Source organism: Meles meles, chromosome 8 (assembly GCF_922984935.1).
Source record: "Meles meles chromosome 8, mMelMel3.1 paternal haplotype, whole genome shotgun sequence".
NCBI classification, from domain to species: Eukaryota; Metazoa; Chordata; class Mammalia; order Carnivora; family Mustelidae; genus Meles; species Meles meles.
Genome location: NC_060073.1, coordinates 39,495,713 through 39,639,891, shown reverse-complemented (window position 1 = coordinate 39,639,891; position 144,179 = coordinate 39,495,713). Strand labels below are relative to the sequence as shown.

General features: G+C 35.7%; 1 protein-coding gene and 1 pseudogene across 1 annotated transcript; one reads left to right on the top strand and one right to left on the bottom strand.

Annotated features, from left to right (window-relative positions):
- The first annotated feature begins 53,727 nt into the window (after window positions 1-53,727).
- LOC123948982 (zinc finger protein 133-like) lies at window positions 53,728-103,625 on the top strand. The gene is made up of 2 exons (XM_046016242.1): window positions 53,728-53,858; window positions 99,949-103,625. Exon 2 carries the CDS (start codon window positions 100,948-100,950, stop codon window positions 102,865-102,867), a length of 1,920 nt encoding a protein of 639 aa, XP_045872198.1. The 5' UTR covers window positions 53,728-53,858; window positions 99,949-100,947; the 3' UTR covers window positions 102,868-103,625.
- Window positions 71,436-72,007, bottom strand: LOC123948683 (annotated as a pseudogene).
- Window positions 103,626-144,179: the final 40,554 nt, after the last annotated feature.

Below are 144,179 nucleotides of genomic sequence, written 5' to 3'. Positions count from 1 at the left end.
TGGCTTAAAATCTAATTGATCTGATATAAGGATTGCCACCCCAGCTTTCTTCTGATGCCCATTAGCATGGTAAATTGTTTTCCACCCCCTCACTTTCAATCTGGAGGTGTCCTCGCGTCTAAAATGAGTTTCTTGTAGGCAACATACTGATGGGTTTTGTTTTTTTATCCATTCTGATACCCTGTGTCTTTTGATTGGGGCATTTAGCCCATTAACATTCAGGGTAACTATTGAGAGATATGAATTTAGTGCCATTATTAGCCTGTAAGGTGACTGTTACTGTATATTGTCTCTGTACCTTTCTGATCTACTACTTTTAGGCTCTCTCTTTGCTTAGAGGACCCCTTTCAATATTTCCTGGAGACCTGGTTTGGTGTTTGCAAATTCTTTCAGTTTTTGTTTGTCCTGGAAGCTTTTTATCTCTCCTTCTATTTTCAATGATAGCCTAGCTGGATAGAGTATTCTTGGCTGCATGTTTTTCTCGTTGAGTGCTCTGAATATATCATGCCAGCTCTTTCTGGCCTGCCAGGTCTCTGTGGATAAGTCTGCCGCCAATCTAATATTTTTACCATTGTATGTTACAGACTTCTTTTCTCGGGCTGCTTTCAGGATTTTCTCTTTGTCACTAAGACTTGTAAATTTTACTATTAGGTGACGGGGTGTGGACCTATTCTTGTTGACTTTGAGGGGGGTTCTCTGCATCTCCTGGATTTTGATGCTTGTTCCCTTTGCCATATTAGGGAAATTCTCTCCAATGATTCTCTCCAATAGACCTTCTGCTCCCCTCTCTGTTTCTTCTTCTTCTGGAATCCCAATTATTCTAATGTTGTTTCGTCTTATGGTGTCACTTATCTCTCGAATTCTCCCCTCATGGTCCAGTAGCTGTTTGTCCCTCTTTTGCTCAGCTTCCTTATTCTCTGTCATTTGGTCTTCTATATCACTAATTCTTTCTTCTGCCTCATTTATCCTAGCAGTGAGAACCTCCATTTTTGATTGCACCTCATTAATAGCTTTTTTGATTTCAACTTGGTTAGATTTTAGTTCTTTAATTTCTCCAGAAAGGGCTTTAATATCTCCAGAGAGGGTTTCTCTAATATCTTCCATGCCTTTTTCGAGCCCGGCTAGAATGTTCAGAATCGTCATTCTGAACTCTTGATCTGACATATTACCCATGTCTGTGTTGATTAGGTCCCTAGCCTTCGGTACTGTCTCTTGTTCTTTTGTTTGTGGTGACTTTTTCCGCCTTGTCATTTTGTCCAGATAAGAGAATATGAAGGAGCAAATAAACTACTAAAAGGGTGGCAAAGACCCCGGAAAAATGCACTGTAACCAAATCAGAAGAGACCCCAAATCGTGGGGGGGAGAAAGGGGATAAAACAGCTTCTGAAAAAAAAAGAAAAAAAAAAAGAAAGAAAGAAAAAAATTTAAAAAATAAAACAAATAAAAAATATAAAAAAGAAAGAAAAAATATATATATTTGATGAACTAGTCAAAAAATGTTAAAAAAGAAAAGGGTAAAAGTTTAAAAAAAATTTAGCAGAAGAAGAAAAAAGAAAAAAGAAAAAAAAATTGAAAAAAGAAAAAAAAATTGAAGTAGCCGCAAGACTAAAGAATCATGGGGAGAAAGCCATGAGTTCCGTGCTTTGCTTTCTCCTCCTCTGGAATTGCTCTGCTGTCTTAGGAATTGAATCTGCTTTCTCCTTGATAGATGAACTTCGTCCTGGCTGGATATTTTGTTGATCTTCTGGGGGAGGGGCCTGTTGTAGTGACTCTCAAGTGTCTTTGCCCGAGGCGGGATTGCACCGCCCTTACCGGCAGCCGGACTAAGTAATCGGCTCGGGTTCGCTTTTGGGAGCTTCTGTTCCCTGAACGCTTTCCATAGAGTTCCGGAGGACGGGAATGAAAATGGCGGCCTCCCAGTCTCCAGCCCGGAGGAGCCGAGAGCCTGGGGCCCCACTCCTCAGTGCGCCCCCAGAGGACAGCACCCAATCACTCCCGTATCCCCAGCCTCTAGCCGCGCTCGGAGCTCACCCAGCCCGCGACCAGTTCAAGGTAACCCTGAGCTGAGAGTTTAGTCCTCGGCTCTGTCTCTCCAGCCGGCTTCTCCGTTCTAATACCTGCGAGCTCTCCGACACTCCGACACCCCCGATCCTTCTGTGACCCTGCGGGGCCTGGGGCCACGCTGGCCCCGCGTGGGCTTCACCCCGGTTTAGCCCCTGGAGCAATGTCCCTCAGTGGAACAGACTTTTAAAAGTCCTGATTTTGTGCTCCGTTCCTCCGCCGCTTGCCGGGAGCCGGCCCCTCCCCCCGCGGTCTATCTTCCCGTCGTTTTAGATTCACTTCTCCGCCAGTCCTACCTTTCAGAAAGTGGTTGATTTTCTGTTTCTAGAGTTGCTGTTCTTCTTCTCTTCGCTCTCCCGTTGGATTTGTAGGTGTTTGCAATGTTTAGATAAGCTATCGAGCTGATCTCCTGCTACCTGATGTAGTCTCAGGCTACTACTTCTCCCTAAATTTTACTTTTTGGACATCTGTGCAAACATATGCACCTTATGTGTTTCCAAATGTCTCTTTCTCGGGTACCTGGGGTTAGGACTTCAGCATATCTTTTTGAGGAACACATTTCAACCCACAACAGATGATAATATACTCTTGTATTTGCTTCTCTCCTTCCATGCACTTCCTTTTTTTTTTTTTTTTTTATTTTCTTCACTCTTTGTTGCCCTGGAATTGCACCTCTCAATAAAACTTTGTCATATGCAAAAGAAAAAATATATATAGAGAGAGAGATAGAGAGAGAGATGAATTTTACACGTAAACATAAAGTGTTTTTTTAATGGCAAAAATCACCATATTTAAATTCAAGACAAATCGTAAATTAGGAGATTTTATGACAAATATTACAACAAAAAAGCTACAATTTGCAATATATAAGTAGGTAGTTAAACATAGAGGAGGAAAGACCAAAACATGAGAAAAGTGGGAAAAGTGAAAAGACAATGAAATAATAAAGATGCAAAGAGGCAGATTCTCTACTTTACTCATAACAAGAAATATGCAAATCTGCGCTTCTTAAGAAACTTTTCTTAACTGGAAAAAAATAAGTTTGGTAATATTTTCCTAGAGAAGCTGCAAGAAACTACCTCTCATGCATTGCAGGGGTTAGTGCAAGGTGTTTAATCCTCCTTTTCCTGCTGGCAGAACCAGCCCTGCCCCTGGGCACAAGATCAGCCAGTGCAGTACAGGAGAGATTTCAGGCACTAATTGCCCCTTAGCCAGGAGATTTTGTTCTGTGTACAACATCTACAACTATGCAAAGTAAATCTGCTCTCATGACTTACTAGGAGTTGTGCAATCTTTTTTTTTTTTTTTTTTTAATTTTACTTTCTAATATCAACCACTGACCTGCTTGTGCTTCTGAGATAGTGTGATTTCCATAAAAGGGTGCTGGTAATCCCTTTCAGTTGCATTGATTATCTTCTCCTTCTCTCAATTCCCACAGTGTTTATTGACTGTGGCTCTAGAACTTCATGTGCTAGCCTTTTGATATTCCAGAGACTCATTTTATACTACTTCCCTTTAATGAAACTAACAATTATCAAGAAAGTTTCTCTAACCCAACCTATGCTATTCTTTGTTCTTAATCATAAATTCAATTAACTGTCAAATCATCACATTATGACTTTTATTTTCAATACTTTTCTTTAAGGTTTCCAATTATGCTTAACAAAAATATTAGGCTGTTATAAAAAAGATACCAAGGTAGGAAATTATGTTATTTTAATAAAGGCCTGTTATCTTTCAAATTACTCTATAGCTTTCTGTAAGTATGAGGCATAGTTCCTGTAAAACTAAACTCATTTCCTTTTCTTCCCAAGTGCAGAGCTATATATATGATGCAATGCCCCTTTTGCAAAGATGTGGCCCTGTGACTGAGTATTGGCCCATAGGGTGCGAGGGAAGTAATGTGAACTACTTTCAGGCCTGGCCCACAAGAATCTCAGAATATATGATCTTTCTGCCTTTTCCTCTTTTGTGGCTTAATGCCACACACACACACACACACACACACACACACACACACACACTAGCAGAGCCATGAGTTACAAGAATCCTAATGCTCAATTAAACTCTCAAAGGAGAAGAGCTACCTATCAGGAAAACTCGTTTTGAAGTTAAGAAACATGAATTCATATTGAGCTGTTACAGATTTGGGGGCTACCATTAGAGGAACAATCATTAGCTGAACTTGCACATGGCCATCATGAAATGAAAGCAAGAAGACAAGCATCTTGCCAGAAGATGGGCTGCAAATCTTAAACACTGATAGGCACTAGATGACGCACATCTAATGGAAGACTTATTTGGATAAGGCTTTGTATATATTTCTTTGATCTGGATTTTAATAAAAATGTTTTGTCTTTAAAAAATGACAAAAAAGAGGAAGGAAGGGAAGTTATAGAAAGGGGAGAGGGAGTTGGGGCACATAAGCTATCCAATGTAAGAAAAAAAATAGGTTAGGTAGTAAAATTTGTGTAACTAAATGAATGAGAACTAATATTAAGTACATTCAGTTAAAATCCTTAGAATCACTGTGTTTCATTTTCACAAAATCTCCTTTGAAGTGCTTGTTATTACAGTTATAAACAGTGAAGTTCTTTTGTTTTTCTGACGGTTTGATGTTACCTTTTTTTAATTCCATTTTTCTCATAAGTATCATAAGTATGGAAAGTTGTTCAAACTTTCCATGAACCTCCAAAATGTTAACTTTCCATGGAGCATTTGATGTTAAATCACCTTTTAGTTATTAGAAGTAGATATTCTGTCTCCAGTGATTCTTTGCCACATTTACAAACTTTTCCTCTACAAGTACCATGAAAGAACTCTGATGATTCTCAATAAAGTTGAAATTTGGTGTGAAGCCTAGAGCTGTGTTCTAATTTGGGGACTAATTATTGTTCTGTAGCCCATTCCAACATGGGGAGGGGCAGTTACCCCCAGGCCACCAAGTGATTCTCCAGATACCAGTTGCAAATCAGTTGAGATAGCATCCGATTCCACAGGTTAAGGGCTCAGTCCTATAAGACTCCCCATCCTCCATCAGACACCAGTCACAAGCTCAAGTTCACACCTGTGCTTCTGACCAACCAGCTATAGACTGGAGTTCCAAAGACACCTTGTTTGGACTTCAGAGATCTGTTGCAAGTCCAGATTGTTACCTGTATTTTGTACTGACTGGATATAAATCAGAAGTTACCATGATCTCCTCCCCCTTTGGATTCAATCAATTAGCTAGAGCAACAGACAGACCTCTGGGATGCATTTATTTGTATTTACCAGTTTATTATAAAAGGATACAATAAAGGACACAGACAGACACCCAGCTGGGAGGTGCGTAGGGTAAGGAACATGGAGATTCCCTGCCCAGTCTGGGTAGTCCACTCTCCTAGCACTTCCATGTTTTCATCAACTTGGAAGCTCTCTGACCCCAGTCCTTTGGGGTATTTATGGTGGCTTTGTTACTTAGGCATAACTGATTAAGTCATTGGTCATTGGCAATCAATTCAACCTCCAGCTCCCATCGCTCCCTAGAGGTGGGGGTAAGGAATGAAAGGAGGTGGGAATGAAAACTCTAACCCTCTAATCACAAGGTTGGTTCTCCTGGCAACCTGCCTGCATCCTTAGGTGTGGCCTGGAAAAATAACCTTATTAACATAGATGGCTCACCTCATTAACCACCTCTTTAACAAGAGGCATCTTTTTAGCTCTCATCACTTAGGAAATAGCAAGGGTTTCTCAGGAGCTCTGTGCCAGATATTGGGATGAAAGCCAAACATATATACATATATATTATAAATCATAATATCACAAGGACAAAGAGATGAGGATTTTAGATAAATAGTTGGCAAATATATTATTAAACTGTTACTACACTTTAATGGATAACTTAAAATAATCTTTCTAGTAATTTTCAGTGCTAAATCATTTAAACACATTAGCAATTAATACAGATTTGTGTGATCTATTTCAGTATTTCAGCCTTCTTCCAAGATTAGCCTTTAAATGTTTAAACAACATTTCTATTCCCATCCAACACTTTATGAAGACATTTTAACATTAACTTATCAATAAAATAAGCACAATATTTTCATGAGAGCATATGACTCTATGATTTGCATATACCCACTTATTTTAGAGAAATGGATAATGCTAGAAACTTTAAAGGAAATAGATTTTTTTGAGGTTTTAAATTTATTTATTTATTTTTTCAGCGTAACAGTATTCATTGTTTTTGCACAACACCCAGTGCTCCATGAAATACATGCCCTCCCTATTACCCACCACCTGGTTCCCCCAACCTCCCACACCCGTCCCTTCAAAACCCTCAGGTTGTTTTTAAAGGAAATAGATTTTTTTAAAAAAAGATTTTATTTATTTGAGAGAGAGAGTATAGGAGCAAGGGGTGTGGGAGGGAGAGGGAGAGTCCATGCAGAGCTCAATCTTAGAACCTGAGATCATGACCTGAGCCAAAACCAAGAGTCAGACAGTTAACTGACTGAGCCACTCAGCTTCCCCAAAAGGAAAATGAATTTTATTTTTTTACTGTGCAAAATCAAGCCACAGCTATCTTTTTTGGGCAGCAGTTAATGCTGGAGACAGTTATTTTTTCTTTTTTTATGAGAAAAAGTTTGGAGACAAAGTATCTGTTCTCAGATTCATTTCCAAGCAACTTCTAGAAGGTACAATGGATTTGTAGCTTAACAGACCATTAACCAGTCTGAATCCTTTCCTGTATAGATAAAATTAATACACTGCATATTTTTCATGCTGGATTGAAGACTCTTTTGGAGAGAAATAGGCTAGTCTCGTTCATTTGACTGCTAATATCTTACTATCCTTTGCAATATTTATAAAGTGAATATTTATAAAGTGAAAATCAGCACCTTATACCATGCTGTACATTTACCAAAGGGGCTAGGCGAATGGCTGCCTTCTTCGTGGTTAAAGGGCAATAGGTTTTTCCAATCACTGAGATTTATGTTTATGAAAGACCAATTAAACTTATTCAAAAGGAAAAATATCTGTGTATTTAAAAAAAAATTTTTTTTAAAGCTAAGAAAACTTGCCAGCAGTAAATACTGGCAATATTTGTAGTAAAGGTAAAAAATATATAGTACATGACATTAGAAATCTGAAAAAGCTATGGTTTTCAAAATTATTTTATATAACTTGAGACATGTTCTAATTTTTACTTTAATGTTGGTTAACAACTTTCTATGCTGACTGAGTACCAAATACTATGTTACACATTGTATAAGACATTATCCTATTCAAACTTTGCAACTATTAGCTCAACTGTTACCAAGGAGGAATCTTTTTTCTTAGAAAGTGCTTTCTTTGTGCATATTATATCTCATACACTATAGTGAGCATTGTATAAATATTAATCATTTAAACCTCATCACAACCCTTTAGAAATAGGTATATTATTATACCCATTTTAAAGATGAGGAAACTAGGGGCCAGAGAGGCTAAATCATTTCCCCAAGGTCATACAATGTCTCCTAGTGCAGTAAGAATATGAACTCAGACAGTCTGACCCAGACTACCACTTAGAGCAGTGTTTCTCCAGCTTTAGTTTTCATTATTGCCCCTGTAAGGAGCATTTTTGGCTCGTGTTTTTCCTAATTTCCCCTATTCTTCCCACGATATGTTAATAATATGTTTTGGGTACTGTGAGTATCTTTTACACTCAGAAGAGTAAAATTTGGTTTAACACTTAGACACAAATCTTGACCTTCAGGGAAGACTAAATGGGTTATCTCCATTGTGAATGTCTGACATAGAGAGATGGAAGACAGTTACACCAATGACTTTCTGCAGTGTCACTTAGTCTCAAGCAAGACAGACTTCCTTCCCTGCATCTGAATGTTACAGGTTCTGCTTTAGTTCTCTGGCCAAGCCTTTTTCTAGGAAACAAGGAATTCAAGAGACTCAGGAATGTGCCATCCCATGCTCCACTTTTGAATTGCACAACAGAGTCCCAGACCGCATGGGCTTGCTCTTGCTTCTAGAACCGACTCGCGCCTCTTTCCTGGGGCTAAATTTGAACAGATGGCAGTATGTGCACCTTTGGGCTTATGTGCAGTTGTCCCAAAATCTTTAGGTAGAGTTTGGATGTATAAGCTAGGATATTTAATATATGCTTAAAACAGGTCTTCTTTGATGCAGGGCAGAGCAGGCAGAAGAAAAATTAGCGGTCCACAGGGGAGGGGATGGCAGTCAGATTTACTTTTATGGCCATTTTCAATGCATAATTCTAAGGAGTTTAAGGCTTCTAAATTTGAATGTGATTTTCAAGACTGTTGTGAAAGAATATGTACTAACGTAGGAGGATAGACTATATTTTATTTAGCAGTTTGTTATCTTGATTGATGTCTCAAATATTGTGAAAAATATTAGGGTATATAGACCTCCAATTATACTCTTACTTTGGAAAAGCAGGGGACTAATTTAACTCCAGCAAACACACATTGCTTATCCTTAAACAGTGTTGTTTCTAAATCGAAATAGAAAAATATGTTGATTGAAATAGATGAGCACTGGATCTAACATTCTTGTATTGAAGGAAATAATTGTCCTCCCCTCAACTGCATTTTTTCGATCATTAATTGGAGAAGTCTTTGTAAATTGTATGTGTGCACAATAAATGATGGAAGGAAGGGGATTGTAGAGTCCAAGGATAAAGTTCAAAGAATAGCATGTAATGAAGCATGAGGGACTCTCTCTCTCTTTTATTATTACTTTTTTTTTTTTTTGATGAGGGACTCCTTTGCAAACTCATCAATGATGCCTTTGGAAATAGTGTCCTAAAATGCAGTTCATCTCACATATTTCTAAAACTATTGACTGTGTTCTGTTACCAGTATTTTTTTCCAAGTATTTGTTGGTGGTAAATAAGTTCAGTGATTTCCATTTACTAACTTGTCTTTGAAGTATTATTTGTGAGACTTGGCAACCACACTTATGAATTTCTGCTATTATATTTTAATGGAAGGTATCAGAAGTTCTTTAGATAGTCCATCATGTTGGAAATACATCTTTTCCTATGCTTTGCTGTTAAAAATTAGTACATGGCTGATCTGAAAAATGTTTCCAGTTTCCAACAAAACACAACTTTAAAAATCAATATCTTATTAATTCTGTGATTAGCAAGAACTTATGAAGAATTGAAAACAAACAGCAAAAACAGCCAGAGAGAATAAGAAAGAAAAGGTATATATACACAGGCAAACTTTTCTTGGTAAATAAAGATCTTCCAACCAAGAAAGAATAATATTTCCATTAGATGTTAATACACATTCATTTTGAAAAATGATCTTAAAGCCCTCATCACACATGAATAGAAACCCACTCGTCAAATACTGTAGAAGACAACTACATGCCTTGGGAAAAGAAAGTGGTAATTTAGAAATGTTCAGAAGTTTTCCATATTCCATTTAAAAAGCCTTCTATCTGATCATTTTAGGTAAGAGTTTTTTATTATAAAATTGTGATTTTATGAAGCTAATATGGAAATCCTGGTTACATCTCACTCTCTTAAAATTATTCTCAATTCTATAGGGGGAGGTCAAACTGAAAGATTTAATCAGATTCCACCTTTTCCTGCACTTAAAATCTCCTCTTCCACATGTTGCTAATGGAAGATTCCATCTCTTCCACCAATGTGTTAAAACCTACTGTAATGATATAGCTTTGTATATATACTACGATACACCTTATGAAGGAAATACACCTTTTTTTTTCTCCCTAAATCTCGGTCTTTGCAATAAGGAGACATGATGCACATTTTTCTATTGTGTGAGAATTCATAGTTCATCCTCTCAAAACAACTCTTTGTATTTTTAGCAGTAAATGACCACGAATATTTCTTGATATTTAATATTGAAAACAGTTTTAAAAAGAACATAATCAACAAATATCTGTCTGATCAACTGCAAATATCTGTGGGAGAATGGGTAAATGTAATCCATTATTTACATAGTATGCTCATGTTGTCATCAGAATCTCGTAGCTTAAACAAATGTAAGATGATATAAGATTTTCTTGTTGTGTATTATGAAAATATTGGACAAGAAAAAGAAAACTACACATGTGAAATAGCGAGTAAAGTGAATTTTGTGACTCAGCTGACATTTAGGAAAACAGATGGTCGTAGAAATGCAGCATACTATTTTAAAAGTTCCCGGTCTCTGAAAGCATTCTGATGTGGATTATATTATGATGAACCATTTGAAAAGTGAAAAATTCGTAAGTTTCTACCTGTCTTAACTAACCTGGAATCTCCCCAGAAATCTGTCAATTTGGGAGCTACCAACATTTACAGAAATGCTACACTGCTGATAAATAAATGATACTCAAAGGATAATTGAAGACTTTTTTGTTATTATATGATAATAAATAAATAAAGATACTCAAAGGGTACTCAAAGGATACATGGATACTCAAAGGATAACTGAAGATATTTTCGTTATTAACCAAAATATTTGTTTCTTCTAGTGTATAATTTCACACCTGTGAGTGGCCTGTACGCTCATGGGTGCCCACAGTTAGAAGGTCTGCTGGGACCCACAGGGAGGAAAGATCAGTTAATGAACACTACTGCTGCTATTTTTATTCCCTTGTTCTTTGTCAATGACTCATTTCAACAAATCTTTGAACACATGGTGGGATTTGTGAAGTCTCATTTTTAAATAGCAAATTAAATAAAAAAGAATAAGTTGAGATATGCTTCAGAATAGTTTACTAAAAATCAAAATATGACCAGTTATCTTTCAGAAATAGTGCCGTGCTGACATTAACATCATCAAACATTACTTATGTTCGTTAACTACTGGATTCCAAATGTAACGATAAATTGGACACCGTCCTTGCCCTGAGTTCATGATTGATATTTTTCTAATGCAGTCATTTAGTTACTTTAACAAAATACTTGACATAGCATATCAGCCCCAAATCATGAAACTACTGTTTCATAGAAAAATTTTATGGCTTTGGGTTAGTGAGTGATATCTGACTGAACTGAACCTATTGAGACACACACACGCACATGCACACACATGCACGGGACACAGTTAACATCCATATTACTATTTTCTTCAGTTTAAACTCAGATATCCTCAAGTCCAGGATTTGGGTTCTTGTACCCAAATTTAGGAGCTGGAATGATCCTTAACACCTCTTATTTTAAACTTCCTGCTATTAACAAGAGCAAACACAAAGTTTACTTTGTGTTAGACTCTGCTCTAAGCACTTTACATATGTATTACACATTTAATATTTTAACAACCCAATGAGATAGATAGTACCATTATTCATTTTTTACAGATAAGGTCTGTTCTGTTTTAGGGCAATCAGTTCCTTCATTCTTAATTTAATTAATTTATTCCTTTGACAAGTATTTATTGAGAACCGATTTTTTGCAGGCATTGTACTGGGCACTGAGTGCACAATGACAAATATATGCATTCTCTTCCTTCACAGAGTATAGAACCTAGTGGGAGAGAGGAAAGAAATCTAAGGACCCCAGGATAGTAAGTTCTGCTTAGATGTAAACAGAGAAGTTACTAGAATTGTTAAAAGGGGGCTCTCTAAAGCAGATGCACGAAGTTTCAGAAAACTTAAATCTGAAAGACCAAGCAGGAATTAACTAGTGGGAGAGGTTGGTATATGAAAGGCAAAGGGTGTGTGAACAGGGTGGGTGGAGTGGCCATTCTAGGCAGAGAGAAAAATATGTACAAAGGACACAATTAATTATATTGAAACAAATTTTGGCTTGTTGCAAATTGTAATTTTTATGAGATTTTAATTGGAAGGCTGTTTAAGGGTAAGATGGTCAGCCAGGTTTCTAGAAAGCTTAGATGACTGACCCCCAGCTCCACCTCAAAAAAACATTTTTGTCCATTACTTGTCTGGCTCACTATTAATTGCATGATGAGATGAAAATTATTTCTAAGTGAAGAAATGGTTAACATAAACAAGATGGTTAGTTTGGTAAGTGAACTTATACCCAGGAAATAGGATTCTTAGAGTAAGAGAGAAGATAAGAACATCATTCTGGTAAAAGTTGGGAATTTTTTCTAAGATTTTTCAACTGAGGGATTATAAAGGTCATGAAAATTAATGTTCTTGAAGATTCTTTTTGATGATAAATTACATTCTCCAACTTGCTAATGGTTTAGGGTCTAACTTGCTTTACTACTACCAATATAGTATCTCTTTTCCTGTCTTTTGCTACTAAAAGAGCTGGTGATATACCGCCATGGCTTAATAGAGCATATTTTTTAAATATCAATTTACATAAAGTTTTTATACTTCTATTACTCCATGACTAGACACGTCTTCATACTAAATACATACAAAAACACACACAGCCCAGAAGTTTAGAAGCACTGGCTTTCTAATTGTAGACTTTACTTTGTCCAATTCCAGAGACTAATATCAACTCTGGGAACCTATAAGGAAACCGCCCCCAAAGCTCTTCATAATGTCTTCTCTGTCTCCCTAGATTTCCCATGGCTGGTGGTAGTTACTGACAGAGTACATTTTAGCTTACTCAGGCATGTATAAGGCATGGTTCCCTGTGTTCCCTACTTCAAAAAACACATTTTAAATCTATCCAAGTGGATTTCTTGATGTCCTGTCACTAATTGTGGAGGGCAGCCCACATGGAGATTTACAGCACACATACAGCTCTCTGAGGAAGCTTCTTCATTAATATTTCTCTCCACCTTCGTGACGCTCTTGTATTCTGGAAGTGAGTAAAGGGGTTCCAATGTCATGGAACAGGTTTCTCTTCACTCCTTCTGTAAATAATGTAGGGAATTCTCTCTGTAATCAGTGAGACCTCGACTGATTAATTCTGGCAGGGCATGCTGATCCCAACACACTAGTCCTCTGTAGAAACCACTAACAAATTTCTTTGTCATACCTACTCTATATCATACTCATTTTTGTGTACTGACATTTATTTCCTTGGTGGCAGAGTCAAGACTAAGGCTAGACAATTGCCATTCTGAATTATCTTTCTATATAACAGTTTAAAATTACATAGGAATCATATTTAAATGTTCTTTTCAGAATTCTCCTTTAGTGTATATTTCTCAAGAACTATTAGATCATTTTTTTAACTGGGCAAATTATTTAGAAACTATTCTCCATAAATCAGCACTGAGTTCTAGACCCTTTTTCTTTGTACCTCTGAGACTCAAAGAAATGCTAAGTGAAATTGTTTCCAGTTAACTGAATAGGAAATTCATGAAGGGGAAATATATTTACTAGAGGATTATAGACTAATAAAAAGGCTTAGAAATCATCTATGTTTTCCTGTCATAACTTTGCTAAGATAACCCTATAAAATTACTATTGAAGAATTACCTGTGTCACTCAGTGTAACTAAATTACATAGCACTGATATTGAAATTGTTAAAAAACAGGAAAACCATAGCCAACAGAATATTTAATATTGTTACAAAAGAAATATAATCATGGTAATATTTCAGCAGAAAACTTTTTCTTAGCATGAAGCCAATCTGAAAAATAGAGTTCTTTCTTACACAAATTCACAATCTTTATTGAAACCTTTGGAAGGAGATAGTTTTGGAATTCAGAATGTTGTGATTTATAAGGTAAAAAGGACAAATACCATATATTATATAACTCCCCAAAGAAGTTTGATATGTTATTCTGTAATCAATCACGAATAATATTAGTGTAATAAAATGTACGCATAATCACAATAAGTGGAGTAAAATTAAAAAATAATCTCATGAAACTTTGTTTGAAGCCTGGCCATGAAATGAGTTTCAAAATCTTTGGTTAGAAGAGACATTTGTTACCTAGTATTAATGTAAAAGTAGTTAACTGTTACACATAGGTATTGTTTGCCATAGAAGGAAAACACAAATCATAAAGAAAACATGTAAATGAAAAGCTAGAATACAAAATAGAAAAGCAAAATAAATATTGTATTTCACACATGAGGGCTTAGATAAACACCTCCAAAATTATGGGTGAGGCAAAATATGTGCTCACTATAATTGTCCTACCGTCTATGTTTTAGATTTTTGTGAACTCTTTCCAGTGATTTTGAAAATTAGCATGAGGCTGTTAAAAAATAATAACTTTTGAGGTTTTGTTTTGTTTGTTTGTTTGTTTTTTTAACAATAATGAAACATGATAGTATACATTCCTTACTTCAATAAGTTTTCACTAGTTGGGAAAGGCAATGTTAGGATTTCTTCCTGACAACAAAATAATCTGTAACAGGGTTTGTCAATTTCCTTTAGGTAGTTTATCAGTGAGAAAGTTTTCGAGTTAGTGGAGGTGCGTCTTTGGAGTTCATGAAAATCCTCTTAAAGATTTATTTTGGTTTAAATCACCAACTTGTTAACTTTTTAAAAGGTTTTTCTAATTAACATAAATGTTCATTGATTGAGTGAATAAACGAATAAATAAGCTAAACTAATGAGCATCACGCAGGAGAGCTGATCCTTGAAGTACCTTTTAACATAAGAGAATGGAGACAAGGGGGGGGTCCAACTCTACAAACCAGTACATAGTAATAAAATGTTTATGAAAATGGGAATTTCTTTGTTTCCCCACTGAAACTATGACTAAGGCTGTTGTAGCTTTAACATAATTTTGACAAGAACCAGCTAACACTATGTTTAGTCACCAACACATGGAAACTACAAACTGTGTGTAGGAGATACAGTATCTAACTAAAATATGGTTACAAAAATAGATTTGTTGGAAGCCAAAATTCTAGGTCCCCAGGAACTTTGTTGTAAAATTTCTACATTTAAACCTTACATCATGCAATTCATTCATTATTTCACAAGGTTTTATGAAAACATCTCTTGTTTTTCAATGTTGCTAAAAGAAAGGGTGCTGTTACATTTTTGGGACATCCAAATAATCCTAAAGAACAACTTCTATACACACTGATGATATGAAAAAGACGTGTGTATAACTTGGAGAACATTTTTAGAATAGTAGAAGTCATCAGTGAAAACAATATTTTTGTCTTCTCTATTTTGAATAATTTACAATATTTTTCATTTGGTATCATACCTAAAAATTGTCTTTGGTCAAGTTTACATTTTTCAAAATAAGTTCTGATGAAGAAATCAAAAAAAAGCAAGTATTACTCAATCTTATAAATTTTTTATTATGCCTAAACCAATAAAGTTCTATAATATCTCACAAAAAGAATACTTTCTTATTTAGTGATAATACATCTGTCTTTTTCTCTCCTTTAGTCTTAGTAGAAAAACTGGCATTTATTCTTTTTATACTGTTAATGGATATTTAGTCTATAAACAGCTTTAGCATATTTTTTACTTGATTTAAGTATCATAAAGTGAAATTGCATTTGCAATTTTTCATTCTACTTCTATTAGTTTTGAGGATCTTACTGAGTTTGTTAATGTGTTAAAATATTACAAATGCAGCTTTCATAGTAGTTAATAAAATAGGAATTTTATTGACATTACCATTCTTTTTTAATGTCAAGAAATTGTTTTTTATGAAGCTATTATACTATATTATAGCTTTTTCTTGTTGTAATAGAAATATACTTTCATGAAAGAATGCAACCAAGAAAATAAAATCACTCATAATTCTACTCACATACAGTTCCTCTTAATATTTTGAAGTATTATGAATGTGCATATAACATCATGTTTGTAATTTCTTATACAAAATTGGGGAGATTGGTATTCTTTAACATCCCTGATATGTCTGGTTTGGAAGTTCGCTCTACCTCTTCAAATTGTGTTTTTTGCCTTTGGTATGCCTTGTAATTTTTTCTTGCTTGTTAGACATGATGTATTGGGTAAAAGGAACTGTTGTAAATAGGCCTTTAGTAATGCAGTAGTGAGGTGTGGGGGCAGGGGAATTATTTTAGGCCTCAGTCTTTTAGTGAGCCTGTGCCTCTAAAATTATGAGCTTCACAAGTGTTTCTCAGTTTTTTTCTCCTTAAGTGGGGAGAGGTGGCTAGACTAGGTTGGGATTGGGTATTTCTATTCGCCTTGGTCAGTTAGGCTTTAATAATAACCCAATAGATTAGTCCCTAGTTAACTGGTTTCCCCTGGTCAGGACTTGTTAAAAGTGTGCCCAGGTATATTCTAAAATGGCTCCTTTTCCTCTATGTCCAAAAGCATAAGGGGATTTTTTTTTCTTGTATATTTACTGTGTGAACCTGGTTAAGTTCATAGACATAAATCTCATAAACTGAGGACGTTATAATGGCTCGGTCTCTCTAGAGTTTGTCACTCTGAGTTGTCCACACTGAGCCTCCGGTAAATCCATCAGTAACAGTGCAGGTTTTCCTACCTGGGCACTGGTTTCCATGAGTTTCTGTTCTACTTAGCCATCATTCTGTCTGTCTCTCCAACCTTTGGAAGAGCGGTTTGTCATGTGTACTCCCCTCTCTTACAGATCCAAGAGGAGTTGTTTATTTTTCAGTCAGTTCAACTTTTTACTTATTGGTAGGGTTGTGGCCCCTTCCAAGCTCCTCACATGTGGACCAGGTAGGATTCTTTTTAAATCTTGATTTTATGAAGGGTTGTAGTAATCACATTTTTCTGGAATTTCTTAAAGTATTTGAAGCCACTAAAATTGGTTGTTTTAAAGTTACCTTTCTATTAATCCATACTAATTTTGTCTCCAACTTATGCAATTAAGACAACTAAAAAAAAAAAAAAACACCTAAGAACATACATAGGGTCTTGTATATATGGGAGTCCACAAATACAGGCAAAGAAGAGAGATAGAGCATTAAACCTTAATTATTTTTTTTTAAGATTTTATTTATTTATTTGACAGAGAGAAATCAAAAGAGAGGAAGGCAGAGAGAGAGGAAGGGAAGCAGGCTCTCCACTGAGCAGAGAGCCCGATGTGGGACTTGATCCCAGGACCCTGAGATCATGACCTGAGCCGAAGGCAGCGGCTTAACCCACTGAGCCACCCAGGCGCCCAAACATTAATTATTATTTAAAGAAACATTAGTAGATGTTCTTGAAACATTAACTCAAAAATCATTGAATTTAGAACTAGATAAAATTAGAAATAATCTACACCAACCAACAATTTAATTTACAAAAGTAGAAATTGGAGAGCACATAAGTTAAGTGATTTATCCACAGTTAATATGAAATTAAGTGGCAGATTTGAAAAGAAACCCAACTCTTGCTGGCCACTCATTTTCTTTGACCTATTGTCTTTTTCTGTCTGTCAGGCAATGATTTTAGGACCTCTAGAGTTAGACGTGGTCCCTACAAAGGCCATTATATACAGCCATGTAAGTGCTTAAAATCATAATAAAAGTGCTCTACAGCTAATAACTTCTTTGATGTCAGAAAATACCATGTTGCAATCAAGCAGAGAATTCTGCATCTGTAACTGATAAAAAGTAGTATGTATGTGCATGGGTGTGTGTGTGTGTGTGTGTGTGTGTGTGTGTTTGAGCATACATGTTCCCACACACCTACACCAAATATCTTTTATTTTGTCATCTACATCTATTCTTTATTCTTTTCCATGTTGGTCTTTATCCTAGAAGGCTGACCTGTATTAAGTAGATCAATGAGCTTCCATGCCTCTGGCTTCCACTTGTTTCACCGAATGGGTATTCCCAGTAGGAGCTCAAAAGGAAAGGAGAGTAAGGTAGTATGTATTCCTCTGGTTGCATAGTTCAAGTGGACTCTATCTTTAGAGGAAAGATTTTTGTTCCGATCAAGGTAACCATTATACAACTCAGAGTTAATCAATTCATATATGATTGTGTGTGTAGTTGCCCAGCTCAAAGGGAAATGATTATAGGACAAGACAAAAATAATGATAAAATAAAGGTTTTCAAGTGTTAGGTGTCAGGGAAGAGGGAGATGGCTATTAAGAATAGAATATTATAGTTGGTATAATGTCTGGACATTTCTTAATTGACACATAAAAGCTGCAGTGGGAGGGAGGAGTAGGAAATAAAATGAGACTCACACTGCATGATAATTTTCCAGTTGTTAGGAGGAAAGATATTAATGGAGTTCCTCAAGCCAATGGATTTACTAAAGAGAAGAAATAATTAACAAGGGAGCTACAGGGAAGTCTACTAGGAGCTACAGGGTTCTGGGTTTTAGGAAAGTAGCCATCCCTCCACTTAGTTTCCATTAGGTTCTTGGATTTTTACAATGCTATTCGTAGGCCCAAAGACCATAGCAATTTGTAAAACCCGTGTTTTCAAAGTAATGAGAGTTTTTCATCCCATGCTTGATAATTAAATCTTTTATAATCCTGTATTGTCCTCTTCATTTTAGTTACTAATGATTCTGCTCCCTATTCCAGTGTATGCAGATTTTTTCTACACCATCAAGCAATTCCCAAACACCACTTGAGTGTCCTACAATACAATTCAATTTTGATACTACCCACGTAGCAAGAGCTTTAGCTCTCACAAGTTAAAAGTTCAAGACTGTCCCCACTTCAGATGCCAGTCAAAATTCCAGGTTGCTATCTCTATGTCTAACTAACCAGCTATCGACAGAAAGTTCCAACCATCTCTCCCTTGGTTTTGATTAATTTGCTAGAGCTCCTTACAGAACTCAGAGAAATGCATTACCTATTAGAGCACTGGTTTACTATAAAAAGTTGTAATTCAGGAACAGTCAGAAAGAGCAACGTAGGGCAGAGTATGTGGAAGGGAATGGAGCTTCCATGCTGTCTTCTAGTGCACCATTCCCTCTCAATCTTCAGATGGCTACCAACCCACAAGCTCTCCTGAACCCTGTTCTTTTAAGTTCCTTGCAAAGTTGAAGGAAGAAGTGAGAGAATGTGGCCAGACAATGGGACTATTAGGGCCAATAAATGGTACTCAATACCAACAGAGCTCTTTTATCTACACCTTTAATTCTCTTCCATTTTCTCCAGACTTCATTCCCTCATATGGCACTGAATGGACTACTCTCAGCTCTAAGCTGTACCTTTAACCTCATTTCCTTAATCTTCCCATGAGCTCCAGCAGAAAATCCAGAAAAATATATAACTGAACCAGCTTGGCCCTAATTCCCTTTCCAACCCAATCACCCAATCACTGTGAACATGAAGCTTCTTTTTATTTATTTATTTATTTTTAAGATTTTATTATTCATTTGACAGAGAGAGAGAGAGAGAGAGATCACAAGTAGACAGAGAGGCAGGCAGAGAGAGAGGGGGAAGCAGGCTCCCCACTGAGTGGAGAACCCGATGTGGGGCTCGATCCCAGGACCCTGAGATCATGACCTGAGCTGAAGGCAGTGGCTTAACCTACTGAGCCCCCCAGGTGCCCCATGAAGCTTCTTTTTATAAAGAGAACAGGTCTGTCACAGAAACAATTTGTGAGGATTATGCCAAGTAAAATCAATAGCTAACACAGAATCTTATTTTATTTTTATCTGAAAAATTAGATACTTTTATCCAATACATAGGTTTAGAATAAAGATAAATTAAATCATGTATGGGAAGAACCTGGGGTACTCTTGGGGTTGAATAACTATTACCCTTACACCTCTTTCTCCTTCTCACTGTCCTGACAGTTGCTGCCTAAGGCAATCACTAGAAGAAAAAGAGAAGGAGAGGAAAATTTGCTATTGCACCTCTCTACTTTACTTTTCTGTCCTATGTTCTAAACATTTTACAAATCACCTATGGAAATGGAAATAGACCAAGATGATACTCCTCTCAGGAGTTTTATTTCATGCTTTCTTGTCTGTGTTTTTATTGCATTTTACATTTTGCCCAATTATAAGATTATAGTTTCATCACAATGCATTATAGTTATTTGTTTGCCTATCTTTATCCCCTGGTACACAGATAGGTGGTAGGAAGCATGTTTTATTCATGCACTAATCCCCATTAGAGATACACATGATAAATAATCAACAATGAATAAATGAATGAGCTTTAGATGCATGAAGTTTATGCTGTGATTATGTATCTATTACATTGTTTGTAGCAGATACATAATAATCACCTCCCTTTTAAAGGTGATGTGTCACTTATGAAGAGATTACTATATGACACATGGTACTAATTTCTTTTCATCTACTGTTTCACTTAATTCTTATAACTCTATAAAACATATAGTATTATTTCTATCCACCCTTTCAAACTCTTATCCTATCCTTTAATTTTTCAAATACAAAAACTAAGAATTAAAAAGGTCAAGTGATTTTCCCTCAGTACCAAATTAGAAAGAATCAGAGTCAAGATTCTGGAATATTTTTTAGTAAAACATTTGTCTGAATGTCATATACTTCTCGTAGGGAAATGTATAAATAGAAAGTACTGAATGCTACTGCAGGCTTTGTCAGGGAACATCATCTGTAGTTCACGATCTGAGAGCATTCTTCCCCTTGGGGCGGGGGGCTTGCTAGATACTTAAAGGATATAAAGTGATTGTTCTGTTATTGCCATGCTTCTCCCTTGTTTTCCTGCTTTGTTTTATTTTCATTCTTTACTGAAATATACACCTTTATGAAAGTACTTTTCACCTAATTCTTTGGCTTTGTCCCAAGAAGCACTTTAAAACTCATGTCATGTAGCCCATCTTGAAGTATTTATCTCAGAGAAATTGCAATTCAACACAATTATGACAGCAGTGAAGTCAATCTTAAGAGCAGAATTGCTACGAATCACAGGGAAATAATTCTGAATTTATGAGCATCTTTCCACCACGGCAAATGATGTTCTCATTCCTTCTCAGATAAAATAATGTTCTGGTATGGCCTTCCACATACTAAATTCATGTGAGGGACAGATAAACATGCATTCCCCATGTTTCTGTTTATAGAAGGAAATATTCGTTCTCAAAGATGAGGAAGTCTGAACGCTGATCCAGGATATCACTTCCAAGTAGGAAATTACGTAGGAGGATTTTTTTTTTTTTTTCACCTGAGCTTGTACTCAGTAATTCCAGAGTTAGAATGGTTTGGGAAGAACACATCCTAGAACATCAGAGAGCACCAGTATCTCTAGACTGACACTCTGGACCACTGAATGGGTTTTGTTTGTTTGTGCTGTTTGTTTTTATGTGATATCTTTCATTTTTCCAGTGAGTGGATTCTATCTTGGGCAGTATTAGATTCAATGTCAAAGTTTCTTCTCTGCACTTTATTTTTCTAAAATGGTGAAATCCTATCTGTTCACCTTCCCTTCTCAGTTCAGACAATGCTAAGTTGGTGCTATATTTTGGACCTTTGACCACAGCTCACAGTAAAAATGCATTTTGCATTTATATGTATCCCTACTCTAGATAACTATAACTCCAGTGGAATGAATTTTCACTTAATAACCCTTACCGTGACTATGTGTGATATATTTAGGTATTTTCTATCTTACCCTACTCTCTTCTATCCCTTTGAAATATTATAAAACAAATTATGACCCCTCAATTGATTTCATGATCTATTAAAAGGTCTTGACCTTACCAAAGCAAACTTGAAAGAGAAAAGCAAAGCTGGAGGCATCACAACTGACTCTTAAAGTTATATTACAAAGCTGTAGTAATCAAAACAGTATGGTACAAAAGAGATACATAGATTAATAGAACAGAACAAAAAAACCAGAAATGAACCCACAACTATGTGGTCAATTAATCTTCAACAAACAGGAACAAATATCCAATAAGAAAAAGATAATCTCTTCAACAAATGGTACTGGGAAAACTGGACAGCAACATGCTAAAGAATGAAACTGGACCACTTTCTTATACCATACACAAAAAGTAAATTCAGAATGGATTAAAGGCCTAAATATCAGACATGAAAACATTAAAATCCTAGAGGAGAACACAGACAATAAACTCTTTGACATTGGCTGTAGCAAGTTCTTTCTAGATATGTCTCCTTAGGCAAGGAAAATAAAAGCAAAAATAAATTATTGGGGTTTCACCAAAATAAAAAACTTCTACACAGTGAAGGAAAAAAATTAACAAACTAAAAGGCAACTCACTGAATGGGGAAAATATTTGAAAATGACATTCCTGATAAAAGGTTAGTATCCAAAATATATAAAAATTGGATAAACTCAACACCAAAGAACCAAACAAACCAATTAAAAAACGGGCAAAAGACATGAATAGACTTTTTTTTTTCCCAAAAAAGATATACAGATGGCCAACAGACACATAAAAAGATGGTCAGCATCACTCATCATCAGGGAAATGCAGAGAAAAACTATAATGAGATATCGCTTCATATCGATCAGAATAGCTAAAATCAACAATGCAAGAAATAAGAGGTGTTGACGAGGGTGTGAAGAAAAGAGGAACTGTTCTTCACTATTAAAAGGAATGCAAACTGATGCAGCCACTCTGTAAAACAGTATAGAGGTATGGATGTTCTTCAAAAGTTAAAAAATAGAACTACCCTATGATCTAGCAATCAAACTACTTGGTATTTACCTAAAGAATACAAAGATACTAAATCAAAGGGATACATGTACTCCAATGTTTATAGCAGCATTATTTACAATAACCAAATTATAGAAACAGCCCAAGTGTCTGCCAGTTGATGAATGGATAAAGAAGTGGTACACACACACACACACACACACACACACACACACACAGAGGAATATTATTCAGCCATAAAATGAATGAAATCTTGCCATTTGCAATGATATAGATTGTGCTAAGTGAAATAAGTCAGTCAGAGAAAGACAAACACCACACAATTTCACTCATGTAGAATTTAAGAGAAATAAATGAGCATGGGGGGAAGGGGAGAGACAGAACAAACCAAGAAACAGGCTCTTAATTATAAAGAACAAACTGATGGCTACTAGAGGGGAAGTAGGTGGGTGGGATGGCATAAATAGGTGATGGAGTGCACTTGTAATGAGCATGAGGTGTTGTATGGAAGTGCTGAACCACTAAATTCTACACCTGAAACTAATGTGACACGTTTACTGACTAACTGGAATTTTAAATAAAAACTTAAGAACTGGAGGAGATTATGCTAAGTGAAATAAGTCAAACAGAGAAAGTCAATTACCATATGGTTTCCCTTACTTGTCGAATGTAAGGAATAACATGGAGGACATTAGGAGAAGGGAGAAATGAAGGGGGAGAAATGAAGGGGGAGAAATTGGAGTGGGAGACCAACCATGAGAGGCTATGGAGTCCAGGGAGAGTTTTAGAAGGGAGGGGAGTGGAGGGATGGGTGAGCTTGGTGATGGATATTAAGGAGGGCACAGATTATATGGAGGACTGGGTATTATACGTGAACAATGAGTCATGGAACACTACATCAGAAACTAATGAAGTACTATATGGTGACTAACATAACATAATTAAAAAAAACTTAAGAAGAATAAGTTGAAGATTAGGAGTTATATGAATTTGGTTCCATCTCCCATTTACTATATAATATAACCATGCTGTTTAAGAAATCCATCCACAACCATCTCAACTGTGAAATAGTAATTAGAATAATGTCATTGCAACTGCCCAATAGAATTGTTTTGACAATTAGATGCAGAGACATTTTAATATTAGCACAACAAGTTTCATAATTTACTTAATTGTAAATTGTCTCTGAAAAATAATTACGCCCTAATAACCAAAGTCACTCATTGTATATAATTAATTAATTTCTCTTTTATGTGTCTTGAATGGTACTAATTACCATTCTTCTTTGAGGATTGAGAAAATAATTATTCAAACCACTTTTTAAAAAATTCTGTGCTTAGATGGGAACCCTCAGTCATGCCTGTAATTTACTAATATCCAGATTTACAAAAGATCCAGCATCTCCTAGTCAATGCATCTTTTCCAAGATAGAGGCAGAAATCCAAGTACTTACTCTTGTCCAAAGATTCCAGGTCAGTCCCTGCTTGCCATTGCCCTCATGCAGGTGCCCACCCCAGGATAAGGTGCATCATGAATTTACCAGAGAGAATGTCTTCCCAAACTAACCTCAGCTCCCAATGTTACAGCAATGTGGATTCCCCCATTCAGCCACTTCACAGGGCACAACCTGTAAAGATAACAGTTAGTCATAATAGATTGTAGAAACAATGATTTTGTGGTTCCCAGGCCCTCGTCTTTATCTTAAGTATATATCTTGCTTTTGTACAAAAATAGAGCTGATTTTCCTATTTTCTCACCATGTAGAATAGTGGAAATGAATTAAAATACTCAGTTTTCACCGTCTAGGAGTTTACTATCTAGTAAGGGAGATAAATATATACTATAACTTTCCAGCAAAGATACATTTTCTTACATTTAACCTCTCTTTAATCTGGGTCTCACAATGTTTCAGTATTTATTTTTCCCTTAAAAAGAACTGTTATTAGATACATGAAGCGTTTTGTCATCAGTTGCCTCTCAGAATCAAATTAAGAAAATGTATTACTATAATACAATTACAATACAACATTTAGTTTGCACTGTCTAGATTTGATTTAGTTTATGCATCTAATGAGAGAGACTTTGAATAATGGAAGTCATGATATAGATTCTTCTCCCGTTTTACCCTGCACACATACTATCAGCAAACAAAATTTACAACTGTGGGACAGAAAGTAAGTCATCTTTGTGTCAGTCTCATTTTTTTCATCTATCTGAACACACTGGTAAAAAAAAAAAAAGAACACTTCAAATCCACTTTGAAACATTTTTATAAGAATTTAATATTCCCCAAACAATGTTGAAGTGGTAGGGTACAAATTATTCTCAGTGAAACTCCAACGATCCGTGTTAAACAGACAAAAAGCTCATCTCCATGGTAAGTAAGGATTTGACTGATGCATTGAAACCCAAAACTGAAACTTGAAAATATAAGGCCAAGCCAGAGGAGGAAATTATGAAAAACTATTTTTACTTAATTTATACAAAAGCCTAATGCTGTCTAAAAACATGAGTGCAAAAAATTGATACTGTCACTCTTGTAGAAAGATTAGCATGTAGACTTACCAACAATCATAGATTTTCTAGATCCATAGTCAAAATAGAGTCTACTCTTGTGGTTTACAAATATTTACTTCCAAGTAACACATGTTTAGATATAATTATAGCTCTTTGAAAATGATGCATGAAATTATCTATATTCTTTTATAAACACACACATTCAGAATGCTATGGAGTGATGAGGAGTTAAAACATCAAGCAACTTGAAAATACTCTTATGACTGCATTAAGAGGAAAATTCTAGCATAAAGGAAAGCCTGCTTTTTACTGTGTTTTTATGTGGTTCTATTCCCAATCTCTTCCAAATTTTGGGGAAGAATTCAATCCCCCCCCTTTTTTTTAAGTGGTGGCTCTCAGCCGGGAGCTGCCCTTGGGTCCTGGAGGTCACTGCCATTTTCTGCCAGTGAGTCCTTTCTATAAATAGTTCACAACATGGCCATTTGCCTCTTCAAGGCCAGCAGGTGGATCTTTCTTTCCAGTCTGTTAAGGTGGAGCCATATAATATAATGAAATTATGGAAGTGACATTCTTGACATTCTATCACCTTTGCCATATTCTATTTATTAGCGGTAACTCACAGATACTGTCTACTTGGAGGAGTGGGTAATCACGGGGGCATGACTGATGATGGGGTGGGGTGTGACTCTTCAGGGTTCAACTTAGGGTGTGTCTATCTCAGAAGTGACAACAAACACATTTCTCCTGTTTCCTTTCATCATATTTGGGCTATAACATAAAGCAGGAATGAGTGCAGCAGCAGCAGCAGCAGAGCTGGGACATAGACACAAAGGAGATGAATCACACCAGTATATTTTTCTGCAGGTTCCTGGATCATGGCAGGAGAAGGGTGAATAATGCACGATGATCCAAAGGCAGATGTAAAGCTTGATTTGTGTGGGTCCCTTAGCTGTGAGAAGTCTGTGTGTGCACGGTCTATGGTAATAAAGGCTAAAAAAAGAGAAGAGGATTTAGGTGGAAACTATTCTAATTGCACCACAGAAAGTGCTGCAGATTTACTGGGATATCTGCTAAAATGAAAGATTTTATAATAGACATCTAAAATGGAATTTATCACAGTAGCAAAATTCCTCAATCAATGTCAATGCCCATAACACTTCAATTGCCTGTGTGAACAGAATAGGTTAGGTTGAAATAATCCCCACAAAGTAGAAACTTCTTTGTGAATTTTCTTTTTTTTTTTTTTTACTCTCTTGTCATAACATCTGCTGCAGAAAACAATCTCAAACCTAAGTCGCCATTTTTGTTTCATCCTTAACAGGTGCGTTTGAAAAATCTAAATGTATCATGATCACAGCAAAGTTAGTATTCATTGAGTTTTAAGGTAGATAATTACACAGTTGTAATAACCTGCAGGAAAATGTATTGAATGTTTTATTCATCAGACTGGGTGAAATAGCTATTAATACCATACTCAACATTTACTCTTAAAATGTTGACTTCCTATGTGCTAAATACCTTGTGTCTCATGTATTATATTTGATGGTTAATGACTAAAGTGAGAGCACATAATTTTCTCAGGCTATGCTACCAGGAGGAAGTAGAACTGGTCTTCAAAATCCAGGTTTGGGGGCGCCTGGGTGGCTCAGTGGATTAAGCTGCTGCCTTCGGCTCAGGTCATGATCTCAAGGTCCTGGGATCGAGCCCCGCATCGGGCTCTCTGCTCCGCGGGAAGCCTGCTTCCTCCTCTCTCTCTGCCTGCGTCTCTACCTACTTGTGATCTCTCTCTGTCAAATAAATAAATAAAATCTTTAAAAAAAAAAAAAATCCAGGTTTGTCTGACAAACTAGTGTTTGCCACAATACCTATTATACTTTGAATCCATGTAAGATAGATGTCTTCCTTCAAGGATGCTAGAAATGAAAGAGAGGAAAAGAGAGAGATACAACAAAGAAGAACTACAAGTCTTGTCTCAACAGGGGCTAAAAAGCTGGGCAGAAGACTGAAAAATATTTCATTGGCATGAGAAATAACAGTTGAGAAATGGTGTACATGAATAGCAAGAAAATCTAAATGAGGGTAAATTAAAAACTGTAATATTTTTGCTCCTCAGTCTAATATTGGCAAGATTAGTGAAGCAATTACTTGTTATATGGAGTACTATAGATTTTCCTCAATCAAGTTAAATTATAAAACCATCTCAAAGGATATTAACATACTCATTTACTTAACATCTAGTCAATGCCAGACCATATGTTAAAATCTATCTAAAAGGCTATAAAGACAATTCCTTTCCTCAAGTGGCTTACAGTCTAATGAGTTGAACTAGAAAAAAAGTCATGGCTATGTAAACAAGTAAATGAGAACACAAATAATTGCAACCTCTTTTTTTATCATTAACTTCAATATTATCCTGGAGTCTAGCCACCATTGTCTCTTAGTTTGATGAAGAGTAGATACATATTCCATTTCAGCATTTATTGGAATATTGTCTGTTGGTTATAGATAGTTTCTTACCCGCAATAGTAATATTTACAAAAGTTTCCTGATAAGTAATGCTAGGTCTTTGGAAATATAGAGCATGTGTGTTAGGAGAACAAAAAATACATAAATAATTAAAAAAATAGTTTAATAAAGTTCTTCTAGTAATATGTTTACATAAAACAATTGGATATCCAAACACAAATACTCACCGAATAGAAATATGGATGGGGGATAAAAATACCCTCAGGGGGTAAAAAAAATACCATTAGTTCATTATTCACAGGAATGTGAGAAAATAATGTCCTTTTTGCTTGAGACCTGGGTTCTAACACCTGTGATGTTAAAATTGTGACCTTGAGACTGTTTCTTATATTTGACTCCTAATTCTTAATTTTAAAAATAATCATACTAAATCATGTTAAGGGCTTCTGTAAGGATTAATGGTGACAAACTAAACTATTCATTAAGGGCTACTTTCAATATTTACATGTCATTAAAAGCTTAAGAAAATACAGGAGAACAAAGTTCTCAAAGTTAGAAGAAATACAGTTTTATTTGTGTATCTCCTTATTTTCTTTGCATTGGCTTGTGAATTGCTAGCAAATATGAAAATAAATGTGTTTCCATACTCCTCTCCTATTGCCCACCATCTTGTCAATTTACGACACTAACTTCTGTTTTTGAAGCTATTGTTGAAAAATAACACGAGATTCCTTTAAGAATTTCTTGTCTTCACTAAGGAAGCATTTGTGGTTTTCCAGAAACAAATAGATTCTTTCTGTGGAAAATAAACCAAAAGTCTCTTAGGAGATTCCATTGAATATACAGACCTAACAAGGTGAAAAGACTAAAACAAAACAAAACAAAAAAAAGAGGGGCATCTGGGTAGCTCAGATGATTGAGTCCGACTCTTGATTTCACCTCAGGTCGTGATCTCAGGGTCCTGGGATTGATCCCTGCATCAGATTCCACGTTCAGTGGGGAGTCTGCTTGAGGATTCTCTTTCCCTCTCCCTCTGCTCCCCCTCTCTCCATGCACTCTCTCTCTCTAATAAATAAATAAATCTTTAAAAAAATGCATTGTGTACCTGACCTTTGCTCTTGTCATTATTCCACTTCTTCAAGAAACAAAAGGAAAGACATCCTTACAGACAACGGATGTGATTGGAGAACATTGCGTCCTCTGACTCTGGTCAGTGATGGATGGGTTTTTTTATATTCTTTCGTTTCTTCTAGAAAGCAAGTCTCAGATTTTGACAAATATTTCTTAGAGCACAATATAAAAATAAAGAGAGAGTAAGACACTAAAAATCAGACTTGGGACACTTTTCACATATAAATTCATGGAATATAGGTGATAGATGAGCTCTCTCCTGTCAAATCTCTTCATTTTAGAGAAACAGTACCTGAAATTCAAGAAAACTAAGTAATCATCCTAGTATCAAACAGCTAAAGGAAAAGGGCCTAAAACCATAGATCTTATTTCTGAGACTAGCATTCTCTTACTTATCTATTACCACAGTTTATTTACAAAGGTTGGAATGGTAAAAAATTGGAAAGACTAGAAAAATGCAAAGTATAAAACTGAAGTGTGTGTTTTCCTGAGTAAGATTATATTATTTTTCTTTCTCACATGGTCCTTTTCATTATGTAAGTAGAAAACACCTTCCATATTTACACACTTATCTTCTTTATGTTGGGAACATGGAATATGTTGTTAAATACATTTTATTTATTTTTTTTTAAAGATTTTATTTATTTATTTGACAGAGAGAGATCACAAGTAGGCAGAGAGGCAGACAGAGAGAGGAGGAAGCAGGCTCCCTGCGGAGCAGAGAGCCCGATGTGGGGCTTGATCCCAGGACCCTGAGATCATGACCTGAGCCGAAGGCAGCGGCTTAATCCACTGAGCCACCCAGGCGCCCCTGTTGTTAAATACATTTTAATGTTCACATATGATTTTCAATATACTTTTATTATGGAATATTTGGAATACACAAATGAATATTTTAGCAAACATCTGTATGTGTAATACTGAAATGAACACTTGAGATGCCAGTACCGAGTAGAAGAATTAGGACACTACCAAGACCCTGTTTCTCTTTCTGCCCCTCATGGCCCCAATTTCTTCCTCTGTCTCCCTTTACTCAAGAGATAATCTTTATCCTGGGGCACCTGGGTGGCTCAGTCAGTTAAGGATCTGCCTTCAGCTCCGGTCATGGTCTCAGGGTCCTGGGATTGAGTCCCACATGGCGCTTCCTGCTCTGCGAGGAGCCTGCTTCTCCTTCTCCCTGTTTCTCCTCCTCGTGCTCTCTCTCTCTGTGTCAAAGAAATAAAAAAAACTTAAAAAAAAAAAAAAGAGACAACATTATCTTGAGGTTGGTTTTTTTTTTATCCTTTTGCTTTTCTTCATAGATTTATATACCATTTATTTTTACTTCTTTTTAAAATCTACATAGTTATTCAATGTTGTATATTGTGCTCTCATTTTATATTCCTTTTACACAATAATTTGCTTCTAAGATTAACCTGCAGATATGTTGTATGGTATTTAAAATATAAACTAGAAACAGTAATTTCCAGACCATATATGCTAGATGAAAACATACTTTAAGACCAAGGTTTGTTGAGATATGGCAAATTTAAAAAAATGAAATATTAAAATTATTTGCAGTGTTACATCTTCATATTTCATAAAATTGAAATAATCTCATAGCAAATAAGCACTTGGAAGCTAATGTAATAAAATTGAACAAATATTGCAGTTCGTTTGAGACAAAAATCATATTTCTTTGTGTGAGTACACGTAAAATTCAAGAAATACTACATTCCCTTTTTTTTCTTCATTGGGATGAAAAATATATATGAAATTTACTCTATTCACAATTTTTAAGTGTACAGTACAGTATTGTTAACAATATGCTCATAGTTGTACAGCAGGTCTCTAGAGATTTTGCCTCTCGTGTAACTGACACTCTATACCCACTATCCAGCAACTGCACTTCTCCACTCCTTCTGCCCGCATCTGGCAACTAGCATCCTGCTTTCTGCTTGAGTTTTACTACTTTAGAAAACTCATATAGGGGTGCCTGGGTGGCTCAGTCATTTGGCGTCTGCCTTCAGCTCAGGTCATGATCCCAGGATCCTGGGATCGAGCCCCACATCGGGCTCCCTGCTTGGCGGGAAGCCGGCTTCTCCCTCTCCTACCCCCTTTGATTGTGTTCCCTCTCTCACTGTCTCTCTGTCAAATAAGTAAATAAAATCTTAAAAAAAAAAAGAAAACTCATATAAGTGGAATCATGCAATATTTGCTCTTCTGTGAATAGCTTATTTCACTTAATATGATGCATTCATAGTTCTTCGAGATTGTAGTGTCTGCCAGAATGCCCTTCTTTTTTTTTTTTTTTTTAAGGCTGAACAACATTCCCTTATATGTATATCATACTTTTTTCTTATACATTCATCTATTGATGAACACTTGGGTTGTTCCCACCTCTTGATCATTATGGTTAATGCTGCAGTGAACATAAGGATGTTAATATCTCATTCAGATCCCAGTTTCAGTTCTTTTGGATATATACCCAGAAGTGGGATTGTTTCATCATAGGAAAGTTCTGTTTTTAATTTTTAGCATCTTCTCCACACTGTTTTCATGAGGCTGTACAAGTCCCGATTTCTCCACATCCTCACTTACTCTTGCTTTAAAAAAATTTAAGAAATTAAAAGTTGTTTGTGAGGGCCAGTCATCATTGAAATTAACATTTCTGGTTAGTTGAAATAAGTCTTTACTTTACAATTTGTACCTTAAATAAATACATGAAAAAAAAAATCAGGGGCGCCTGGGTGGCTCAGTGGGTTAAAGCCTCTGCCTTCGGCTCAGGTCATGGTCCCAGGATCCTGGGATCGAGCCCCGCATCGGGCTCTCTGCTCAGCAGTGAGCCTGCTTCCTCCTCTCTCTCTGCCTGCCTCTCTGCCTACTTGTGATTTCTGTCAAATAATAATAAAAATAAAATCAACAGCCTATACACATAGCAATCCTATGAAGCCAGGATGCGTCTGTGAGAGTACACATTGGCTGGTGCATATATACTGAAGGTATGTTGGATTTATGTTAGCAATTAATAGTTGAGTGGTTGCATTAATCTTTAGCAAGTTAATAGTTATTTAATCTTATCTGTTGTAAATGATGTATTCTCATTATCTGATCTTTGAGTCTCTCCCAGATTTATACTTTCCCTCCACACAATGAAAATAAAGTTTTTCTGCATATAAATCATGATAATTCAGAACAAACAACCAATTTTTGGAATCCTTATCCACAGGGAATTTAAACTGATTTTCTTGGAGGAAAAAAAAATACCCACATTATACAGAAATTTTCTATTAGGCTGCACACCTGTTATTCAAATGACTACCAGACTTCAATATCACAACAACCTTGAAGACTGATGTCTAGGAATGAACTCAGTGAGACTAGACAATATGATAGACAATTTCTTATCTTCACCTACTACATGATATGAAGGGGATTGATGCCTATAACATCTGAGATTAATATGAAGAGTATCAGCTCTGTCTGCAACATGTGAAGTCTCTGGATATTGTTAAAGAGCATGTTTAAATATTACAAGTAACAACACATATTCAAATATATTATACTAGATAGAAAAATGTCAAATCCTGTAGATAAAAATTTTGGAGTGTAGTATTTATCTTACCTGAATTAAAGTTCTTAAAAATGACTTGCATAAGATGTAGTAAGCTTAAGTACATTGCATAGGTTCAACCATGTTGGCAAGCTAATTGAATGCACTGCCTTTGGACACTGAATATACATGAATCCCAATATTGACTCGTACCAGGATTTGGACCATGGACCATTTATGTAATCTTTTTGAATTTTGTTTCCTAAGTTCTAATAGAAAAATGGTAATATTGACTCTAGAGGGTTGTCATGGAGTATTCAATAACAATTCATACAAATTCCATAGCACAGGTCCTGGTATTTAGTAGGCGCTCCAATATAATAGTTATTTTAATGTCAGATAAAAATATGTAAGGGGGCGCCTGGGTGGCTCAGTGGGTTAAGCTGCTGCCTTCGGCTCAGGTCATGATCTCAGGGTCCTGGGATCGAGTTCCGCATCAGGTTCTCTGCTCAGCAGGGAGCCTGCTTCCTCCTCTCTCTCTGCTCTGCCTCTCTGCCTAGTTGTGATTTCTCTCTGTCAAATAAATAAATGAAACCTTTAAAAAAAATGTAAGAAAGAGTTAAGCCTTTTACAAGTCAGTTATTTTGCAAAATAATCTACTCCCTAAGCTTTTCTTTGGTACCCCGAAAATCACTTCAGTTTTATATTTTGATCATTAGGGTCTTGAGAAATTATGAGAAATTTGAAAAATGATAGGAAAAGCTTCTTTCCTCAAGAAACTCACAATCTGAGTTAGACTTTTATATAAATACTCTAAAACAAAGAGCCACAATAGAGGTGTGATAGTTGGAGAGATTACTTCTGGCAGCCTGATCTAGTATAATTTTATTTTAACAACACAGAGCCAGCCAGTGGAAAGATTTCTGTGACTGATCAACTCCTGCACTAAAGGTCTGTTTTACTTACAGGAAAAATCAATATAAAAAGATTGCTGTGTTCCACTAAATATCTATAAATTCTTCAATGCATCTTATTTAAAGAGAGTCATGCATGCTACATTTGACTGCATTTGCTATTCAAAAGAATAAAAAGAAATAAGCTTAAAGAACAAATGACAGATTCATGTTCCAGTGAAAATGGGCAAAAATCTCAGGCTCATGAATATAACAAATTATTAAGAAAAATTGTACTTCGAGGACTTTGCATGTTGGAGTAGAAGCACTTAGGGTGAGGTGATGAGGCAATTTATGCTTAGTGCTGACTAGAATGAATCACAGTTATGTGGCTTTCGCTGAAGCTGAAATGCTTTTTATTTTTCCAGACCTGGCAACATGCTACTCTTCAGAAGTGAAAGATTGTGGATTTAGATTTTTAAAGTGGCAGTTGACTTCTGAGAAAGGACTAGATAACAGTTTTAAAATTGTGTGACACCAGAATACTTTAAGGTTAAAATGTGGCTGTTGTTTTAAAAGGAAATACTTAGCCAAGATTTTTGATTATTGAATTACTTTAAGTTACCTCAGTTTCAGTTACTGTACAGCATGGGGCAAATTTTGACCCTATCTCTGAGTTTTAATTTACCATCTGTGAAATGGAAATATATAAGTCCAGTTAAAAATCACAATGTTTCTAAAAATCAGATAACATATCCATTTAAGAGCTGGTTGTTGTCTTCCTCAAAGATTATCTGGTCAATGTATTCCTTGACTCATACATCTTAGAGTTTCCTAAAGAGCCATCAAGGCCCAGAGGTGGGCTGGAGTGAATAGTGAGCCATGTCATTTGGAAAACATATTAAGATCTTAAATGTGCCAATATTGTCCTTGAGGATTTACCATTATATATCATTAAGAGTTTTCTTTCAGTCTTTAATTCAGAAATTAAATATGTATTCATCTTTTTAATTAACCATGATTATGTTTCATTTTACCTTTTTTCTCCTATTTGCAAAGTTAATTTTCCTTGTTTCATTACCAACTAGTTTAGCCTTTCCCTCTGTTAATGTCATCTCTTTCTTAATCTCCATCTTTCTGAAAAGCTCTTTTATCTTAGACGACTCATTTTACTTCTCGCAGATCTGGTTTTATCCAAAAACTCTGGGATTGAGTTAAAATAATCTTTAGATCACTTACACATCTAAAATTCAGTGATTCTAACTTCTTTGTTTATTCTTCAATTCTCAAAATGGAAATGTATGGGGAGTGGTGTTATAGGCTGAATTGTATCCCCCCATCTCCTGCCCCCAATTCACATGACCTCAGTACCTCAGAAGGTGACTATATTTAGATTGGGGCACCTGGGTGGCTCAGTTAATTAAGAATCTGACTCTTGGTTTCAGCTCAGGTCATGACCTGAGGGTCCCAAGATCAGCCTTGTATAGGGCTCCATGCTCACCACTGAGTCTGCTTAAGATTCTTTCTCCCTCTCCTGTCCCCTCTGTCCCTCCCCTCACTCAGGCTCGATCTCTCTCTAATAAATGGAGAAAGAAAGGAAGAAAGAAAAAAGAAAGAAGGAAAATATTTTTAAAAAGTGACTGTATTTGGAGACAGGACCTTTAAAAATGCAATTAAGTTAAAATGAAGTTATTAGGGTAGGCCATAATCCATGGCTGGAGTCCCTATAAGAGGAAATTTGGACACAGGTATGTACAGAGGAAAGACCATGTGAAGATACAAGGAGAAAATGGCCATCTACAAGCTAAGGAAAACAATTTGTTTCAGAAGAAATCAACCCTGCAAGCACCTTGACCTTGAACTACTAGCCTCCAGAACCTTAAGAAAATTCATTTCTGTTCTTTAAGCTCTCAGTCTGTGGGATTCTATTGTGGCAGCCCTAGCAAACTAATACAGGTTGCATACTTCAGAAATGCTAAAAATGTATTTTTCAAACTATCTAGTGGTATAAAAATGTAAAGCAGATATGTTTAATGCAGTGTTGATAACATTCATAAAACTACTGCAATATTTGGCCATCTGTTTCATTTCTTACTTTATATTTATGTAGAATAAAATGCAGTCTGAAGACTGGAAACTGAATCCCTCCCTTTGGGATTTTTTGGACTCATTTTTTTTTCCCCCATCCTACCTCTACTGCCTGCTGCAGTCTCCAGCTGACAAAAGAACCACCTTTCTTTGTTTTCAGGTGATTTCCCTGCTGACTGGGGAATTCTTTTATCTGTGGCCTTGAAAAGCCTTCTCTCCCTTCCTTTTTACAGCTCTGCTCTCAAAGACATTTGGTTAGTGCTCCATTTTATGCCCCCTCTGAAGTCCTGGGCCTATGCAGCTTAGGGTTATCCCTGCTGGTCATGGTAAAATATGATTGGAAGTTCACATAAAATAAGAATTTGTAAAGTTTGGAGGATCTCCTGAAATTTCCCAAGCTTTTAGTCTCCAGAAGAACTGCAGTTTAATACAAATTCTACCTGGTCATTCTGTGTGCCTGTGAACAAGTTGCTTGGCTTCTCTGAGTCTCAAAGTCCTTATTTATAAAACAAGATTTTAAAAAATTCTCCCGTAGGTGTTATGAGGATTAAATTAAAAGAACTGAAAACACTTAACTGCTTGCTTTTTATATGTGCTTGATAATTTTATAAAAAACAATTTCTACTCTTTATTCTTTAATCTTATACATTTCTAATTTATTATTTATTTTCTTCATAATTTTTTTATTTTTTATTTTTATCAGTAACTTTATTTTTATCAGTAACTGAAATTATATCAGTTACATTTTTTAAAACCTATATACTATCTCAGTCTCCCATGAAATCTCCTGAGTAGGGACTTTGTTTCTTTCTCTGTTAGATTCTCAGTAACAGGGGCAACGTCGTTTACTATGTTTGAAGTAAAACATTTTAAATAAAATAATTAAAATAATTTTCAAGGCTATACCTTTGAAAAATAGAATATAAATGATTACAGTTTGTTATTTCTCTGATTATTACTAATATAGCTAAATGTCTAGAATCTGTGCTGACCAATATGCACAGAACCCAAAATAATGAGGATCAAGAGACCCTATAATGCCTTATTCTATTTGGTATCCTATGGGTACTGGTACTGTAATTATGAGCTAGCTCAAGAGTTTTCGTATCGAAAAGACTGGACTACAGAAAGGAAACTATAATGTGTTCTAGTTCTCCAATTTTCTTTGCGTATATTCACTTTAAAATCATTGAATTTTAGAGCTGGAAGGATCATGAATTCTTGTTTTCTCACTACCAGCGATACTGTTAACCATTCAGGTATTTATTGAACACTTACCTTAAACTGGTAAATCAAAAAAACACTTTTTGTTACCCTATTGAAGTTTACACTTATAGATAGTCATTCCTTTTCTAATATACATCTATTGAATGCCTATATGTATGTTTTGAGTCTGATTTTTTCTTCTAGGTGTTTGAGACATGGGGATCAAAGATGCTGTCTCTCTATGTAGAGAGCTCACAGTCTGAAGAAGTAAACCAAAGATGATTTTACCATCTAATGGAAATAATAATAAGATGTAGTTTTGCACTATGTAGTAAATTGGCCAGGCAATGAAAGGTTATGATCAGAAATGACATAGTAAATTTGGTGATGGATGAGCTATGTCTTTAAGCACATGCGAACCCAAAAAGAAACGAAATAGGGAAAGGATATTCCAAAAAAAGAGATCACCACATGTGAAAAGCACGAAGCTGAGAGGGAACCTCAGGCATTTGCTAAACTGCAGGTAGATTTGTAGGCCTTCAGAAGAGTGATGGATACTGGATAGTGATGGCTGAGTGTAGAAAGTGGAGACCAATGGTCTCCATGCCAAGTGAATTCTGATTTTATAGCTTGTGCTACTGTAGGGTCTAAGGGCAGGCTATTCCAAGATGAGCCACTTTGATGTGAAGATTATTCTGAGCTGAAGGCAATGGAGACCCTGTGGGCTCAAGAGAAAAAGGTGCTCCTCCCTTAACCCAATAGAAGAATCTAAATTGGGAGTCTTGCCCAGAATAAAGGTTATTAGGAGAAATAACTTTTATCAGAGTAATCCATCTATATGGCAGGACAAATATCCAATTATCAAACATATGCTCTTCACTTACTGCCCTGTGAATTGAGTTCTTTTCCTCTGGAGTCCCAGACCGCCTACTCCTTTAGTTCTGGATGAAATACATATACGTATGTGTATATGTGTGTGTGTGTGTGTGTGTGTGTATGCATATGTATATGTATATGTATATGTATATGTATATGTATATGTATATGTGTGTGTGTGTGTATAAAATCTTGCCTGCCTTTGGAACTCCCATGTCTGTGTGGATTTTCTACATGTACACTATTAAATTTGTTTTTCTCCTGCTAATCTGTTTCACGTTGATTTGATCCTTAAAAAGACCCTTGAAGGGACAGAAATTCTTGCTCTCTGACACTATAGAGACATATAGAATATGATACAATCAAATCAGTATTAGAAGACAAAACAAAACACCACCACCAACAACAAAAACACTTAACCAATGTAGGGAAAAGCATAAAACAATTCATGGGATTACAGGCAAGATAATCTAGATTTCCTAATGAGTATAAATCATTCAAAACACAACTACAGACAAAACAACATTTGAAATTAAAGATACTTATTTGTAAAGATCATATTTTGAAAATAAATTATGAAAAATATTTCCTATATTTTCCCTTCTGTTTGCTGTTTCTTTTTATCTTCAACCAATTCAGTTTGATTCCATTGACAATGTTCAAAATTTTTTAATTCCTCATTCAACTTTCAAATGGAAAATTTCTAAATGTTGATGCCATAGTATTGATGAAAAATTGACTCAGAGACTAGGAATACTAACATGTGCCTCACTGTATTCATGGTGAATCTAGATTATCTTGATGCTATGGCTCCGAAATAATGATTCTTTCATTTTACTGTCAAAATATAACAAATAGAGAAATGTGTCATATTTCAAACTTTTAAAGATGATTTATGGTGCTTAAATTCTGTATTTGAAATAATGATAGTAATAAAGAGGCTCTGTATAGAAGTAGATCATATCTATAACTATTAAAATGTTGAAGGCACTAAATAAACTTAAAATTATACTGATCACCTCTTTTAAAGCGTCTCATTCCTGGAAACATTATTGAATACTTCTGCTAAAACCTAAGAAAACTACAATTACATTGCCAACATGGTAACAAACTTCTAAAAAAGTATGCAAAATAATAATCTGTATCATACAGATAGTATATCAATGTACAATTTGTGTTATATAACCCAAATGGGCAATCATTGATCTGAGTGCATTTCTAACTACTTTCATATTATAGTTTTTACAAAGTAAGTATTTACAAAGTATTATCAGCCTTTACAAAGTGAGTTTTTATTAGGATGAAGGAAAAATGCCAATAAGGTTGTATTTTCTACGTTCACTACATTAATATTTCAGATTTGAAAAAATTCTAGTGCTATGGTAAAGCGTACACAAGATTATTATATTTTTCTGTATGTTAATAAGTTATTAAGCTTATCTCTTTCTCAGTACCTTCATCAGGGACAAGAGTATAATTTAAGTATATTTGGATTCCTGTTTACCTATGATTGCATATGAATTCCTAGAATATATTGTAATATTCCAAAAGTTATTATGCTCAAATTACATAAGGAGGTTTAAAAGAAAAAAGAAATAGAACTTTTCCTTGATAAAAGCTCAGAGTGGAACTTAGACTTCCAAGGCTTTTAATTCTTCATGTTTTAAAAAGATGACTCTGGAGATACTGTTAAAGTTGGATTAGATTTGGAATAGCTAGAGCTTGAAAGACTGGAGGCGAATGGGGAGACTTGAATATCCTCCTGAGGGATAATGAACATCATTCCTAATCATACCCTTCAGCTATATACACTTAATCCATCACACACAATCTGAAGGAAAATAAGGAGAAACAGACATCAAATTTAAGAAGCATTTTTAAAAACACCACAAAAGTTAAGAAAAATAGTCAAGAATTGCATAAGGAAAACTTTGGGCCTAGCTGAAAAACATAATCTAAACTAGTAGCAATCTGGGTCTTAGAATGAAACTGATGACAAAGTCAAGCTGGATTATTTTGGTGAGTTTTTTATTTTTTTTATTTTTTTATTTTTTTTATTTTTTTTAAAAGATTTTATTTATTTATTTGACAGAGAGAGATCACAAGTAGGCAGAGAGGCAGGCAGAGAGAGAGAGGGAAGCAGGCTCGCTGCTGAGCAGAGAGCCCGATGCAGGACTCGATCCCAGGACCCTGAGATCATGACCTGAGCCGAAGGCAGCGGCTTAACCCACTGAGCCACCCAGGCGCCCTTGGTGAGTTTTTTAAAAAGTGATTATTTTCAGGGCTCCTGGGTGGCTCAGTTGATGAAGCAGTAGACTCTTGATTTTGGCTCAGGTCATAATCTCAAGGTCATGAGATCAAGCCCCATGTCAGGCTTCATGATCAGCGGGCAGTCTGCTTGAGATTCTTTCCCTCCCCCTCCCCGTCACCCCAGTCTCTCCCACCCTCCCCCCACTCTCTTAAATAAAAAGAATAAATCTTTAAAAAAATGATTATTTTCAAATATTTGGGAGATGAAGGAAATAATAACAAAATAAGAGCATTGCTCCCAGTCTAGGAACATGGGTAGAAAGCAGTTACCAGAATTCAGACGGAGAGTTACAGGGATAGTGGGACACAGAAGAAATCATAGACAAAGGATAAAGAGAATAAATACCCAAGTCTTACTTTCTTCTTATCCCTAGTGAATTCATTCTGGAACCTAATTGAATTTTATGAGAAGCTGGGTGGCAAGGATGCCTGATACTGTCCTTAACAATCAAAATTCTGGGGCACAGAACATAGTAAGGAAGGAGGATAAAAAGTATTAAGGGTTAAATGGAAAATATGCAACAAAAATCACATAGAATAGTCACAGAAAGAGGATATTATTAGTAATACAGTGTTCTAGCAATTAGGGAATGAGAGATGAGCAATTGCCTACACTATATTACATTTTTAAGATCATAGCCGTCAATAAATCAGGCTATCCATCATAGAATTCCAAACGCCTGATACTTAGGAAGTATACGATGAATGTTTCATGAATGAATTAATGGAACAATGAGTGATTCAATTTACCTTTATGTTTTAGCCAATGCTCCATGTCTTATATAATACTACATTGTTATCTTGTGGACTTGGTCTTTAGCATATTACATATATGCTTCACATATACATAATGTTGAACATATTTTATATATATATATATGTTTTTTAAAAAATCCTGGTGCTGTAATCTCTGCTTTCATCTCAGTCACCTGAAAAAGTAGCATTTACATAGAGTGGGACTCACATTAGAGCGGTGGGAAAGTGATCCAGAAAATCTTTAAGACTTTAAGAGCTGCTTAACAGATAGAATCAGTAAGATTTAACAACCAATGGAATTAGGCCATACGGGAGACATAGGAGCCTTAATAATTGTCACATGAAAGGAGGCACAATTTGCGATGACAAAATATGTCTCTTTGACAAAAAGATTATCTTGAAGAGTTTTTTTTTTTTAAGAAATACCAGGCATAAAAGAACCTCTGACAACTGAGCAGAAGTTACCCGTTCCTAAGGGATATTTACACCTATAAGGAAAATCTCCATTTGTAAGGGTCTCTCTCTTTTTCTATTTCTCTCTCTCTACCAGAAAGAGAAGGATGACTCTAAATGTCTTAGGACGTTATCAGTGAAAAAGGCAATGATTTAAGTCTGCATAACAACCTCACTTTTATGCACTGTGCTTTTCCTGGTAACTTCCTATAACTGCACGTGCCCCCCCCCACCCCCACCCCCATCTTTTGTCTTTAGCTGGCCATGGTATTTAAAGTGATGTGGCTTTGGGCATTTCAGAGAGTTACTCAGTTTTCTTGGTTAAGTTTTCTTTCCCACGTGTCAATAAACTTTTATTTTTCTCCTCTTAATCTGACTTTTACTACAGAGGTTGTCTCAGCCAAGAACCATTTTCCTCCCCTAAACATGGATTGTGGCTTAATTAAACATTTTTTTTTTTTTTTTTTTTTGGTTAATTAGAGCTCTATATTAAACAAGCCCACAAACAACAACAGCGGCGGCAGTAAGAACACCAACAGCAAGAAATAGTTCCGGTACGTTTTAAACAAAACCACTTAGTACACTGTTGCCTTCAAGCGGTCTGCATGAGAACGGCCATCAGAGCCCCACGGAGAACACTGCATGACTGCAGCGAGTGTGTAGTATACAGTCCTGTTACTTAAGGATGTTCCACCAATTCTGGAGCTCCTGATGGTTAACTCCTACAAAATGAAATTTGTAATCACTGGAAAAAGTGATGCACATGCTGTGACTTAAGGGACTCTGAGATGTTCTAAACACAATCTTCCCTCCTTGAACATCTCTGGTAACATTTCTCCACTTTGGATTATAGCAGTCACTGTCAATGTCTTACCTATCTCCTTGTCGACATAGACTACGCAATGTCAAATGCATCTGTTTTTATTTATATCTGAATCTCCTTTAGTAATGAGCATAGAATCTAACATAATTTTCCATATATGTTTATTTCTATTCTTTTTTTTTTTTTAAGGTTTTGTTTATTCATTTGACAGAGAGAGTACAGGCAGGGGGAGCAGCAGGCAGAGGGAGAAGCTCTATCCCTGCCAAGCAGGGAGCCCTATCTGGGACTGCATCTCAGGACCCTAGGGTCATGACCTGAGCCCAAGGCAGACGTTTAATTGACTGAGCCCCCCAGGTGACCCTTTATTTCTATTCTTAATGCAACAATTTAAATTCTGTTCTTTTGCATCTTTGAAATGGATTTTAGAAATGGCCTATGTAATAATGTTCCTGACTTTATCTTTTATCATTACAATTCTCCATTATGCCATTTTAACCTCATTATCATCCCCAAACACACCTTTCTAGCCTGATCAACTTCTATTTTGCCCAACCAAGGCTGGTATAAGCACCAATAACAATGACACTTGGTATTTTCTCTGAAAAATATCCCTGAATTCTTGCCTTTGCCTGTAATCATGATTTTTCTTTTCTTTCTTTTTTTTTTTTTTCCTTAAGATTTTATTTATTTGACAGAGGGAGACACAGCGAGAGCAGGAACTCAAGCCGGGTGGAGCAGGGAGCCTGATGCAGGGCTGGATCCCAGGACACTGGGATCATGACCTGAGCTGAAGGCAGAAGCCCAACAACTGAGCCACTCAGGTGCTCTTACTCATGATTTTTCAAAAGCCTAGTCTCACAGTTATTATTTTTTCGCCTCCATCTATTAAAATCTTCCTAGTCTTCAGGAACTATGTCAAATAAAATTACAAACTTCTAATCACATAGCATATTGGTAATAATTAGACTACAGTTTGATACATGGGATATATTGGATGTTCAATAAATGCTGGTTGTACTAAATAAAATTGCATTATTCATTTCATTTAGAACTATTCAGTAGTTAGGTGTTTATTTGCCCCTGAATTACAAGATGACTGTGGTCAGAGACCAGGTCTAAAACATATTTGCATAGAGAACGATGTTGTGTATGTAACAGTTTGAGATAAATTCTTCTTATTAAATTTACTAAATTTAAGTATTTCTTAAGCACACAGAAAGACAGATGACCTAAGGCCTCCCAAAGATTACTGGAAACACATCTTTAGTTTAATAAAATTGGGTGTATTGGTTTGTTCAATGAGGGAAAACTCAGAGCTTGAGGAACTATGGGGATGTCTTAAAGGCATGATTTGTGTTTTAAGCTTTTCTGTGGATTGTTGCTGTTAGGAAGGAAGGATAATTCTACGACTTGATACTTTTATAATTCTAATCTAGTAGTGAAGAAGCATGAGGTAAATTTAAAACTGTAATTTACAAAGAAACAGTAGTTACTCATAGTAGAAATAAATTATGGAAGTTCTTTGTTGGTGGTGGTGGGTTGTTTTATTTTGTTTTGTTTTTGGTTTAGACAATGTTCTTGTTTTTGTCTATATTGCTACATGATTACTCAGTAATCTTATTTTTGTCTTACTTTATCATGGTCATTAAGTGGCCTTATCTGATGCGGTGTCTTTGATATTTTTATGTTCAACAGCAGTGCGTGGTTTAGTGTGTTCACTAGACAGAGTCAGAAGCTATTTTTCTTCTCACGAGTGAGTGGGACAGCCAAATCCAATCCAGACCTCTATCGAGTAGTTGGTCATAAAGGAATGTTGGGGATCACTGCCTGCTGTTGTCAACATCATCCTCTCCGGTAGAGATTATTATTGTGCATGTACTGTGTGTCTAGCCCTGTACACAGAGGTCTGCAACCGTCATCCTGTGTCATCCTCACAGCGATGCTACAGAAAGTGGTTACTAATCATGCTCACTTTACAGACCAAGAAATTACCCCACTCAACCACATTGCTAACAATTCTACTTCTTTCCCTCAATCATCTAATTTACTTCCTCTCTATTTTCAAATCCCAGCTCCACCAGCTGTATAAAACACTGAAGAGCTGTAATTCCTATGAAATTTCACAAATGTCAGGAGGCTTAGTCCCCTTTAAGATATTTGGAAGATGTAGAAGATTTGGTACACTGCCCACTACAGAGCAGAGCTCAACATATTCTGATTTACATTCTTTTCCCTCGACTACAGAATATTTGCAGTCATGTGGCATTTAGGCTTTCTTAATATATAGCACTTCCTACCAGAACATTATAAAATTAAAATAAAGAAATGAACTAATTTTGATAATACATATTTTTCAGGGAATAATTTATTCAATAATTTGTCCTTCTTAAGGCTGATTCTACTGATACCTAAGATAGAATTAAGGAAGGAACTTAAAAGCAAAAAGGAGACGTCTTTCTCTACCCAAAATACTGAAGGTACCTACGTTATCTCAGTCTTTTGGGACGATGATTCTGAGTCCACTTCTACTCTCCAGTCTCCTTCTCTAGTCTCTTTAGAAAAGTGATATCCCTCACACATGGTTTTTGAAATCAGCTGTAAAAACAGCTGTAAAAACATTTCTCAAACACAAATAGCATGAGGAGGAAAGTAGAGCCTAATTGTTACAATAATTTACAACTTTATGGGGCACCTGGATGTCTCAGTCAGTTAAGCCTCTGTCTCTTGATTCAGCTCAGGTCAGGATCTGAGGGTCCTCAGATCTAGTTCCATGCTTAGTGGGGATTCTGCTTGGCCCTCTCCCTTCCCCGTTGTCCCCCTTCCCCTCCCCGTTTGGTTCTCCTCCTCACGTATCTGTGCTGCCCCTCTCTCTCTCTCTCTTTCTCTCTCTCTCATAAATAAATAAAATCTTTAAAATCATTTACAGCTTTTAAGAAATAAATAGTTCATGCTTGGCTAAGTAAAGAAGGGGAGAGGGAAGACATAAGCAAAATATCCCAGAGAGCCACAAGGTTATGAGTTACCACATTTTATTAATCCTTCTGGTCCCCACAATATCTAGTACAATGCTTAACACACAGGAGTACGCAATAAAAGGAAAGCTTGCTGAGGACTTATAACAGACAAGTAAATTGGATTTTGTTCTGTATCACAATCTAGCTCACTGATCATCATTCAGGATGACTTTGGGAACATTACTTTAACTCCTTGTGCTCCATTTTCCATGCAGTATACTACCTGGTTTTATGTCCTGCATGCTTTGAGGATGTCAGAGTGTTATAAGGGCCAAGCTTTATTTTCAACTATGTTTGTATTCAATTTTAACCAAAATCTTGTCCAATAAGTTCTTTTCAGAGACACATTCCCAATTTGAACCTTCAGATTTTTCCGTGAATGGCTGAAGTCTCAGTATAACTCCAGGTAGCTGTTTATGGGCAGCCTGATTTCCTTAAACAGCACAGAAACAAAGTACAGTAGATGTAATAGTAAGACTAAAAAACAAACACCTTATTTAAATACAGATTTCAGATTTCAATGTTTCATGGCTTTTAAAATCACCTGACAGGCTACAATACCATAAAACAAAATGTGTCTTTGATCATCCCATGGGGCAATGCATGGAAACATACAAAATCCCCGTATTTATAATCTCAAACTGAAGATCATGAAGAGGAAAACTAAACAGCAAGACAAGGCTTAGTATGGAATGGAACTTTGAAGACGCATGGAACCGAATGAACACAAGGTTTGCCACTGAGTGAATCCCATGTTGTGAAGAGAGGAGGGAAAGTGAAGTGGATCAGACAGCTGCCATCACTTTCACAGAAGCCAGAAAGAATAAAGTAAAAAGGAATTTCAAACGTGGTTTCGAAAGTCCTCAGAGGTTGATGGGATACTTTGCGTGGGCTTTTGTACTATAAATCGATCCTCATAAAGGTCTGTGTCTGACTCTTACTTTGTGACTTGAGGGATAAAATGCCAATTGGCTCCCTCCCAATCCCATCTTGTTTCATTTATTCTTCTCCTATCCCCCTAACCCCCCATGAAATGACTCTTAATCTCACAAAACAAACTGGGGGTTGCTGGGGGGAGGTGGGATTGGGAAAGGGGGAGCGGCCTATGGACATTGGGGAGGGGAGGCGAACCATAAGAGATTATGGACTCTGAAAAACAACCTGAGGGTTTTGAAGGGTCAGGGGTGAGAGGTTGGGGCAACCTGAGGGTTTTGAAGGGTCAGGGGTGGAAGGTTGGGGGAACAGGTGGTGGGTAATGGGGAGGGCACGTTTTGCATGGAGAACTGGGTGTTGTGCAAAAAGAATGAATACTGTTACGCTGAAAAAATAAATAAAATGGAAAAAAAAATTAAAAAAAAAATCAAAAAAAAAAATGCCAATTGGCCAGGACCGAGGCCCATGTGGGCTTCTAAAAGGATTTCTTGTGATGAGCACTGAGTCATGATTACAAGTGCTGAAATACTATATTGCATACCTGAAACTGATATAAAACTGCATGCTAATCATACTGGAATTAAAAATAAATAAATAAAATCTTGAAAATAACAAAAATAAAATAAAATGAAATGAAATAAGAATTGGTAGTATTTTTAAATCCCGTTTAAATACGAGAGGTTCTGCTGGACAACATGGTGATTATAGTTAACTTTGTACTCTATATTTGAAAGTTTGTAGGAGAGTAGATTTTAAGTATTCTCAGCAGCACACAAGATGGTAATTACATGAGGTGATGGGTATGCTAATTATATGGTTATGGTAATCATTTCACAGTGGATATGCATATAAAACTGTCACACTCTACACCTTGAAAAGTCATATTTTACAATCTAAATATACAAAATTTTTGTCAATTTTACTTCAATAAAAGTGAGAACAAATAAAAAGCCAAACACAAGAAGGAAAAAAGATGAGGATTATTTTTTTCTCAAAGGAAAATCAGTGTTTATTTTAGAAGTAAGATAATGGAGATAGGATAAGCAAAAGAAAAAAAAAGTTCTAATATTTATACTACATTTGCATTTATATTTGTATTTGTACATGCATTTAGAGTATATTTATGCATATATAAAGAAATACACAAATATACATGTTTGTATAAATGTCTGTATGCATACACACACATACACTACAATAACTCACTTCTTTCTTACTCAGCTAAAACTATTTGAGTACCAGGTATTTGTTGATAATATTTGTGTGAGGCACCTTTGGGTGGCATTTTGCATGAGATTTCGGTTTTCCTTAGTATGTACAGAGGCATATTTGGGTGATGTGACTTCATGAGTCATATGACTTGCAGTTTGAGTCAGACCCCTTACCTTTCTTGGAGTAAATGCCACAAAGATCTATAACACACACACTATTGTATTTCTAGGTTTTGTGGATGTATTATAAGAAGTAATGAAGCAACTATATAATTCAATCTATCAATGGAGACTTAATAGAGTGAGTATTAATGCCTTCTTTAATGCTGTCCTAATACTGCAGGTTTTCTAAGTGAGTCAATTAAAACAAAACAAAACGCAGGATAGTATCTTCAGTAAAACCTGAAAATATGCAGCTTTAAAGATGGGGAAGCTGGTTAAGTGCCATATCAACATATTTCATTACAAAAGCTTTATTTTTTTTTCATTGTAAAAATTTTAAACCAGAAGAGCTTAAGATAAGCTTTTATCATGTCTTTATTGTGTAGCTTTCTCATTAGTAGCAGGTATTATAACTCTAATAGAAGGCATTTACAACATTTGGTGAACATAAATAAGATCCTTAAAGAAATAAGCTTAGATCACTAAACTATGTATTTAGTTTACATGCATATATATATATATATATTTACATGCATATATATATATATATATGCATGTATATTTGTACCTACATGTATGTATGTGTGTATATGTATGTGTGTGTGTGTGTGTGGTGTGTGTGTGTATACATATATATATAGTGAGTCGTGTATGTTGAAAGAGGCAGTTTACTAGTTTACTATATGGTGTGATACATACAAAAACAAAAATAAGACTGGATTTGGATTGAAGTCAAACCTCTACAATTAATACACTATTGTCTTCAGGCTTAAAAATGCAAAAGTGAAAACCAAAAATGTGTTGCACTGGGTTAAAGTCAGACTTTGTTACCCTTTTGCTGTATGACCTCTGGAAACTTACGTAGCTTCTCAGTCTCTTTTCTCCAGTCGACATAGTCATTAAATAATATCCTATACATGAAAAAAATAATATAGAAGTTACTGCTTCTTGTAAAGGAGCACAATTAGCCCTTGAAAAGTAATTATAGATCTCCAATTCAGTCGAATTTAGCCAATAACACAACTGGTTAAATTCTATAGGCTAAGTAAGCTATAACTTACGTTATAAAGGGCATAATACATAGCATGTTTTAAAAAGCATTTATTAAGAGAAAGAATAATTCATTTTAAGAGAAGAGATTAATGAAAAGAATAGGTGTAGCAAAACCAGGGCCAAACTTAATTATGCATTCAGACATTCCGCAAATTAAATCATACTCCCCAGATGGAATTATTTACAGTGAAACCCTGATGGATGTAATTGTCTCCCAACCCTATTAGATTATGGAGAGTGGGCTCTCTGTAATTTTTTTTAGATTCTCCAAAATCATTTATCTAGGTGTAGGAACAGCAAACTTTTCCCTTCTTCCCTTCTAGATTCTTTGCTAGTCTAATAATTAAATTGGTATAAGACAGACCAGCAGGAGAAAAGCAAATTGAATTTAGTACTATAGGAGTCCCAAAGATATAAGATTCCCAGAAGTGACCAAAGCAGATGGTCTTAATACCATTTAGACAAGGAAACAATGTATTTGTGAAGAATTGGCAAAGCAAAGGGGTTTGGGCTTGGGGTAACAAGTTGGTGAAGAAGTGACAAGGTTTGTTTATACAGCCTTTTGGTCCTGAATTTGATATCTCTGGCATAAAGAGACTTCATTTCCTGCTTTCAGGGGGAAATCTGGGGAGTGAGGTGGTCAGAGTGTCCTTAATGCACTGGTAATTTCTAAAGTAACTTTGATTCAGAATCATTAGTATGTCAAAATGGCATATTTTAGGGTGACATAGTCTTTCTGTCACAAACTGATGTGCAGGTTCTCCAAAGGGCTCCTGCTCATCTGTGTTGGACTCAATAGAGTATGGAAGCTATCTGCTAAGTATTTGACTAACAGGTGGATGTTTGAAGCTTATGTACCAATCCTCTGCTACTAAAAAGTCACTTATGGATTTGAGTATCCCTGTGACTGGTGACTTATTAGATGATGACAAGTTATGGCCTTATAGGTCCCCAAGAAGAGAAAACTTCCACTGAAAGGAAGTGTGGCATCAGAATTCAAAATATTTCTTTGATCATCTAAAATTGCAGGGATTTTAAAACCTTACTTAGGCCCATCTTCCAAGAGGTGCTTTCCTAATACTCCCATGACCATCTAACTTAGATGACTTTTATTTTTCTTGCTGGAAATAGATAACGGGCCAAATAATTTCAGAGTTACTTGAGGACATGATGCAGTAACATACTCAAGACTCAATCTGTATGAACGAATCTAAGAAAAGTTCATTTTGATATTTCTTGGGTTAATATGATTGATAAGGATTGTTGTTTATTGCAACAAACAACATGAACAGATATTTCTCATATTGCTTTCTACTAGACATATTGTTCTTTGGGTGTTGAGTTTGATCAATTCTTTATAGATTTTGGATACTAGCCCTTTATCTGATGTGTCATTTGCAAATATCTTCTCCCATTTTGTCAGTTGTCTTTTGGTTTTGTTGACTGTTTCCTTTGCTGTGCAAAAGCTTTTGATCTTGATGAAGTCCCAATAGTTCATTTTTGCCGTTGTGTCCCTTGCCTTTGGCCATGTTTCTAGGAAGAAGTTGCTGCAGCTGAGGTCAAAGAGGTACAACATCATCTCTACCCATTCATCTGTTGATGGACATTTAGGTTCTTTCCATAGTTCAGCTATTGTGGACATTGCTGCTATAAACATTCGGGTGCATGTGCTCCCTTGAATCACTACATTTGTATCTTTAGGGTAAATACCCAGCAGTGCGATTGCTGGGTCATAGGGTAGCTCTATTTTCAACTTTTTGAGTAACATCCGTGCTGTTTTCGAGAGTGATTGCACCAGCTTGCATTCCCACCAACAGTGTAGGAAGGTTCCCCTGTCTCTGCATCCTCACCAGCATCTGTTGCTTCCTGACTTGTTAATTTTAGCCATTCTGACTGGTGTGAGGTGGTATCTAACTGTGGTTTCGATTTGCATTTCCCTGATGCCGAGTGATGTGGAGCACTTTTTCATGTGTCCGTTGGCCATCTGGATGTCTTCTTTATATACAATGGAATCCTATGCAGCCATCAAAAGAAGTGAAATCTTGCCATTTGCAACAACATGGATTCAACTAGAGGGTATTATGCTGAATGAAATAAGTCAATCAGAGAAAGGCAATTTTCATATGATCTCCCTGATATGAGGAATTTGAGAGGCAAAGGAATTTGAGAGGGGGATTGGGGGTTAGGGAAGGAAAAAAATTAAACAAGATGGGATCGTGAGGGAGACAAACCATAAGGGACTCTTAATCTCACAAAACAAACTGAGGGTTACTGGGGGTAGGGGGTTAGGGAGAGGGTGGTTGGGTTATGGACATTGGGGAAGGTATGTGTTATGGTGAGTGCTGTGAAGTTTGTAAGCCTGACGATTCATAGACCTGTACCCCTGGGGCTAATAATACATTATACATTAATAAAAATATGTTTAAAACAACCTTAAAAAAAGAAAGTAATATAAGTAAATGTGGGGCAAATCTTTACTTTCACAAGTGACAAAAAGACAATATTTTTTAAGTAAGTGAAAATTTTGAAGTGATGCAGATTGATGTTGAAGGCCATTTACCCTATGTTAACAATTTAGGGAATATGAGCGAATTACTTGACATTTTTGTGATAATTTCTTTTGGAAAGAGAAAATTGGTAAAAAAAAAAAAAAAATGTCTGGAATACTTGCCTTGCATTGAGCACAATAGGATACCAACATAAAAATCCCACACAGTAAAAAAATGTACACATTTGGTGTTATTTCTTCTCATACACATTTTCATCCCAGATACTGATCATATGCCTTTGTAGAGAATGCATTTCAAATGATTGCCTTCTAAATGGCCATTAAGAAAATCTATCATTTAAAAGATATATATATATACTATATATATACTATAGATATAGTATATTTTATATATATAGTATATTATATATAATTATATATAATTATATATAATATAATATATAGTATATATATTAAAGTATATATATATATTTACCATAGAGATCTACTTCTGTTTAGTGTTTTGTTTTTACTTTTTTATTTTGAAATAATTATATTTTCACACCCACTGGAAAGATAATACAGAGAAGTCCTCTGTACCCATCACCCAGTTTTTCCCAGTGGCTTCTTCTTACATAATTATCGTAGAGTATCAATATTAGGAATTTGATATTGCTACAATGTGTGCGCATAGTTCTGTGGTAGGTTTTTAAAAATAGCCTCCCAAAGACTTATTCAACTCCTGATCCCAAGATTCTAAAAATATTACTTTAGATTGCAAAAGAGTTGAATATTAACTAAGGTGTGATTAAGTTAAGGATCTTGAAAGAAGAAATTCATCCTGGATTGTCCAGTTGTGTCCTAAATGATATCACAGTTATGGGTGACTATGAGAAGTTGTGGATGACTATGGACAAACATAGAAGAGAAGGCAAAGATGAAAAGAAGCAAGAGAGATGTGGCCGCAAGCCAAGGAATGCTTCCAGCCACCACAAACTGCAAGAGACAAATAATGAGTTTCCCCCTACAACTTGTGGAGGGAGGGCTGCCTTGCCAACACCTTACTTTCAGCATAGTGGTACTGATTTGAGACTTCTATCCTCCAGAATTTTTTCTTTTAAAGATTTTATTTATTTATTTGTCAGAGAGAGTGAGCACAGGCAGACAGAGTGGCAGGCAGAGGCAGAGGGAGAAGCAGGCTCCACACTGAGCAAGGAGCCCGATGTGGGACTCGATCCCAGGATGCTGGGATCATGACCTGATCCGAAGGCAACCGCTTAACCAACTGAGCCACCCAGGCGTCCCTGTCCTCCAGAATTTTAAAAGAATAAATTTCTGTTGTTTTAAGCCATCCTGGTTGGTGAGAATTTGTTTCTGCAGCCAAGGGAAACTTATACAAGTTCCGTTTCATTTTTATCATATGGAGAGATTGGTATAACTACAAGTGCAATCCAGACACAGAACTATTTCATCACAACAAAGATCTTCCTCTTGATAACGCTTATAGTCTCTGCTTTTAAGAATTTTTAAATTATTTTTTGAAATATATACATGCTCCCAAATGTTTATAGCAGCAATGCCCACAATAGCCAAACTATGGAAAGAACCTAGATGTCCATCAACAGATTAATGGATAAAGAAGAGGTAGTATATATACAATGGAATACTATACAGCCATCAAAAGAAATGAAATCTTGCCATTTGTGAGGACGTGGATGGAACTAGAGGGTATTATCTTAGCAAAATAAGTCAATCAGAGAAAGACAACTATCATATGATCTCTCTAATATGAGGAAGTGGAGATGCAACGTGGAGGGTATGGGTGGTAGGAAAAGAATAAATGAAACAAGATGGGATCGGGAGGGAGACAAACTATAAGAGACTCTTAATCTCACAAAACAAACTGAGGGTTACTGGGGGTAGGGGGGTAGGGAGAGGGTGGTTGGGTTATGGACATTGGGGAGGGTATGTGCTATGGTGAGTGCTGTGAAGTGTGTAAACCTGGAGATTCACAGACCTGTACCCCTGGGGCTAATAATATATTATATGTTAATAAAAAAATTAAAAAAAATTTAAAAAGAAATAAAATGTCTGGGTTTTTATTTGTAGTTAGTGAGAAGAATAGAGAAAACTATACCTGAATGTAATTTTAAATGTAAATATAATTGAAGATGAAAGTCCCCATCTTTAATGGCAGTAGAAGTCTCCAGAGTCTGTTGTTAACAAAGTGTGCTGTGGTTTCCCTCCCAAGTAATAATGCAATTCACATGCGAGTCCAATTGTATATGCCTAGTTATATCTGTTGTGAATTTTACTGTTACCCAAAGGCAGGTACACAGCTTGCAAAACTACTCATATATTTTAATGGCTATTAAAGACATTATGTCTACTCTGTATTTATGTTTTAAATTTAAATCTCATTAAAAGAAGACAGTGGGTTAGCAAAACTGCTTCTCTTCAGAATAAAACTTTGAATAGGAGAGGATATGCATTTGTCCCAACAAATAACTAGACATGGTTATTAAAAAATGAGATTTTTTTTTTCAAAATAAAAGTTACCGAGGGCTGCAGTTTTATAGGAAACTTGAAAGAGATAAAAAAAAAAAAAAAAAAAAAACAAACAAAAAAAAAAAAAACCAAAAGCATAATATCCCTAGTCCGGCAATCCCACCTCTCTGCATTCATTACTGATCTATTTATTATTTTATTATTTCTACGTGATGAGTCTCGCCAAAGGGAAGGAGCCCAGATATGGGGTTGGCAAATGCCATTTGGCCTTAGTGTACATTTCTGGATGCTGTTCACTGCTCCCTAAATCCCTTTCCCCCTTTAGAGTTTGCCTCAGATTACTATGCCTTTTTAATCACGATAATATTTTAGACACCCTCTTTGGAATACTGTTCTTCCAAACACTGGGTAATCAGGTGAGGGACACCTGCCTGTGACTCTAAGCCTCCGACAGTCCTTCCCAATGAACTCAATGCCACCTCCTATGGAGCACTCAGGTTCCACTCCTGGCAGATTGGAGTTCTCTTCACCCCCACCACCCCAGCCCGACCCCCTCCCCCCCCCCCCGCCCCATCCTCTAGAGAAGCGGGACTAAAGAATCCGTCTCTTTGGGTGTGCGGCGGGAGACCCGAGCGCGCGGGGGCCATCGCTGGGCATCCCCTCCACTCTCCAACTCGAGAGACAGCGCACCCTCTGGCCTTGGGAGCAGGGGCGCCCAGCGATCCCCGGCAGGGCTCTCCTAGGCCGCCGGTGACATCACTGGCGAAGCGGATTCCAGGCGCCCGGCTTCTGGTTTTAAGAGACGTAGGTCGGTCAGTCGGTCTCTGCCTGTCGGCCGCGGCCGCGGAAGACTGCTGCTCATCGTGGGTTCCCGGGACCCGGAGGAGGAGGGAGAGCGCAGGCAGCGAGGGAAGGAGGACCCCGGCAGGCGACATCAAGGAGTTCAGCCCCGCGCATTTCCCCGCTTTCTCCACTGCCCGCTGGGCCTCAGCACCAGGTGAGTCCGGGAGCGCGAGGGACAGGAGCCAAGGGGCGCTGCCCTTGTGAGGCTGGTCCAAGCGTCAGTCACTTGTGGGAGCCACAGGCACACAGTTCAATGCATCTCCTGCCTCTGTTAGAGAGTTGCTGGGATCAGGATTGTGATCTGCTGGGGCCGCAAAGGCCTTTTGGAGGACAAAGGATTTTTCTTACCAAAGACGTGTTTCTCTCCAGCCCTAAGAGTAGTGAGCATAGAGTCTACAAGTAACAGAGACCAAAGAAGTGGGATAGAATCAAAATACAGGGAGGAAACTGTTACCAGGGATTGTCCCCGAAGCAGCCTCCAAACTCAGGTACCTGGTTTTAGGGTATAGAGAGCCAGAGAAAGAGGACTGTTTCTAGGATACCTGAAGCCTTGTACGAAAAAGAGAAGAGAGAGGGAGAAGGAGGGAGGAGAGAAAGAGGGAGACAGAGAGGGAGAAAGAAAGAAAGAAAGAAAGAAAGAAGAAGGGAGAGAGAGAATGAGAAAGAGAGAAAGGAAAGAAAGAACAAAAAATTCACAGAACTCTGAAATGACCAGGTTTAACTTCTGGAGGAAGCTAAGTGGTGTGGAGAAAGAATGCATACACTTTCATTTGTGTGTCCTCTGACCTGAGCTAAAGAAACAGCAACAGGGCCAATTATAGTTAGAAACATTTGGAGTACTAAGGCTCTCTCACTGACTCCAGATGTGGCTTTTTAAAGTTATTATTTATAGGTAAGAGACTACGCAAATTTTAAGTGGATAGCCAAACTGAGTTTGGGCAAACATATGCAAATTAAGATACAGAATATTTATGTGCATCACTCCAGAAATTCCCTTAGTATCCCCCTTCAGGAAACACCCACTCAAATGTAAACACTTTTCTTACTTCTACCACCATAGCTTAATTTTGTCTGTTCTTTAAATTTTTATAAATAGAATTATGCAGTATATACGCTTTGTGCAGTTTCTTTTACTAGTAAAAAAGTCTCAAATTCATGCGTATTTTCGAATCAGTAGATTGCTCCTTTTTAGTGCTGAGTGATATTCCATCGTATGAAGAAACCACAATATGTTTTAGCCTTTTACTTACTCTTGGGGCATTTGAATTGTTTTCAGCCTTGCCTTATAAAATAAAGTTGCTGAGAATATTCTTGTAAATCTTTTTTCAGGTATTTGGGAATCTCTCTCTCTCTCTTTCTCTGTAATTGCTGGGTTATAAAATGGGTATAATTTAACATTATGAAACAGAGGCCACCTGTTTTTCAAAGTGTTTGCACCATTTTTTAGTGTGACCAGCAAGGTAAGAGCAATCTAGCTGTTCCCCATCATGCACAACACTTGGAATTTTAATCTTCTTCATTTAGCAACTCTATATGGCAGCTCGCATTTTCACTTTATTTATCATGCTTTTTGCAAAGCGAGTATTTTTGCATATTGGTGAAATCCAATGAATCATCTTTTAATGATTAATGGTTTTTTTCCTTATTTAAGAAAAATTTTCCTACCACAAAGTCTTAAAAATATTTTGCATATTCACTTCTAGAAACATCACCATTTTAGCCTTTATCTTTATGTCTGTGATCAGCTCTAATTTTATGTGTTTGGTATGAAATAGGGGTCAGGGTATTTTTGGTTTGTTGTTTGTTTTATTTTTCCAAATGGATATCCAGTAAGCAATTTCAACATTATTTGCTCAAAAAGCAATTCTTTCCCCATTGGATTGCTCTGGAGACTATTGAAAAGCATTTCACTGTAATTGTTTGGATCTATATCTAGTATTGTGATTTTGTTTCATTGTCCTATTATCTATATTTATAACTTGAGATTATGTACTTTAAAATATTTTTATAGAACTTCTTAAAATCAGATGATGTAATTCTCAATTTTTTTCTTTCTCAAAATGCTTGTTTATCTACAAATATTTTAGAATAAGTTTATTAGGTCCTATAAAATGTCTACTGGAATTCAATTCAAATAGCAAAGCATCTTCAGGAAAGATTGAGGAGAGTTGACACACTAACAATTATAAATCCTTCAAGCAATAAGTCGGATATAGCTTTCATTTATATGGATCTTTTAAAATTTCTTTCCACGATGTTTTATAACTTTTAGTGTATCCGACTTGCACATTTTGGGTTAAATTTAATCCAGTGCAATTTATGTAGTTTGGTGCTGTTGCAAATGGTAATACATTTTCCAATTGTTTGTTGCCAATTTTTAGAAATATGATAAAATCTTGAATATTTACTTTGTATCCCTCAACTTTGTGACATCTGCATAGTATCTCTACATATTTTGTTGTTGAGTCCTTAAACATATCTTATATACATGACTATTTTGTCTGGAAATAAATATGGTTGTGTGTTTTTCTTTTCAATTATTATGTGCTTTTTTTTTTCTTGTCTTATTTCACTAACTTATTTCATTTGACTAGATTCATTATCACATACTGAATAGGAGTGTGGAGTATGAACACCCTTACTTTTCCTCAGTCTCAGGGAGAAATGATTTAATATTTCACCATTTAGTATTTTGACAACTATAGGGTTATCAAACCTTATATTTGGTTTGATATAGTCAAACCCTTCTTCTCCTATTTTTGCTGGGAGTTTTTACACATGAGTGTTAACTTTTGACGTTTGCTGCATCTATTATAACAACGTATTTCTTTTTTTTTTTTAAAGATTTTATTTATTTATTTGACAGAGAGAGAGATCACAAGTAGGCAGAGAGGCAGGCAGAGAGAGAGGAGGAAGCAGGCTCCCCGCGGAGCAGAGAGCCCGCATAACAACGTATTTATTACTTGTACTGTTATTATGGTGAGTAACAGTTTCATATTTGGTTGTAGAAACAACCGTGCATTCCTGGGATGAACTCAATTTGGTCTTAATATTTTGTCATTCAGATATTGCTAGGTTCTATTTTAATTAATTGATTAATTAAGACACCGAGACAGAGAGAGAGTGGGGTGGGGAAGGGCAGAGGGAGAGGGAGAGACAGAATCCCAAGCAAGCTCCACGCCCATTGTGGAACTGGTCCCATGACCCTGAGATCATGAGCCAAAATCAAGAGTGGAATGTTTAACTGACTGAGCCATTCAGGTGCCCCATTAGTTTTTATTTCTAATGTCCTATTGATGAATTTTGTGTTATGTTCATGTATGGTATTGCTTTGTATTTTCTTTTGTTGTAATATTCCTTCCATGTTTTCTTACCACTTTATATTGGTCTCAGGAAATAATTTGGAAAATTATATACTTTTCTACTTTCTGAAAAAAAGTTTTGTAAGATTGGTGTGATTTCTTTCTTAAATATTTGATAGCATATAGCAGTGAGCTAATTAGTGCCTAGTTTTCTTTGAAAGAAGATGACAATAATTCAATTCCTCACAGATATAGATACAGGTTTTCTATTTTTTAAATTCATTTTAATAAGGGTGCTCTGTAAAGAAGAGTGTCAATTATATCTAAATTGTTGAATTTGGGGAGTATGAAGATGTTCACATTTCCTTTTAAAATTATGCTATTTATAGATATAATAGCCATATCCTCTTCTTCATAATTTTAGTAATTTTATTTTCTTGATGAATCTTACTTGGGATTTTTCATTTTCCTTTTTCCTCCCCCAAATCTTCTATTGACTGTTAATTTCTCTTCTTGTTTGTTATTTTTACTCCTATTCTTCTCTTTATGTTCTTTCCTGTACCTACTCTGAGTTTATTTTCCTCTTAATTTTCTGGTTTCTTAGGGTAGAATCTTTTAAATTGCTTTCAAATTGTTTTATTTTTTAAGTATTAAATCTAAGTATAAATTTTCCTCTAAAACTGTTTTAATATTTCCTCATATATTGGGGGGGGTTTATTGTTTGTTTTAATTCATGTAGAAATATTGACTAATTTTTTGTATGCTTTCTCCTTTGACCTATGGTTATTTGGGAGTATTCTACTTAATTTTCAATCACTTGGGAATTTTTCTGATACCTTTTTGTTACTAATTTCTGCCTTAATTCATTTTCCCTGAGAATGGACTGTATGATTTTAATCATGTAAAATGTATTGAGAGATACTTTATCGTCCAGCATATAATCTATCATGGTAAATATGTATCTGAAATACATATTCAAATATGTATTTGAATATCTGAAATTCAAATTTGTATCTGAATTTGTGTATCTGGAAATAGTGTGTGTGTGTGTGGTTTTGTGTTTGTTTTTTCATTTGGTGTGCGAGGTGCTTCATAAATGTAAATTAAGTTAACTTCTGTGGTGGTAATTTTCAAAATTTCAATATTCTTTTAAAAATCCCAAACTATGAATTAAGGATTTAGTACTGTCAACTTTTTTCACTATGTTCTTTGAAGTACCTTCCTGAGAGGCAAACACTCTTAGGTTTTTCTTCTTGATGAATTGACCATTTTATCATTAAGAAACTTCCCTCATATCTCTGGTAATACTCTTCCTTTTCCAACTAAAGTCTACTTTACATGTTATTGATATATCATCTTCAGTTTGCTTCTTTTCTTTCCAAATCAGTAACACTTTATTTTCAGTTTTTCTTTACCAGTAATATTAGGACAGAGCCTGTTCTTCTCTCTGGGATAGTTACTTACTTTATGCATTTATTCCAATCATCTGTAAGCATTAAACAGAAAAAAACCTTACATAATGCACCTTTAAACTGGCAGTTACTGCTTAGGGTTGGGGAGCAGGGGCACAAAGGTACAACAGAGAAGTTCTTAACCTGTGCTTCAGGAATCGGAAAGTCAGAAGATGGGCTGGCATAAACCCTTTGAAATTGTTTGCAACTTCAAAGATTGTGTATGTGTACATTTTTCTAGGTAGATCTGAGCTTTCCACAGAAGATTTCTTACTTTCCCAACTAAGAACAAGACATAATTGAGGCAACGTTCTTAAATCTGTAAATATCATGTGGGTGGTTTCTCTCAATCAGAAGATATAACTCTAGCCACTTGGCGCCTAGCGCCTAGCATTACTAAAACTAATGTGTGCTAATCCCTTAACAATGCTTTGTCATTGAAATTTCGGTTGCTACAGTTTATGCCTCAGCAGTTTTTACATCCTTAATTAGCCTTTTTAAAATTTTAAAACACATTTGAGCAAAAGAGATTTTAATAAGGCCATAATTATCTCATGCGTATAGATACAAATTAGAAATAAAATAAATTAAAAAATACAATGATCATTACATAGGGAACTATTTTTGCTGAAAAGAGCACTCAGGCCCTGTGAAACACTCTCCTCTTTCATGTTCTTTATAATTGTATGTCAGAGTACACAGTATATGTGCATCCTTGAATTGGAAATCATCATTGAAGAACAGTATTAAGAGAACCCCTGTTATGGATGTGGGAGCAGGTGACTTGAATTTGGTATCAGCCCTTGCAGTATCTCCCATAGCGATTGTGGACAGGTCGGCTTCCCTAAAACCCAGTTTCTGCCTCTCTGGGACCAAAGCTATCTATTGGAAATATAGTGTGAACCACACATGCAAGCACATAGGTATTTTAAATTTTTATAATAGTCATTAAAAAGAGTAAAAGGATAACAGTGAAGTCAATGTTAATAATATATTTAGCTCAATATCAAATTATTATCATTTCAATATGTAATCAATATAAAATATTATCAAATGTATTTTTTCAAACTAAGTTTTTAAAATCCATTGTATACTTTAAGCCACTTATCTCAATTTGGATTAGTCACCTTTCGAGGGCTCAACTTTGACATCTGACTACCTTCTATTTTATTGACTTACAGGCATATATAAAATTACTGCTTTAATTCTATGAACATGGAAGTTAATGAGAAACAAAAATTCATCTTTAGAAGTTTGATTTGTAGTTTTATTATATTTCCTATGTCTGATTAGTATGTTCAATGATTTCTCTATCTTTTTGAAGACATGTAATAAAATCGTACTAATTTAATAACCCTATCTACTAATTCAATCATCTGCTACTATGGTTCAGTTTGGATTGACTGAATTTCTCATTATGGATTGTACTTTCCTGCCTCTTTAGATATCTGGCAATTTTTTAAAAAAATATTTTATTTATTTGACAGAGAGAAATCACAAGTAGGCAGAGAGGCAGGCAGAGAAAGAGGAGGAAGCAGGCTCCCCGCGGAGCAGAGAGCCGGATGTGGGGTTCGATCCCAGGACCCTGGGATCATGACCTGAGCCGAAGGAAGAGGCTTTAACCCACTGAGCCACCCAGGCGCCCCAGATATCTGGCAATTTTTAATTGGATGGCATTGCATTGTAAAGGTGACGTTATTCAGTACTGCATATTTTTAGATTTTTAAAATGTTCTGTTTCTTGTTCTAGAATGCTGTTATTTGGAAACAGACTGACCTGTCTAGGTCCTACTTTTATGTTTAACTAGGTAGGACCAGAAGGATGTTCAGTCTAGGGTTAATTTTGTCCACCGCCAAGGCAAGTTCTTTCTTAGCACACTGCCATGTGAATTATTAGATTTTCCACTATGGCTTATGGGAACTGGTGTTATTCTAGGTCTCCCGTGAGTGCTAGACACTGTCCCTTGTAATGCGTTTGGCTGGTTCTTTCCTAGACCTAAAATGGTTTCCTTACGTGCACATAGTGATCAGTACACCTGAGAGGAAGAGAATCTGCCCTTCTAAGTGAGCCACGTTGACTTGTGGATTGTTCTGAGCTGAAGGCAGTTAAGACCCAGGAGATCAGGAAAGCTTTCTACCTCTCCCCTAAACTGCCTACAAGAATTTAGATAGGGGGCTTGAACCAGGAAGAGACCTGTTACCAGTAAAAGAGTTTTTTGCATGGTATAGGAACCATTTGTTCTTCAAACTTTTGCTCTTCTTATCTTTGTGTAAACTGTCTTCCTCCCCTTTGGAGTCCTAGTCCTCTGCCCCTTTCTCCTAAGCTCAGAATGGTATATAAAGCTTAATTACCTACCAGCCTAGGAGTCTCATATTTTTACAAGACTCCCATATGTATGAAATTAAATATGTTTTTCTCTTGTTAATCTGTTCTTTTCAGTTATTACTAGCCAGCCAAAGAACTTAAAAGGAAAGAAAGGAATTTTTTACTATCATTCAATCTAGCATAACTGGGCTTTCCTTTCAGTGTAAGGATTGTTGGATCATTCTCAAGTTTTCTGATTTGTCTTTCTTTGTACATGAAATCTATTTGAACTCCACAAAATAAGATAGGATGTGACTAATATACATTATTTTCCAATAAAGTTAATACCATATAGACTGTTTTAAAGAAAGCATGTTGTTCCTCAATATCATTATATCTTGTTCCATTTATAGGTATTTAATTATTTTTCAATTGACTTTATAAAGAACCAGCCAAATTTAAATCACAGTTATTCTGTGGAGTTTTCTGCCCTTTTTTCTAACTCTAGAGCTGAAATTTGATAATCACATTATTTATTCTTCTAGGAAAAAAGAAATGCTCAAAATTATGCACTTAGGCAGATGCTTCTCAATATATGCTAAAACTTACTATAAAAATATAATTTGTAAACCCTCATGATGCAATAATATTCAAGAGAGAGGAAATAACATTCCTAGAGTTGCAATGGTATATTTGTCTTTTGAGCATCTTATAATTTAAGTGTTTCAGAAATCTTTGTCGTTCCCGGCTGCCAGAATATTAATGGTGGTTAAATTAGGTGAAGAAAACTAACTATAATGACTTTTTACTGTAAATTTTTACAAGACAAAGGATAAAGTCTTTATTTCAAAAATTTGCATGTATATTAGCACAAAAAATTAGAGTAGACATTCCTACTAGTGAATTTGGGCAGGAAGTTTCTGAAATATAAATTTATCTAGAGGCTGTGATAGATTCTTCTTAAATTATCCTCCCCTGTCAATTCATCAAGAAAACAAAACAAAATGAAAGAATCGTCTTGAAAAACAAAACCCAAAGAATCAAAGTACAACTTGTTGGTATGTTACTGTTCAATTATTTTTTTACTACTGAAAACTTATGGTGCTCCATCCCTGTGGGCCAATTTGAAAATGAATATGGTGCTATCCATGGTTCATTTTGCAAAAGAAGTTATGATTTAATTGACTCTAATACAAGGGCACTCTCTTTTCCCATCCTTCTCTTCTTCCTCCTGTTCCCCTCCCTCTTCACATTCAAAGGTCCTTGTGCACATTTAGTTATGATGCAGGCTAGAGTCTGAGCCACTCAGGTTCAGACAAGAACCACTTGCAAAGACTGCTGTAGCACTAAGTGGCAAGTTCATCTTTCTGCCTCTGAAAACGGCTTAGCTCCTCAGTAACGGGGTTTTCTAGTTCAAAACTTCTTGTAACCTAAGTTCTATGTAAAGCAGTATCTCTAATACCCACTTTGCTAGTACTGAGTTCTTTTCAAATGTTGGGGAACGTGAGATTGAAGACCTTGGTTCAAAAGTATATTATTCAGTATTTGCTGTTTTTTATTTAGTAGATCAAAAGGCAACATTGTTTTAAGGTAATGTGTTAACTGCAATTAGAAAAATTATAGTCTTTGTATAATATAATGACAAAGATAAAAGGTCTTCATTTAAGTATGAAATCTTATAAATTTTATGGTTTTGTCCAATCCCACCTTTTCATGAACAGTTTTAGTAGCTGAAGCACTGCTGCTTAATTAGTGCATAATTTTCCCCATATTGAACATATATTAGGGCCCTGGTGAGACTTTCTTTATTCAGCTTTTAGGAAAAAGCCAAGGATTTTGCTTTTTTTGAAGTGGCAAATCCCATAGACATAAGAAAACTATTTAATCTTGACAATTGGCCCTTCCCTTCAGGAGGTGGCAGGTAAAGTCAGTAAAAAGCGATTTAATGATACGAATAATGTAACCAATATAGAAGCTCATTTAAGGTATGCACAAATAACCATGGTCAACGAAAGTAAACATGCATTGGTTTAATAGATACAGCATAGAATGACTGCACTTTTTAAAATGCCTTCATTCTGTCGAAGCATTAAATTGCTATTCCAAGACAATCAGTAATTTACTTCACAAGGAAAAATGTTTAGATATTCAAAGAAGTAATGTGAAGTGTTCTTTAGTTCTTGGTGAATAAAGGACCAGTGGGATGCTTGAGAAGGCTTGTGTTTTATTCTGCAGAAGCTTTTTGTTCCTTCGCGCTGTGGTTCTACAGTTAAGTGTGAAATGACTTGTTAGGGAGAGGGACATCACAGGCAAGGAGGGAAATTCTACCAACTTTTGGTAATTTTTGCTTCAAGCAACTGAGTTTAGCAGGTGGTCGATTATAGTCCTCTCAAGAGGAGGCAACTTGGGGTCCTCTACTGGGCCCTCAGATCTGTAGTAGTCATACTACACATTTATTTGTATTCCATTTTAAGAAAAATGGTGATGGTGATCAAAAATCAATTGATGATTTCTCGGCCTCCTCTTTTTCTCTCCCATAATCAAACCTTAGTATCAAGCAAATAAGTTTGATGTTGGAAGCGGTTCCAGTTTAACTTCTCTGAAATACTCTCAAAGAAATTTGAGCTAGTTTTCCTTAGTTTTAGTCATAAAAAAAGATTTCCACAATCACTTCATATGACTCTCTATGCATTCATTTATTTGTTATCAGTTCTACACCATTCTGAAGAGTCAAATTGTAGAATTTTATTCCTCCTATAATTAGAAGATATTAATATGTCAGTGATTTTTTTGGGGGGGAGGGGGTGGTTAGTGCTACTTTCCTGGACAAAAAGTCTAAAATGTTCCAAGGAATGAACAGTTTCCCTCTGCCACTAATCTTTCATCTCTGCCAACTGAAGTGCTAGAAATATTGTTTTGTTTTGTATTATTTCAAGAAAAAAATGGAAGGAAATTAATTTCACATAATAACTTTGAGTACCTAATAACTAGTCCACTATGTGTTTTGTTTTTGTCTTATGAGGATGAAAAGTAACAGGTTTTAATAAAAGGTTATAATTTTTCTGGAAAAGTCTGACATGGAAGAAGGTACAATGGGAGGAAATCATAGAACCTCCTTGTTTTCCCTCATGTTGTCAAAGCAAGCATATCATCTCCAGTGTACCGGCCTTCAAATTGCATTAAAACATATATCATCTTAAGAGCACTTCGGTGGTGCAGTCAGTTATATCCAGCTCTTAGTTTCAGCTCAGGCAGTGATCTCAGGCTTGTGAGATCCAGTCCCCCCCTCCCCCTCCCCACTGCTGTGGAGCCCTGCTCTGGCTCCACACTCAGCATGGAGTCTGCTTGAGATTCTTTCTCTCTCTCTGCCCCTCCCACTCATGCTTTCTCTCTCTCTCTCAAATAACTCAGTCTTTAAAAATGAAACAAAATATATATCATCTTATAGAAGAAAATATAGATTGTAGCGTGAATATCAGTATGTTTCCCTTACTTAATTCTAGGAACTCTTGTCAAGCATCTTTGTCAAATTGTTGGGTGTTTCTCCATTTTCCTAAAAATAAAAAACCTGAACCGTGCATCTCATCATATGATTTAAAGATATTAACATACCCCTGATAATGTTAAGTGTGTCTCTCTAAGCAATCCCAGACATGAGAAGTAAGTAGAAGGTACTCCATTAGGCAGAAAGTCTTTTGAGGGCAGAGTCCAAGTCTTAGGACTCTCGATGCCCTGCATGGATCATTTTTGAGTCTGGCAAGTGTCGCATATATATGTGCCATATATATATTTGAAAAAAAAAAAAAAAAAAACAGATTTTTTTTGTATTCTCAGGTGGCCTCTAAGCACTATTCCTACTTTTATAAGACGCTGTGTCTTTTGGTGTTTATGTAATACATTGGGAGAGTATGATGTTTTAATTGAGTCCCATGAGTGTTATGATCATACTTTTGACAACAAGAAATTCTGTTTCAGTTGTATTTCTAGTTTTAGTCCTGCTCATATAATTATGATACTTTTCAAACAAATTATACAGAGTCAAACTATTCCAGATTTCTGACTTCAAGTAGTAGACAACATGTTTTTTAAAAAAATATCTTCTGGTTCCTCCTAATTTTGCACTTAGGAGTTACTTCATTTATATTTACTATGTTCTTTTTCTCTACCTTCTCTCTCTGTCTCTTTCCCTGTGAATCACACACACACACACACACACGCACGCACAATCAAACTGCAACTTCCTACCTTGTTTCTTTCATCCACATAATAATAACCTGACATAGATTCTTCCTATACTTCTGAGATGGGAAAGCTGAGGGGACTCCATTTTAGAAAGGTTCCTTCTCTGCTGGTTTTCTGTTAGGTCCAACTGACTCATCTTCTTTATTTTGCATGTGAATAAGCCACAGAAGCTAAGCTCCCACTCCAAGTGGGAAGCAAGAAAGTTAATCATTCTTTGAGTTTTGTCCTAGGCCCCCAAACACATGACGAGACCTAAAGAGAGCCAGATCCCAAACACATTCCAGGTCATCAGCTGCAAACAAATCTCAGCTGATCATCTATACTCCTTAAAGAATACCTATTCTTCACCTGTCACTCACCTTTGATCAGACCCTACCCTGGATTCCTGAAGGAACATGTACCCCAGACATTGTTCTAATACAAACCCCAACCCCAAGCGATGGAGAGACTCACTCTCCTTTCCTTCCTGAGTCTCCCAGGCACTCCATCTGCTCTACTCTATCACTTAAGCTGTTTAACAAAACTCTGTTTTCACTTTCTCTGGCTTGCATTTGATTTCTATCCTACATGAAGTCAAGGAATATTTTGGCTGGTATTGCAGGACGCCTCCGAGTTCTCAGACCCAGCTTACCTGCATCACTAACCATTCAGTTTCTACTTCCTCTTTCTTTCAAGGCAGATCATCTTATTGTCTCTAAGAAGTCTCTTCTTGATCAGCTTTTAGCTAGCATCAAATTATAGGGTGAATCTGCCATGTGCTTGCATATGTATTACCTTCTATTTATTCTTTTTTAAAATCTTACTTAAAATCAATTAATTAACATATGGTATATTACTAGTTTCAGCGGTAGAGTTTAGGGCTTCATCAGTTGCATATAACACCTAGTGCTCATTACATCAAGTGCCCTCCCCAATGCCCATCATGCAATTACCCCATTCCCCCATCCACTCCCCTCCAGCAATCCTTAGTTTGTTTCCTATAGTTAAGAGTCTCTTATGGTTTGTTTCCCTCTCTGATGGTGTCTTACTTTATTTTTCCCTCACTTCCCCAAAGTTCATCTGTTTTGTTTCTTAAATTCCAATTATGATTAAAATCATGTATTTGCTTTCTCTGACTTATTTCGTTTAGCATAATACTGTCTATTTCCATCCACATTGTTGCAAATGGTAAGATTTCATTTTTATGGCTGAGTAATATTCCATTATATACATTAATTCTAATGTTAAACTTTTCAGAATATATATTTATCATGTAATTCTATTTATTCTTATATATATAAACTCCTTAAGAAATATAATTCTGGTCTATACTATATGTCTTACTGAACCATACCTTATATTAGTAAACCTTCTCGAATATACAACCTTAGGAAATAAGTTCCTTCTTTCTGAAGAAACATTTCATTTCCAGCATACCACGTTATATATACTCATTTTAAATTAAAGAAAAGTATAAAGACAAAAATTAAAGCCTCCTATAATCCAAGTATGTGAGCACTGTTGCCATTTTTTTGAAACAATGAGTTCAATATATAAGAAAAGTTGAATAATGATTTGTGATTACATCAGTTCACTTAATAAGTTCCAAATACTTTGATATAAATCAAGCTCTGAATTTAGATTAATTCTAAAAGCTGATTACTTTCTAATTTTGATAGTTCATGCTTAATAATACATTATAATGCAGATTTGGTCATATTGCTTAACCTATCAGATTAGCACAATTAGATCATTTATTTGGTTGCAATTAAGGATCTTAGTAACTAGGATTTATAAGTAAATTACCCAAAGGAAATAACTTATTACCTTGATAGTTCAAATGAGGTTTTACCTAATTTCTCTGAGTGCATAATTTTTAGTTGACTTGTTTCTAAGTGTATGCCTGCATTAAAACTTTAGATCTTAATAAACCATCTCAAATCTTGGCCTTTAGAAGCAGGGCATGAGAAAACATTAGCTAAAATTGTGGCTATTATTTGTAGCTGTGTTTTGTTTAAATAAGGTAAAGATTTTGAAATGTACTCTATGTGAAAACTTATCAAAATGCTCCACGTTAGGTGGAGCAAAGAGAGAGAGAAGGGGTGAACTGATTTTTTGTTGTTGTTTATGACAAGAATGAGACAATGTAATTTACATTTTAAAAAAATCCTGTTGAATATATAATTCCGGCCCTCAAATTAATGACCTTGGATTCTTGAAGTGTTTCCAGAGCTTAGCTGGCCAGTTTCATTGTTTTCTGCCAAATGATAGAGGTTTTAATTGCTACATTTCATTAGGAAAACAAAATAAAGCATTGTTATTACAGGCTGCACACTGTAATTTAAGTCCTATCTATTAGCCTTGTCCAGTGACCACCCAATGAAATGGCATGAGCCTGGTTTAATCAGGCATGGCCCAACTCAAACACCTTCTTCTATAGAAAGATTCTACCCTATCAACTATTGTGACTTCTAGATTCAAGTTTATTTTTTTCTTTTCATTTCAATGAATCTTTTGTTTGAATCTTTTATATACACTTTAAGTAACTAAAGGTAAAATGATAGTCCTTTTCCTGAGATCTGCTATGCACAATACCACTGATATAGTTATTGAACAGAAAATAGCATAGTTTGCACATTAGTCCATTAACTGCCTCATATTCATTTGTTAGCATCAGGGGAGAATGACAACACAGTTCTAAAATTAAATCAGCCCACCATCTTAGTTACACAGCATTGAAAAGCTGTTTTTGAAATTAAAATGATAGGCAGCAAAAGGTTAGGCTCCTGAAAAGGATCTGAAATCTTGTCTCAAATATCATGCAATATAAATGTATTCTTCATTAATTTGTAGAACCAAAAAAGAAGCATTTCACCCTTTTTTGTTGTTCCAAAATTATGATCTCAAAATCATTCAGTTTTGAGCATTTGAATCTCTATAAACTAGTTTACAAAGCTTATGGAGTAAGTTGTAAGTCATGGAGCAGGGACCAGAAAAAAAAGAAAAAAAAAAAGGTGCAGAATCTTCCTGCCTTCGCTAAACTGAAATAATCCATCTCTTAGCTTTCAAGATTTTTATATGAAGCCACCATGAATTATCATCTTTGCTTCAGAGAAAGTGTCCAAAAAGTTTGATTTGTTAAATCAAACTCACCCTTGCTTTGAAGGAGGCAATTATAATGATGTCATTTCCTGAATTATCTCAAATAAATGTAGAATCTGAAAGAACCATAATGATTAGTGACCTCATACCGATTAAGGGCAGCTACAAATACAAGCAAGGGCATCCGCTCCCATTCTTCATCTCACAGGCAATGCTCCTTCTGCAGAGTAGTTCAACAAGTATTTTAATTTCTTTATACTTCATCTGTCCCTAAAATTGTATTTTATATGATAGCAGATGACTTCAGTAGTAGATGAACAAAGGCATGGATGGATAGATAGGTAGGTAGAGAGATAGATAGATAGATAGATAGATAGATAGATAGATAGATAGATAGAAAATGTTTGCTAGATATGGTCCATAAAATAGTCTTTAAAAATCTGGGGGCCCTCAAAGATAAAAACATTCCAACTCTCACTCAACTAAAATTGTTACTATCCTATCGATAAAATTTAGAATCACTTTCCTTAAAATGTTGTGCTACGAAATCTGACTTTCAAATTTAAAATCCAGAGTTATTTTAATATGGAAAGTTCAGTGAGTATGATAGTGGAATCTCCTACTATTTTCACTTTTTTTGATTTTCAAGCACCCAAACACACACACACACACACACACACACACACGTGCGCGCACACACACACACACATACACACACACTGGTCTTTTGCCTGGTGCTTGATTTGACATGTATTTCCCCTTATGATTTTAAGTTTTTTTCTTTTCAATAACTCAGGTTTCAATTAACATCTCAAAGATTTAACATTTAGCACACTGATTTATAATAATTATAATGAAGTTCTTGTCATAAATGTGTGAAACTAGGATATTTACTGACAGTTTTTTTTAACATGAATACAATTCGGAATACAAATGCCATTTTCTCTTATTTTCAAAAGTCTATGGATTGAAATACAGAGCCTTTTAAGAAATCTTTTAGGTGTATTCACTGTCTGTGTTTTTCTTAATCCCACTGAGTGAAAGGATTCAGGTCTACTGATGTCTAATTCCAAGCTGATGCATAATTGCTACTACTCTACCATTACACAGAGAATTATATTATTTATACTTCAGTACTCAGTCAATTTAACCAAAATGCTTTAAAAATAACACTTGACTGAGATGAAACATTTTTCACACCTGAAAGTTTTCCTATATGTTAAATCCTGTTCTTTCATTGATCCATTTATATTTCTTGCATCTAAGAAATTGTGACTGTTGGAATGCCTTAAATTAGATTCCCCTCAAAACTTTTATTAGCTTAACAGAGCTCAGTTTTACTAATTCTAACCAAGATCCCATTTCCTCTTTACAATATTCTCCCTTGTTTCTGATAATACTCAGAACATTATCTGTTTTTGTTCTCTGTTATTTTCTTTCCTGATATACATATTTAACATCAAGTATAGGAGAGTTTCTTCTACTAATCAGTGAAGTAAATTACGGCCTTTTTAAAAAATAGATTTTGTTTATTTGAGAGCGAGAGAGTGCATGCACACATGCCCTTGAGCCAGGGAAGGGATGGAGGGAGAGGGAGAAGCAAGCTCCCCACTGAGCAGGGAGCCTGATGTGTGGCTCCCCGGCATCCCAGGACCCTGGGATGATGACCTGAGCAAAGGCAGACAGTTAACTGACTGAGCCACCCATGCATCCAGTTATAGCCTTTTAATTTTGATTTCAGACTACTAGAACATTTTTTAAAGAGGTGAGTATGAGAAGACTTGCTCACACATATAGAAATGCAGGTGTTATCACATTAATGCTTATGGACAACTTAGAAAAAAACTTAAACAAACAAAAAGGAATAATTTAAAATAATATGGTATATTAGGCAGCATTAAAAATGATGATATGTACTGTAATGAGACTCCGCAGTTTAAGAAGCTAAATAAAAGTATACAAAAACATGCATTTGACATATTTTACTGAGCATTAAAGTGGTATATTATAAAAATATACATAAAATAAAATTTGCTCATGAATATAAAAAAATTTCAAAATTGTGTTTATATTCTAGTGTATATTCAGTAATAAACTTGTCTTTATGCATAATATAACCAGTAAATATAAAAAATTAAAGTAATTTTCTTTCATTCTAGAAAGCTTGGATTATACAGAAAAATTCAAATAATAAAATTAAAATTAACTGCCGGGGCACCTGGGTGGCTCAGTGGGTTAAAGCCTCTGCCTTCGGCTCAGGTCATGATCCCAGGGTCCTGGGATCGAGCCCCACATCAGGCTCTCTGCTCCGTGGGGAGCCTGCTTCTTCCTCTCTCTCTGCCTGCCTCTCTGCCTAGTTGTGATTTCTCTCTGTCAAATAAATAAAATATTTAAAAAAAATTAAAATTAACTGTAATGTGTAATGATTTAAGATCTTTTTTTGACTTTTATTAAAAATTTTGCCCCAGCTTTTTAATTTTTCCAAAGAACTTCAAAACAGAAATAGGACACACTTAATCAAGTCTTTCTGGAAAAATCTTAGTCAATGTAGCAATTTCACCTTAATTTTTGAGCAAATATGCCAGGAATTCTAATTGCTAGCTTCTTTGTACCACATTTGAAAGTGTGTGTTTACCAATTCTTATTTAAGAATTCCAGTGTTCTTTGTAGATGACCCGGTCAGCACAGTGCCATGTCTCCTTCACATTTGATGTCTGTTTCTCCTGCTGGTCAACAGTTAGTTGATTAGGTTTTTCCCATAGATTATCTTGCAGACTTTCTTGCAGCTTTTTCTTCTGTTTTTGGTTGTGGAAATGTCCATACATTTTTCATTACACCCTGGGGAATTAGTCACAAATTCCAAAAGTGATTTCTGTTCTTCATCTATGTCAAACAGCTATCTCTCTGTTAAATTCTTTTTGTTGGACTTGTGTGTGTGTGTGTGTGTGTGAGAGAGAGAGAGAGAGAGAGAGAGAGAGAGAGAAAGAGATTATTGCTTGTCTACTTATTTTATCTCTTATTTTATTTTATTTTTGAGTTTTCCAAAAATTTACTGAAGCAGAAACAAGTTGGTCAGATACTTGTTGGTAAAAGTAGTTGTAATGGTATTCAAAAATACTTTTCGAAAAGTATTCTAGCACAGGTTTCCTTCACAAACTAGATTATGTTGTAAACTTTTTTTCCTAAATCTTTAGGAGTGTTGGTTCCTAAGACCTAGAGATTATTCCTATTCCACTCTATCTTGTGCTCCTGAAAAACTGCAGAAAGGCATTTGAAAGCTGTTTCTTTAAGATACAGATTTCTTTTTTATTCTTGCCAGTAATCTATTGCTGCACCAAGTGTGTGTAATTTTCACTGAAGGTCATGGTGATGTTGAGAAATTTCACTGATAACCTGCCCATCTCCAGTTTCAGCCATCTTAATCAGAAGTATCCTTTCTGATTGAGGGTCAGCCAGACGGAGTGAATCCAGATTGGTTTCCCTCAGGTTCAGGGAAGAAGCCTTTGGAAGGGGCAGAGCCATCCCTCTCTCCTGCCTTCTGGCAGCTTCCTGTAGGTGGCAATCTCACTGTCAAGAATCTAGACATTCTGCAGATCTTGGTATTCCCAAAGACGACTTTCCTTCATATTCTGTATATCATCCTGCAGGCGGCCAGTGATGTCTTGATAGTTAGCTTCAAGGGCATTCACTTCCGTTTCACTCATCTGGTGTTCAAGGGACTCAGTTCCTCTGAGTGCATCCACTTCACAGATGAGGGACTGCACTTGCCTCTGGTACTCAAGTAACTCCTGCTTCTCCAGGCGCAGGGCATCATTTTCCAGTTCACAGCCTTAGAGAGGTCAGCAGCCTGGGACGTGTAACTCTCTGCAGCCTCTAGAAGCTTCTCTGCAGCCACTTTCATAAGGCTGGCGCGCATCACTCATGACTTGCCTCCTTATTTTAAATTTAGTTTTACTTACAATGAACATTTTGGGATCCAAATTTATTTTCTTTCCAAACAGTCTTTCTCTATTTTGTTGATATCCTTTTAGAAGGACATGCTTGGAATTTAGATAAATGTTTGTTATCTCAGTAACATCAGCTCTAGGTGAATGTTGTTATATATCTCAGGAACCTAACCCTCATTCCTTTGTGCTGCCAGAGAATTTCATGGGGGCCTCTTATAATATTTGTTTAAACAATGACTCTTTGCTATCATTTTATTACTGATGTTTGCCAACTATCTATGATAATTTATTCAAACATCATCCCTCACTCTTGGTATGTGCATATGTAAAACTGTATTTAATAAAAGCCACATTGCAGGGATTAGGATTTTATAAGGTTTGTGTATGGCACTGAATCTGTTGATAGTTCCCTGAACACGTTTATGTCATTTATCTGTGCTCTCTCTCCCTGTTCTTTTCACTCACCTCCACCCTTTACCATACGTAATATTTTCCTGTTCTCTTTTGTAAGATCTTCCTAAACTTCTGTATTTCTCTAGTACATGATACATGGAAGGGAAAGTTTTGAACTAACATGCATTTATTTCGATTTTTAGAAGTCACACCTTTATTCAATGCAAAAGACATTAGTATTGGAGGGGGGTTAAAAATATCCTGTACAATAACCCCCCCCTTTTTTTTTTTAAATTTATTTGACAGACAGAAAGCACAAGTAGGCAGCGAGGCAGGCAGAGAGAGAGGGGGAAGGCAGGCTCCCTGCTGAGCAGAGAGCCCGATGTGGGGCTCGATCCCAGGACCCTGGGATCATGACCTGAGCCGAAGGCAGAGGCTTTAACCCACTGAGCCACCCAGGTGCCCCAACTCCCCTTTTATGTTCATATCTTAATACTTTCCAAACATCAGTCTCAAGTTGAAGATTTAAGAGGTGATTTTACTTTGTTAATTTTTATGATAAATATATGTACATTTAAATATATATATACTTTATTGTATATAACATATTTTTATAGGAAGGATTTGAAGTGCAGATTAAATAGATCCACACATGTGTATTTATATACATGTGTGCACATTTATGTATTTGAAGAATTACTAGCAGAAAATAAAGATCATAAAAAGGAGGAGAGAGAAACATCCCTGAAGGGTAAAGTAACTGAATATTAAATTCATTTCTGGGGCACCTGGGTGGTTCAGTTGGGTAAGAGTCTACCTTTGGTTCAGGTATGATCCCAAGGTCCTGGGATGGAACCCCTTGTCTGGCTCTCTGCTCAGCCAGGAGTCTGCTTCTCCCTCTCCTTCCGCTCCTTCCCTGCTCATGCTCTGTCTCTCTCTCTCAAATAAATAATTAAAATCTTTAAAATTTTTTTAAAAATTCATTTCTGAAAATTATAGATAGGAACATTCAGTAAGCTAATATAAATCATTTGGATTAATAATCAGATAAAGGCATATTGATTCCTACCAAGAAAAGATATTTTCACGGCATCAAGTTGTAAAAGAATTATTTTGTAAGATTGTCTTCAGTCAAAGTTGAGCAACATGTTGGTTAATGTCATCAGGACAGTGCTAAAATATGGAAGTGACTATTTTTTTTTCATGAGCTTTGGTGATACAGACCATTGGAAGTAGATCAACTGAATTTCTAACCATCCCTTAAAAACATTTCCCACCACAAATTACATAAAGATTGACCTCAGATCTTTGATTTGTTTGTACTAAGCTCTATGAAACAAGTCAATGTGTTGACGTTTTCAGTGTTACCAGTTAGGATACAACCAAACTGCTGGATTTATAATGGTGTAGTTAATATATAAATGTCATTGACAAATTAAATACAAGCCTACTTTCTAAAATAAAAATGCTGGCTATTTCTGAAAAAGACTTTTGCATATGTATGTAAAATTCTTTTTATCATAATTTTTTAATTGAATGTCTTATTTTCTTGGAATGTTTTTAAAAAACATTTTTAAATTCTAATAATGACTTGGTCCCAAAATGGCTATTTTATTAGGGATATGTTTTATTTAAGTTGAGGATACATATATTGAAATTAGAGGTATATTTATATTGACAAAGAGAGAGTAGATACTAAAAGTAAAGTGATCATTTTTTTCTTAAGGATGTTTCAGTCTTCATTGGATTAGCATATTTTCTAAGGCAAGCACCATGAAATAAATTTTCTTCCTTCTATAGGTAGGATCTATCTCAGTTTTAGCTTAAAACTTGAACTTTTAGTTTGCTGCCTAGGTTTATTTTTAAATAAGGCAAGCTGTGTTAGATTAAAAAATATACATAATGTTGAGCTATCTGTGTATTTGCTTTCTTCAAAAGTAATAATTTATATTTATCACAAATATGCTAATATAGTTTTTTATTGTTCATCTCTTTACAATTCTTCTATAAAGTGCAGGAAAAGGCCTTACATATATTCATCCTGTTCTAAAATAATTAAAATGACTTATATATTATTATAAGAATTATTAAAAGAATTATTAGAATTATTAGAATAATTAAAGACATGAAGAGAAAAATCATAAGTATAATAAAAATTAATCAGATATATGAATATGTTCTTAACCTTCCTAATAATATATGAAGTACAAATAAGAACAATAGTACAATCTTTTCTAATATAATAGTTTTAAAAATTAAAAAAAATCAGTACTGACCCAATAAGTAGTCAAAAGCCAATTCTTCCTTTTTTCAAGATTTATTTATTTAGGGGCGCCTGGGTGGCTCAGTGGGTTAAGCCTCTGCCTTCGGCTCAGGTTATGATCTCAGTGTCCTTGGATCAAGCGCTGCATCCGGCTCTCTGCTCAGCGGGGAGTTTGCTTCCCATTAACTTTCTGCCTGCCTCTCTCCCTACTTGTAATCTCTCTCTGTCAAATAAATAAATAAAATCTTTTTTAAAATATTTATTTATTTATTTTTGGGGGGAGGCTCAGAGGAAGAGGATGAGAGAGAATCCCAAGCAGACTCCTTGCGGAGAGTGGAACCTGATGCAGGGCTCTATCCCAAGACCCCAATATCATGACCTGAGCAAAATCAAGAGTCTGACTCTCCACTGATTGAGCCACCCAGGTGCCCCAAAAATGAATTCTTATACATAGTCAAGGAGGAGTATGAAATGATATAACATTTGAAAAGATAAATGATAAATTATAAATGTATCATTAAATTTTAATGCATATACTATAGCAATTATATTTTTTGAAATTTATTCTATATAAATATTTTCATGAAAGAGAAATTGTATAAAATATTCTAATATCTCTAACAATGGAAATAATAATAAGGTAACAGTGCTTTCCTTCTCAGAAAATATGTTTTATTTATTAATGCTATATAGAGACCTAACTCAAAAGAACTAATCAAATGGTGCCAAGATGATAAATACATAGAAATCTTACCAATATATGATCTTCATGAGATGAATTTGTAATTGTAACTCCAACTATCTTTTTGTTTATATTATTACCATGACCCCTGCCACATTACCCCAGATTCTAACCATTTTCTACAAAGTGCATGCCATCTCACATGAAGTTAATCTGTAGCACTTGCTTACTGTGTGATATAGGAACTAACTCAATGAAACTTAGCTTTAATGTTGTTATCATCAACACCATTATCAATATGACCTTCCCTGCTCATCACAGTTCATATACACACAGATACACACACACACTTAAAACTAAATGGAACTTTTATTTATTTATTTATTTATTCATTTTTAAAGATTTTATTTATTTATTTGACAGAGAGAGAGATCACAAGTAGGCAGAGAGGCAGGTGGCGGGGACCAGGGGAAGCAGGCTCCTGGCCGAACAGAGAGCCCGATGAGGGGCTTGATCCCAAGATCCTGAGATCATGACCTAAGCCAAAGGCAGTGGCTTATCTCATTGAGCCATCCAGGCACCTTAAATGGAACTTTTAATATTTTCCAAAGTAGAAGGAAGTATTACACCTGCAAGAGACGCTTAGAATACTTTGAAAGATATGTAAGATGAGTATGTTACGTAGTCTTACCATAAGAAATGTTTATCTTTGAAATATAGTGGTTAAATTTTGTATTTTTAAGATCATAGAAAGATAATGTTACAGACACGGAACTGCATAAATCATCCCTATTTTCATCCATCAGTTTTACATAAAGCCCAGGCTAAGTACTCTTGTTGTCTTCCGTAAGAGTATCTTGTTCAGTGAATAGCAGAGGGATGGAGGCTGCGGAAAGATAAATGTGAAGATAATGTTTTTCATTATCTTTGTAGCATGGTTATTGTCCTATTCTACAATCTTAAATGGATATAGTTGTCATAAAGACAAAGCAAAACAATAAAAAAATCTGGCTATAAAATAAAACCTGTGTCACAAAGTAAAAAGCAGTGAGTTGGAGGCATCCTCTTGCGGATAGTTTAGTCCATATGATCACGACCTTAAAAAAGAAGAGTAAATAAGGAATATCTTAGTTTGAATGTTGCAGTGTATCTCAGTTAACCTAGTACTTTACTGGTATTCCATGCTTCTAATAATTCCCAATTGAGACTTCATGAAAAAAGATTCAGGGAAAGCTCACTTCTTGTGAGAAGTTCATCAACTTTTTTTGTCTTTTTATCATCTCTCTATCTTTGTGCTACATTTATTCACTAAGGAGTGTGTGCCTGTATTCACTTTCATCTTTCAGCTTCAGGAATTTAAATGTCAATAGATCTCTACATCTATCTAGTGATCTACATGAGACAATGACTCTATATTTTCATGGACTGGGTATGTGTGTTTGTGGGTAGAGTAAGGTGGTTGGAGGTGAGATTATATAATTTGGAACCAGACAGATTTGTGTGTAAATGTGATTTTTTTATATACTACTTATTCCCTTAGTATCAACTGACAAACATAAAGACAAAGACCAATGTATTAAGGACTATAGAACAAAAATAAAGGTAGAACTTGAAATATTGAGTAGCTTCACCATCCATGGATTTCCTGCCCTTGCACATTTTGAGATGTAAGAAAAACACTACTTTGTTTAGCTTAAGTCTAATGCTTCCTTTAGAAACATAATAGGCTATTACATAGCATTATTGATCTATCAGTGATGTTAATTTGACATGCATGTTTCCTTAGCTACCTAAATATTATACAAAACATATTCTAATATACACTTAGGATGTTATGAACAAAATGAAAATGCACTAATATGTATAATATATGGTGGGGTGTGTGTGTGTGTGTGTGTGTGTGTGTGTGTGTGTGTGTGTGTGTTGCTGCAATTCATGAGTGTAGCTATCTTCCTGGGACACAGAGGTGAAAGTTAAATGACTAACTGGAAAGGGACAGGCACTAAGGAAGGCAGGAGATAACATTTCTTCTTGGAAAACACTAATCCCATTTAGATGTTATAGGGCAGTTGGGCAGAGGAAGTGGGATGAGATAATAAATTTCCAAAATTAATGAAAATATTTACCTAGAGACATTCTGGAAGAGTGCTCTTTGTAGAGTGTGATAGATGACAACATAAAACTGTTTCCATACAATATTCTAGTTAATTAGCTTAATAATGAATTAGGTAATAGTCACTTCCAGTCATAAAAAGATTTGGTCCACAGTTCTGATGAATGGCTGTGTCACGTTTAGTAGTTTAGTAGTTATTTATAGATCCATGCTGAAGATTGATGCAGATTACAGGTATTTGTCCCTGACTATTTAAGAGGTTAATCTGCAGTTAGATTTTCCCAAGCACCATAGGAAGAAAGACCTGGAATAGGAATCAAGGAAAAGGTATAAAGGATAATACCATCAAATGTCTGCTCCAACAAATTAAAATAAAGATAAATGTATTTCCTTTATGTCCCCATTACTCCTGGAGGAGTAAACAGTCATCAAAAATCCAAGTAATGACATTCTCAACAGTTTGATACTTTTGTCAAAAAAAAAAACCCAAAAAACTCAAAAACAAAACCAAAAACACTGCATTTATTTACTTTGTTTCATGATGGGATGAATTTATTTGTTTATTTCCCTGTACCCCATCTTCTCTTCTAAGAGAAACAACATACTAGATAACTGTGAAATAGTTGTCCGAGAAAACTGATTAAGAAGAATAAAAAAATTCACTTGGCTCATTTTATTTAAGTAACACAGTTCTGAAAGGAAGGTTTTGGATTACTCTGCTTTAAAAAGCCTGCTAGAAACCACTCCAGACTATGAAAATATCTGATAAAGATTAAATACACTTCTGTTTTATTTTGAAATTGGAATAACTGTATACATTATAAATAACTGTATAATTGGCCTTGTCTTCAGGTAACAGATATGTCAGACCCTGAGGACTACCCTGAGTCTTGCTGCAAGTGTGCATAGGTGGCTCAGCATTTTGGTTAGGAAGCAAATACAGGCATAGCCACAATAACAATAGCAATTATTTCTGTGCCTTTCTTCCTTCTTCTACTAAAGCAGATGGCTTTGAACGAGATCAATTATAGGACTTTATCTAAAATTTCTGGCTAAAATAACTATTCATATTGCTGTGAATGGCAATTTTATGTGTTATCAGTTGGGAAATTCAGAATAACAAAAAAGAAACAAAATCGTAGCTGGTTTGAAAAGAGAGATCAGGAGAAGAAATCTAGGCGCTGGTTTAGAAAATGGTTTATGAATACTATTCTAATGACCGAACTTTTAAAATTGTGTGTGTATAATTTCTTTTTAATATTCAAACTTCTATATGAAACATTTTGAATGATTTAGGATTTATGAATACCTATGAATCAATTTCATTGCTTTGATGTGCAATATATCTGTTTCATTACACTGGCTCATATGTGATATATTTTCTATTAATAATTCCTATAAAAGTCACTCTGGAGTAAATATTTTAAAATAGAAGCTGCAGTATACATTCTATTTTAAAAATATATGAACGAAATCATTCCTAGGATGTGTCATTGAGGAATAATTTAGGGGTTTTATTTTACGTTATTTCGAAACATTTTCCCAGTACTAAGCTAAAAAATAAATCCACTTTTCAAATTCTTTTAGAATTAGATTAAGGCAATTATTGGCAAATTTCATTTTACTAAATAGACAAAATTAAGTAGTGGAAACAACTTTGTTAGAGTGACATATTTAGACTCAAATAGAAATTTTTTTGAAGATGTATTTATTTATTTGAGAAAGAGTGCATGCACGCATATGCAAGTGGGGGGAGAGGAAGAAAGATAGATTCACCATGCAGACTTCCTGCTCACTGTGGAGACCCAACATGGGGCTTGATCCCATGACCCACCCCTGAGATCAGGACCTGAGCCAAAACCAACCAACTGAGCCATGCAGGTGCCCCTCAAAACAGAATTATAGTTCATTGTCCTCCAACTTCCTACCCATTATTCAATTCCTTCTATGGAAACTAAATATCCACCAGACCGCTATCTGAAACTTCTGGAGAGTTTTTAAAATAAGTTTTTTCTAATCAGCTACAAATTCCTCTATAACTGTCACTAATTTGTTCTTACTTTGGCATCAGGAGAGGACCAACACTACTTCACACTGTGTGTGACCTTTCTCCAGTATATACATTCTTAACTGGACACTGTTTTTTCTTTATAGATAGCCCCAAATTAATCTCAGGATCCATTAATACATAAAACTTAGAGGTCTTTTTTTTTTTTCCTCATTCAGTGAGAAAACTGATACAAAATTAGTTTCTTATCACTTCCTGGCCCCTTGAATCTTTGGATACAATTGTCCAATGAAAGTCTATTTCCAAAATTATAAGATTATTTTTATTATGACTGGATACTTGAATTGGTTCCAAAGAATTATATTTGGGACAATTTTTAAAGATATGAGAAGGAGTGTGCTCATTTGCTCCTTTTATATAGGAAGTTTAAGACTAGCTCCTAAGTTACATTATAAATATGTGGCATGCCTCTGTTGCTTCTGTGAATACAAAAACTAGGAAAATTCAAAGTTTTTTTTTTTTTTAACTGTTGTATTCTAGAATGACTTATCTGACAGCTGATGTCACACCACTACTGAAACTGACTGAGCTTAACTCTCTCCCCACTTTTAAATAGGGGGAAAAAAAAAAAAAAGATGATGTAGAGTAACTGGGGCAATTGTCACAGTACCAGAAAGTGAATTGAGACTTTTAGACCCAAAGTAACAAAACATTTTTGAAATGATAAATCACATCTATATTTCTAGATGTACATAGAATTCTTTTGAAGAATAGTGAAGTTCATGCTAAAGTTTATTTTTTTAAAGCCTTAGAAATGGCAAAAATAGAACTGATGACTTTGACATCTCACATCAATTTGAATGGCATGTTATGTTGCCTTCTTGTAAAACGAATCCTAAGGTAAAAAATATTGCTTGTTGGATTCTAATAGGCAATTGTGTGTATTTTTTGATATTTCTATTTAAAGAGGAAAGATCAAGGTTTCAAAAAATTTGATTTTTCACAAAAAGTAATTATGTTGGCAAGGATGAGAAAATTTTTTCTTTTATTAGGCAGGTCCTCATAAAAGGAAATGCAGTCTATTCTTTATTGGATGGATGTTACCTCAGTATATAGGACCCCTAATTTTAACATTTTAATTTATGGAAACACCAAATGACAAAATACATGAGTAAAGGCTGACATAAATGGGTGAAGAATTAGTTATCCCAACTGCTTTATATCCAAATTCTCTTTTATGTGTGCTTGAAAAAGCATTTTTATATATGATAACTTGAAAATGCATATCCATGTAGGTTCTCTTTGGAAAAAACAATTTAGTTGTACAATAAAATTAAAAATGAATAAAGGTCTTTATAATGATGGGAAAATATTAAGTAATATTGTTATTTGTTTATTCTAAGTTTTTAAAAAACTGTCCAAAGGAAAAATTCCAAAATATATTTTGTGTTTAGGATTAATTGAGCTTCTAAGATCTGTGGGTTTATAGTTTTCATTAAACTGAGAGATATTTTTGTATTACTTATTCAAGTATTTTTCCTGATCCTTTTCACTGAGGGATTCCAATTGTATGTATGTGTTATTAGGCTGTTTGAAATTATTCCATGGCTTTCTGATGCCCTATTTATGTTTTATTTTCTAATATCTCTCTCTCTCTCTCTCTCTCTTCTTGGTCTGTTTATTTTATTTTTATCTTTATTTTAGATAGTTTCTATTGTTATGACTTCCAGTTCACTAATACTTTCTTCTGCAGTAACTGATCTGCCCTTAATCTCAGCTATTGCATGTGTTATTTCAGACAATGTTCATTTTTCTATTTGTCTAAAGTTTGATTTAGATTATGGTTTGGATTTTCTACATCCTCCATTCAAAATCTCAGCATTCCTCTACTTCTTGAGACATATATAGTTCAAGTTATGGTTATATATTTATAATAACTGCTGGCATGCTCTTGTTTATTAATCCTATCTTTTGTGCCATTTCTGGGTCTCTTTCTATTGATTAAATTTTCACCGTCTTATAGATTGTCTTCTTCTTTGCATACAGATAATTTCTTATTGAATACCAACTGTTGTGAATTTTGCTTTCTTGCGTATTGGATATTTTCATATGTCTATAAATATTCTTGATCTTGTTCAGAAGAACATTTATTTTTAAAACATTTGATTCCCTAGAGGCTTGCTTTTTAAAATCTGTTAGATGAAACCAGCGCAGCCCTGAGTTTATGACTAATCTTGCCCCACTACTTAGCCAAAACCCTTCTCACAACTCTACTTGAAGCTTTCTGAGTCATGAGTTGTTTTCCATTTTGGCTTGTGACAACAAGAATTATTCCTGACTCAAGTTTTATTTAAGATTAAGTGGTAATATAATCCTTATCGATTGTTCTTTCACTGGTCTGGGTTAGTTTCCTCATGATTACATGAATCGTTCCTCAGCTAGGAGCTCTAGGATGACCATTTTTACAGATCTCTGGAGCTCTCTTGTGTAGCCCTCTTTTCTATGGTATTCTGCACATGAGACTCCAGTCACCTTGACTTCTACAGATATGCAGTTCTTCTGGATAATTGCATTTTCACCATGAAGACTTTTGAGATTTCCTTTCTGCATATTGGTCACATGTTCCTGACTTTTTCTGGTTTTAATTCACTATGTAGGTTGTCTCTGTTAAGTTTCTGTTGCTTTTCAATTTAGCTTCTCTCTTGAAACCTACATAAAATATTCAGAAATATTCAGAAGAGTTTAGATCATTGGTTATTTACTCCTTCTAATGCTGTTGTTTTTCTCTTGCTTTTTAACTTTTAATTCTATCATATGATTTTTCCTTGTTATATTATGTTAACATATCAATTATTTTTCAGGTTATTGTGGTAGAAGGTAAAAACTTATTCCAGGTTCTGCATCATTTTAAGCCAGGGGTAGGCAAACTACCACCCATAAGCCAAATCTGTCCTTCAGCCAGTTTTGTAAAAAAGTTTTATTGTTCATTTGATTACGTATTGCTCATGGTTTCTTCCCTATTATATTGGCAACACTGAGTACCGTGACAGAGCTCACACATTTAGCAAAACCTAAAATATGGTGCTTTACAAAAAATGTCTGCAACCCTGTTTTACGCTTTATGTATGTGTGTGTTGGGGGGCACTTGCATTTACCTAGTGTTTATATATCAAAGCCAAAATTTTTTCAGACTTAGTGTCAAAGCATCAGAGTTAAAATTCATCTGTAAAGCTTATCAACTATTTAATTCATCCAGGTTACTAGACCTGCTTAAAACAGCCTAATTTCAAAATGGGAATATTTATACATTTAATACTTACAATTAGGAATAAATGATGAAATGCACTGAAATTACTTTACTCATAATGCACATTTAGTAAAGCCCCTTACTTCCCCCCTTACTAAAATGAAGCTCATGAAAAACAAAATAAGGACTATATACATTTCCTATACAAATAGAAGTATGCATATCTGAAATATCATTAGATTGGAAGTTTGTTCTCTTTCATTTTTGTCTATGTGTCAATGTTAACCTCTAAATTTGGAAATTCTTAGGAGAGGCAAGTACTCATACACAATCTTTAACAAGAACCTGATTTTTAGACTGAAGTCTTTGGATAAATTAGATCATTTCATAGCTATGGGATAATATAAAGACTCTTCTTATAAGTCTGGACACGTTTTACAGCAAAGCTCTTTTTCTCTTTTTCAAAAATCCTCTTTTTGAAAGACAGTTTTCTCCTTCCCTTTTACTTTTGGAGGTTTATTTACCTTTTTTTTTTTTTTTAAGATTTTATTTATTTATTTGACAGAGAGAGAGATCACAAGTAGGCAGAGAGGCAGGCAGAGAGAGAGGAGGAAACAGGCTCCCTGCGGGGCAGAGAGCCCGATGCGGGGCTCGATCCCAGGACCCTGAGATCATGACCTGAGCCGAAGGCAGCGGCTTAATCCACTGAGCCACCCAGGCGCCCCTTATTTACCATTTTGTACATATTGTTTGAGATACCCAGAGACCTAAGTGAGAACCTCAGTTATGAGTTGGGTGCGGTAGATCTGCACGCACATCATTTCTGTGTCATCCCTCACTTTTACATTTTAAGTTATTCAAACAGGCCACTTCCCTGAATGGAAACTCTTCCTCTCTCTATGAGAAGAGATGAGTAAAACTCCCAGAGTCATGACTTGTCCTCTCGCTCTCGGGGACTGAAAAGTCCTTGAGAGTGTTTTTGTCTACAGTTCTGGAGAAGAAAGATTTTGGGCAGGCCACACCGGAAACTGTTTTTCCTTCTGGCGCAACTGCTCTGTAGTGCACAGAAGACTGGGAGTTTGATGTTTGGTTTTCTTTGTCAATGTGATCCCAAAGTGCCGATGGCTGTGCTTTCACTTCTGTATCCAGTCTAAAGTGCCAACAGGGAGAACATGAAAGGCTAAATTGAGAACTGCAACTTCAGAAAACTGAAATCTTTCGGGTAGGCAGAGCTTGATTTTTCTACTAGGCTGATTTATTTCCCGAACATTCTAAAAATAAATATATGAGATGTCAGACATGTCCCATGAAACATAGTCATAGAAGTAAAGAAAATATTTTAAAATATGTGTGCATATTATTCATGTATTTGGATCAGGACTAAGAGAAAACAAGAAAATGAAAAGCCTATTAAAAAAAAAAGAAAATGAAAATACTGAATTTTTCATCATAGGCTTGTAGCACATTAAATAACTTTTCTTGTTTTGAAATGTCTTGCTAGGTTTCATAATAAAATCAGGTTTATTTTAGAAGGTGCACATTTAAGATGAAATGACAAAATTTGAAATTGTTTTGTGAGGAAATATTATGCTTCATACTGTGTATATAACTTTAAACTACCAATTTAATTTTTATTCATAGTATTTATTAGGAAAATGTTTTCCTTTGTATGTGTTTCAGTTTAGCCTATTTTTAGATCCTTTGAAAATGCAATTTGATCCCTATTGTTTTCACTAAATTCCCCCCTCCCCCCAAAAATCTTAACTTTGTTTCTTTAAAATGTTTTAATTAACAGAGGACATGTTATTCATTTTATGAATGCCGGGTGAGATATCTGAGTTTATGTGCCAAAATGCTAAGTCTCAATGTTGGTTATTCATTGCCATCAAGGATTATTAGATTCAGAATCTAAAAGGCTGTTGATAAACAAAAATTTACTTTATCTTGTATCTGATGTGGCTCTGCATGTAGCATATATTGAAAACATCTTAGGCATCTTAGTTAACTGGTAATTTGCTACACATGAGTAGAATTTAGTTGCCAAGAAAATTAGTACAATCCAACTGGGAATTAATAGAAAAACAGTATCTCAGAAAAGAAACTGGGACTCCCATGTGGCTGGCCAAGGGTACATCTTTAGGATCCTATTCTGTTCTGGCTGTTGAGTTATAAGGAAAAATAAAACCCAAACTGAACCCATTCAGGGTAATGAGGACATTTTGAAAGCATTTTGAGTAAGAGATGAGGGAACTGGATATGTCCACCTTGAAGAAGATTAGATGACAGGAGGAAGATGTTGTCAGTCTCAAGTATCTGAGAGATATCATGTAGGAAAGTGTTTGTAAACTCTTTTCTTTGGCTTCCTAATGGTATAATCTAGATCAAATGCCAGAATTTAGGGAGATGAGTTTGCGTTCAATAGGAGGCAGAATTTTAGTGCTACCCAGAGATAAAAATTGTAGGTTTTGACAGGGGGCAAGTTCCCCATCTCTGTTAGATCATCTTTTGACAGGCATATGTTCAAGAAAATTGAGGGATTGTCAGCTCAATCAGATACTTTAAGGTTCTTTCAAATTCATAGAGTATGAAATCTATAAATTTGTACACACACACACACACACACCCCAAAAGCAAAAACAATTTCTTTCTGCACAAAGTTGCAGGCCCCTAGTCCTCAGATTTTATACTTTCCTTACTTTTGTTAATGTGATAGAAAGGACTAAATAGGATATATGCATTTAGAATAAATACCAATCTGACTGGATTTTGATTTTTAAAAAATATAATTTCTTAAGTTTTCAAAAAAAATCTGGTTTTGTGTTATAGTAAAGAATGAAAAGAAAGAGAAAGAAAGAAACTGAAGGGAAGCTGGAGGTTCTAAAGGGACCAGAGACTTAGATAGAGACGTGCTGCTGTTCCCTGCATGGCATGGTGGAGCCTAAGGTTACAGCACATATTGGTGACGAACTTGGATTCTGAAGTCATGCTGATATGAGTGCACATTCTAGCTTTGCTCTTTTCTAGCTGTATGTCCTTGAGCAATTTATCTCAGCAGTCTTGGCCTCAGTTTTTGTTCATCTGCAAAACGGAAACAGCAAGAGTACATAGCTCCGTACAGTTATAAGAGAAACACAAGATAATGCTTGTGGAGGGCATGGTACTTTTAGTGCTCAGTGATTATAATTATTACTGTACTCTTACACATGAAGTACACTTGCCTTCACACTGATAAATTCTCAACTTTAATGACACAGTATATGATTCACATCAGGGAGAGTGTGTGTGTGTGTGTGTGTGTGTGTGTGACAAAATCAATAATTACAACATAGTGTCTAGAATTCTATGTTTTGTTTTGTGTCTTTTATATGAAAGGGGAATTTGACCCTCTGCTAATAAACAAGGAATGATAATTATCTAAAGCTATAATCTCATCTAAATAGAAAATAAAAGTATTTTTTATGTTCCCAAGATATGTTGAATGGTTGTTTTCAAATTATTTTAAACCAGTATGTTCAGATTAAAGAAATGAATTCAAATATGTGGCTAATCTCATCTTCCTGAGAAAGAAATGCTATTCAAAAGTAGATACAATTACTTTTCTTTGAGTCTGTTCTTCCATTTAACCCATCTATAAGTTAGTGTTCTCTTCGGTTTTTTTAGTCAATGGTGAATGGTGGTGCTCTTCCAACTAAAAAAATACATTCCATTATACATTATAGTTTCAGTAGTATCAGCTAAACTGACAGTAAGAATCAGATGATTGTTTAAAAATAAACAAAGAAAATAGCCTTCTGTGAATTTCCAACCTCCCCACCTCAAACAGGCTTACACATTCGGTGAAGTAATGTTTTCCTTAAATGTGTAAACCTTATGAAAAACAATGACATCTCTTTTTTTAATGTTTTCCCCATGCCTAATTAGTGTTATTTAATTTAATAGTTTGTGATTTAATAATAAAAATATGAATGACCATATTATAGGGGATTCTAAGATGTTTAAGACCTGTCCTCATCTAGTGGGAGAGGAAGATAAGTTTACAAATATATGCAGCTCATGAATATGTGTTCAAGATATTATATAAGAAGGAAAAAAAACTGAACAGAATTATACAGAATCAGAGAAAGGAGAAATACATTTATTTGGTTAATTCAATGGAGGCTTCATGAGGGAGGATACATTTGATGGCTACATAGGAGAGGGTGTGAAATTTGGAGAGAGATGAAAGAAGGTGCCTTAGAAAGAGTTAGGAGTCTGAAGAACACACTCATGTGAAGAATTGTGTTTATGTTCTATTGACCATTTTCCTGTGGCTGATGTGTGGAAGCCTAGAAAATCAGAGGTCTTTACCAGACCCCTCTTCTGAGTTGAGTCACATTCATCTCTATTATTTACATTGTTTACCAATGCAATGCCCTCTGAGGTTTCCTTTCACCTCATTACCCCAGCCTCTATAAGAGTTTCCCTCCTGGGCTCACTCTTACACGTACAACTTGTCTCTCTCTCTCCCAGGACCTATGGTATTCATTTCACTTTCTCAGATCTGCTAAGCTCTTTCTGATCCTTCTGCTCAGAATGTTCTGTATCCCTATCTGTCCTCCCACCCTATCTTTCCCTAGTTAATTGCTCTTTATTCTCCATCCTGTAGCTACTATTTCCTCCAGGAAATCTTTCCTGACACCCCGCCTTGCATACCTCCTGTGTACTTCAATTGACCAAGAATTCGCCGTGGCATTACCACACTTGTTTGTAATTTCCTGTGTTCCTGTCTATATTCTCTATCAGCCTAGAAATGCATGAGAGCAGGAGCCGTGTTACTCGTTTCTACATTACCAGCACTGTGGTTGCCAAGAAGTGTACATGAGCACAGAGGTTATTCTTGGTTCAGTGAATGAGTAAGCAAATGAGTGCTAGATTCATTAGCATCTAATGTATTAAGAATTATTAGAGTGTGAATATAGACTATCCAAACTAGTGACATAGGAATTGCAGGGCTAGAGACCCTGAGTAGTCTGGGACAGCTGAAATATCATCTTGATTAGACACCAATGACTAGTCAGTGAGACAATATTTCTTTGGAATTCACTCAAATAATTACAATGTGAGAAAAAGAGATTAATATCGAGAGACAAAAGATCTTCCCATATTGTGTGTCAAATATAGATATATTAAGAGTACAAGACACTGACAAAAAGAGTATCAATTATGCAGCTAAGAAAAAAGCCAATAATGGAACATTTTTTAATGGAACATATTTTTAAATAATGGTTATGTCAGGTCAAGTGGCATAAAATAATAGCCGTTATTGATTAATGAAATTTTAAATAAACATGTTAACTATGGATGGAAAATTTTTAAGACCAAGTTCTATTTTATGCTTATGTTTTCATTTTTGTTTTTGTTTTTAAACATGAGTAAATGAAACATACATGTGAAGTTATAAAGATAGTTGATTTAAAGCTACACTAGAAAAACTTTTTCTGGGGATCCCTGTCTGTCTGGTTTTTTGACTCTTAGGCAAGATAAGGGCTGTTAAATTAAAAATGTAATGTTTAAGATCAGAAACTCCCTGAAACCTTCTGGGTAATTTCTTTACTTGTGGTTTGCACCTGACCTAACCAGTTTGACAAACTTGGCTTGATCCTCTCCCCAAACCAAGATTCCTCATACAGATCTTAGTGGTTCAAACCAGAGACACAATGACCCTTGGGGAGCTCGAACATGGGAAATCTCTTAGACTACAGATGGAAAAAGTCTGCACTCCTAAATAAATGTATAGTATTCTGCCTTTCTAGAGCCTTGAAAAAGCCAAACACTTATTTAAAAGACATGGAAACTGAAATTAAACTCATAATAATGTGTCCCTCCCTTCCTCTCTTTTCCTTCCTTCCTTCTTTCCTTCCTTCCTTCCTTTCCTTCTTTCTATCCCTCTCCCTTTTCCTTCTTTCCTTCTTCCCTTCCTCTCTTTCTCCCTTTCTTTTTCCGTTCTCTCTCTCTCTCTCTCATTTTTTTCTTCTTTTTTTCTTTCCCTTTTGTTATCATGATAGCTTTAGCTCACCCAATTTTAATGCAATCCCCCCCCAAAGTATCTTGAGATAAACAGGTAAATGCATTTAAAGACCTAAATTCAGTACAAGTTTTAGAAAAATAAACTTTAAAAGAAGCATATCATATATGCTAGTCAGTGCATCCAGCAAAATGATTTCTTTTATAATTCCTATAATTTATGGTTATTTTGTGTGTTAGATTTAAGACATGAGGGCGCCTGGGTGTCTCAGTTGGTTAAAATGTCCTATTCTTGGTTTCAGCTCAGGTCATGATCTCAGGGTCATGAGACTGAGCCCTGTGTCAGCTCCACACTGGTGATGGAGCCTGCTTAAGATTCTCTCTCTCTGGGTGCCTGGGTGGCTCAGTGGGTTAAGCCTCTGCCTTCTGCTCTGGTCATGATCCCAGAGTCCTGGGATTGAGCCCTGCATCGGGCTCTCTGCTCGGCAGGGAGCCTGCTTCCTCCCTCTCTCTGCCTGCCTCTCTGCCTACTTGTGATCTCTCTGTCAAATAAATAAATAAAATCTTAGAAAAAAAAAAAAAAAGATTCCTTCTCTCCCTCAGGCTTTCCCCCCCACCATCTCTTGCTCCCTCTCTGGAAGGGGCGGGGCTGGGAGAGGAATAAAAGGCAGGAGAAGAAACACAATTACATTTATCTTAAAATCAAGTCATTAACTATTTTATTGCCTGATTTGTTTCTCAGGTGTAATATAAAATGAAAAAAAATTTGAAAAAAGTAAAAGATGAAGAAAAAAACACTGCTTCTCAGATAGCACATAACAATAACTAGGGTGATTTGCAGGCTACAAATTTTGTGACAGGCCTTGTGATGAGTCCCCTACCACTGTGTTCTTATTTGATCCTCTCACTTATTAAAATAATTATTACTAATCTTTATGAATAAAGATTTTAAAAAATTTTTAAACAAAATTCTGATTGAATTTTATATCATACCCATGAGGGTAAAGCTAATATATTAATAGCAATTGCATTAAGTTAAAAAAAAAAAAGCAACAAAGTTAAACAGTAGCTTAAACAAAATAAGAGATGTCTAAAAGCAGGCATTTTAGGACTAGTATGGTGGCTCCCTGATGAAATCAGGATTTTGGATTTTGATATCTCTATACACCTAATCCTTTACTCCTGTGTCCATTGTTTCCCTAGTGAAAATAATAATAATAATAATAATAATAATAATAATAATGTTGCTTAAATTCTACAGTCTGGTTTTCCTTTTAGAAAGAAAAAGGAATAGCCAGAAGGTGACAATTTCTTGCCAAGTGAGTTTGTCTCACCATTTAAGATGTTTTTGCAAGCCCCTTCCAAAAACTTCCACTGAAGTATCAACAACCAGAAATACATGGCTTAGTCAGTTTTAATTGTAAAGAAGTCTGGGGAATAAAGCTTTTTATCTGAGCACTTTGCTATTACATCAAAATCGGAATTCTAGTAAGAGATAAATAAAAAAAGAAATGGGAGGATATATTTTGCAGTAGCCAGAAATTTATAAAGGGGCAAAACTAAAATTCAAAGCCAGATTTTCTAATCTCAAATCCTCGGCAAATCATTACTACACTACAGAACATCCCTCAGTTGATCTGGCCTCAGTCACGTGCTAAAACTTGGAATGGAATGGAACGGAATGGGATGGAATGTGGTAAAGCACTCTTTTGCGAATCTGGTGAATGTCACATAGAGTCAGTATATCAATAGGGAAATGGAACAGTTGGGGAATGCCATATAAATATGGTGCAGATCACAAAAGATACGTGTAGGGCTTCTTTCTTTTCTAGTTTATTCTCCTGATAATTGAAACCCTGTAAAATATTTACTATTTGCCAGGCTGACCTTAGTTGATTGAATTAATTTAACAGTCAGAGAACATTGTGAAATTTCAAGAATAAGAGAAATATGTTCTGTTAGTGTAAGATACAATTTATTTTAGGTGCTTGCATAAAATCTAAGACCAATATAGCCATGCTGTTTTATTATTTTTTCCATTCCCCCATTTTTCTAGGGCATAGAAGCATATTTCTGCAGAATTATAGGAGCAAAGTTATTATAAATACTCAAACTGCTCCATTTTAACATTTGATTTGTTTGCCTTACAAATCCATATTCCTGACTCTGATCAAACCTTAAATCATGTAGGTACTGAAATTATTACAGGATTACTGAAGATTATTTTTTTTCTTGCTCCTTACTTAAAAAATCAAGGCATTTTATATGATGTATTGATAAAATATACTCAGTAGCAAATCAAAGTCATGTGAAACTGAGTTAGCTAAGTATATTCTAACTGCAGAAAAATACATTAAAAAGAAAATCACTTAAAAAAATCCAGTTGTATGTTAAGAATATGGTCATTCAGAAAAACAACTTATGATATTTAAAAAATATGAAAAAAATGCTTTAATGAATGTGGATGATTCTAAAATTAATTAATTTTGAGAGGAAATCTCTTAAGCATATGTTAAAAAGTAAACTTAGAAATCTATTATTGGTATTTTTTTTTAAGATTTTTTTATTTATTCATTTGACAGACAAAGATCACAAGTAGGCAGAGAGAGAGAGAGAGAGGAGGAAGCGGGCTCCCTGCTGAGCAGAGAGCCCGATGTGGGACTCGATCCCAGGACCCTGGGATCATGACCTGAGCCGAAGGCAGAGGCTTTAACCCACTGAGCCACCCAGGCGCCCTATTATTGGTATTTATTTAAGCCACTAATATTAAGTATAATTTCTCTGCCAGTCAAAATAAACTTATATTCTAACAGAGTCAGATTCTAAGTTACATCCATAAGATTGTATCTGTCCTACTTATATTCAAAATTCTCAAAATTTTCCATAAAGTACAATACAAGGAAAAATTTGAGCTGACAGATATGTGCTGTTCCTTGTATTTATGTGTGTAGCATTTAACATTGTGGCTGGCATTAAACAGAATTCAATATAAGTAAATTAATAAGTCAGTATATTAAAAGAAATTGGTGAAATAATTTCTAGGATAGATATTTTATGATATTTAAGAGAAGCACAGGATAACCTAGCTGTTTCAATTTTGTGTCTGTTTTGTAACTTACGTTACCATACATCCCTTGGTGTTTCCTCATGTTTGAGTAGAGCTTATATATGTTTATGCATAGACCTTAAAGATTTTTCTTTTCTTTTTTTTATTTAGTTCAATAGCACTACTCAACTTATTGAAATGAAACTTACTTTAGTTTTATTAAATTCCAGTTCAATTTAAAGACAATAGTGTATATCTTTTTTTTTTTTTTTCCTTTTTTGCTTCAGACATTCTAGGTCAGACAATTAGAAGGAAGACAACTATGCATTTGTTGCCTACAACACTGGGAAGATTCATTTTCTCTACCATTAACTGTCATATCAGATAAATAGGATGCGAGTTTATTTGTGATAAATGCACTCTGTTTAATGCAATGAGACGGTCTTTTAATTGAGAACCTAGCATAGTGTCAGTTAAACCTCCTCTGCTGATTTAATTAGCAAGAACTCAATGTTAATTATTTGGCATTTAAACCTTAGGAGCCTCAGAGATGAAAAAATATATAATCCTTTTTGAATATGAAAAAATAAAACCGAGTAATAAAATAAGTTTGTATGGTTTTTAAGGGTGTATAAATGTGTTAAACAGATAATGAATTTTCAACACTGTACATGCTTGGACGATGTAGAGATTTTAATGAGCCTCCCTAATTCTACTTTCATACCATCTTACATTCTTTTATTGCAAGTTGTTTTTATTGGATAGTGTTCATTTGAAGAAATATTCATCAATTTACTGTATCTTGAAAATGAGGAAAGATAAAATATTTATTCATCACAAATTCTTATCAACTAATTGATTTTACTACCTGATATAAGGTAAGTAAAATATAAGTAGAAATCTCATTTTGATGGTTTTTACCCCAAAGCTATATGTCAAACAATTACATGTAGTCTAATTTTAAATATGTGTCAACATTCTAAACCATTTTGTTGTGCCTCACTTTTGAACTCCTGGCTCAGACAAAGCTCAGAAAGAGAGACTGCTAGATAGACTAAACCTTGTTTCATTATAATTTTTTCAGAGGGACAGAAAACATCTCTTATTCCTTTTACTGAAAAAGTGACATTGGGATGTACTGGGATGGTTCTAAACACTTAAAGCTAAGAAGAAGTGTGTTGGGTTTTTGTTTTGGCTTTTGTTTGATTTTGAGTGGAGAAAAACTAAAGACAGGCTTAGCATAATTGTGTTTGAGTGTGCAAAGAGTTGTCATGATTCAGAGAATAGAGGACCTAATTTCACATCTAAGGATTTAGAAATCAGTGTACCAAGGGGTTAACAATGGATGTCTCCAGAAAGAAGAGTCTGGAGGGTTTCCTTCCTTTCTTCATGTAAATATATATATATATATATATATATATATATATATATATATATATGAAGAATATATATATTATATATATGAAGAAATTATATATATAATTATATATAATTATATATAATTATATATATATATATAAAAATATATATATATATATTTACCCCTGCAACTGCAATAAACATGTTTTGTCTTTTGGACTCTTACAATGAAATTTTTTAAGAATCATAGAGATTTCAAAATCTCCACGTATTTCAACCTCAAACCCCCATTGGTGTTTACATGTCTTTGTTGGTTGCTATTCCTAACCTATTAAAAGGTTAACTGATACCACTTAATGTCTTAGTCTATCCTGGTATCGAACATGGATCTGTAGGGAATAGGGTACTGAAAATTAGAAGCAGGAACTCAGAGAAGTCTTCAAGAAAGAAAATAGATCTAGGAGGGAAAAGATTGTCTAATATGGCAAGTAAGCAAATGCCAAACTTTGTCCACTGAGTTTGGCTAAATTCAAAAGAATTTCCTGCTCATTTTCAAAAAAAATTCAATAGTACTTAATGTTAATCCATGCTATTATACGCCAATTTATTTTATTTTAATTTTGTGATTTGGCTTCTTGCAGTAGCTTGGGATTCCTATCAGGAACACAAACTCACTTTGCATAGCCAGAGGAATTATTGTGAGGGAGTTAAGCACATGGGTTCAGGAACATGACCTTGGGAAGATGGTTTTATTTCCCCAGATTTTTTTTTAATCCAAGTGGACTTGTGTTTTGTAACTACTAAACCACAGATGCATAGAAGTGGTGAGAGATTCACTAATAATACTTAAGAATGCCCTCACTGTGATTTATTGAAAGTCAGTCCTCAACATGAGGGTTTGTCAAACTGTGGAAGGAGCCAACATACCCTTCAACAGATGAATGGATAAGGAAGATGTGGTACATATAAATAATGGGATATTACTCAGCCATCAAAAAGGATGAATAGCCACCATTTGCATCGACATGGATGGAACTGAAGGGGTTATGATGAGTGAAATAAGTCAAGCAGAGAAGGACAATTATTATATGGGTTCACTCATATGTGGAACATAAGGAATAGCACCGAGGACCATAGGGGAAGGGAGGGAAAACTGAACGGGAAGAAATCAGAGAGAGAGAAAAACTTTGAGAGACTCTGGGTTCCAGAAACCAAACAGGGTTACAGAAGGGAGAGGGGTGAGAGGATGGAGTACCTGGGTTATGGGTATTAAGGACGGGATATGTTGTGATGAGTACTGGGTCTTATACACAACTAATGGATTTTTGAACACTGCATCATAAACTAATGATGTACTATATGCTGGCTAATTTAACATAATGAAATAAATTAAGAAAAACAAAATGCTAAAAAAAACACAAAAAACAAAAAAAAAAGAAATAAATATATGTAACACAAATAAAATATTATTAGTAACCACTGTTAGGCACTTTCTCATTTTATTTTCCTTTTTAAAAAGCCATTATTGAAGTATAGTTGATACAAATATTGCACATATTTACTATATATAACTTGATGTGTGGACAGATGTTTACCCCTGGTATACCATCACCACAATCACAATATCCATCACCTCCAAATTTTCCCTGTGTTCTTTTGTGGTTTTCTTGGGATTTGTTTGTTTGTTTTGTTTTTGTTGTAGTTGTTTGGAATGAAATCTATCTCTTAAAATAAATGTAAGTGTACAAATTTCATATGGTTATCTATAGATACTGTGTCATACAATACCATCTCCATTTCATGAATGGAAAGTTGGTGTGTAGAGAATGGAAAGTAACTTGCTCATTACTGAACCCACCACTTTACGAGCAGGACCAGGAGTCATATCTAACTGCTACCATCTGTAAACCATACTGGAAGTGCATCCCACTGAGTTCCATTATTTAATTCCTGATTGCTTTAATTTAAGGGATGTAAATTGTGTGTTCTCTAACACATAAAAATCATCATGCAATATTCATCAGGATTCTTACTAACTTATAAAATGTTGGTTTTCTCACAGACTCTAACTATAGCCTATTTGAAAGTTCTGAAAATATTTTTTCTTGAAAATTTTTCCAAATGAGTCTGAGGTTGGCAGTAAATACAATTATTAGTGTGATTTTTGCTCACTTTAATCCTGAGTTTGTTTTCTATAAGAAGACAGATTAGAGAGATAACAGCACCAATAAACTGATGTTATTATCTAGGAGAAGATGTATCTGATATTTTACTATAAACTTCTGGCTTTAGCATTTTCAAGAATTTGAGATAAAGAACTGAAAGTCCTTTTCAATTTTCATCAATCTGATTTTTAAAATTTATATAGGTTTAAAAACTGACCTAATCTTAAAAATGTATTACAATCTTATAAATAATGAGAGCCCAGTACACATTGGTTTCCTCAGGCCTTCCTTTAAAACTTTATTAAAGGTGCATAAATTTAGTGTATATGGTTGGTACTCTCTCTCTCTCTCGGTACTGTGCTCCATATTACATATAAGAATAATAGACATAACATAGTTCTAGCAAAAATGTGTTTTCTTCCTCAGGTAACAGATAATCTATGAGTTCACTGTTCTAGTTCTGACTCTGCTGTTACAGTACAGATACATATTTAAATGTCCCTTTTATTTATTTATTAGTGAATTGGCAAGATTCACTATATAAAGACCATCTAGTTCTTTAATTATAAGGAAGTTAAAAAAGAATACATGAACCAGTCCAAATCCTACCCTTGGATTTACAGCTGACACGTGGTGAACAGATGAGAACATCTGGGAAGCCTAACCATATGCAACTGTCTCTTGGATTTGACCAAGGAAGCAAAAGGCAGTAATGGCATGAAAGATAGCACTGGGTGTGCTTTCATGGAATCTTCGGTGGCCAACTCTTGGCTGTCTTCTATCCTTGATCACTAGCCTTTCTTTATACTTGGCTTAATAATAGTTAAGCACACGTCCTTAAAAGACACTGACTACTTATTCCTACAGATATCAGTCTCATACTATATCAATTCAAAATTAAAACAAGCACATAATCAAACAAGTTGTTATTTCTTAGTGTTTATTTGTTTTTTTTAGGAAATGGCTTACTCTGTTCCCTTGTTCTCTGCTCTGCTTATGGGCTCAGTTTCTTCTTATAAAATTGTCTGGACCCATATTAGAGGGTTTATGTCCAGAGAGATAGTAGATCATACTGACAAGGGCTCAGAAGCCAAAACTAGATTGCTGTTTGAATCCTTAGCTCTTTTTATTTCCATATAGCAGTTTTAAGTATATATATTTGAAGTGGTTAACAATTGTCCCCAATATTTCCTATATTTGCAGAATTTACTATGTTAGACACTTCCCTGTTAAGAACAGCTTATTGTGACTTGGTAAATTGGAGGGAATTTTACCCATTCCATTTCCATTTCTCCTTTGTCCTTAACATTCTCTGATAATCTTCCCGTGCCTTAACAATGAGTTTAACTTATGTCTCATGTTGTTTCTGTCTTTTACTTTAACACTTTGAAAAATGACTTAACCTTACCATGTCAGTGCCTCATTCCTCGGATGAGGAACATGAGAACATTTACCTCATATTTTAAATACACACACACACACACACACATACACGCACATAGACACATTATTATTTTTATAGAAAACTTAGAATGATGGATTTTTCACAGAAGGCACTGTGTACTGCCGTTGCCAAGATCATTGTCCAAGATAGCTATGACTCATTCTTAAATATTATTAAACTTCGTTCTTTTGGCCAATGTACTATTATGAGAATATGAACCCTTATTTCACTCTTATAGCTTCTCTCACTTTTACTCTGTTGCCATTTGATCTAACTTAATCTACTTCTATTCCCACCCTCACTTCCCTCATGGTTTTATTCATGCCCCCACCACTGACCACCACAGTCCCCTGGCTGAAATTTTGGTATGACATTCAGAGGTCCTCTAGTACTGAGATATTTATAAGTTGCTCTTTATAGTTAATCCCTAAGCCTTATGCTGAAATTGACATTCATTTTTTATTGTTCACCTGGAAAGAAAACCACTAGTCTCTATCCATTCTCTAATTATACCTCTGATTATTACTTTCCAGGTGGTTAAGGGTGTATGAATACCTTAATTTCTCTTGATCAAGCAGAAAGCCCTCTAGTAACCTAAATGCTATTGCAGTAGTAGCTTCTTCACAGCTCTTTAGGTCTCTTAATTAAAGTTATTAAGCTCAAACTACCTCCATATTAGGAAATAAACTATGCTCTAATTTTTTAGCTCCTTGATAAATGGGCAGTGGAAATAGAAGAATCCTTAGCATGTATCCTATATCACCTGACCATATTATACACTTAATAAATATTCATTGTTATATATCATAGGAAAATGATCTTGCAAACTATAGATTGCAAAAGATACCAATTTTTTAAAAAATTTATTTATTTATTTGACAGAGATCACAAGCAGGCAGAGAGGCAGGCAGAGAGAGAGGAAGCAGGCTCCCTGCCGAGCAGAGAGCCCTATGTGGGGCTCAATCCCAGGACCCTGAGATCATGACGTGAGCCAAAGGCAGAGGCTTAACCCACCGAGCCACTCAGGCGCCCCACAAAAGATACCAGTTTGAAAAGGACCTAGATGAAGTGGTTTAATTACATGAAGTGATTTACTTCAAAGCTTCTATTTGTTTTATAGGCAGTTTAGTTTTGAAAAACAAAAATGGTAACAGCTGGTCTTTTCCCTTACGGAACTCGCTGTTTAGTTTCATCAGATCTTCAAAAATGCACAATGCACACACATGTACACACATCTACATCAATGACACTCACAACACAATAGCACCTCAAAACCTCCTGATGAGGATATGAAACATGTTGCACTTAGAAAATATGGGAGGAAAGGGCCGCTGTTTAATGATTTACTTTCCTTGAGCATTAACCAAGGACAAAGACCAATCTTTTATGAATGTTATACTATATACTTTTCTCCATATATCTTGAGTTCCTCTGGTTTCTTCCTATAAAATAAATGATTCAATTTCCATAAAAATTTTCAAAGAGCTATGAATGAAATAAAGCATTCTTTTTGGACTTTTTGTTTTTTGTTTTTTTAAGCATGTTTTTTAGAACAGTTATCTCAGAAGATACTTTTGGGAAAGGAATTCCTTCATCAAATATGTTTCAGAAACACTATATCCCACGTCTTTTTCTTGATGCCTGAGAGTGAATTTAGACATATTGAAGTATCTGAGAAGATTTTTCATTAAGAAACATGTATAAATGGATTAACCAAATGAATTTTAAGTTTATTGAATCAAAGAATTCCCTTTATTTCCCTCTTCCTATTGGTAGCTTGAGTTACAATGATATTTGGAGAATCATCTTGCTTTGGGCCTCAATTCTGAGGCTCAAATGCTGAGAAAAAGCATTTTATCTTTTCATATTACCCATAGAGAATTCTACAGTGAGCATTTAGATTCTTGAATGATCTTTGCTTGTATTTGTGCCCACAAGCTGGCCTCTACATGAAACATAAAGAAATCTCATTTATTATTATCATTCTTATTATTAACCATTATTATTATCATTTAATCATGCCCTTCTGTGTGAACAGTGTGAAGAGTGCTGCCACTCAGATAACCCTTCCTGTGTAGTCTGAATCCTGAAACATTGCTAGGGGAGGGTAAACATGGGGAAATAAGAAAAAAACAGGGAAAGCACACAAGGAGATTATTTTCTTCCTTCATATTGTCTATTCACTTCCCTTATATGCCTTGAAAGACTGTAGGAGCACCACAGTGAATGCTGTCTTTAATAAAACAAAAACAGTTTCAAACAGTCTGTACATCTAGTAAAGCTGTGTTTAACTGGACTTGTCCAAATGCTCCCAGCTAGAATCCAAGACCCAGGCCTACTTGTGAATCAATAGCCAATGCCAGACCCAAATAAATGTTCTTATTATCAGCTTCTTGCATCCTCATTTTAAGCCTCACTGTGTCACTGTAACCAACAGGGATGATTTCCCTAACTTTCTTTTAAAAAATCATCTTGGGGTGCCTGGGTGGCTCAGTAGGTTAAGCCTCTGCCTTCAGTTCAGGTCATGATCTCGGGGTCCTGGGATCCAGCCCCGCATCAGGCTGTCTGCTCAGCGGGGAGCCTGCTTCCCCTTCTCTCTCTGCCTGCTGCTCTGCCTACTTGTGATCTCTTTCTCTGTCAAATAAATAAAATAAAATAAAAATCTTAGAAAAAATCATCTTATTTCTGCACTTCATAATGTCATAGTCATCATTCTCTTTCTTATTTAAATGATATATATCCTGCTGCCTTTTCATTGTGAAATAATGAACAAACTTCTGACTTGTTTTACTCCTCAGTGTCTGCTGAAAAGAACTTTCTCAAGGGTCATTGAGAAGGCCTTTTTGGATAGCATATTCAACAGCCAAATATAAATAACAGGAGAAAAGATTACTAAGGTGACTCCTGTTCTTTTGATTGTGATATGGACCTCTATCATTCCATTTTATCTCCCATCACAAAAGCAAGGTAAAACTTTGATATTTGATCCTAGAATAATGTTACTAAAGTTAAATATTAACTGTACAGCTTATGAGTAAATTTCAATGGCTGAGGACCAAAAAAATAGCCAATTTATGATAAGTATGATAAGAGGAAGAAAAAATTGGTAGCACAAAATATTCAAAATGTGAGTTCCTTTTTTTATTTTCCTTATAAACAATTCTAATCTTTCTCCCTTTATTTTTCCCCACCAGGAATATTTCTGCTGTCAGACCATAAAAGAAAAGAAAGACTTTTGTTTCAATGGTAACAACAAGAAAAACACTAAAAAAATAAAAATCACATTTTTCTATGAAGTAGAGAAGACTGGAGGATTGGAAGAAGCTAACTGAACTGAATTTTATAGAGAAACAAGCACTTGAGAGAAGAAGAGAGAGCAGTAGATACTTCTTTCTGGGGGTCATTGCCAGGTTGTACCATGGGAGGACTGAGGATGCCAAGAGCTAGTTGGAATAGACTGTAGATTGGAGGAACCTCAGCTCAGACAAGCAATTGTGCCTCTCTCTCTCCCCCACCCCACCCTTGAGAAAAAACAAACAAACAAACAAAAAAACAGTGGGTAAAGACCTGGTAGGTAAAGAGAAGTCACCCAGTCTTGGCCATTCTCTAAATGACTGGATTCCAGAACTTTGTGAAATTGAGTAACTAAGCAAACCTATCTGAAAGTGCAGCCAAATCTTCCAGTTCACATATGGACACCATCAAAAGCTAGCAGAGCATAGCAGAGATCAGACTAGAGTCAAAAATTAGACCCATACTTATATAACCCAGTGGTTTCAACAAGCATGTCAATGCACTTAAAAAGAAAAAGAGAAGTCTCTTTAAGAAGTGTTGGGAAAACTTCCTTTCCATGTGGAAAAAAAACCCTGATCTCTATTATATACCAAAGAGAAATGAATTTGAGATAGATCATACCCTTAACATAAAAGCTAAAATTATAAAACTTCTTAAGGAAAGATAGGTGTGCTATAAGGAGTCTGTCTCTAATCTGTTATCCCTTACAGTGTCGTACCTGCCATGGGACAGACATTTCAACTGTGTCCCCACTGGCTTTAGCCTCTCAGTGACAAGTCCCCGCATCCAGAGTCAGACATGTAGACTCTGTCCTAGGGGTAGCTACTGCACAGGAGCCAAACCTGAGCAGAAAGAAGACCTTGCCCGTCTTCTGGGAGACCATTCAGGTGACCAGAAAAATGGCCTCGGGGCTAACAGCCAGGAGAGAAGCAGCCATTGTGTCATTCCAGGATGTAGTTGTGGACTTCACCCGGGAAGAGTGGCGGCTGTTGAGCCATGCTCAGAGGATGCTGTACAGGTGTGTGATGCTGGAAAACTATAGCAACTTGGTCTCCCTGGGAATCCCATTTCCCAAGCCAACACTTGTCATTCTGCTAGAGCAGGGGGAGGAACCCTGGACAGAAGAGGGTGAAGCTCTGCCCAGCTCCTGCTCAGCAGATGCAAAGCCAGAAATTCAACTTGGTTCCTCCTCTGCTCTGGACTTCTGCAGTTGCCAACACCAACACAGGCTACATGATCACTGCCTTCCAATCTGCCCAGGCTTGCTAGCAGGCACTCTCTGCCCAGCCTACCAGAAACAGCAGCAGCAGCAATCACTCTCTTGTGAAAGCTTCGGCAATGAAAGAGTGAAAGACGATGGCAGAGAAGAAGGCTCCAAATCATTGTTGGAGAGGACAAGGAGGAGGTTCACCTCCAGAGCTTTCTTCAGCCCACCTGATGGACAGCTAATAAGCTTGAGGGAAGGCAAGACAGTGGTGGAAATAAAGCTCAGCTCAGCTGAGAAGGCAAACCATTTAGAAACAGAGAAAGTATTAAAGTGGGTAGATTTCTCAGGATTTGAAGTAGCGAATTGTGGAAATTGTGGGCTAGGCTTTAGCCAGAAATCAGCCCTCTTTGTTCATCAGAGGACCCACTCAGGAGGAAAGCCTTATTTTTGCAGTGAGTGTGGTCGAAGCTTCAGCTATAAATCAGCTCTCATCACACACGAGAGATCACATACAGGGGAGAAGCCTTACGTCTGCACAGAATGTGGGCAAGCCTTTAGCCAGAAGTCTAACCTAGTCACCCACAAGATGGCCCACTCTGGGGAGAGGCCTTTCGTGTGTGAGGAGTGTGGACGAAGCTTTAGCCAGAAGTCAACTCTCATCAGACACCTGAGGACACACTCAGGGGAGAAACCCTTTGTGTGCCAGGAGTGTGGACGGGGCTTTCGGGATAAGTCAAACCTTATCACCCACCAAAGGACCCACTCATGGGAAAAGCCTTATGTGTGTAGGGAGTGTGGGAGGCTTTTTAGAGACAAATCAACTCTCAGCAAACATCAGAGAATTCATTCAGGGGAGAATCCACATTTGTGCCCTGAATGTGGCCGGAGCTTTAGTCAAAAATCGTACCTCATGAAACACAAGAGAACACACTCAGGAGAGAAGCCTTTTGTGTGTCAGGAATGTGGACGAGGCTTTAGTGATAAGTCAAACCTTACCACACACCAGAGGACACACTCAGGAGAGAATCCCTACATGTGTGCAGAATGTGGTCGAGGGTTTAGTGTTAAGTCAGCTCTCATGACACACCAAAGGACACACTCTGGAGAGAAGCCTTATGTGTGCCAAGAATGTGGGCGAGGCTTTAGACACAAGTCAACTCTTGTTGCACATCAGAGGACGCACTCAGGAGAGAAGCCTTTTGTGTGTGAGGAATGTGGGCGAGGCTTTAGACAGAAGTCCCATCTCATCAGTCATCAGAGGACACACTCTGGGGAGAAGGCATATGTCTGCCCTGAGTGTGGGCAAGCCTTTAGCCAGAAAGCAAATCTAGTCAGGCACAAGATGGCCCACTCAAGGGAGAAGCCCTTTGTGTGTAAGGAGTGTGGGAGAGGCTTTACCCAGAAGTCAGCTCTCATAAGACATCATAGGACACATTCTGGGGAGAAGCCTTTTGTGTGCCAGGAGTGTGAGCGGGGTTTTAGTGATAAGGCAACTCTCAGCACACATCAGAGAACACACTCAAGGGAAAAACCTTATATTTGCAGTAAGTGTGGGGAAGGCTTTAGGCTGAAATCGCTCCTTGCTAGACACCAGAGGACACATCTGTTGTAAACAAGCTTCATGCACATGATGTGTAAGCAAGGCTTTAGTAATAGATCACAAATCATACCTCATCATGCAAGAAGAAATAAATTTAGGGGAAATCTCATGTCAAGGGTGGGACTTCAGAGATACTAACTTTCATCAGAGGATAGAAAATCTACTTGTGTGAAACAATGGTTTTCGATTAGTAGCAATTTTATCCCCTGCCTAAGTGACAGTTGGTGAAATCTAGAGATGTTTTCTTTTGTCACAACTGGGAGGCTGCTACTGGTGTATAGCGGATAGAGCCCAAGGATGCTTCTAAACATCCTATGGTGCATGGGGCTGCCTCCCATAATAAAAGTCTCCCACCCTGTAAGACTTGGATCTCTTCAAGGCTAGCTTTGGTTCCCAAATCCCCACCATTGGCTCAAAGGAACATTTCTTACTCTCTTGCAGCTGAGTCTCCTGCCTAGACCTCCATCCTTCCCACTCCTTCAATCCAGATCTGATGCCTCTCCCTGCCTTCTTTAACTCTTTGCCTTTGTTTTCTCAAATATGGTTTTCCCAATAACTCCTTGTGCATCTAATCCCATCCTCTTTTTCAGAAGACTCCAACTCACGCAATCACAAGGAAAGCATGGTAACTTCATAGTGAAACAACTAAGCCTACATCACCTTAACAAAGTTAAGCACTAACATTGAGACGGATTGCCGTCATAAGCCCCCTAACAGGATTCATTGAAAAAGATAACATGTATTTTCAAAATATGTTTCCACCAAAAAAAAAAAAAGCTGTTACTTAAGTCTCCTCTCACAAGAAATGTTTAAATAAACTTAAATTAAGTAGAATTTTATAAAACGACTGTTCTTTAATTTTTAAAAACATCAAAGCCAGGAAAAACACAAAAAGGCTGACAAACTGTTGCAGGTTACAGGAGACTATGGAGACATGGCTATACAATGCTTGGTATAGAATTGGCTTGTAGACTTTATATACTTAAAAAGTATATATACTATACTTATACTTAAATATATATACTTAAAAAGTATATATACTATACTTATACTTTATATAAAGTATATATATTTATATATATATACTTTATACTTTGTATATATATATACTTTATATATGTATAAAGTATATATATATATACACACACACTATATATATATATATATATATACACACACACACACTATAAAGTATATATACTATACTTATACTTAAAAAGTATAGCTGAAAGACTACGGACTAGACAAGATTGCTTAATCAATGTTAAATCAATGATAAATGCAGCATACTGTGGTCATGAAAGTCATCTTTGCTTTGAAAATACACAAGTCAATGTTTAGGATTAAAAAGATACAATGACTTCAACTTATTCACAAATTGTTAGAAAAAAAAGAAGTGATCTGAAAATGTTCATAGAAAACAAAATAAATATAAAAAATATAAATACAGTCTCCAAGAGTGGGAGGAGGAAATACAGACAGACAGACAGACAGATGGAAGGAGAAAGAGGACACAAGTAGAACCAATGAAAACCCCTGGTAAATCCGGTTAAAAGGGATACAATAGTGCCTTATAGTCTTCTTGCAACTTTCTTTTTTCTGATATTTTATCAAAGTAAAAACATAAGCAAAAAAATAAATAAATAAATAAAAGGAAGGAGGGAAGCAAGCTCCTGGGATGGATGGTTGGTTGGTGGTTGGAATAATCACTGTTAGTATTGCACTTGTAACACAGCCTAGAATAACTCAACTCCTGAAGAAATCACAAAGATTAGCCCATATCCGAACTGCCAGATAAAGGAAAGGCCTCGCATTTTTTTTTTTTAAAGATTTTATTTATTTAACAGGCAGAGATCACAAGTAGGCAGAGAAGCAGGCAGAGAGAGAGGAGGAAGCAGGCTCCCTGCGGAACAGAGAGCCCAATGCGGGGCTCGATCCCAGGACCCTGAGATCATGACCTGAGCCGAAGGCAGCAGCTTAATCCACTGAGCCACCCAGGTGCCCCAAGGCCTCGCATTTTTTGAGAAGTATCCATACATTAGTCTCCAGCATTTTTTAAAAAATACACAGTGTTCTGAATATAATTAAAAATGACCAGATATGGAATGAAATAGAAAATGGAATCTTACTCAAAGGAAAACGGTAGAAGCAGACCAACAGGTCACCTAGTTACTGGAAATCGCAGCCATGGCTTTAAATCAATTATTATAACCACTTTAAAGAGTTTAGAAGAAAACTGGCAGATAATTTCAAAAGGAAAAGCAAAAGTTAAAAAAAAACAAATATGAATACTAATATTGAAATATGCAATATCTGAACTTTTTCCATGCCTGCCAATGCAGTAAAATTAACTGCCATTTTGCTTCCATTTCTTTCTGAAATAACTTTCATGAAGATTTAAATGAGTGATTTAAATAAACCCAGAAATAACATTAGAAGGGAGCCATTGCTTTGAAAGTTATTCATCGACTCATTCTTTAGAACCAGGAAAACCAGTCAATAAACCCTGATCTAATCAACCATATTATGAAGAGGCACTACATTTGAAATTTGTTTTTCATATTCTGGACTCTAAAAATTATGCTATTCCTCTCAACTCTGTCATTTGCTTCTGTGATCCTTATTTAGAATTGTTTTTATTTCCAAATTTTAAACAGGATATTTGCTTTGTTTTAAAGCATCTACCCAAGTAGTTTTCTTTTTCATAAATAAATGTTTTAAAACATATATCCTGTTCCAGATGAGCAAGAATCTTCGGTCTCTTTCTCTGTCCCTCTCTCGCTGTCTTTTCTCTTACTCTGTTTCTGTGTCTATTACATTTAGACCAACCCTGTCCCCTAAGTCAGTAAATAAAACTTCTCAGTTTTTGTAAGTCAATTTCAAAGGAGCAATAGCAATTTTCCTGGTTGGGTTATTTTCATTAATCAACATTCGTCTATTAAACATGGTATAATAACAATGGAATGGATGGATGTGATCCATTTAGTGCTGGGATTAAAATGGGTGAAATTTCCAGAGAATGATTAGTGTTTATTATGGGAAAGTGACCTTGCAATGAATATAATATAATGAAATGTTTTGGGCAACAAAGATTTGTGTTCTTTTCCTCATATTCTTTGACATCAGAGAATGATACGAATCAATTTCAGTTCACTGTGTTAGCCTGAAACAAGACTTAGCAGTTTTGGGTTATTGTAATTTATCTGTTTTCCCCTTTTGGCAGACAGTATGAGCTTATGTTAGATGACATGATTATTTCTTTATATCTCAAATAAACCTTTTTGAAACTGAAGGGATTTTCCTTGTCATTACACACACACACACACACACACACACACACACACACACATTCCAACCACAAAACTTGATTTTGTACATGATTATTATTAACAGTACTTCCTTTCGGAGCACCTGGGTGGCTCAGTGGGTTAAAGCCTTTGCCCTAGGCTCAGGTCATGATCTCAGAGTCCTGGGATCGAGCCCCACATTGGGCTCTCAGCCAGGAGGAAACCTGCTTCCCCCTCTCTCTCTGCCTGGCACTCTGCCTACTTGTGATCTTTCTCTCTCTCTGTCAAATAAATAAATAAGAATCTTAAAAAAAAAAAAGAATACTTTCTTTGGAAAAGTTTGGAACAAAATGAGCAGCAAGTGCATAAGGATTTATCTTGTAAGTTTTATAATATAACTCAATTTGTGTAATCTTGGACCTTTCTAGGATATCTGCTTACTCTCAAAAACATATTGCCTTATGAGTCCAACATGTGGAATTAAAAACAAAATGTGAAAGTGGGTCATGGATGGTGTTAATCTGGAACTCTGACATGAGAAGCGGGTAGTTAAGTTTGTTCACAATATCTCCTTGCCAGACATTTCTCTCTAGTCTCCTCCAGCAAGAGCAGAAGGAATCTAGATAGAGGAGTTTCTTTCTAGATATTCGGTCCTCAGGGGAACATTTCTCTGGATTCCTCATCTGCTAAATCTGGGTTGGGGGACAAGATCCTCCATCAACCTCAAAGTACTAGCTGTGATATACAATAGTAAGAAGGCCAAAGGAAAACACTCAGAATGATGAAAGCAAGCGATAGATTCTGATAGATTTGGATATTGATGCATTCAATTACCTCCTACTTCCCTCACCTTCTTATACCCAAGTAGCTAAATCAAAATTGCTGTTTCTATGCTGCAATCTTGGGAAACACAGACAAACTGTCATAGTAGTAAAGAACAACCTGCAAAATGCAGTGGGAAGAGTCATAGGGATCACCTGGGTTCACACTCTGGCTCTACCCTTGAATTTACTCCATGAACTTGAAAAACATCGGGTACCTCTAAAAGCTTCATTTTCTCATCGGCACCATTATTATTATTTTTTTCATCTGCACCATTATTAAGATTAAATGATAATATGTAAACTAGGATCATGGTAAGCAGTCCTTTAAAAAAATACTCTTTTCCTTCTGTTGTGCCCTATTTAACTAGAGTTAATAAGAAACGGAGTAGGCCCATGGCAGTTGCAGCTTCAAATCATTTTATGACCTTGATCAAGTCACGGAACTCCTGAGTTTCTTTCAACCATCTGCAAAACCAGGATAATCAGAGTTGACACCTGTTTACCATGCTGTGAAGATAATGTAGTAACATCCATAAAGCGGGCTGTACTTTAGAGGAAGCCAAATGCCACTTGCAGTAAAAATAACAACAATCATAACATTAAGAAATATTTATTTCCCAGATACTCTCTGAAGAGATTTGGGCATCTGTTATCCAGGACATATTGGCCTCTAATTAAAAACAAATACTTGCCTGTTTTCATTAAAGTCCATTTTAGCAAATTGTTACTGTCCTATAATATACCTATCGAGTGTCTTGCAGATTAACAAAGAATGGTTGGGAAAAAGCACTGCACCATGTCGGCAGCCAATGGAAAACCCCGCCAGGGCACGTTCTATGCACAGTTACCAGTCAGCCAGCAGCATTTTTCACTAAGATTTTACGTGCCTTCCCCTGAGCAAATATTAAGCTTTTTAATTGAGAGATTTTACCAGGATTTTTGATTCTATGTTGCCTAATAGCAGTGTGTAACAAATATATATGATGCCATAAATCTTTGTATTACATTTAAACAGATCTAGTCTTGTTTTGGTTCTTAGTGATATCTGTAGGATCTTTCTATAATTTGAGGTTTTAATTTTTCACCTTATCTCTAGGAAGAGCACTGTCAACATTAGACTTTTTTTTTATTCAACTGTGCATTTAAGAGATGAACAAAATAATGTGTTCAAAAGCTTGACGTGTGCTTATTAAGGAAGCCAGCATGTTTTATGATATGTCTTTAGTTTTCAAAATTCTTCAGCTATCATTGTCTGGATATGGTTTTCAACATATGGCTTATAGAATTATATATGAAAGTCTTTCTTCTAGACAGAGTTGATGCCCGAACATATTCTATTGAAAGCTAAATGATTCAATGGAGTGTATTTAAAGTACAGTCCACATATTCAGAGCTAGTATGCTGGAGAAAAGCTTTATCTGAGTGTCATTCTCTGGACTGAAAGAGAAATCATAACAGAAATAACCTTCTAGATATGTTGGCGGTCAAGTCATTACCTAGCATGTGAAGAAGGAAAACATTTTTTTTTTTAAAGTCAGAGCCAGATAATACTACAAGTAGAGAAAGAGAATAGTGGAGAAAGAAACAGTTTCTCAGAATGCTTTGTGGTTTTCAGAACAGAACCCTTCGAAGATATACATCACTGATGCACGAAATTCAAGCCATGGTTGTTCTTCGGTTTTCTGCTGACTTAAATGGACTTTCAGCCTTTTCTCTGTAAGATCTGAATGTTACTTTAAAATAGACTGATTTACCAGAGTCTGTTTTTCTTGCTGAAGAAAATTAAAAGGATGAGAGAATAAAAGGAATCCTGTTTATAAGGCTGAGCACGTTCACAATTGTAAAGGCTCCCTCACACTCAGTAACCCTCAAGGAGTCGTGAGATGGTCTCTCAGTAGGACTGTCAGTTTCTTCCATGCTCCCCATCCGTCCTCCACAGGATCGCTAGGCTGATCTTCCTGAAGCCTGCTGACTCCTGATTGTTTTACTAATAAATGCATTCAGAGCCTTCCAAGATTTTATTCCTACTTGAATTTATGACCTCTTCCCACTGCTCCCTGATACTTCCTTGACTTTGTGCCTAAATGACCTGCAGATTGAATCATATCCATGCTTTCTGACTTCGATCCATGCCCTGGACACAGTTTTGAATTTTCTGTATTCACATGTCATATGTGTTATTTCTTCAACTACTACTCTATTTCTACCCCTTAAGCCATGACTAATTTGACTCCCTTTAGAACTTCCACAGCACTGTATCTGGATCTTTCATGGAGGGTTTCATCAGATCCTCTACTACGCATTAAACCATGTATGTAGATGCCTCGTGTCCTCCACTAGGTCTAACATCTTGATCCATATATGATATAATCTCTCTGGGGTCAGGATTTAATTTGTGATTATATCAGGATGTGCATCAACCTCTGAGTATGCACTGTATTCAGTGAAATGTATATAACTCTTTGAATAGATACAAAAGGGAATATTATTATCCCAATTTCATCATTCCGTATTTCATCTGGTACAATTTTGTATTTTGTTCATGTTTTTCTTCATTTGTTTTGTTGAGAATGACAAAGTTGCTTCAGTTCACAGAAAGAGAAGATAAAATAAAATGCCTTAAAGAAAGTCCCAAAGTCCAGAAAAGCAAGCTTTAAAACCACCAGGATCCAGGTATCAAGGGACAGGGACCCAAATGGCACTTTCACAGCAGGAAAAGTCCAGTTAAGATACTCCTGTCAGCGGGGCACCTGGGTGGCTCAGTGGGTTAAAGCCTCTGCTTTCGGCTCAGGTTATGGTCCCAGGGTCCTGGGATCAAGCCCCACATCGGGCTCTCTGCTCAGCAAGGAGCCTGCCTCCCTCTCTCTCTGCCTGCCTCTCTGCTTACTTGTGATCTCCGTCTGTCAAATAAATAAAATATATTTTTTTTCATTTTATTTATTTTTTCAGTGTAACAGTATTCATTCTTTTTGCACAACACCCAGTGCTCCATGCAAAACGTGCCCTCCCCATTACCCACCACCTGTTCCCCCAACCTCCCACCCCTGACCCTTCAAAACCCTCAGGTTGCCCCAACCTCCCACCCCTGACCCTTCAAAACCCTCAGGTTGTTTTTCAGAGTCCATAGTCTCTTATGGTTCGCCTCCCCTCCCCAATGTCCATAGCCCGCTCCCCCTCTCCCAATCCCACCTCCCCCCAGCAACCCCCAGTTTGTTTTGTGAGATTAAGAGTCATTTATGGTTTGTCTCCCTCCCAATCCCATCTTGTTTCATTTACTCTTCTCCTATCCCCCTACCCCCCCATGTTGCTTCTCCATGTCCTCATATCAGGGAGATCATATGATAGTTGTCTTTCTCCGATTGACTTATTTCACTAAGCATGATACGTTCTAGTTCCATCCACGTCGTCGCAAATGGCATGATTTCATTTCTTTTGATGGCTGCATAGTATTCCATTGTGTATATATACCACATCTTCTTTATCCATTCATCTGTTGATGGACATCTAGGTTCTTTCCATAGTCTGGCTATTGTAGACATTGCTGCTATAAACATTCGGGTACAGGTGCCCCTTCGGATCACTATGTTTGTATCTTTAGGGTAAATACCCAGTAGTGCAATTGCTGGGTCATAGGGTAGTTCTATTTTCAACATTTTGAGGAACAAATATTTTAAAAAAAGATACTCCTGTCAGAAGAAATAGAAACCAAACTCTTTTCTTTCGAATTGTCAAATTCTAAGAAAGGAGCATGTAATCAGTCTAATTGGTCATGCAAGACTTGTTTGGGGAAGATGAACTACTGTTTATGGTCTGTGTCTGAAAGACTTCTTCCAGTAGTGATGACATAGGTTAAGGAAAATAAATGAGAGGGCTATTAGCAAGGAAAAATAGAAGTTGTCAAAAACGGGCACACATCTGCTGCTGAAGATTCATCATGTGGAGACATTAGGTGAAGTGTGAGAGATAATTGTTATCATTTTTATAATCTGTAATTAATGAACATGTACTTCAAATATTTTATTATACATCATTGTGATGCATCAGACCGGGGCTGTGTTTGCTGTATAAAGGGACTATATTGCATAGTTTTCCATATGATTGCCACAGAATGGCTTTATTCAAAACACTTTCAGATATGATAACACCATTTAATTTTCTATAATCAGATTTCTGGACTGGCATATAATAACAGATGCCAAACTTTCAGATTGTATGCATAGTATGCTAGTGGGCGTGGTTGGGATATCTTTAAGTACAGAAAGGTTTAAGGAGATAAATGGTAACTAACTCAAAAAGACGATAAGAATTGATATCCCTTTAAAGGAAGTGATTTCTTCTGTCGACAAAAAGTGCACATTTAGTTAAAGCAGTAGACTCTACATGAGCCCTACAGGCTGGTCCTCATGGCAAAAACATCCTATGTTGTAGAAAGCAAAATAACAGTACTTGTCTTGCAATATCATCTTGGATCTCCACTGCCTGTACATCAGAGAACTGTTTAGACAGGAAGAAATAGTATTGACTCATTTGTTGCCTGGCTAAAAACATTCACCAAGTGCCTATTCTGTCTTGCAGGGACAGGAGTATTAGGCAAGATCCTGAGAACAAAATGAGAAAAGCCAGCAGCAGTCTTGTAGAAGATGAGTAAACTGATGATTTCAGTAATTACAGTAAGGGATTATTATTCCCAGAGTTTTTAAGAACCTAGAGGAGGGCTAGCAAGAAGTAAAGGAGAAACACAGTTATGCAGTCATTGACTTCTAGAGATGATGCTTGAGTGCCCTATTTAAGTAGGCTTTGAAGTCATTCAGATGAAGAAGGTATGTATGTGGGTAGGGTTGGGGAGAGGTGAGGGTGGGTAGAGACTAGGAGTTGGAAGTACACATCTCTCATTTGTTGATGAATGAAAAATAAGTTCTGCCACATTGTTCCTGAAAATGAGCTACATTAGTTAAAGCCAATGAGTATATTTTTTGAAGATAACTCTCAGGCTGGTTGCTATGCATCTTTAGGAAAAGAGCTTTGCAAAAGTAAAAAATAAACAAAACAAAACAAAACCTGGTTGTATCCATCTAAAATGATACTTGATGGGATATGGGAAGGCTGCAGCTGTTGGTAACACAGTGGGATATTTTTGCCTCCAGAGAAACAATCCTAAAGATAGATTTTTTGCCAATACAAAAGGGTCAGGAAAAAAAATACGAATTTGGTGTAGGAATCATAGTGAAAACACTGATTCTGTACAAATGGTCAAATGATTGTTTTTCTGTTATCTAAGCCAGATTGTGGTTTTTGGAATTTTTCTCTTAAGTAGGCTGTTTAGGTAGACATTTTATGAACAAAGATATTTTTTTCTTTTTTAGTTTTATACTATTTGGGTTAATAACTAAGATTTATCAGCCTCCATCCAAGACAGAATTTTTTTTTAATCCATCAACGAAGCAATGAGAATATTAAGACAGTCATACCTTTGTCTTTGAGACAGTCAGGTGGAAAGAAACGCACTAACATGTAGACACCAAAGGAGTTAGCTTTACTAAAGTTAAACCAGGAAAAAAATACTACAGTTATAGATTCACATCTCATATTACTATTGTCACCCCAACTCTGAATTTATCAATGAATCCTTAGCAGGTCTTCACGGGCAGCAAGTCAGCTGACCTCTCTAGTTATTTCCCTCATAGAAGACAGCCTGTTTCATCTCTCGGATACTTGAATTGTTAGGAAATCCTTCTGAAGTTTGTTGGCAATTATCTATTGAACCTACTTTAGTATCTTGCCTGTTGTCTAATTGTTCTGCCTGCTGACCCTTCCAATGCCCACAAACATATACAGCAAACATATTTCACAATGTTTTACTACCCAGGCTAACCAACACCCCATTCTTCGAATGTTTCTCATGTGCTATCAAATGTGTTCTCCTCATCCTTCTCTTCTAGAATATGCTACATTCCTTTTACATCCTTCTCAAAAAGCAAGATCATTTGTGAATCTCACTAGTATGAGATCTGTGTCAATAATTCCCTTAGAGTTTTAGAGACCTCAATGAATTTGGGAAGTAATGAAAAGATGAAGACTTCTTTTCTTTTATTTCACTTACATTGTTTTCCTGCAGTTGTCATCTGCAATAACCCAAATCTTTTCCAGTCATTTACACACCCGAGTGTGGGTTTCTATTTATAGACAGGGGAAGGGATATTCAAATTATAATACTCTCGCCTCCTTTTTCTTCAGAGTTTTAGGGTTCCCACATTAGGAAATGTTTCCCTGATGTTTGAGAATTGGTATAATGTAACAGAAAAGGCAGTCCTCAGAAAGATCTATGTGTAAATGCCTGTTCGTCACATTTAGCTATTACTGTCTCAGATTCTCAAAGTTTACATCCTTTACTTGAAGACCACTTTCAAGAAGTTATGTTGGGGCACCTGGGTGGCTCAGTGGGTTAAAGCCTCTGCCTTCAGCTCAGTTCATGATCCCAGAGTCCTGGGATCCAGCCCTGCATAGGGCTCTCTGCTAAGCAGGGAGCCTGCTTCCCCCCCCAACCCCCGCCTGCCTCTCTGCCTACTTGTGATCTCTCTCTCTGTCAAATAAATAAATAAAATCGCTAAAAAAAAAAAATAGAAAAAAAGCAGTTATGCTAAGATTTAATGATAGTTTATTTGGAAGTACTGAGAGTAAAGAGTGCCTTGTTCATGGGAAATGCTCTATGAACGTTAGCAATGTTGGGGGAAGGACATCTAATTCACCTCTAATTTAATAATAAAGGTATATTTTCTAGACATGACAAAGAATGAGACCTTCAAACCCAAAATGTTTTGCCCAAGTTTATAGATCCACTTAAAATAAGACTAAAGACGACAACCCTAATCCTCCATGTTGTTTTCTTTCCATGATACCAGAACTATTGCAGATAACGACCTTGCTTCTGTTGTTATATATAAATATAAATATAAGAAAGTAGATATTGACTAGAAGAACAGATATTCTATCAGATTTACTTCAAAGTATCTCTGTGCAATAAAAATCAAAGGCACTATTATATTTAAAGTGAAAATGGTGTTTTAAAGATTAATATAGGCATAACACTAAACTGCAACTGTATTAATATAGCAAATATCAGATGTAAAGATATCACTTCAGGATTTAATTTGTTTCCCTGTGTCTTAGCCAGATTTGTCAGTCCTTGATCATGATAGTAATGTTGAAATGTAAGGTATGGATAGACATAAATAAACTCGGGTAAGTATGCATCTCTACTGTTGTAGGAAAAGAAATTAGATACTATGGGCCATTACTTATTGGAACATTCCAGAATTGTGGTGATTATATTTTTAAAATATAATATATACACATTTTAAAATGGCCTTTATTAATGATTTTGTGGTTAAAGTTTGAGGGTGATAAATTAAATTCTCCCCAAGTTCCAAACTTGAAATCAATAAAAAATTTGGAGCAGGAAATAGACACTTAAACTCATTTTTCATTTACGAAATAACCTGATCACAGGTTCTCTTTTCCCCAGATGTCATTTGGTTTCCCAGAGCCAAATAACAGACTTTCTCCTGTCATGACCAATGAGGAAGTGTCCTTCTTAGGACTGTTCTAAGAGATAAATCCATCACTTGTTTTTTTCCTTCTCTTCAAATAAAAATTTTAGATGGTGGTCTGATATAATAATAACATGAATAATAAAAAATTATTAGATAATTATTATGTAAACATTTTATAGAGGTTAACTAGTTATTCCTACATATTTTATTTCTAGTAGTAGTACTGTGGTGGCAAAAAAAAAAAAGTGAATTAACCAGAACACCCTGTCATTCGCCATACACATACAAACAAAAACAAAACAAGCCACTGAATCTCACAAAAAGTGTTGTTTCCCTAAATGTTGCATTGAAAGGTCCTTTTTTACCTGACACATTGACATTAGTTCTCATAAGACATAATCTTTTTTCTTTCTTCCTGATACTAGAACCAAAGCCATGTGTAGACTGATGAAAGGAGAAGCTTAAGCACCAGTCCAGTATACTTGGGGAAAACCCTTGAGAAGGAGGGAGGGGCACAGATTTCAGTTCTCTCCTTGCCACTGAGTTGCCATATGACACTAAGTTGCTAAGTTGCAAAGACGGAGCTCTATCTCTCACTCTAGGTGTATCTCCTTCTGTGTCAAACATTGATAATATCCTCCCTGAACACTACATTAGATTATAAAAATTCTCAACTATAGTAGAAAGAAAATGGATCTATAGAGAACTTTAAGGTGCCAATTATTCCTATTAAGTGAATAAATACAAATTACTTAACTTGAGCTTCATTTTCTTCTTCATTTCTTCTTCTTCATTTTCTTCTTCTGAATACTACAAATAAGTATTCAACTACAAATAAGTAGTTGAACTAAATCTCTAAGTAGCTCTTATGCCTAATGCAAAGTATATAACCCTCCCCTCAGCACACTCAGATTTATTTCCATATGCTCTGTCTAATAATGAGAGCTATACTTGGGTTTTTCATAAAATTTATAGGTTAACATATGTTGTACTTTAGAAATATGCAGATAACAGTTGTAGTGAAAAGAAGGGCCATATGCATCCCAATGTTCATAGCAGCAATGTCCACAAAAGCCAAGCTGTGGAAGGAGTCAATACGCCCTTCAGCAGATGAATGGATAAAGAAGCGGTTCATATATACAATGGAATATTCCTCAGCCATCAGAAAGGATGAATACTCATCTTTTGCATCATCATGGATGGAACTGGAGGGGATTATGCTAAGTGAAATAAATCAAGACGAGAAAGACAATTATTATATGGTTTCACTCATACATGGAACATAAGAATAGTGCGGAGGACCATAGGGAAAGGAAGGGAAAACTGAATGGGAAGAAATCAGAGAGGGAGACAAACCATGAGAGACCCTGGACTCCGGAAAAAAGAGTTACAGAAGGGGGGGGGATGGGGTAGCCAGATGATGGGTATAAAGGAGGGCACGTGTTTTGACGAGTAGTGGGTGTTATATGCAACTGATGAATCATCAAACAGTACATCAAAAACTAATGACGTACTATATGTTGGCAAACTAAACATACTAATAAAAAAGAAATAACAAATATCAACATCAATATTATATCTTATTGCTTAGAAAAAAATGTGAACTCTTCCTAACTTCAATTATGGCTAAGTGTATGATATGGTACAAAGAACATGAGATATGGAATAAAGCCCAAATTTAAATACTGTTTCTGTATTCACTTAACCTCCTCAAGGGTTTTCTTCCCCTTAAAATGGGCCCAAATAAGTACTTGATGTTTTCAGGAGGATTTGATGGAGTCACATTTGCAACAACTTTCTCAGGTAAAAGTACTTGGCTATTTAAGGTAACAGCTAGCTAGTCTTATTTAATGTTTGACATGGATGGATACCAGAAACCTATTTCTTATCTACCTTTTCCTAGAATGAAATCCAGAGGAGCCGTGTGAACACAGAAGACTAGGAAATTCAAGTGGACCAGGTTAAAACTTCTGAGACTGGGATAAGCCAGAGTGACTATAAGCAATCTCCCAGGGGGTAAAATACAGAACAGTGGTAAACATTGTGCTCAAATTGAGTCATCTGTGAGGGCTACTCACCCATATATGGCTTTGTTTTTTGCTTTTCTGTCTTTGTGTTATTTAAAACTCTACAGGGACTTTTCCTCTCCATCTGGTGGCTGATGTATGCTGTTAACATTTTAACAGTGGTCGTCAATAAGTCCAAAGCAGAAGGAATTTTAATCAGACACGGGACAGATGCATTCACACAGAAGATGGTGGCCACTTCCTTTTCTAAATTCAGGGTTGAATTTGGTGCTGTGGTCAGCTCTGGTGAGCAGTAAGTGTATGTTAGGGGACTCTTCTATCTTGCCTGTGAAGATGGTTTCTCCAGTATTTTCTGTGTACCATGCTAAAGCTTGACACACAGGTAAACTGAGATCATTTAAGATGCTGTGACTAGCTCTCATGTATCCATTTTAGGAACATTGAATTCTTGAGAACCCACATTCTTTCTCAGCTGTGAGAGACTTCCCATGGACAAGTTAAGTACCACGAGTGAAGGAAAGCCCTCTCTGCAGCAGTGCTATTATGCATTACCTGAAAACGGAAAACTGGGAAATTCAGGCTGAATCACTGTAAGACTGCAGACAGTGACTTGAGTTTATTGAATGCTGCATTTTTACAGTGATGAGTTAGGTAAAGGCCATTGGTTAACCTATCGTGTTTGAAGGCCATTTTAAAATCTGTCCTGTTGCTCTCAATTCACTAAGAGGTTATCAAAAACTTAACATACCAATGGCATCACTAAAGCATCTAACAGTCCATTTTCAGGAACTACAGGACATCTTGGAATGCTGTTTGTGAGGCTCTCTGATGAAAATTCTGTACTGGGCTAAATGGAATTGGAAGGAAATATAAAATGCGGAAGCAACCAAAAGATAATAAAGGACAGATGGTAACATACTTTCTATGAATATCTAGTTTTTAATGTTTTGGTTTAAGAAATAGAAGTTAAAAAACAAAACAAAACAACAAACAAACAAAACCCCAAACAAAAAAAACAGTTGTAGAAGTAAGAGCTACTCTTACTGTTTCTCTTGCTATAGACTCAGATCTCCTTGTGAGGAAAGATCACGTTCAATTTTCATTAGCCAGGGTACCAATGCCTAGCACAGTGCTCTGCATGGAGTTGACTGACAATAAATATTTGTGTAGTGAAAGAATGCTGCCAGGCCTCCTCTTTTTTGGATGGAGACATTTTTTTGGTGTCGTCAATAAAGATTATTCGGAAGGTCACAGAATCCAGTGATTCTGCTTGTGAGGTATGAGGCGGTTACTGTTAATTTAGCACACTGTATTCAGAGCCTTTACATATCTAGAATTGTATAGTATTTTGAAGAACTACACCAGAAGATGAACTTACCATTATGACATTGGACTGTGGACTAATGAACACTTTTTTGGGTACTATTTTGTATTAAGTCATGGTCTATGATTTAGCAGTATTAGTTATCTAAACAACAATGTCTCTAATGTTTCTAAATCCTGTTTTAGGGGGCTATGAATGCAGTAAAAGGTCTTAATTTGTTTTAATTTAAATCTTGGTAATTTGGAGCATTCATTCATAAGTTAATGAATGTTTTTTCTCCAGCTTGAAATATGGATGCCGTACAAAAATTGTATATTTCTAAGATGTACCAGATGATGTTCTGAAGTATGTATTCATTGGGAGAAGATTACCGCAATCAAGCTAATTAACATACCCATCACCACACATAGTTGCATTTTGTGTGTATGCATGTGTGTGTGTGGAGAGAACACTTGGCACCTACTCAGAAATTAGCCAGTTTCAGGTATAAGGTGCATTAGTGGTTATGGGCACAATACCGTTAGGTCTCCAGGACTTACTCATCTCATAACGGAGAGCCTGCAAACTTTGGCCAACATCTCCCCATCTCATCTACCCTCAGGGCCTGGGAACTACACTCTACTCTGTTTCCGAGTTTGGCATTTTTTTTACATTCTATAGATGAGTGAAACTGTGTTTAGTAAGTGTCATATGTGGTGGATACGGGAGATGTGATAATAAATAAAACAGTCTCCTCTCCAAAGAACCCGAAGGTTATCAAATTTAAAAACCATATGTAGCAAAACCACAAATTAACTCTTGGATGTTGCAGTTGATGTGTCAGGCACTTCAGGAAGAACTTTACATAAATATATCACTCAGCAAGTCATCAAATCTCATGATGCAGGAAGTATTATTCTGATTACTTTACAGAGATATACATGCATTTATACCACATAAATCTTATCTGCAGTAACACAGCAGTAAATACACACAGTATTCTAGGATATGCCATATCACAGATACTTGTGAACTCAGGCAAGACTTGTTTTATAATGCGAGATGTTGCCTCTGTCAGGAAAGATGATCAGAGTTTGCCAAGCCCAGAACTAGAGTAGAAGAGATGGTGTTTCTGTAAAAGAAAACACACATTACAAATATACTAAGGTTTGTGTCTGCATCAGCATCAGCACCATTATCATCATTGTACCAGAACTAATATTTACGGGGCTATTACTCTATTCCAAGTGAGACCCTAAATTTTTAATTAACCCTTTTAAAAGCCATTTACGATGTAAATACCATGTTTATCGCGATTTTACAGATAAAGAATTGAAGATGCAAAAAGAGTATCCAACATCACATAGCGATAGATGGCAAAGCAAAATTTAATCAAGATATCCTCTCCCTAGAGCTAAGCCCACACTCTCAACCATTAAATCTGCCCATTTTCACAAGGAATGTGATATTATTGCTAATTTAGCCCATTGTATTTAAAGCCTGCACATATCTAGAATTGTATAGTATTTTGAAGAACTACACCAGAAGATGAATTTATCATAGTGACATTGGACTGTGGACTAATGAACACTTTTTGGGTACTGTTTTGTATTAAGTCATGGTCTATGATTTAGAAGTATTACTTATCTAAACTACAATGTCTCTATGTATGAAATAGCAAATCATTAATATGGTTGTAATGTTTAGGTAATCATAGGCGATAAATGATATAAAAGTCTTAGATAATACTATCTATGTAATGCCAATATAGATTTGTGGAAGTATTGAGTTACTGATAATTGCATGAAATGACTGGTTTTCAAATAATTTTTGTAGAGTTCACTCAGGTAATGAAGATATTTTGAGGAAGAGAAACCAACTTTCAGGAAAGTATGAGAGTCTAAGCCAAGCAGGATGAGAGTTTAAACCAAGGGAATGGGAATGAGAATAGAAAAAGAAGAAGTAATTCAAAACAATAAATTAAAGATAGAATACTGCAAATGTGATCATCAGTTCGTGTCAAGGAGTTACTGAAACAAACATTGTGCTGAAACAAATATTCTAATGAGATGAGTATAACTTTCATCAACTAATCCATTTTTCTTCAGAATTGTATTACAATGTTCAATTTCTTGTGCGTAAACAGCTTATTATGACAAACTCATTTTTAATCTAAAGCTTATAATATAGTTGAAACATTCTTTTAAGGATGAAAGCTGCATGTAGTGTTGCTCTAATTTCCTTCATTGGGTTTGATCCTCTTGTGTTTAATCTATAGAGGTAATATATATATATATATACATACACACACATATATGTGTATATATATATATATATTAAGATTTGTATTTATTTATTTGACAGAGAGAGAGAGAGAGAGAGAAAGGACATAAGCAGGGGGAGCTGCTCGCAGAGGGAGAGGGAGAAGCAGCCTCCCCGCTTAGCAGGGAGTCCAATGTAGGGCTCGATCCCAGGACCCCGAGATCATGACCTGAGCCGAAGACAGATACTAAACTGACTGAGCCTCCCAGGTGCCCCAGCAGTACTATATTAAATGATTCACTATAAAGTTGTCTCTTTTCCCCGTCTTTGGTATGTTAATAACAATCACATAATCAGTTTATTTTTGTTTCTATTATATTTGTAAATCTGAAAGGGACTTATATTTACCATATAAGATTATTGTGTATTTTCCTTCCTTAGTTTGTCATATCCCTTTTGTCTCTTCTGCCACAGTATGATTTTATTTGCATTGATAACCTTGATTTCTTTGAAGTATACTGACTAGTTATTTTGCACAATGTCTAACTATCTGGGTTAGTCTGATGTTTCCTTGTGCTTAAATTCAGGTAATGCATTTTGGGCTAAATTGCCATAGGGGTGAGGCGATACCCTTTTTAACATCAGGGGTACATGATGTTGAAATTGCTTTTTTATGATGTTAACTTTGATCACTTATTGAAGAAGAGTAGTAAAAGTCAAGTTTCTCCACTATAAAGTGACAATTTCTCCTTTTATAGTCAACAGGTTTATTGGAGAAAAAACTTTAAAGCTCTACACGTACCTTTTTTTCTCATCACGCTTGCTTACTATTTTTGGTATTCATTAATGAACTTGGCGTTTGCCACACAACTTCCTGTGTTCCTCTGACATGTGTTAACCCCAATTCTAATGTAAATAATGCTGTCCTTTTACCTCATTTATTAATTAAATTATTTAATCACTACAGACTTATTTATTTTATTCAGTGGATTTTAATCTATTACTGTACTTTTTAATTCTGATTAGATTGCTCCAGACCACTGGAATGTTGTGTAATCTCAACATAGCTCCATCATTTTTTAAGTACCTCTTTACTTTCTGGCACAGGACATTTAGACTCATATTGTACTTTTTGTCTGCCCAACTCTGGAATCTGTCCATCTTCCCAAGGAGTTCTCCCATCTTTTATGTATCAGTGATATTTACAAACCCAAACTGAATGTGCTCTTTACCACTGGGATGTCATTGTTTCTACACCCTTCTAAAGGACATAGCTAGAAAATACATGTATTATCCATGTATAAATACACAAATTTATCCTATTAATACACATATTTTTGCTATTTCAATGCCTATATTCTAGATCTATGTTATTCTCACAATTCTGATTCTAATCCAACACCAAAAGTTTCATTCTAGTCTTTTCCCATTCCCTATTTTTAAATTCTTTCTTGGAAATAGTAAGTTTTACACAATTTATGTTTTTGTTCAAACCTAAAATGCACATTTTTTCAGAATTGTTAACGCATAGTCCTGTGAAAAACAAATTTACCAACTAGAGTACAGTATTTGTGTATAGTTATTTTGCATTTCTGTCAAAATCTTGTCTCTAGAATTAACTTTATTCCACACCACCTAGTGAGGTTTTGCTAGACATGCAAATATATGCATCTGTAATACATTTAAGATTATTTATTGCCATTAGTATTCTAATTTATCTTCCACCCACTCCCTGGTTAAATTTAAATTATTTATTTTAGGGGTATGTAAAGTTTTTCTGTGGTTTGAAAACTAAAAATATACAGAAATTTATCATTACAGAAGCAGCACTCCTTCCACAGCTTGAAACCTGTTTCCCTTCCCCTGTTCCTTCTACCCATTCTATCCTATGCCCTGTAATTAACATACCTCTTTAGTCTCTTAATTTTCCCACTTTTTCCCCATATATTTATTTTTCTTTCTTTCTTTTTTGTACACATGTATATTATCATATAGGTACTTCTTTCTGACTTGAAAATAAACCTTATAGATACACTTTGATTTTTTTCATTTAAGAATATATGCTAAAAATCACTCATGGGAGGTCATAATCTTTCTCCTTCATTTTTTAAAAAGATTTTACTTATTTATTTAGAGAGAGAGCACACACAAACGCGGGGAGGGGCAGAGGGAGAGGTAAAGAGAGAAATCTCAAGCAGACTCTGCACTGAGCATGGAGGCTGACACAGGACTCGATCCCATGACCCTGAGATCATGACATGTGCCAAAATCAAGAGTCAACTAACTTAACAACCAACTGAGCCACCCAGGCATCTCCTTCATTTTTTTATAACTATACAATATTCCATCATGTAAATATAACATAGTTTACTCAATCACTTTCCTATGTATGACATTCAGGCTATTTCAAATGTTTTGCAATTACAGACTTTAGTTCACTGTTGGAGGAAGTTATTGAGAGGGTGTGACTCCTGGTTGATCCTGGAACTGGATCTGAGAATTAGATGCTCCTCGTCCCCTCCCCTGTCCTTGTAATGTGCTTTCTACCTAACATTTGCAAAGTAGGAACTGTTTCAAGCCTTGAGAAGGTAATGTGTTGTTGAGACCACCCGGGTTGTGTATATGGCTAAACCCTATTAGGGTCTGTATGTAAACTTTTAAGATTCTAGCAGAGATTTACTCATTTTGAGACCACCAGAGGCAAGCCTAATATTTAAGTTCCCTTGCATATTAAATCTGCCACCTATCAGTCTGGAGTGGGCTGCCTCTCTCTTGGTCTTTTCTAGCCCTCTATGTACAAGAGCTGGTTTGCAAATCAACATGCATATATATGAGTTTGTATCATTAAATCTTCAGGATATGCTTCTAGAAGTGGGATTGCTGGGCCAAATGGCAAGCATCTACATGCAGTTTCCAAATTTTCCACCTGAAGGATTGCAAGAGGTTGTATTCTACCAGCAATGTGTAAGAATGCCTGTTTCTCCATAGCATTCACCCGAATATGTGGTCACTTTTAATTTTTGCCCATATTATATGTAAAAAAAAAATTGGTGTTTCAATAACTGTCTGGTTTGCATTCTTTAACTGTGAGTTCGAATGATTTTTCATATGCTTCAGGACCATTTTATTTCCTTTTTTATGTGAATTGTCTATTCATGAGTTTTCTCATGTTTTAATCATGCTTTTGTCCTTTATTCTCCATTTGTTTTTGTGGAGTATTTTGCAAGAATTTTCTCATTTTGCCAACTGTCTTTTGACTTAGTTTATAGTTATTTTTCTGGCCATGCAATTAAAAAATTATATATTTATAGGTATCAAAACTTTATTGCCTCTGGATTTTAAATCAAGTTTAGAAAGACTTTCTCTACTCATATATTTTTCTAGGGCTTTTATTATTTCCATTTCTAATATTGAATCTCTGACATATTTTAGTCTTATTCTTATATATGACATACTAAAGGCAACATTTCAGATTACAGGAACAAGTATTGAAATAAGCAATGCCTAGACAATTGGGTAACTTTTTATAAAAAGATAAAATTAGATACATGCCTCATACAATTGAAACTAGTTCATGGATCATTATACACTATTTTAATTATATAGATTCTTTGTGATATGTCTTAATACCTGGTTCATGTGTTTTAACATCCTCATTTTTAGTTTTTGATCTTCAGTATTTTGTTGGCTATTTTTGCCTATGTGTTTACCTTCATGAACTTTTGAACCACATAAAATCTTTATTTTAAAAAAATATTGGATTAAAATTATAAGTCAACATAGGGAGAAGTGATATCGCCTTAATAAGATTCATTCAAACTAAGAGGGAGGGATGTTTTACCACTTGTTAAGGTCTACTTTTGGTTCCTTCAGGAATACCTTCAAATTTTTCACATTTAGGTTTTGCTTGTAATTCATCTACTTCATGGAACCAATCAATATTTCCTTTGTGACCAATTATATGACCATTTTCTGTAAGTGCTGCATGAATGGACAAGAAGAGGTTATGTTCTCTCTCACTGGGCATAAAGTTTGACACGTCCATTATATCTGTTCAACTTATATTTTTCAGGCTACTTAGTACTTTATCTTATATCAAGATTGTTAGTGAAGAATGCTTTCATATTTTTTCCACTCATCTTGTCCGTCTCTTAAGTATTAACATTTCTAACTCACTTTGCTTTAGATTTATCTCTTATGTACATAGTTTGACCTTGCTTAGTAAGTCAAATGGAAAAATGTGTTTTTCAATGGTATATTATGCCCTTTCACATTTATTTGTGTGACTGATATGTTTCATCTCAACTCTACCATAATATTTTGTGATTCTGTGCATTGTGTTATATTTTCTCTGTTTCTCTAGAAAATGCATATTCTTTCCTCTTTAGTTCACAGATATTTTGGGAGATCTTTAGGGAGTTTAATATTTGTATTCTAGTGCCAACATTTGTATTTATAGCTTTTAAAAATATAATGTCCTTAGTTCCTTGCTATCTTATTGAATGTTATACAAGCTGCTTGGCCAATTTTTCATGTAGTCATTTAACTTCCACTTATTAACTAATCACTGAGTTTATTCTCCTTTCCCCTTCTTCTCTCCCCCTCCTTTTATTTTTTCATTTATGACTTCTATTTTATCTCAACATACCATATATTTTACATATAATGAATTGTAGGCATTAACTCCTCCAAGGAAACTTGCTAAAGGTACTCTATTGGCAGGTGTACTTACTGTATCTGAAATTTCTTATTATTTTTTAACTTTAAAGATGTTTTTATCTAACTGAAATCTAATCTTTTCCATAAAACCTTGTGTTCTTTATATAATACTTCTTTATATATATCTTAATAGACTGATACTACTGTTTGTACACAGGCCATATCATCTGTATCCTCAGATCACTTCAGTAATTGTTTAGTACAATCAATAATAGTAGTAGCTTTTACAGAGACTTTAAGAGTGTTCTGAAACACTTTTACTAAAAGTGAGGATGGTTTTACCCATCCTATATGGTTGTTTTCATTTTTAATCCTTGTTGTTGCCTCTTATCCTACCAATAACATTTTGTGAATTCCAGTTTCAAGGTTTCACTAAATAAGACATATTTCAGTTACTGGTTCTAAAACAAAATTATAATTTTGTTAACTAACTCCTTATAAAAATGGCATACTGAAAAGCTTTTGAGATGAGAATCTGCTTCTAAAATTTATATGTTTTAGAGACTTTGGAGTAAAGTAATTTCTAGGCTTTTTTTTTAAACTGTAAAGACTGAAATGAGAACACTTGTGATAGTTCTTTAATTTTACATTTTTACGCCCCTACATATTTCTTTGGTCATTTCAGTCCACAGATTCGACACTCATTTTCGCTGTCAAGATACATTTTATCTCTCTTGTCTCAAATGCCTCATTTACAACGTAGAGATGATGGGAATACTTGCCCACTTTTGCTCCCAATGGTATTGCAGCAATGAACGTTAACTTGAAGAATGTTTGTAAATTATTGAATAGCTGCTGCATATCCTTAACCATATTGTTGCAAGAATTACATTTGATGATATGAAAGTACTTTGAAAATGGCAAGGTTCTATACAAATGCGATTGTCTGTGATTTGTAGGTCAATTTAACTGGATGATACTATGTTTGGGACCAGAATCATCAACTTAATACTATACATTTGATTTAAAGTTGTAAGTAATGTGGTATTGTTGTTGTTTGAAACCTGGACTACTTATTGATTACTAGACTCTATGTCCTGTGGAGCTTACACACACACATACAAACACACACCCACATGGAATAGGAGCAGAATATTAAATTATAATAAAGTAAGTTCAAAGTAAAGTTGAATTTAAGCTGTGATTTAATTTGTCTTTTAACCTAAATCTAGACTGATGTTTACCTGTTACACAAAAGATAAATGCTAAAATTTTTCCACAGTATTTTGAAATAGCTACGATGCTGAGCATCACACTGCCCTGACCCTCCCTAGAACTTTCCATGATCCAACTCTGAAGGGTTAATCCTTTATCCAACAGGGTCCTTCTGGGCTCTGCACCAGTGCTGGAGCAGATAGTGTTCTCAATCATTGGAACCTTACTCTCCACTCTTTCCTAGCCTTATGTGAAGCAAACTATGAACGGCTGAAGATCTGGGTTGGTTCTCATCTTGATTAACTTGACCTTTGCTTTCTCTCCGGCCTCAGGATCTGTCATCTACCAGGATCTATTGTCAGAGGCTGGAAGTGGCAGACTACTGCAGTATGCCCTGTCTCTGGACCACCTTCAGTTCACCTAGTTTGAGAAAGCTTTCCTGCCTCCTCCTTCACCTGACTAAAGGCATCCTTCATCCAGCTGAGATGCTGCCTCTTCCGGGAGTTTTTAACTCATATTCCGGTCTGTCTGGATGACATTCCTGGGTGTTATTCTAGCACCATGTACTTTTTCTATCACGCTACCCTGCAATGCCTAATACCTTGTATATCTTTGCTTCTAAATTCATGTTCCTTGGGCCAGGATGTTTGCGGTCCAGTACTTAGTATATGGCATCACAAACAAATACAGTTAATATGTGGAAGCAAAGAATATATCAGATCCTCTTCTGATAGATTCCCTACACATTTTATCTTTTAAACACATTCTTTTGAAAACCAGATAAAAACTCAGGGGGATAAACTAACCTTCTCAAGTGTACAATGCCTAGACTAGAACTGGAAGCTTTCTGACTCCAATGTCGTAGCCTTTTCAGGCACATCACACAGCAAATATGTCCTTTCTTACTTATCTCATAAAGTTACTGAGTATTTCTGTATGTCTCAATACCTGATTTGCTCTTCTCCATTGAAACCTGAAAACAAAACAAAACAAAACAAAAAACCCACCTTCTTAAACCATTTCTAAAGGAGTTTATACTAATATTTGTAACAGCACATCAACCAGTCTCGAAAGTTAACTCAATTCAAGTTCACAGACTTGCTGACCTAAGTTCCTTGATCCACAGCAGGCAAACCATTGGCCTCTAGAGAAGGACAAAAATTTCCTGTGCCAAAGAGGCCAGCAAGTCTGTTTGAGCTATCTCAGCTTTCAGATTAGTCTAGCAAATTTTTGGCAAAATCTTTTTCTTTTTTAGGTCACACAGATGATTTTACTAACCTCCCTTTGTGTATCTGTAGACCTTGTCCTTCTTTGTAGATAGAACAGAAGACTCCTCCACATTATGAACAGGGACGGGACCCCCTTGCACCACCCCAAGAACCAAAATATTGTCTGTGGCTGGAGCCATGGAGCCTGCCCATAATCAAGAAATGTTAGGGGTGTCTGGGTGGCTCAGTCAGTTAAGCATCTGACTTCGGCTCAGGTCATGATCTCGGGGGCCTGGGATTGAGCCCTGCATCGGACTCTCTGCTCAGCAGATAGGCTGCTTGTCCTTCTGCCCCTCCCCACCCTTCATGCTCTCTCTTTCTCCCTCTCTCTAAAAAAAAAAGAAAAAAGAAAAAAAGAAAAGAAAAGAAAAAGAAAGAGAAGAAAAGAAAAAAAAAAGAAGGAAATATTACCGACCTCTGCGCTCCCTTTACTGATTAACTACCCTAAACACCTTTAAAAACCCCTGGGTACAGGCAGAAACGGTGGCTGGGTTTTGGACAAGAGCCTGCCTTCTCTCCAAGTGGCTGGCCTTCTGAATAAAACTCAAATTCTTTTCCAGTCAAAACTTATCTCCTTAGTATTGGCCTTTTGAGCAATGAGCAGCGGAACTTGGGGTTTAGAAACATTGAATTCTTGAAACATACATAGCACACTGGATTTAGCAATCAAAACAACGACTGGCTTAGAATTCCCTTTGTCAAAAGTTAAAATTCTGAGACTCTTAATCTTAAAATCTTTGTGCTTCTATATTCTATTTTTTCTGGATTGATGGAATACTCTTCTTTAAACATTTAACTTTTTAAAAGAATTTTACAATTTCCATTGCTCACATGAAAGAGTTGCATAATAGAGTGGAAAGCTGTCTCTGTAATCTCCACTTTAATAGAATACTGTCTTTATAATTTGTCTCCTTAACTTGTTTTAACCAACCTAAAATCTGGGGGAAGAAATAGTCAATTAATGCATATGGTGACCTGTGATTTTGTTAATTATTTATTATTTATTCTGCTTTTTCTAAAGAAGGAGCATTTTGTGAACATAATAAAGCCTCACACATTAGGCAGGTAGGTGTGCCGGCTGGGGGAAAAACTGGGTTCATTCCAAGAGCTACACAATTACATGTCAAATTTAGGCAAGTTATTTTAATATTGTTAATTCATTTTCCTCCTTATTAAGAAATATAAGAATAATGCATATATAAATATAAATATAGCAAATATATAAATATAAAATACATGGAAAATTTATATAAAAGTATAAAATAGGGGTGCCTGGGTGGCTCAGTGAGTTAAATCCTCTGCCTTTGGCTCAGGTCATGATCCCAGAGTCCTGGGATGAGCCCTGCATCAGGGCTCTCTGCTCAGCAGGGTGCCTGCTTACTCCTCTCTCTGCTGGCCTCTCTGCCTACTTGTGATCTCTGTTTGTCAAATAATTTTTTTAAAAAATCTTAAAAAAATAGATTGCTGCCTGCATTCTCCTCAAGGATTTTGATGGATTCCTTTCTCACATTGAGGTCCTTCATCCATTTGGAGTCTATTTTCATGTGTGGTGTAAGGAAGTGGTCCAATTTCATTTTTCTGCATGTGGCTGTCCAATTTTCCCAGCACCATTTATTGAAGAGGCTGTCTTTTTTCCATTGGACATTCTTTCCTGCTTTGTCGAAGATTAGTTGACCATAGAGTTGAGGGTCGATTTCTGGGCTCTCTATTCTATTCCACTGATCTATGTGTCTGTTTTTGTGCCAGTACCATGCTGTCTTGATGATGACAGCTTTGTAATAGAGCTTGAAGTCCGGAATTGTGATGCCACCAACTTTGGCTTTCTTTTTCAATATTCCTTTGGCTATTCGAGGTCTTTTCTGGTTCCATATAAATTTTAGGATTATTTGTTCCATTTCTTTGAAAAAAATGGATGGTATTTTGATAGGGATTGCATTAAATGTGTAGATTGCTTTAGGTAGCATAGACATTTTCACAATATTTATTCTTCCAATCCAGGAGCATGGAACATTTTTCCATTTTTTTGTGTCTTCCTCAATTTCTTTCATGAGTACTTTATAATTTTCTGTGTATGCAGCCATCAAAAGAAATGAAATCATGCCATTTGCGACGACATGGATGGAACTAGAGTGTATCATGCTTAGTGAAATAAGTCAATCGGAGAAAGACAACTATCATATGATCTCCCTGATATGAGGACATGGAGAAGCAACATGGGGGGGTAGGGTGATAGGAGAAGAATAAATGAAACAAGATGGGATTGGGAGGGAGACAAACCATAAATGACTCTTAACCTCACAAAACAAACTGGGGGTTGCTGGGGGGAGGTGGGATTGGGAGAGGGGGAGGGGGCTATGGACATTGGGGAGGGTAAGTGCTATCGTGAGTGCTGTGAAGTGTGTAAACCTGGCGATTCACAGACCTGTACCCCTGGGGATAAAAATACATTATATGTTTATTAAAAAAAAAAAAATTTGGAAGGGGAGGCGAACCATAAGAGACTATGGACTCTGAAAAACAACCTGAGGGTTTTGAAGGGTCAGGGGTGGGAGGTTGGGGGAACAGGTGGTGGGTAATGGGGAGGGCACGTTTTGCATGGAGCACTGGGTGTTGTGCAAAAAGAATGAATACTGTTACGCTGAAAAAATAAATAAAATGGAAGAAAAAAAAATCTTAAAAAAATAAAAGTACAAAATATAATACCTATTCTTCCAAAACTATTCCAAAAAATAGAAGGGAAAGAAAACTTGCAAATTCATTCTATGAAGGTAACATTATTCTGATGCCAAAACCAGACAAAGACACTACAAAAAAAGAAGACCACAAGCCAATATCTCTGATGAAGATAGATGCAAAAATCCTCAACAAAGTATCAGCACACTCAATCCAACAGTACATTAAAAAAAAAAAAAATCGTTCACCGTGATTAAGTGTGATTTCATCCAGAGATGCAGGGCTGGTTCAATAGTCTCAAATCAACCAATGTGAGACATCACATTAACAAGAGAAAGGATAAAACTATATGATCAAATAAACAGATGCAGAAAAAACACCTGACAAAGTACAACATCCATTCATGATAAAAACTCTCAACAAAGTAGGTTTAGAGGGAACACACCTCGACATAATAAAGCTCATATATGAAAAACCCACAGTGAATATCATACCAAGTGGGGGAAAAATAAGAGCTTTCCCTCTAAAAATCAGGACTAAGACAAGGATATGTCCCATCTCACACTTTTATTCAACAAAATATTGGAAGTGCTAGCCACAGCAATCAAACAAGAACAAGAAAAAAAAGGCATCGAAATAGGTAAAGAAAAAGTAAAACATTCACTATTTGCAGATGACATGATACTGTATATAGAAAACCCTAATGCCTCCACCAAAAACCTACTAGAACTGATAAATGATTTCAGTGAATTCGCAGGATATAAAATCAATATACAGAAATCTGTTGCATTTCCATACACTAATAATGAAGTAGGCAAAAGACAAATTAAGAAAACAATCCCATTTACAGATGCGCCAAAAATAATAAAATGCCTAAGAATAAATTTAACCAGAGGTGAAAGACTTGCATTCTGAAAACTCTAAGACACTGTAAGAAATTGTAGATGATGGGGCACCTGGGTGGTTCAGTGGGTTAAAGACTCTGCCTTCAGCTCAGGGCATGGTCTCAGGATCCTGAGATCAAGCCCCGTGTAGGGCTCTCAGCTCAGAGGGGAGCCTGCTTCCTCCTCTCTCTCTGCCTGCCTCTCTGCCTACTTGTGATCTCTGTCTATGAAATAAATAAATAAGTGAAAATCTTAAAAAAAAAAAAAAAAAGAAACTGTAGATGACACAAGTGGGAAGACAGTCCATGTTCATGGGTTGGAAAAACTAATATCATTATAATTCTCGACTTCCTTCTTCTGTTCTGCCTCCATTCTGAAGATTGAAAAACTAAATATTCACCCTTCCAGCCTCTAAAGTCGCATGAGTGGTCACATGAAATAAACCAGGTCAGTACATTCTAGCCAATATGTCCAAAGTGGAAGTCCATAGGAAGTTCCTAAAAAGATGTTATGCACAAAGCATATTGACAACATGAGGCAGAAGCAAAATAATGAGATGCAGCCCTTGATCTTGTTAAGTTGACAAACCAATGACAGCAACTGCTTACTTTCAGATTTTCTGTTATGTGGAAAACAAAAAAAGCCAAAGCCCTCTATTTGTTCAAGTCACTGATAGTTGTGTTTTCTGTTTCTTGCAGACAAAGCATAAATAATAAGTAATTACAGGCACATTGAATTAGTGCAGATGGAAAGGGGAAAAATACACAATTAATAGAGAAATAGGTTGATGGAGTAAGATAGTGAGATGTTGGACTTGCAGGATATAAGTAGGAAAAGATACATTTTCTACCAGAAAAGGAAGAATGCTGTGAATATAAGTACAGGTTCATGTAAGAGGATGACAAGTAAGGGGGGGCAGATTATTGAGAAATCTCTCACCTGAAACTTCAATTTTCTCCATGAGGTACGAGGTAAGATCATTTGCTGTGTGTGCATTCATGTGTGCATGTTTACACATAGTTCTTTGCCAAGAGTTTTGAGGAGGCTAAGGAATAATAAAGTTTGAAGTGAGAGTTTAAATAAAGGAGACTGAGATTTGACTCGAATAATACAGAGAGATCAGACAATGTTGAGGACACAGCTGTAATTTGAAAATGTGACTTGGTGGAATTGCTTTTTCACATCTTTTCTCCCCCAAGCACCCTTTTTAGAGAATTCTTTTTCCTGATTGTCCTCCCTATAAAATTTAATATTATGATATACTCTTCCTGTACATATGCCTTTTGAAGGACAGAAAACCATTATAATACTTAATTTTTTTTTTCAATCCCGTCTCCAACCCAAGAACCAATTCTTATTGGAGTGAATAATGATTTAGAGGTTGCACTGTGCAGGACAGATGAGAAGAGATGTGACAAAAAAATATAGTGAGAGATAATTAAAGAACTGTATCTCGTTTTTCTATCAACATGGTGTAGTAAAAAAAACAAACCACATGACCTTGGAATCACACAGAAAGGAATGTTTCCTTATCCTAATTACATCATTCATGTCCTGTGAGAATTTGGGTGCTTTGCTTCAGCTCTATAATCCTCAGTTGTGATAACATATAAAGTGCCTAACATATAGCTGTTTAAAAACAGATGGCATTAGTTATTTTTGATGCTATTATCATTTTGCTCTATTGAGATAGTAATTGAAAAAAATAAGGGAGTTAACAGATTGAGATAAAAATAAAAAAGTTAAGACATGAAACAGTAATGATGAGGTAAAGAAAAAAAGTGGTTAAAGTAATAATGATGGAACCACTTGTGTTATCAGTGAAATGTTGAAGTTTTAGTATTTCACACATCAAGTGTTTGGGGTTAATGACAATATCTAGGCACATCCCTGGGTATAGTTTGCTGGACTGGATCTACAGAGTCTTGAGAAGCTAACAATAGATGCTAGTATTAAGGTATAAAGTAGATTGTCAACAGGAATATTGAAATCATCCAAGGCCAGGGAAAAGACTCAGTATAAATAATGGGATTAACCAGGAGTTTCAGAGATGATTCAGTAATATAATGGAAGCTTAGCAGGATGACATGAGATTAAAAAAAAATTCTTATACAGGAAGGTGGAGTTATAGTAAATAGGAAGTGGTAATAATGGTCTGGAGAATCTTGATGTTCCCTCCACTTGAAGGCATTATGCTATGCAGGGAGAGAGAAACTCATGGCTAAGAGCAAGTATTACAACTCAAATGATCTGATGTGCTATGTTATAAGATCAGACAACTTATAAAGTGTTTTGAGTCTCAGGTTCTACAAAATTGGGGTAAAATGTCAAAAATTGGGAACTGTTGTTTGATAGAAGAAGCAATGTCTATGAAATGCTTAACAGAGGTCTGGCCATTAGTAATCCCTCAACAAATGGCCGCTACCTCCATTCCTACCTTCCTGGGGGGGAAATAAAGATGGACATGCATGTGATCCAAGAGAAAGGCTGGTTCCAGTTAAGACTAGAAGAAAAGTGTCTATATTCCTTCAATTGTGCCTGCGAGAAAGAAATTTGGGAACTGTCATTGGCACAGCCTTGCAGTGATTACCTATGGTTTAAGACACTGGTTTATAAGCAGGAGAAAACAAATGAAATTACTTCTCAAGTGTGAAGCCTTAAAACAGATTCCCAAGTGGAATTTCAGACTAAATCACAATTGCATTTTCCCCCTTTAGACATTTCATCGATAGTTTATATCGTCATGCCTCCTGGTAGGCTTCTCATCAATGAGAAGGCAAGTTTTAGCCAGCTATAGAATGAGTCAGGGAAGCAGCAATCAATGAAACTTACGGGTTTGTAAATGACACAGCCAATTTCATACTTTCTAACCTGCTGCTCTTCTCCCAATTATTTGAAAAGGAAAGACTACCGAGAAAAAGAAACTATTGTTATTAAATTAATGACAGTAGGAAATATCACAATAGAGATAGAAAATACGGTTTTTATTAGGTCTTAGAATCACTTAATGAAATAGAAGTTGTTATAATGTTGGGTAAGTGCTTCAATTTGTCATCCTAACACACTCAAGCCTTGATTCAATATTCATGTTGGTGTATGGCAAAACACCATGGGAAGTACTGATCATGTTATTTCATGAGTTATATGAAATGTTGTTATAAGACCTTAATTTTTACTGGTCTGTGAAGATAGGTATTTACTTTTATATCTGTGGTATTGTGGTTTATGGTAAGAAATACATATTTATTCTTTGTTCCCATTCCTTTAAATTTCCTAAATGATAACAGTGATAAAGATGTCCTGATACTTAAAACAAACCCCTTTCAACTACCCTTGAGTTTATGTAAATGAGGTGTCTTTTGAAAGGCACCTAAGTGTGAGGGTTTGTTGCCAAGGGAACCAGTTATGTGATTAGAGATTTGGAACTTTTTTGTAATAAAGCAGTAATCTAGTAAGTAAACTGCTTTCCTGATTTTTGTGAGCTGCTCTAGCAGCTTAATCCTACCCAAGAAGGAAGTCACCGGAACCTCCAATCCATAACCAAGAGGTCAGAATCACCTAGATTTGTGATTGGTGTAGGACGTGTATGCGTGTGTGTGTGTGTGTGTGTGTGTGTGTGTGTGGTCTTGTAAGACTAAGCCCTTAACATGTGAGATCTGATGATATCTCCAGGTAGGTAATGTCAGAATAGAGATCAATCGTAAGACCCTAAGCTGGTGTTAGACAAGTGCCTGGTGGCATGGGGGGAAAAATACATTGGAGCTGGGGTAAGAATCATAATATCCAAACTTAAGATGCATCAATTTCTATCATATGATTATTAAAATGACACATTATGCACAGTACATCTTATAAATATGAGTTTTGTTTTACCTCAGAGCCAAATAATCACTTTTTAGAAAAAATCAAATTTGTACTTATTAGTTTATATGCAGTTGATCAATTTTATTATTACATGTTGACACTAAAATTTCCCAAAGCAATCTGGTCTCTGAGAAGCAGAGAAGCACAGAAACTCATAGACTTGAATTAAATAGCAGTTAGAGACTTTGGAACATTTGTGTTGCTTAATAAACATAAAGGGAAAAAGAAGATAAATCACCACTTTGTACACAAGAATGCCAAAGTAAGACAGCCATTTAAAACACCCCTAGTGCAAATTTTTAGTATACAGAAACTACAAACAAGTGTTTCAAAATAGAAGAAAAATGTGAAGTTTTATTATTGGGGAATATGATTTTTCAAAATTATATTTAATGCCTTAGAGTAGACATTAGCAAAGGCAAATGGCTGTTATGCTGGCAAGATGTGACCATGATCAGTTGATAAGATATTAGAGAAAGCCTCTGTAGAAAAAAAGGAAGTTTTAAGACAGGTAATAGTATAGCAGAGAGCTTTTGTATAGCCAGAAGTGGTAGTGTCCATTAAGGCACTCACCAATGGTGAAAGGGCTTAAAGGGATCTTTTTCTTCTCTATTACTAGACCTTTCTACTCTGGTGGGATAGAATGCCTGGACTGACAGCTGGAGATATTACTCTATTTTTTTCTGATGCAATTAAATCAGGGTTTCTCAAAGTCAGTACGATTGGCATTTCGGGTCCAACACTTCTTTGTTATGAGAGGCAGCCCTGTGCATTAGAAGATGCTAAGGACCATTCTTGGCTTCTACCCACTTATGACTACCCAAAAGTCTCCAGACATTGCTAAATGTCCGGGGGAGGGAGAGAAGCGGCAAAATGACCCTTAATTGAAACCACTGAATTACATATTTGTTATAATGGCTGTGATATTCTACTATTTTTAATATCAGCTTGTCAATTTCTATAAAGTAGCCATTATGAATCTTCATAGGGTTTGCAATGAGTTTATATACCAAATTTGAAGAATTGCTATTCAATAATAAGTCTTAATAACCTATGGAGTATCTCACCATTTAGTTAAAACTTGTTTAATTTTTCCTAGCAATGTCTTATAATTTCTCAAATAAGAGTCTTATACTTCATTTGCTAAATTTATCATTTACACATATTTATATATTTATATTTTAATATATAGTATACATGTATATATTGATTTTTATGTATTTATACATTGTATTTTTTTCATGGAAGAGCCTTTCCCTTCCTTTGCTAAATTTATTCATAAGAATTGCATTAGTTTTGTTGCTATTGCATCTTAATTTCATTTTTAGAATGTATTTTTCTAGTAAAATAACAATATGAAGATTTTTTCATATTGATCTCTTATGCTGCACAATCACTACACTCATATACTAGTATTTTGTAAACTCCTTCGGATTTTTTTGCTTATAAGATCATGTTTCCCTTGAGTAAAGACTATTTAACCTCTTCCTTTCTAATCTTTATGCCTTTTATTTTACTTGATGGCCTTATTTCATTGGATAGAACATGCAGTACCAATGTTGAACAGGAGTTGTGAAAGAAGAAATTTTTATATTAGCTCCGAACTTAGAAAAGTTTTTCACTATAAAATATGATTTTGGCTAAGCTTTTCTATAGATGTTTCTTTTGAGTTTAAAAAGTTTCTTTTTATTCCTGTTATGTTTATAGTATTTATCATAAATAGGCTTGAGATTTTTCAAATTTCTTTCTGAGACAATTGAGATTTTCATGTAGTTTATATCATATGTTCCATGAATACAGTAGATAATACCCTTGACATTCAAACATACTTTGCATTCCTAGGGTATACTACACTTAGTCATAGTATATAATTCTTTTTATGTGTTGCTGGATTTGATCTGTTAATGTTCTGTTAAGGATTTTTGTGCCTATGTTCATGAAGTATATAGGTCATGTTTTGTGAAATTTTGTCATTTAATATAAACTAAGAAATGGTTCTTCCTGCATTTTCTGATACATTTTATGTAGTGTTGGTATCACTGCATCCATAAGTATTTGTTAGAATTTACCAAAGACACAATTTGGGCTGGAACTTTTCTTTGTAGGAAGATAATTAATTACAAATTCACTTTCTTTACATGTATTATTCAGGTTTTCTATTTCTTCTTGAGATAGCTTTTATGTTTTCATTGGAATTTCTTCATCTTATCTAAGTAGTGTCATATGTTAGGTTAAAGTTTTTCATAATATTCCCTTATAACCGTCTTAATTTTGGTAAGAATTTTAGTAAGGCCCTCTCTTCATTACTCATTTTGTTGACTTGCATATTCTTCCTTCTTATTTTACTCATTCTAGCTACAAGTTTATCACTGTAGTTTATGTTTTCAAAGAACTGGGCTTTAGTTTCATGGATTTCCTATATTACTTCTCTATTTTCTATAATTTTGATTTCTGCCCTGATACTTATTATCCCTACTTACTTCTGGTTTTATTTGCCTTTTTTTTTTCCTTTCTGACATTTTAGCTTTAATTATTGACAGTAAATATTTCTTGTTTTCTAATATAGGTATTTACAGCAATGAATTTCCCGGCTTCATCTTTTACTTGCTGTGTGATTAGAAACAAATTACTGAATACTTTACATGTCAGTTATCTTTTTTGTATGCTATAAGGATTACTTGAATTATTGAAGAGTTAAAAATGTTAACTGCTATTTGGAGAGTATCCTATATGTGTTGGTTTTTAATATTACTCTTACTTGGATGGATCTAAGTAACATGATAAACACAAATTGTTTGGTTGACATGATAGAAGGGTTTCAAAACCAGTTAAAGTTATTGTTGACACACTAAAAATACTACAGATTTTAATCTTAAGAAAACACAGTATCTTCACTCAATCTTCTGAATTCATTGATTAAAGCCAGATCTTACTTCTTACATTATCCAAATGACATTCTTCAATTTAGTCAACATCTATAGCTGGGGACTTAATGCAATAATATGGGAGGCATTCCCAGAGCTCCTCAGCATGATATGCCACAGGAACCTAGAACAGATTACTTTAAACAAACTCAGTAAATGAAATTTTTCATTCTTTATGGATAGATGCTTATTTTTGAAAAACAGCTAATTGTTTTAGTTGCTAAATATGTCAGGCAATGAAATTCAGCAATGCAATTTATGTTTTTAAATGAAATGAGATAGAAACAATAACAGCTATTGGTTTTTCTTTTTACATGACTGAATGACTATACCTTATAAAATGGAGTCTTAACAAAATGTCTTGGAGATGTGTAAAGTCTTGGGAGGTGACTAATTGATTTTATCTGGGTTTGATGATTTGTTTAAACCAAAATCAAGAAAATAAACTAAAAATATATAACACAACAATGACATTGCTGGATGTGAACATCATGGATTTATGGGCTAATCCTTTAGAAATACATATTATACTGTTTGCGTTCTGTTTGATTGAAATACTATTTGAATTCTACCCACAATCAGATATTATTGAGCTATTTTGTTCAGGCATCCTAAAGTTAACTAAAATCACACTGGGTTTATTGAAGTTTGAACTAAAAAAAAAAAAAAAAAAATACCAATCCACACTATAGAGGTTGATGGTTTCTTCTGCATCTCAACAGTGGTAGCTATGTGGAGTTTCTGTTCAGGATTTGCTACATGTGGTAATAAGTAACTCTAAATCTTCTTTTCTCTTTCCTGATCAATCCTCTTCATCTACTAGTTTACACATATGTTCTCTCTGTGTGTTTTGATTCATTGTTTCTGCCACTTATATTTGTTTTTTTTCCCCTTGTCTTTCTTTCTTATGCTCCTTCTATTTCCATTCTTATTTGCTGCTAAATTTCATGATTTCTTTGGCATTTCTCAGTAAAAATGTTTGAGAAATAGCATCTGATTAGATAAGTCATATTTTTATGCCAGGTTTGTAATAAATAGGTCATTGATTAACCTAAGGTTTGGCTACGACTGAGCTCTGTGTCCTCAGTTTATCTGTTCTACTATGGCTAGAAGTGGAAGTGGAATGAAACCATGGCACTTGGGAAGCTTTCTAACAGTGGAGATGGTGGGAGGTTTAGGCAGTCTGACCAGAATCTGCTACATTAAGTAGGCTTGATACTATTTATGTAGCTGAATGCAAGGAGCCTTAGAAATTTTGTATGTGAGAATTCCCTAGCCTAGTGGGTCTATTGACTTTTTCAAGTGCTATCTATTGCCCCAAACAATGACAGAAACATTAGCTTATAAATGTTTTTGACACCTGCCTCCCCATCCCGCAACCAGCTTTAGAACATGACCAGCTCTGACTTAGTTGAAAGACAAAACTCTTGAACCAGTTCAAGTCAGCCACAAGAAAGGCCAGATACGTGGCAAAATAACTGCAATTCTTGACAACAGAGGTTGGTTCAGAATCCTCTAGTATTGAGAATGAGGGCCATTATCTTCATGGCTAGTGAAGTTGGTGAGTGGAAGTGGGTTCTGGGGTGACATAATAATACAAAATTTGCTGTTCTTAAAGAAAAATCTGACTTTTTTTTTTTTTTTGTAAGTGTTTCTCCTTGGGTTGCTATAAAATTGTTTAATTTCCAGAGTTCCAAAAAAGTTGATTCTGATAGTTAATGCAAGTTCTTCGTTGTTTTTATGGAGAATTTCTTATTCCTCCACCTTCACTGACAATACCAGAATATTAGAACAATTACCAAACTATAAAATGAGTGTAAATAAATCTGATACCTTTCTGACATTTCTATCATAGCCTACTATGCAGACACTAAAATAGTTTACCCAATCCCTGTTCTTTCTCATCTTTCCTATAAGCAAAAGCTTTATTTTGTTGGTGGTAACCATTTGCCCAGCTAAACACTTGCTATCCTTTGCAGCTAGAGCTAATAGTTGGACTCAGATACAGACACTAAGACATGAGAAAAACTCTTCTGGAGATGTGGGAAATCATCTTTTCTGAAGAAAAGGAGCAGAATTAGTTGTTTCTCACATATAGCACACATCCTCACTTCTTCCTATGTGGAATATGGATCTAGTGGGTCCAGCAGAAACAGTCATGGTACAAATATGAGACTAACAACAGGAGAACAAAGTTAAAGCCAAAAATAGCAGAACTTTAAAATAGAAAATCTTGAGTCTCTGGTATTATCCCTGAGCAAATGAGCCACCAATGCTGGTAGTAACACACTTCACTGCCTCCCCTTGCCTGAGAAAATGAAACCCTTATAGGTAAAGACACTAGTGGTTGGGCTTTTTGTCATTTATAAATAAGTACTTTTTGTAATTCTTACAACCTATTTGATACTTATTTGAAAGTCAAATGTAAACCATTCAGTTTCATTTTCTCTTCTTTGGCCTTTGGTGACCCTGTGCACTCGCTACACAGCCCCCACACTGAATCCAGTTAGTCTGAGCTTAATGGAGGTGAATGGGAAGATGTCTGCAGGCACTGAGCTCATACGACCTCCCAAAGAACTGAACGCCAGTTCTTATTCCTTATCCTAGAAACTTTATGAATACAGTGTTATTGTTGTCCACAGTTTATAGATAGAATCTGAGGTTTGAAATTATGAGATAGTTAGTTCAGGGTTATGCCCCTATTGAATGCAAAATGTAGATTTGAACTCAGGTTTGTCTTGCTCTTACTTTTATTAGTCACAGGGCAATATTGCTTCTAGAATTAATGATCCATTTTATATATATTTTATATATAAGGTGAAAGGGACCCAAATGTAACTTAATGTGCAAGCCCTGATTTGCTCAGGATTGATGGAGAAAAGAAGTAGGAAAGAACCTTTCTAAGAGGACATCTAGGTTTATCGTATACAGTCAAGTTTATTGTTGATGCATACATCTATAATATTCTTTAGAATTATTTCTTTATCCTCCTCAAGAAGTTGCTACAACCAAAGGGCCAAAAGGTGTCCTTAATGGAAATGAATATGGCCAAGTAATGCATGTTTTAAATTTTTTTGGAAGACTACCTCAGGGAAAATGCTAGCAAGTGGTTAGGAGGCCAATTACTGGGCACTTTGCTAATTAGTTTTATGGAACATCGGGTGTTTCTGTTTGTTTTGAAAATTTATATTTGTGGAAACATTTGAACAGAGCTACTGCAGCGGTCAGATGTTCTTGTATAGAGCTCAGTACCCAAACCTTCCCCACCCCCACCCGGAGGGCTGCGGCCTAATTTCAGGGTTTTGTGACTACAGAATCCAAGGCCAATCTGCATTTCAAAGAAACGTGAATGGCTGCAGTCCTGCCAGTTCCACTCCTACAATTATGCAAATGAAAATTTGATAATAAGAGGCCTTTATAAAAACGAGTTAATTGGCTTTCAGTACATTCAAGTGGACGAATTCATATTTTTCATCTTTAATGAAAAGAGGAAATTCTTGAAAACCTCCCAATACTTGTCTGTGCTTCTCATCACCCCTGCTCACCCTCACACACTCCTCCTCCTTTGAAAACGTGTTTTCTTCTTTCCTTATGAAACTGGCCATAGGCAGGCAAATAGTGAGCCGGGTATCCACATCATTATTGTACACAACGAGCAGGCTTCAGAACGGCTTGTATTATACTCAGAGTAGAATGAAACATGAAAACACTTTTGTAAGCAGAGTTACACCAATAGAACACTCAAGGAAGGGAAAGAAAGAGAAAAATAATTAGAATTCAGGGCATGAAAATGGACTTTTCTTAAATATTTATCACCCCTAAATCTCCAGCCCGTTAAGAATAGATATATGCTGAATTTTGTTTTTTGAGAACTGTTCTTGATTAGAAACTCTTTGACAACAGCTATAGCTTTTACTGCTGGAGGGAATCATACTCCTTAGTTCTGGTAAGAATGAACGAAATTTGTCCTCACGTGTTATTACGTTTGTCTTCAACTGCATGATACAGAGACACTCTACTTACACATGATTGTATATGAATATGTTTTTAGAATAAGAGTATATGAATATGAATATATTTTTAGAATAAGAGTATACACTGAAATGTTTTCTAAATATTATTCAACCAGAAAATGTTAACACCAGAATTCAACTTAGGTCCGACTGACCTCAGCACTGCTTCTCTTTCAACAAGGACAACACAGAATGTCCTACAATATACGAATATTGCAAGGTGCATTTTTATGAACATTAAGAAACAAGATAACCTACTAGAAATTGGATTATTTTCTCCTTGATCAGATAAATGTTAAGTTTGTTTGATCAGATATTCAAGAGGAAGACCTGTTTTCTATTACTTTTAACAAAGAAATAACAGCATAGATTAAAATTAAATAAACAAAACAAAACTGAAAATCAATTACTATTTGCATTAACTTGTTTGATGCTAACCAAAGATAGAGTAGGTATTAAAGACCCAGAGGAAGTTAAAATTGACCTCATAGTTGTATAGGAGTTAATCAACTAAGAAGGAAGCCATTATACCATGGAAGGGCATTCTTTTATTCAAGAGAGTAACCCCTAATTGTTTTTTAACAGTAGAAAATTTGACACTTTATTTTGAATACTTATTGTCTGTATGTATACTTTGAAATATGTAGAGAAATATATGTGCCATTAAATTGATGTGGGCTTTTACCTGCCAAAAAGTGGTTTGATGCTTGTTATTATAAATTTAAAGTCACAATAAAGTGTGCAAGTGGACAAAAACACAGGCTTAGTCTTTAAGTTAGATAAGACTCAACTCCCAGTTCTACCTAGGTTGATTTTCTAACTGTAATCAGATCACTAGGTTTCTTAGCCTCTATTTCCTTATCCATAAAACAATGGTAATGATGCCTGTAAAATACTATTGGGAAATAAATTAGAACACAAAAAATAAATATTCAAGATAAAGTGCTAACATTCTTTTATATAGTCAATATACTAATATAGTGTTTGATACGTGTGCATATTCAATAAATGTCAATTATTCAATAAATGCCCCCCCCCATTTAAGTGGGACTTTCCAAGAGAACAAATCAAAATACATTTCTTGGGTATTGAGCAATCTTCTCAGTAATGACTTGAGATATTATGGAAAATATTCAAGGATTGATAGCTTTTAAGGCACAAATGATATAGGAAAGTCCAAGTTTGCTTTCATGATTAGTGTCATCCTAGTGCTACTCTAATAAAAAAGAATTAAGAAGACATGTATGTGTTCATATAACCTGGCCAAGAATTGCACCTGTTTTCCTTTCTGAGTTGTTTTTCTAAGTTCTGGTGCTTGTTGATTTGGCTACCTGGAAACCTAGCATGTGTGATAATGTTGCATATTCAACTCTGCTTGAGTGCCAGATTTACCAAAAAATGTGTTAGTATTTTAGATATTTATACTAGCTCTTCCAATACGATTTGGGCTAGTTGTGCACAAGGAGGTTGCAAGCAAGGGAGGGTGGTACTCTCTTCCTGATGCAGTGCGAACCGGAGGAAGCTGGCTGATGAGGCACTTAACTGTCATTGTGCAATTGTGTACAGCATCTGAGTGAGATCTACTGAAGAAGCTCCCAGGGAAAGCAAACTGTGAGTATCTCCCATCATGCTGTTCTTACAGTTCTAATCTGCAATTTTCAACATAGTAGTGTGAAAACATGGCCAGCTACCAGCAAGTGACAGGACAGAAACACAAGGCAGAGCCAAGGAACACCTTCTACTCTAGCAGCACAGTGGGACTGTTGGATGGAGGTCTGAATTTTTTTGTAAAAAGCTAGAGGAGCTGCAGACACACTGTAGAACATCCCAGAGACAAAAACCAGGGTTAGATTTATATCATCTGAGAAATCAGTGCAGGGACTTGGGAATAATATTTAATCTCATCTACAGAACTAATTCTTAGTTCTGGATCATAAATAGAAAAACTGCCTGCATATTTGGAAGCAGTATTAAATCAAAGACAAACCAGAATTTGTTCTATGTGGCCTCAGATTGTAGGTAAATCCAGTATTACTGGTTGAAAGGGAAGGCAATTCTAGTCTGAATCAAGAGAGGGCATTCTAATATTTAACATCATTCTAAATTAAATAGTTTGTAGCCACAAGAAAGAGAGAGTTCTCCTTCACTGGAGATATTCAAGAGGTACCAACAAAGATGATACAGGGGATTTTTAGTCTTAGACTCTTAAAATGAGAGTCCTTACTTAGCTAATTAGTGATGAACTTACGACAACGCACCTACTCCACCTGTTTCCACTTGCCTTGCAATAAATCCTCAGGGTTCGGGATCATTTGCAAGACATTGTTATTGACTAGTCCATACATATTCCTAGTTGAATGGGATGTTGCATAGGCTCATGTATTGCCAAGAGCTAGAGGATTTAAGGTGAGAACAAAATCTGCCCTGAGGTCAGCAAGAATATTGGCACCACTCTTGTACCGCTCATGTAAGACACATAGCTGCTGTGTTGTTTGGTTACCAGTCTTGGTATTTATTATTATCATTTGTTATTATTACTGCAGGGCATATCTATTTTTGTTCCTACCTTTG

Bases quoted from the DNA above. Each gene is read 5' to 3' on its own strand.
- LOC123948982 (XM_046016242.1), top strand. From the start codon at position 100,948: ATGGCCTCGGGGCTAACAGCCAGGAGAGAAGCAGCCATTGTGTCATTC.